Source organism: Thermobia domestica, chromosome 6 (assembly GCF_964235325.1).
Source record: "Thermobia domestica chromosome 6, izTheDome1.hap1.1, whole genome shotgun sequence".
Taxonomy (NCBI): Eukaryota; Metazoa; Arthropoda; class Insecta; order Zygentoma; family Lepismatidae; genus Thermobia; species Thermobia domestica.
The window spans coordinates 63,898,298-64,036,457 of record NC_137459.1 but is presented as its reverse complement, the minus strand read 5'-3'; the positions used below and the strand labels follow the sequence as shown (position 1 = coordinate 64,036,457).

Sequence of the window (138,160 nt, the reverse complement as noted above, 5' to 3'; positions counted from 1 at the left end):
CAGTTGCAATCCATAAGTGACACTTTTCGACTAAACCTTGGGCGGGGGGGGGGGGCGCCGAATTGTGTGTTTGCCCCGGGTGACAGAAACCCTAGTTGCGGGCCTGACAGTGACCATTCACATACTCTATTTTTTCTTTTTTAAGAAAAGAAGCTATTAAATTCCAAAACTGATTCTTCTATTTTCATTCGTTAAATTGTGCCTCGATTTTCATACGCCCCGCTACAAAACAAAACTTAACCAATTGGCTAAACATACCTTCACCATTAGGAAGACTCAATTCACTGGCGCCTACTAATACTACGAAAGAGACTTCACTGATATAGACTACCCATACCGGATGTGACCGATCCTTAACAAACTGATATATTTATTCAACACAGTGATGACACTTCTACCCACTTTGAGGGAAATGATAAACTGTTTTTGATCCTGCTTATTTGGGACAGAACTACAGTGTTATTATTACCATTATGTGTATATTTCACAACAAGTTTTTCATAGTGATATAGGTGTATCCTAGTGTTTATAGTGTTTTCTAGTGTCTAAACAGTATCAAGTGTGTCAGTGTTGGTGCAGTTACTTTTTACTAATTACAACTGTGTATTTTTTCAAAAATAATCTTCCAGATTATTTTTTTCCAGTGTGGGGGGTGCAAGGATCCCCACATCACAACAGACGCACGTGTCAACTCAACACGTGCTATTATTTATAAACAACATAGCAGACAGCAAGCGAACACGAAAGACCGAGGAACACCGAAAGCAGACGGGCCTCACGGAAGGACCCGAGGAGGACAAATAAAAGGAGGACCACCGAGGGACCCAGTATCAGTCGACCAACTGATCGCCTAACCTTTTCCTTCCTATGTCGCTGTGGACTAGGAGCACCTCTTCCTTACCCTATGCCGCACTGGGCTAGGGATCCATCTTAAACTTATAATCCAAGCCTAACCAACAACCTGCCAAAATGTTCTGGAAACTGCCTTGAGTGGAAGGGGCACCCGGCAAAACATTTTCCTTCACTTGGTCATTGAGGAAGAGACATTGAATTAAAGACACTTGTACTTATTATATTTTATAATAAAACTTGGTGAAGGGGAAAAGACACCCGGTCTATCATTTGACTCTACCAAACATTACAATATGAAATTGGGTGCTTGGACCATTCTAGATGAACTTCTTTGTACGCCATTGCTCCCCACTCCAGTATTAGGAAAAGATTTTTGGGCAAGCAAATGACGATGTGAGAAAATTCCAAATAACAATAAATTTTCTTCAGAAGGGAAATAAATAATTTCTAATATAACTTTACGCTATGTTCCTTTTTGCTTGACATCCAATGCCAAAGTTGAGAGACCCTCTATACTGACAATCCATAGAATTTGATATATCAATATTATTTGAAGTTTTAAGTCTTCATTAGTGTTATTTTGGATGAAGTTGTGGCTCACAATTGTACATGTACATTTGTTTACACAAGAAAGTTTCAAGTATAACAAAAGAAAATGAAGTATTTCATAAATAATCTCATATATTCTTTAATGTTTATTAATTCTCACTATTGATTGGCCTTTTTTCTGTAAGCAGGGGTGATTTCAAATTTCTCTTGGAGTAAAAGATTACACTTTCAGTTCATAGAGTGAAAATTAGTAATGCGGGAACAGCATATTAGTAACATAAGTTGAGCATGAATGGGGCGCTGTTGGTTTCCTCTGGGTCATCTTCTGAAACTATCACTGTTTGTAACAAGTTGACCTGACCGGTGGACTTGCTTCTACTATTCTTCTGAAATTGTAGTTTTCCAATATTTGTGTTACAATAATTTTACGTTGGTATTTGTTTCTATTTAAATGGAAACTCAACATTCATAATTTGAAATGATAGATACGGCTTCTTTTTTCTCTTATCCTCACATTATATCAGCAAGGGTTGCGGGGAGAGCAATTCCGTCACCAGTTTTAACCTTGACAACCAGTATAAGTAGAATTGAAACTTTAAGGTCACATTATACAGTTACTATACTTTTCAATAATATTGATTTTGAGTGACTGAAATCAGGAACGCAGAAAAAAAATACAGAAGAGCGAAACGGTAGGAATTCCATTGGGGTATTAAAATTGTTCGAGACTACACAAAATATGTACTTAGCTTCTGAAAAATTTATGAATAGATCGTTTACTATTGTCCCTTTCAACCATGAAATGATGTAATTGACAAGAATGTGCAGTTAACTTGTTTCGAATCGTTTATTTGAAACACAAATGAAAAAAGTTTGTATGGTAATGTGATACCATTTGCTTAGGATATTCACGTTGATTCTTCCTCAGCAGAAGCTTTCAAATAAGAAGGTAAGTGAATATTTGTAGTTTGTTATTCGTTAGTGAGAAACAATAATTTCACATTTATTTAAAATACCGTTCATATGTGTTTGGAAAATGAAGTATAAAGGTGATAACACAAGATTGCATTCATAAATACATCACAAACAATAACAAAAATGTAGGTTACATGAATAAGTGTAAATACTAGAATTAAGAATAAACTTAACGTGAAAATAAGTAAGTCAGTGACGGGAAATACCTTATCCTAGTCCGTACAAAACCTTTTATCGTCTTGACTAATCTATATTATAAAATTGAAAGTGACTCTTTAATCTCTTGAACCACCCAACCGATCTCGATCAAATTTTCAGTATAGATGAGGCTCGGGCCTGGGAGTGTTTTTATCATTTCACTTTGACGGTGTAACTGAGGGTCGGGGGAAGAGGGGGAATTATAAAAAAAAATAAATCTTAATAACTCCTAAACTAAACGACTAATTACGATCACATTTTCAACATAGATGAGGTTCGCGCCTGGAATGGCTTTTATTATTTTACTTTGACCATCCAACTTCGGGGAGGGGGAGATATAGAAAAATCAATGTATATAAAATTTAAAGTGACTGTGTTCGTGAGTTAATAAGTCTTGAACCATCCGACCGATCTCAATCAAATTTTCAGCATATATGAGGTTTGAACCTGTAAAATTTTGAGTCATTTCACTTTGATTGTAAACCTTAGGGAAGGAGGAGGGGAGGAAGGAAAATATAATAACTCTATATATGTAAGAAGTAAAAATAAAAGTTACTATCTTTGTGACTTCATCACTCTTGAACCACTCGACCGATCTCCATCAAACTTTCAACATAGATGACGTTAGGGCCTGGAATGGTATTTATCTATTCATTTTGACAATAAAACTTAGGGGAGGGGCAGAGAGGAGTTAAAAGAATAAAACTTAATAACTCTTAAGCCAAACAATCAATCTCCACCAAATTTTTAACATAGATGAGGTTCGGGCCTGAGATGTTTTTTATCATTTCACTTTGACGGTATAATTTAGGGGAGAGGTAGAGAAGGGGAGATACATAAAAATAAATAAAACTTAATAACTCTTGAACCACCAGATCGATCTCGATCAAATTTTCTACCTAGATGGAGTTCGAACCTGAGATGTTTTTGTCATACCACCTTGACGGTGTAACTTAAGGGAGGAAGAAGGGTAGAGACATTTAAATATGATTGAAAATGGCCTATATTAGTGTCGAATCTGTAATTTTGGGGTCTCTGAGATGAAGAGTGACACTTTAAATTTAAATTTAGCCACACAACTTGGGAGAGGGGAGGAGGGGTATATATGATCGAAATAACCAATATCAGTGTCGAATTCATAGCATTTTGGGGTCGATGAGATGAACAATGACACTTCCGATGTTGTAATCCGCAACATGGGGAGAGGAGGGGATATATAAAAATGCTCGAAAATGACCGATATCAAAAAGTGCTTTAGTAATAGTAGAAAGTGACTGACTAACGGAACCTATTACTATGTTTTCTTAATTTAACCCAGCGAAGCGGGTAATTGATGCTAGTATTAAATAAAATTTAAGCATCCATAAAAATACGAGTCGTATTATTCATCCCGTTGAATTGTATGATTCAGAAACTTGTATCTTTACTCACCTAGAAATCCAAAGGCTCAGGGTGTTTGAAGACAGCTTTTTGGTAAAATACAGGGTGGACCAAAAGTGTGAATACACCCAAATAAAATCACAACCGTTTAGAATTGGGAAAAAGGAAAACAGTGATGATAACAGACTAGGGGGAAAAACTTTTGAGACGTATGGCACCATCTTGAAAAATCGGAAACTTTTTCTTTAATGGGAACCCTATCGTGTGATACATCAAGTAGGACTGATTTTTTTTTTTTTTTTTTTTTAGAAATCCAGTGATGAAATGTTTTTGGCTCTCTACCAACCGTTTCAGAGTTTTAACCTATTTTCTGCACTTATCTGGAGATAACAATGCGGGCAATGTGTGGACCACTGACCAATGTTACAGCAATTGTTCAATGTGCCGTTCCTCCTGAGCAATCGTTAAATGTATCCGCTGCTGCCAGTCATCCATTGCCCTGCCCAGCATGTCCTCAGGAATGCTGCCACAAGCGTCAGTAATCCTGCGTTGAAGATGGTTAATGTCCCTAATCTTGGTAGCATACACAACAGATTTCATGTAGTTCCACAGAAAAGAATCCAATGGAGTGAGGTCTGGGGAACGCGGTGGCAATTCTACATGTCCTCACCGGGCTATCCATCTCTGTGGGAATTGCTTATAGACGTACCCACGAGCACTTAATCCGAAATGAGGTAGTGCTCCGTCATATTGATTGAACAAAGGGAAATAGTCATCCTCGAATACGACGGACGGCGGGATCCCCTCCTCAAGCATGTTACGGTAGGTAATTGCATTTAAATTGCCCTCGCTGAAGAATGGGCCCATCACACGGGTGCCCCACACACCGCGCCACACCATCACTTTGTCAGAGCCAACGACCCGAAAATCGTCGTAAAAGTGTGGATTGTTGTCAGTCAAATATCGGTGAATTTTCTTGTTCACCTCGCCCGACACAAAAAAATTGGCCTTGTCCGAAAACAGATCGTCATTTGTGAATTGAGGATTTTCTCTGAACTGTTCCGCGGCCCACTCATAGAATTCTACTCGGCGGTCTGGATCATCCTCGGTTAGATGTTGGAATAGCTTTATCTCGTATGGGTACCACTTATGCACAGATACGAATTACAGGATGGGCGTATGGGATACACCATATTCTTGTGCTAGGCGAAGGGTATGGCAGGTGGGACTTTTCGCAAATGATGCCAACACAGCAGTGAGCAGTGGATATAGTTTCGTCCGTTGCTGTGCGAGGTCTGCCTGATTTTGGTTTACTTTCCACCGACCCGGCTTCCTCAAATTTCACTATAACTTTCCACACTGTACTATGGGAAATTGACTCCCGTTCTGAGCGACCAGAGTTAAAAACATCTGCGATCTTCTGCTGCTGCGCTCTCCTGAAACACGATCTCTATCCGCTCATCCCTTGTTAGTGCCTTTCCGTGTCACCTCACCTGAAACAATTAGTTAAAACCTTGCAATAGTTGGAAGTAGAGACAAAAACATTTCACCCTGGATTCCTGGAGACACTTCAGTCCTATTTGATGTACCACGCGATAGGGTTCATGTTTTAAAAAGTTGTCGCCATTTGAAGATGGCGGCTGATGGTGCCATATGTCTTAAATGATTTTCCTCCTCGTGTCTTATCATTGCTTTTCCCTTTCTTCTGAAGGCTGAATTGTTTGAATTTTATTTCGGTGTTTCCTCACTTTTGGATCATCTTATATATATATATATATATATATATATATATATATATATATATATATATATATATATATATTATATATATATATATATGAAGGATGATTTATATTGAAACGGATTTGAAACTTTTATTAAATACAAAAACGTTGAAATTTTTCACGAGGCAAATTTTCGAATATCGACAGTGGGGCATTGTCTGGTATACGCTACAGTAGTACTAAATTAACAATGTTGCCCTCCCAATTATAGTTTTATTTTCTCAAGTGACACTACGTCAAATTATTACATATTTCAAATCTACTTCTTAATTGAAAAGATATATCACTTATTATTCAGTGTTACAAGGACTCGACAGTATCACAGTCCTATATAAAGGTAATCAAGAAAGTTCTGTCGCTTTTTCACCCACCACCTTCCAACATACATATGTCGCCTAAGAGGAAACTTGAAGATCAAAAATAGTCCCCACCAGCATTGATAACCTTCTGCCAACGTCCTGAAAGGCCATGGATTCCATTGCGGTAGAACTTGGTGGGCCGTGAAGCGAAGGTATCAAGTGCATTTTGCACCTCTACTAGGAATTTGAACTGGCGTCCTCTAAGGTGATGATCCAAGGAATGGAACAAGTGATAATCGGAAGGTGCAATGTCCGGTGAGTACGGCGGATGCAATAGTGTTTCCCATCCAAGGCGTAGAATGGTGTCCCAAGTCATCATATCCACATGGAGCTTAACGTTGTCCTGTAACAGGAGTACCCCTTTGCGATTCAGAAGTGCTGGCTCGAGTATTGAGTTTTTCTTGAATACGGCTCAACTACTGACACTACACAATTGTATTGATGCTGGCAGCTGGCCCGCTTGCAGCAGCTCCCGATTCACGATGCCGCGAGCCAGGCACGTAGCCAGGATTTTGGAAAGGGGGGTCCGTAGAGATGCAAAAAAGCCGGCTTTTTTGAATCGATGGTTTTTTTCACATAAAAAGCCGGCTTTTTTGAAAAAAAAACGAGAATTTTGGAAATTTTGGCTTTTTTCAACTTCATGATTTTTCTATCTAAATAGCTTTCTTATAGTATATTCTTATAGTATATAGTATATAGTATATAGTATATTCTATAGTTAGATAAGAATTCCATGACCTGAATGTGATATTTCGCTCTGAAATTCACCATCAAAGATAGATGGAGCACATGTTTTACGAATTCAAGCTAACATGAAGAATGTAGTATTTGAGGGTAATTTTAGAGGCTATTTAACTTTATTTTAACTTTTGAGTTATCGACATCTTTTTTTCTTCTCTAGTTTGTCATTCGTGTTTCATTCCTAAGAGCTTTTAGTACTCTAGCTTCTAGCGCAAAAGTTAAACTTGCCCGTTTTTCTATTTATCCGTCAAAGCATACGTTTTTCAATATATCCGTCAAATCGTACTTCCACATTTCTGTTATACTGTAGCTGTGAAGTAATTTAGCAATAATTTTCCGGACACAACCTTGAATACCACTTTATACAAATAATCAGTAGCGGATTTAGAAAAGTACTTTAGGAGGGGTTTTTCTGATTGTTTCGTTTCCTAACAAGTCCTAATTTTATTTGCGAGGTGCTTGAAGTTTATAAGTACAGGCATAACTAATATTTCGTTTCGTTTATATGTTTAGCAATAATCTTCCGGATACAACTTTAAAAATCATTTTATACTGAGAATCAGTGGCGGATTTAGAAAAGTATTTTGGGAAGGGTTTTTCTTGCTAATGTTTAGTTTTTTTAAACATTTGTAATTTTCATTTGACGGGAGCTTAAAGTTTATGAGTAAAGGCATAAATAATAGATATTTCGTTTGTTGCAGACATTCCGTAACTTTAAGAAACGGGCTTCAGTCCGAAAGACCGCCCCCCTAACCTTCGCAAAACCGTCACTGCTGGTAATTAGTAATAATAACGATTTAAAAACAGTACGCGCCTTGGGCGTGGGAGACCCGGGTTCGATTCCCGGCGGGAGCTCATGTGGTTCGGATTCCACGTTAATCAGTAGGTCCACGTCTCATATAGCCTCGCTGCTGAAAGGGACGCTAAACTAAAATCAACAACTCAACGATTTAAAAACAATAAGAAAGGAAGTCGCCCAACTCACAGTACACGCACTATTTCTACATTCATAGATGGAATGAAGAAAAACTTTGTCAGAATGGTCGAATGCTGGTTGAATCCCGGACTTCCCGATACAAGCGTAAAAGCTAATCACTCAGTCATGTTTGTTGTGTAGTTGTATTTAGCTTAACTTAAATATATTCCGTAGTCCTTTTTTTTTGGGGGGGGGGGAGTTCCGTAATGATATGTTGAATCCCTCTTGTTAAAAATTCAGAAAACTTGAGGATTGGGTAAACTGTGATGGTGGTTCTATAAAACTTAACTATAGGATTTCAAGAATATACAGAACCAAAAGCTCTAGATGTGCAGCCTTTAAGTGTATCATATAAATCTAAGTATTTCTCTTATGTTTTATTTTAATTTTATTTTGTTTCAAAAAGAGGGTATGGAACATTTTGAAGTAAAAATACTACATACTATTTTGCTAGTTATTTGTGTATTCTTTTAAAAGAAGTGTTTACTTTCAGGGTTGGCTGTTTTACACCATTTTTTTAAATAACTGGTTTAAACCACAAAAATAAAAAGAATAAAAAATGCGAATCGTGTGAACTTCATGGTGACGTTTCCAGATATCAAACCACCTGCAATAGTTTTATTTCCCTTTCACCTTTTAATCAAGGTGTCCCATGTTCAATTCTCGGTCGAACCACAAACCTTCTTTCATGCGTAACCTAAGTAGCGGTTCGGATGTCAGTTTAAGCGAAAGTCTTCTCCTTGATAACCTCGGTATTTCGTAAGAATGTTAAACCTAAACATACGAAACGAAACCAAATTGTATATTTCTGCATGCCTAAATGCCTGTTGTTTTAGAAAGAAGCCAAGATTGCTTAAATATATTGATAGAAATTGGCAAAATTTATCGATTGCCTACGTAGCTTCCAACATTAGCTTGGATTGAACTTTCAATGATATCTACATACTAAATTTGTAATTTAATACCTCAGTTTTAGCGTACTGATTATGGTACGTTGACCTTTAAATTTTACATGGAAAGCAATAAGAGGATTTTCCCGTTATTGTCTTACATTGAAGTAATGATGGGATTTTCCCAATGGCTAGGGCGGGAGATTCTCAATTTAAGAAATTTACTGACTGGACTTCTTTAAGCTTATGTGAGTTCTTCCGGCATAACCCCGCTGTTACATAATAACACCAAGGCGAAACAAACTTATTTCTGTGAATATGTAATATAAATACATAAAGCAAAAAATCTAAATAAAAAAAGCCTGGTTTAAACCAAAAAAGCCTGGTTTAAACATCCCCCAAAAAACGGGTTTTTGGCATTTTCAAAAACAACCACGGTTCTTGCCAACTCTGCTTACTTTTGTATATAGGAGGTTAAAAAATTCTTATTATATACATTGGTTAATCCTGTGGAATTCATAATGTAAATATGTTGAAGAAAAATTGTTTGAAATATCTTTTCGAAATTCATAGTTTATTTTCGATGTTTTATATTATTATCAGCATCAACCACTAATTAAATGATTTTTTGTGTTATAGAGAAGCGATACAAAGTCTGTTTTATCAATTTAAAGCAGTATTTTGAAAAAAGCCCAAAATTTCCCAAGCAAAAAAGCGAAGCAGAAAAAAAAATCGATTTTTTTTTCAAAAAAGCCGGTTTTTTCCGAGCCCTTGCATCTCTAGGGGTCCGTGACATGGACTACTGTTGTCATCATATCACAGACTTGAGCATTCTAAACTATTTTACTGGAATATATGTTGGTTCGTTTAGCCAGAATTTCGTAATGAGCGGGGGTGGGGGGTCGAGACAAAGGCCTAGGACGTCGATCAATCTAAACTACTTTACTGGCACCATATATTAGTTTGTTAGGAGAATAAAATGAGGATATGTTAGTGAGTATTTTAATGAAGAAATTTCGAGTAAAAGAATATACAATGACATCGAAAAAGATTTTACAATATCTGCGTTCCTTTCTCTGTTGAATCAAATGTTAACAGAACTTTCTTTCCAAATAAGCGTTTTGTTTTCATTATTCCGTCAATTATTGTCCGTTCTTAATGACAGGTTAAAGGAGCAATAGAAATTGTTTCTGAAATAACATGTTCGATACTGCAGAGAAGCGGTGACGAAAAATTATTTAAAAAATGATTTTAAAAAATGTCCACACTGTTACAGAACGGCACTATGCTTTCGAAAGCTTGAAGTATCCCTGACTAGTTGCAAAAATTCTGAGAATTCCGTAACTTTTCTAGAAATTTCAAATTCCCTGACTCTTCCAGGATATCTCGCTCATTCGCCATCATGAATTGCAAGTAATACAAATCTCCTCACAAGAAAGAGTAACCAAAAGCTTGCTGTAGCTTTTTATTTTTAACGCTAATTCTTCTTTTTCTCGTTTCTTTTTGTTTCATCCTTCCTTATTTTTTTTCATTTTTGGTTTAGAAGGGGGTCCGTCCCCCCCCTGGCTACGTGCCTGCGCAAGCAGTCCACCAAACACACAGGAGGATCTTCTAGTGCAGTGATGGCTTCGGCTGTTTTGGAACCGGTTCATGGGATTGTAACCAATGATGAAGGCGCCGTGGAGCTTCGTACAGGACCATTTCTCATCATATATCAACTCCCTATCCAGAAATGGCTCTTTCCTCAGACGAGACGGCAAAGAAACACAGGTGTTTGCTTGCGTTGCCTTCTTGCTCGGAATCAAATCATGTGGGACCCGTCGACAAAACTTGTAGTGCTTCCCAAGTTGATGTAGGTGCTGCCGAACGGTTTCTCACTAACAATGAAATGTAGTCCCAGCTCCTCACATCTCTAGCCATTTTTCGTTTCAATTGCTGCCTGAAGATCTTCACTTTGTACATGTGTTCGTCTTCCGGCACGTGGTGGTCTTCAAGTGCTTCGTCACCGTCCTTAAACTTGTTAAACCACCGTGTTGTCACGACACCCTCACCAAAGGCCTGGCATATCTTCCGCCCCGCTGCAGCGGCATTTGACCCCAGTTTGAACTCGTACAAAATACACGCCCTTATGACGCTCTGTGGAGGTCCCATGTTCACTCTATTCTTACGCAAGTTCACAGTGTAACTGAACTGCCACAACTAGGTAGTATGTTGGATATACCCGCACCAACAACTATCCTTCGCCTTATCTCGATTCGGATTCAACTCACGGTGTGAAGGCCAATTAAACACAGACCTGCGCAAAAAGCTACAGAACTTTCTTGGTTACATTTATGAATACAAAAACATGAACAGTTTGAACGATGCGAAATTTCGAATATTGACATTGGGCATTGTTTGGGATCAGTAGTACCAAACTAACAGTGCTGCCATTCCAAGTATAAATTTTTATTTTCTCAAATGACACTACGTAAGATTATTACATATTTCAAATCAATTTTTTAATTGAGAACTTACCACTTTTATTACTCAGTGTTACAAAGTAAGGATAAACTACAGTGTTACAAGGACTCTACAGTATCACAATTACCTAAATTTTGAAAGCCTATACAGTACTAATAGCGCAAGTGAGACGGAAGATTACCAAAGGATTAAAGATTAGAAAAGATCTACTAATCTTGAGTGAGACGGATACGGTAATTACACATCGAAAGTACCTTACTATGAAAATGATTAAGCGTATTTTTAAAAATAGAGATAAAGTTATAACAGATTAAAAATGTTACTTTTTCCAAGAAGTTTTATTGGCAAAACTGTTTTAGATAAGTATTACATGTAATTATGCAGATAATTTTTAATTTTTCTAATAATCACAATGCCGGTTACAATCTTGTATCACACACCGTTTCCGAGGTATGATGAACATTGATAAAGTTTTCAACACTGCTTAATGTTACATAATTCGCGAGAATTTGTTGTAATTATTACTACCTACAGCTATTGTTGTATTGATATGGAAGCAGATGAAAACAACAATCGTTTTAACAATTTCCCACAAATATGTCATTTTAAGCGGTAATATATCAATATATACCCATGTACAGGGTGTACCAGTGACTCACATTTTGAGTGATCAGTACGTTTCTATTATAAACAAGAATGACACGTAACAAAATTGTAGGTACAGAGGAATGATGCAAAAATCAAGTGCTTCACTGTATCTAATCCCTATTCTCCATTTGGAGGTCCACTTGTCAGCCATTAACATTGATGTTTGTCTGTATCAGGAGACGCATATTTCTGCACACATCTTGGCGCATCTGAACAGGAATATTGTTGAATTCCTCGGCGATTCGCGCCGTCAATTCCGGAACACTGTTTATTGGTCTTATAAATACCTTGTCCTTTAAATGTCCCCATAGGAATAAATTGGGAGAGGTGAGGTCTGGTGACCGTGGTGGCCACTTCACTGTCTCCTAACGACCAATCTATTGCCAGGGAAAGGTGTTGTTCAAAAAGTCACAGACACTCCGGGCAAAGTGTGGTGGAGCACCATCTTGCTGCCAGCAAGTAACAAACAAACAACAACATCAATCATACAGCCTAACCTACCGCACCTAACAACAAGTGAGTCACTACTTCAGAGACACCCTCTATTTTGTATATCCAAAACGGATTGACCTATCAAATTGCTCAAATGGCATTATCATATTTACATCTACTAAAAACCATCTACACGATTGGATGTAGTACTTATTCAGTCAAAACAAAAATTCTTTGAAGAATGTCCAATTTTAAATCGCTTAAAGCTTTCTTTGTACTTATTAGAAATACGTCATATAAAATCCCAAGCTATATTGTAAAGGGTTGTATAGATCACTTCCTAACACCGTTGAAAGTCATATTTAACCTGTCAATTAAATGTGGAAAATTCCCTAATGAGTGGAAAACAACGAGAATTTCACCTATCCCGAAATCGAATAATAATAAGAGAGAAATTGAAAACTATAGACCCATCTCAGTCTTAAGCACCTTTGCTAAGATTTATGAAACAGTCTTATACAAGCGGACAATAGTACACGTGCAGCTATCTATATCAGAGTCACAAAATGGCTTTCTTACAGGCAGATCAACGGTCACAAATCTTAGTCTAATACCTGCCTTTATTAGTAAAACACTAGACTTGGGGGGACAAGTAGATGTAATATACATAAATTTCGCGAAAGCATTCGACACCGTAAATCATAATAGATTGCTCAGCAAGCTTAAACAATTTAGCTTGAGCAGCAAAATTATTGATCTATTTAAATCTTACTTGGAAAAAAGAAAACAATTCGTCGTGTGCAAAGGTTGTAAGTCTCAGGAGTATGTACAACTATCAGGGGTGCCACAAGGGTCAAATTTAGGGCCATTGTTGTTTCTACTATTTGTCAATGATCTACCGCGAAGTATACAAAACTCTTACACGCTGATATTTGCAGATGATGTTAAAATATACCTGGCAATAGAAACATTAGAAGACTGTAAAATGCTTCAAAATGACTTGAATGAACTGATGGAATCGTCCAAAGAGAACATCATAAACGTGAACACTAACAAATGCAATGAAATGTCCTTTACAAATCGTAAACCCCTTCAGAAATTTTCATATAAGATGAATCGCATCACTTTACCAACCTCAGATACTGTCAGGGACTTAGGAGTGGTATATGACAGAAATCTAACATTTAATAATCACATAAATCACATGATTGACCAGGCGTACAGAAACCTTGGATTCATCAAGATCAGTAAAGAGTTTACTAGTATTACCGGTATCCGAAAGCTATATGAGCACTACGTTCGTACAAAACTCGAATACGCAGCCACTGTACGGAACCCTCACACAAAAACAAATACAAATAATATAGAAAAAGTTCAGAATAAATATCTAAGGTACTTAACATATAGGGAGACACAAGTATATCCGAAGACATATAATAGTCAATCTTTAAATTTAGACTTTAATACATTAAGTCTAGAACAGCGACGAATAATGCAAAATATATTGTTTCTATGTAAGTTATTTAATAATAAAATCGACTGCGCCAATTTACTGCAAGAATTTATAATACGCAATCCTACAAATGTAACTCGTCTTGAAAATTTCAATTTCTTTTACTGCGACAGATTGCACACGAATGCAAACAAGAAGTCACCAGCATGGAGACTGAGTACAACCTACAATAGGTTAACAAAATAGATTTGGATATTAACAGTAACAGCGTAAGTCAATTCAAGGAAGTTCTTTGTAATGTGATAAGATATAATTGCACATGAAAGAACATCAATGATTGCAACCACATTATAACTATAAGTGTATTTTAATATGAACGTATGAATGTGTTATAGTTGCTTAATACATGTAACGCACACTGTAATTGGGTTATGTAGCCTTTTGTGTCTAGAAATAAATAAAATAAAAATAAAATAAAATATCATAGTATTTGACATTAAAATACGCTTGATATGCATTGTCTCGTCCAGCTCAATTGCATTATTTCTGTGGTAGAGGCCTCCAAAACTTGAAATACTGTAGCAGCTTTAGTTTGTAATACTGAATAACGAATATAGTATAGTAAGTTTTCGTTTTAAATGTAGATTTGAAATGTGAAATAACTTTGTGTAGTACCACTTAAAATAATATAATTTCGTATTGGATTGGTTTGTCGAGGAATTTGAAGCTTAAAATATATAAATCGATAATCATGCCTGTTGTTCTATATGGATGCGAAACATGGTCGCTTACATTGAGGGAAGAACATAAACTGAAAGTATTTGAGAACAAAATCCTGAGACGAATATTCGGACCCAAGAGGAACGGGAATGGGGAATGGCGGAAACTTCATAACGAGGAACTACATAATTTATACGGTTTACCCAACATTGTTAGGGTCGTCAAGTCTAGGAGGCTTAGGTGGGCAGGTCATGTAGCTAGAATGGAAGAAAGTAGAAACGCTTTCAAAGTCTTAACTGGAAGGCCAATCGGAAAACGACCATTGGGAAGACCTAGGCGCAGATGGGAGGACAATATTAAGATGGATCTTGCAGAGATAGGAATACAAAGTAGAAACTGGATGCAATTAGCTAAGGATAGAAGTCAGTGGAGAGCTTTTGTGAACGCGGCGTTGAACCTCCGGGTTCCATAGGCCATAGAGTTAGTTAGTTAGTTATTGGATTGGTAACACTGTTAATCAGGTAGTATTGCAGAATGAGTCAAACAGTGTCTGTCGATATTTCCATGCATGCAATTTGAACGTTTTTTTAAAAAATCTATTAATTAAAAATAAGTTACAAGGACGTATCAAGATAAACGGTCCACCTTCTGTATATATAAAATACCAAATAGCTGTTTTTAAATATTCTTACCCTTTGTTTCTTTGAGTGAATTAGCGAACAACTTTCATGATCATATATGTGATGTAAAGTATGCGAGCAAATATACAAAATTATGCAATTCGAAAATACATAGTATATATTTAATTCAGGTTTTCCAGATGCCCCAATTTAGCAGAGACACTCCCAAATTTACATCTTTTGCACCTTCAAAATTGTTATAAAACCGAAATGTTTTGGATGTTTTACCAGCACATAAGTTAATATTATTTATGCGACATTCAAAAACTACCATTTTTATTAATCATTGATACTCAATTAATAGAAATAATTTCTCTGTCACTTGCTTTTGATGAATCTATTATTTAATTAATCCTGATATTTAATTAATCCTAATATTCATCGACTCACAGTACTGTGAAATAGACTACATGTAGTCCTACGTATAAAATTACACTGTAAATCCAAGAATTGTTGAAAGTTTGACAGCGTGAGCATTTAGTGATTATCACCCGACTTCTCCAAACGACACCCCATCCTTCACATAGCAAAGCTATAAAATGTCCTCGTAACAATAATCCCAAATGTTTACAAGCGTTTATAGAATTTATATTTCCACAATAAAATATCCAACAATAGTATGTATTATGACAAGGTTACTTGCGAGAGAGTTTTGTATCACCAAAACTCTCTGCCTGTTTTACTCATATCAAAGATACCAAAAAAGAAAATTATCGAAATTAAACCTGTAATGGGCTCTCAAGTATGCCTACGAAAATCTTAAGAATACCATTACAATCTTCGCCATTTCTTCTCTATATTTACATACAAATTATATACTCTAAAGTCTATGCTGTATTTACCTGGTAAAATGGGAAGCTGCACTTAAGGTGAGATCCTAACAGGCCGAAAAGATCACACACTTTTTATATTTCATTTAGTTTCTTAGAAAATATTTCATATAACAAAGAAGAAAATTATCCCTCCATATAACGGAATGCATGTTCTCAATTATCAATAATAAGAATAATTTCAACAATCTTCACAAGCTTGTAATATTTCAATTTATAAGGTACTGCAAAATTAGGCATAGTTGCGATATACTAATTACGTCTTCATAAGAAAACTTCAAATATTTCAAATGTAAACCTTAGGTAAATATTTTTCGTGGTTCATTAGAATACAAACTTAGCCATCTGTGTTGTAAATTAACGCAAATACTAACCTATCATTTTAAAAAAAAAGCTGACTTAAAAAAAAAACTCCCATGCACGCACAAAGTGAATTCCATTAGGACATCTAAAGCTAAATAAAATAACACGTAGTTTTAATTGACTTATTGCAAAAGTAGTTGATCAGAAGGGTGTATAGATGAAAGAAGTCGTAGTGGGTGTAATGTTTACTTTAAAGAAGCTCATCTAAATTTTTGTGATTGAGATCTCGAACACCAGAGGAAGTATTCAGAAATTTACTCTTGGATTTTAAAAATAAGCACAAACTCAGTGCGCAAACGAAGTAACTACCAAACACAATGATCTTACGAAACAAAGTTGCTGTGGTTAGTTGTAGCCTATATTTGTTAACTTCCGTTTGTAGGAAGAGAACCCATTGGGATAAGATTTGGAAACAAAACATTATACCTGGCATCCTAAAGAGCAGGCGCGCGACTCTTCTTTTCAACACAGTCTCTGAAGAAAGTGGTATCCGACCCGATCTTCTAGTAGTCCCACGTGAGGAAGAACTCCGACCGAAGTGATTGGCAATTATAGGAAATCAGTAAGTGATATTTTTTTGCTCTGTTAAAGAAAAAAACTCAGTACAGTTGTAATAACATAGTTAATTTAAGAAATTCAGATATCTTTTCAAAAATCAGCCAAACAGGTACGTATTTTGCATTTGATATACCATTACATTACCTGATTTCTCTAATCACAAATATATATGTATAGGATTATCCAGAATTAATACCAAAGTTAATTCATTTTTTTCCGGTTAGTAAATGTACTGAACTATTTTTTATATGCATATAGTGTAGTTGTTAGTTATGAATAGCTATTTTTCCCTTTTAATACTTTGAATTTTCACCTAATTTGTCTTTTCTAAATAATAATACTCATTGAAGTAAAAATAAAATGAAATTATATATATATATATATATATATATATATATATATATATATATATATATATATATATATATATATATATATATATATATATATATATATATATATATATATTAACATCTCAAAAATTATGGTGTCGGCTAAAGAAAACCGATGATAAAGACAACCGCATAATTGTGAACGTATTAGTGGAACAAATAAAACGGGAGAAATGAGACAGTACTTGGGATATTCCGCGAACACATTTCTTCAAGAAAAGTTGGAACATATGACCTCGTTCACCAGATGAGAGCGCCCTACCACAAAGTCACGAGATTTCATTCTGTATTATTATTATTATTATTATTATTATTATTATTATTATTATTATTATTATTATTATTATTATTATTATTATTAATTATAACAATAGAGATAGTGATAAAAGTACCTGGGAAATCTACTTTTTCATTATTCTGCTGAATGTTAATGCTCATCTTCATAATCATTCAGATAGATTTATTCTCGGCCAAAGTTATAAAGTACAGGAAAACACTGAGTCTTTTGAAAAACGTTTGATTACTTAGAGGACACGATCGCTCGGTAATACAACGCTTACCTCTGGTGCGTTGGGTACCTGTTCGATCTCCGACCAAGTAAGTTTGTGGTGGACAACATCGTGTCCGTGGATTTTCTCGGGGGTATTCCCGTTTCTACAGTTTTTCATCCCACCAATTCTTCCATTATCATTTGCTTCCCTTAACTATCGTTACCCTTAGCCTAAAGTGCATAGTCGTGGAACGTTAAATTGATCAATTTAATTTAATTTTGATTACTTAACCAAGAAAGAAATCACAAATTCATAAGAACCAACGTGCTGCCGTTGAGAAACAAAAAGAATATGTTTTTGTTATTTCCAATCTGTTACGAATACAAAAAAAACTGTCTTGTTTTTATGGGTAAAATATCTATAAGAGCAAGGAGTTCATAATATATTGTTGTATAGAAGAAATTGGAGGAATCACTTTCAATGTTGTTATGTTTTCATGCATGATATAACTCGACAAATTATGCAGTACTTGTTCGAAAAGAAAACAGCCCGATATGCAAAATCCATATTGACTAATTTACTTTCGCTTGTCATTTCTCTCAAATTAGCTTCGATGGAGATGACAGGTTTTCGAACTCAACGATTAATTTGAATTCACCATTCCCTTATACAAAGTAATCATTGAATGTTAAACTAAAAATTTAGTTTCACGTCAGTTTTATAAGTATGTTTCGAATTTGGTGTGATGTGTATCTATTACTTTTGTCCATTAATACGAGTGGTGTAGCATAATTGATACTTACATGAAGCTATTGTTTTAATTCGTTATTCTTAGTACATTATTTTGAATACTTAATAAATTATTCCGAATATTTAATGTATTATTCTTAACTAGTTTTTGCGCCCAACCCTTCGCTCTTTTGTACATTATACGTTTAAATAGAGCTTAACTAAAACTTCTAACTGTCTACTTGTTGTAATAATAAATTACAAACATGAACAACAAAGATCTCGTTATTTATTTTGAAATAATTAAACTGAAAGAATACAGTTTCAGTTGTAATTAAGTCGAGACAATGTTTTACTGTACCGTATAAACACACAAATATTAATGTTCAAATCTATATATGGTTACGGTTCTTGACCTATTTTGGAACAATTAAATTGAAACAATGCATTTTTAAAGTTGCAAGTAAAGCGTCACAATAGTTTTAAATCTACAAATTTCCTGCCTGCTAGTGGCATCTATTGGCATCAGGCAGACAGAGCGAGTAGCGACATCTATTGATTTTACTGTGTAGTATTAGGAATTAGCGTTACTCACAGAGTGACATTGTGTTGTTTATTTTAATGCATTATTATGTTTACTTAAAGAAAGTGCCATTTCCACAGCTTCCATTGACCATTACCCCATATATTTTCTCACATTTTCCAAAAGAATACAAAAAATGAAAGACTAATTCGTTATTCCTCAGAGCCATTGCTAAGTACTTACTATTTAGTAATGTTGTGAGTCTTTATTAGATGATGCATATTCTTAAAATGAAATGAAATCTTTGAGTTTAATGTTCTACGAGTATGCCCTTTAGGTAAAGGGAGACTATGATTAAGGCTAGTGAATGATGATGGAAGAATTAGTGGAATGAGAAAGTGGGAGGAAACGGGAGTACCCCGAGAAAACCAACGGACACGATGTTGTCCACCACAAACTTAGTTGGTCGGGATCGAATCAGGGACCCCACGCACCAGAGGTAAATGCTCCACCACTGATCCACTGTGCTCCCCTTAGATTAAGCAGATGGTTTCTAAAGCTATATCATCGTAATTGATATGAAGGCACATTTCTTGACAACAAAAAACATTTGGACAACAACAACAACAACTTTTTCACACAAAAAATTTGGAGGCAATTAGTATACAACACAATTATTACACTAAATAGTATTTTGATTAAGTACTACTTTACAAACACAGACTGCTTCTCTGCAAGAGCAAAATAGCAATTTCTTATAACCAATACTGTAAAAGCATACACGAAAATTTCTAGTATGGAGATATTTACCAGAGATTTTTATATCAGGATATTTTTTAAAAAAATGCATATTTGGGGCATTCAGAGCACAAGGAAGTCAAATATATTTACCATAGTTGTGAGGAAAAAAGTTATAAAGTTTGTACAGCACGTCCATAAGTTAACACAGGATTTTTTTTTTAACAATACAAAAGTTATTTACAACATCTAGATATGAATATTGTATGCTCTGAAAGGAGATTTAGATGTGTCAAACCTCCTTACAGATGAAATATGCCAAAAATGACCTAGAGTATATTTGATTTCCTTCTGAAAGCACAATTTATGGAATTCTTTTGAGTTTGAAAGAACGATAGAAAGTCAGAGACAAAAATTATAAGTCTTCGGAGAAGAAACGACACAATATCATTAAAGGTTAAAGAAAGAAGTTAGGAATTAGTTTAATGCAATAAGTAAATAAAGTTTTAGTTCTGTACATAACTCCAGCTATTCCTCCTCCGTTTTTATAAACTCATAGTCTCCCGTGATGAATATCAGGTTAGTAGTGTATTGAGGGAGTGAAGAATTAGCATTGTCTTCCTTGAGTCTGTTTCCGCTGGCTGTGATGAGTTTAGCTATTTACAGATTAGTACAGATTTCGTGAAAGAATAGCAGCCAGGTCAAGCAGCTACTCGGCACAGCATTGTAGTAGAGCCTAAAAATACTTGCAAGCAAAGCAATGTCTTTTGAAGCAGAGTCAGGTATCGGGAAGGCGGAACTTTACTTTGACGAAATGACGACACTGTCGTGATAAGTGTTGGTACGAGCATCAGTCGTGTATACAATAGTTGTTTTCCCAATTTGCGCTCGAAAGACCTGAGTTGTTAACTGCAAGATTTTCCTGTAATAGTATTACTAAACACAGAAAAATGGACTGCCTTCACATTACTCTTAAACTATTGTAAAGGATCACACGAAAAATAGAGTTCTAATTCGTATAATAATGATTGATTTTCAAATAACAAATAGGGGTCACGGTTGCTCTGGGATAGAGCGCCTACCTCTGGTGCGTGAGGTCCCTGGTTCGTTTCCCGGCCAAGTAAGTTTGTGGTGGACAGCATCGTGTCTATAAATTTTCCTCAAGGTACTCCCATTTCCCCCATATTATCATTCCACCAAGTCTTTCATCATCATCCACTTGCCTTAATCGTCGTCTCCCTTAGCCTAAAAAGGCGTTAAACTGAAATATTTCATTTGAATTTCATTTTTGAATTGCTGTTATTTGTCTTATCTTGACGGTAACAAACATATTACTTGTAACTACAAAACCCCACAAAACACTTAAAATATTTACTTTAAATCAAGACTTGCGCCACTGCTTAACACACAAATTAAATTTACTGTTAGGTTCTACACAGCGATCTCACGTAAATATCAACTACAAGTATTTTACAAAAAAAAAAAAAAAAAAAAGTCCACATTAGTAACAGCCGCTTTCAATCCGATTTCCAGAATATAGCCTTTATCGTAATAATAATGCATGCAATCAGATTGGAATTAATAATTGGTTTGAAAAATGAAACAGGGATTTAAGAATGGTGTATATTATTAAGATAAGTATACATTTAAAATTTAACGAAAATGGGATTTTTAGAAGTAAAAAAAAATAATAATTGTAAACTTTAATCCAAACATGGTAGGCTTGTTGAATAAAATAAAGTAATAAATGTGCACTCATACATTCAGAGTAAGTAATAGCAAATCGAAATAGTTTTCTTCTTTTATAAATAATGAAATATGTATTTTGTGATAAGTGCAAATGACTGAACTGATGTTTGTAAACTTTCTTTCTCGTGCTCCAAGAAACTATATAAAACGAAATAATCCAGAGTATTCTTTCTGAATATGTAACGACAATAGAAGAGTACATATCTCGTTTTGTTGTTTAGAATGCGCTTGCTATTGTAATAAAACTATATTGGCGTAACGTGTGCACATGTATCCTGTGATTGTTTCTGTTTTTTTACGGTCTCAGATAATTAATAGAAAGAAAATCACAGAAAAATATACAACCAGAAAGTCATTGCCATGGTCGTATTTTTTTAAAGCATCTAGCACTAAACCTACATACTGGATGTTCAATTGAAAAAAAATATTTCCTTAAAACTTGGAATGTTATTCTTACGATTAATACGTAATGTGATAATTTTAAGTGAAACTTATGCATGTTCAAAGATTTAATGAGAGCTATAATTTCCACTCATATGGATTCAAGAAAACTATGAAATATGCAGTATTTACTTTAATGTTGACAAAACAGGAAGACATGAACTACTTGGTAAATAAATGATTAGGGCAAACGCATCTTATGCGGGAGTTCTAGGTTCGAATTCAAACAAATTGACTCTCACCTTTGGCGCGAATGGTCGCAGGTTCGATTCCCGAAGGGGCACTTGGTCGAAAAAGTGTAAAAGAAAAAAGCTTTCTCAGGACAGTCACCCTGAATGAGGTTTTCCTGGGTTTCCCTCATTCACATCAGGCAAATGTCGGGGTGGTACATAACTTATAGGTCCCATCCGCTTCCTTCCTTTCCCCGGATAAAGTGGTTGCCGAGGGACGTCATCCTTCATACATGACGGGCTAGCATGGCCATATATATATGTCGAAAGATCAGAAATCTAAATCCTAAAATACTAAATCAAATGAATTGTTTCGAATCCCATATTAAGTAGTAGGTTCCATGCCCTATTCAATCTTGATGCCGAAAAGTTCAATTGCAAATATATAACTAGGAGGTCTGACAGTATAGGGTCCATGATGGTTCGGTGATAGAGTGCTCACCTTTGGCGCGAGGATCCCTGACTAGATCCTAGACTTGTAATTTTCTGGTGGACAACATCGTATGCATTGGATTTTTTGGTGTTCTATTGTAACCTTTCACCTTTTCATTCTACCAATTCTTTCATAATCATTCATGAACTCACATAATAAGCAAATCGGTTACCAGGTGCCATTATGTCTGATTTTCGGGAGAGAGTCTGCTATCTCTTAATTCAGATAGCTCTCCAATTGCCTCGAAAGTAGTGGACAAACACTGTGTGCGTGGGTTTCCTCGGGGTTCTCCCGTTTCCTCCCACTTTCTTCATTCCACTATTTCACTCATTTCTCATCATCACCGTCTCCTTTAGCCTAGCCAGCATAACTGTGGGACGTAAAACTCAAAGATTTCTTTTCATTTTCATTTTTCCAATTGCCTCGTGATGCTGGATCAACATCACACAAAAATGTCAATGTTCCCACCGAGAACAGAATTTACGACCACGCACACTGAAGTTGCGCGTGTTAACAATTCGACTAAGCAGGTACTCAGTAGTATTTAAGAAAATTTCAACATCCACTTTCCTTTCTAATAATCCCTATTCGTGCCTCCAATGGTAAAGAGCTCAAAAACATTAACGATACAATGTAAACATAATTTGCTGAAAATGTATGTAGGGATAAAATAGCACTTACGAGATTATTATTATTATTATTGTAATGAAACATACTGCATGTAAACAGAATCCATTTTTGATATCGACGTACTAAGGTGGGTAAAGCTCCTCTGCCTACGCCACTGTTTCCACTTACTTCCTCTATACAAAGTAAGTGATAATGAAAAAAAAACTGCATTGTCCAGTCTTAACAGATGTAATCCGGATATTTGTCTCATCAAAAATAACAAACATATAACATCTGCAGTCACTTTTGCTCGCTTCGGCACGGCACTTACTTCTTCAACCTTCACAATTCAAGTCAAGTAAATAAACGTAAATCTATTCCGTATGGTATTCGAATTATCTAGTTATGAGTTATTGAAAATGTTAATTAACAAATTTCCTATCATCATTACTAACTTCATCTCATCATTAATTTCTTTTATACTGGAATTAAATTTATTGGCGCTACAATCCAATATTGCTTTCTTGGCAAGTGTGAACACTGTTTGAGTTGGGATTCTGGCCAAAATCCATCCATCACTCATATTTTTTTTCTCATTTCTTTATACTCTCCAGACAAAACCCAAATGTCACCAGAAACATTTCTTGCGGCCACTTCTCTTCGTTTGAATGTGTAAAAGATGTAGAAAACAACACTAAAGGCACTTTATTACACAAACTCTTCCTTTAAAACCTGTTAACTATAATTAATGAATATAAATCAGATGTGGTTTTCATGTGAAATTTACAACTCTTTATTGTTTATTTTTGCATTAACTTTCAATCGCAGTTCATTTCTTTCCAAAAGAAACGAGATAATAATGATGGCAGCTGTAAAACACGTCTCTTCTGTGTAAGAAATCTACCGTTAAGTAGTCCCGTCTTGGCAATGGTTGCATAAAAGAAATGGAGCATAAAATATGTTTTATATGCACAGTACATGTGTGTATAATGTCCACTGCCAAAATATAGCAGTAAATATTAGTGTGTTAATTATACTGGAAACATAGCAAGATTTTACATCTGGTGCAAAACGTTTCTGGTTCGATGTTAGGTCATGTAAGTGTGTAGAAAACATTAAATCTTTGGTATTCTCGGAGTTAAAATGTTGATTCCAATGCCATTATTTTACAAACTCCTCCCTCCTTATGTTGGAGACGTGGGAAATAAAATTAAATGTTTCCTGCCATTCCACGTGTCAATACCTTGATAGAGATATAAAGTTCATTGTACCTGTAATAAAAGGGAATTAATCATAACCAAAATTTTCTTAAGTTCAACCAATCGGAAGCTAAAATCGTACATTTGGCATCTTCTGTTATTTGTTAAACTGTTTGTTTGTTGTTTCTTGATTAGGGTTTAGCGTCCCTTTCAGCAGTGAGGCTATCTGAGACGTAGACCTGCAGCTTAACATGGAATATGAACCACATAAACTCCCAGAGGGAACAGAACACGGGTCACATATTATTAAATTAATGTACAATTAGAAGACTAGAAAACTTCCAGCAACTAAACGCAAGAAAAAATATTTTTTGCATATTACTTCCGTTAAAATAGTACTTCAAAACTTAATAAACTTTGCTAAGGATGGTATAGAAGATTGATTCCATATATGGGATAAGGATAACCATTTTTCTACACGTTATTTTATTATAGGTAACCAACATCTCTTTGGTAGTGTGCAAGTTACATAGGAGCTAGGAAATGTTATAGATTTTAAACGAAATTTGAACAATTAGTGTTAAAATCACCGTTACGAGTGAAAATGGTAACGGATTAACTCCACTATCGAATTCAGACGAGATAATCGCTCTAGCTGTGTGTTAGTCTACAATGAAATAAAATTCAAAAATCTGCCTTCATTTAAAAGTTATCCTGTGGAGTAAAGAACAGACGGAAATGCTAATAGCACAATCTTATAAGGCTTCCTAATGTAAGCGTAATAAGAAAAAAAAGAGCAAATATGTGTTTAAATGATTAAGAATGAAGTATAAATTCCTTCCTTGTTTGATACTTAAATTCAAGAACCAGATAAAAATACATAAAACAGACCTGTTCAACGTTAAACAGGTCTGTGCACTTATTATAAAGATTTTCCAAAACGAATGAAGGACCCAGTTATTTTCTCGCAATCAAGAAATGACAAGTACATTGAATTTTTAAAATACAGGGTGTCCCACAAAAAGCAGGAAATTAATTGTAGATTCTGTAATATGAGGTGGACATATATACTTTCATTTATATTTTACTGACACTATCACTTGAATGTTCATAATCAATGCAAGTGCTCAAAATGATTCCCTTTGGCTTCCACACAGCGGTGTAAACGTTGTAACCAATTTCCGGTGGCATTCTGGATAGTTTGAAGTGTAACGTTGTTCCAGGCGTCTGTCAGCAAGGGCGCCCATCAGGGGGGGGCAAGGTGGGGCGCTCTCCCCGCTAAGAGGAAATTGTACTTGGGAATATCGAAAAGCCAATAAATTTTTTACATTGGTTACAGCAAAATTTGAAACTATATTTGAAACGTTGCTTATACTTCCCCCCCTCTTGGAAACCACAACATGGGCACCCTTGTCTGTCAGCACAGCTTTCAGGTCATCAATGTTTGTGATGTCTCTCATGTGTTCTTGAACCTTCTGTAGCAGTATACCCCAAATACAATAATCCATCATGTTGAGATCTGGAGTTTTAGACGGCCAGTCGTTAGATTCGATGAAGTCATGAGTATTAATTCTTATCCATGTCACAGTATCGATTTCTGTATGGGCCTTGCTTGAAAAGGACTATCACCTCGCGTTGGAAATTCGTTAGTTGAGCCATCCTGAAAAGAAATAATGAACAATGTGTGGATTACATACGTAATATACACAATGGAACAGCGCAAAACTATACAACTGCACATAACACACATTATTGCACATACAATCGTTCTTATTGTAGAAAATCCAAATTTCCTGCTTTTTGTGGGGCACCCTGTATTATGAGAAATTTTAGTAAAATATTGTAGAAAATAGAAGGAATGGGCGACTACACTAAACTATCTTGCTCGCACTTATTAAGTTGAAACATGTCATGATGAAATCGTTACGGAAACATTTATATGTGAAATATGAAAAAAATATAATAGATTTTCGTAAAACTTCGTACGAAGAAAACGAAGAAAACTCATCCTCATAACTAAATTACCTCTTGTGGATTTTTTTCATGAGAAATTGTTTGGTAGGGTTGTTAGACAAATGTTTATTAATGAAGCTCCAGCTGAAATGCTCGTTCTTTGCACGGGAAGACTAGGTTTATGGGAAATATTTCAATCTCCTTTAAATTTAGGAAGCATATTTCAATGAAAGTGTAATGATAAAAGTACAGAATATACTTTTCTACTTTTGGCACAAATTTTCAAACATCCTACTCACACAGAATACGCTCTTTTATAAAATTGATATGATTAAAAAAAAAAACAGCTTTACGTGGGTACTAAATATGTTCCAAAAGTCATTTGAAATGGGTCAGCTGTTTTCCCGATCCCGAGAACTATGTATTCGACACTAATCCGGATTACTTGACACATTTTATTTCACATCCTTTCTCAACACCCTTCATAATAGAGGCTGAACTTGGACTTTAACATTATCAGGAGTGTCACTATTCATCTCAGCGACACCGAAAATTATGAATTCGATACTAATATCTATCGTTTATGTTTATTTTTATACTTCACTCCCTTCCCACTCCTAGGGTGCTAATAGGGTTTAAACGTGAACTTCAAGAAATCAACAGTGTCATTATTCGCTTTATCGACTCCGAAAACTATGGATTCAGTACTAATATACATAAATTTTTCTTCATTTTTACACGTTCGCCACTTCCCACATACTCCTAGTGATGCTAGAGGTCTTACTTTTACTGGGGACTGAACTTGGACTTAAGGGTAACTGTCACCAATCAACTTAAGAACTCTCCAAAACAATCGGTTTGACACTAACATCAGTCATTTTTTTATATTTCTACACCTTCGTCATCCGTCTGGAGATTCGATCATCCGTCTGGAGAAACTTACAAAAAAATATAAGTTTAAAAGTTTGTGTCGATACGTTGAAAGTTGTGGCCTCTAGGCTAGTGAATACATATTAGTGACAAAAGGACTAACAGAAAGACAGACATCGAAAAGTCAGAATTTTCGTATGTAGATGCCATGAAGCGTTTAAAACCCTTGAAATCTTAAATTTATTTTTTCACAATACTTCCTCTTCTTCTATCGTCGCTCGAAAATAAAAATGTTCAAAATTTAGAGAAAAACAGTATAAAATAATCGATTAATTGTGTTAATTACATGTAAACATGTTGAATAACAATATATTGTATTGTATAGGTATGTTGTAATATGCTGTAGAAATTATTATTGTTTTGTTATCAACAGAAAAGTAGTTGAGGATCATGTTAGAAATTGACTTCTGTATTACATTTTATTGCAAGTTGCTAATCCTAGGAATCCTAGGGAGGAGGGCTCCTTGTAACCGTAAAGTAGTTTTTGTTTTTAAAAAAATCCAAACAAAATGTTATTAGTCATTTTTTGTTTGTTTGTTATTTGTTAGTTGCGGTTACTAGACAATTTGCTTAATGACATAAAAAAAGTTCATAAGTTACTTAGAAAATAGGATAGTGGGTGTGAGTCCCAGGACCCTTTTTCCTTGGGGTTACCTGGAATCACTTCATTTGAATATCTTAGCAAATATAATTTAAGTACAAGACTATTTTCTGGCCAGAACATCAAAGGTATTTTTTTTATCTCGTATGTCCCAGAATTAAATAAAGTGTCTGGCCATACTGGCAAACCAGGCAACAGTTTTGTACTTTTTTAGTTGAGTCTGCTTTTATGAGCCAAAGTAGTTAAGAAAGAATACTGTGGCTTGCTGTAGAGAAAACCAAATATTTTTTTTTGCGTTTTATACGACAGCACACGTATGATTATGGGCTAAGAAAATTTAAGCTCTCCCTCTTTATCTTTAATTATATAAAATTATTACTGACTGGTTTGAAGGAACCCCCTCCCTCTTGCAATTACCTGAAATTTAAAATAACTTGAGATTTCTAGAGTTAAGAAAACGTATCAATCAATAGCCCCTCCAACATTTTTTAAAAATGAATATACTTGTAGATACCATGAATAAATAGAGGTATCTGCACTGTATTGTTCGGAGTATCAGATCATATCAACATTGTACTGTACCATAGGTATTAAGACGATACCTATATAAAGTACGAGTTATCCGAATGCGGAAAAAATATCACCCTTCAACACTGACTTTAGCAAATCTTTGTTATAAATACACACTGCATTTACTTAATCTTTAACTCAAAATTGTGATTTGTTTCATTATTTTCCCCTCAATTCTTCTTATAATTAGCAATTACTGATTTTTTCTTCGTATATTTATTGATATGTCCAAAACCGAAATTTGATAGCCCGGAACTTACGAAGCAAAATATTTTCACATAATCGCTTTTTTTTTAGTAGAAAAATAACTCAAGAATAGCTCTTATTGAGATATGATGTTTAAAATGACCCTAAAGGCTAGGAAAGTATTGTGTAAAAAAAAAAAAAAAAAAAACGCAGGTATAGGTACACTCCAAGCAGCAAATATTCCAATCGCTTTCCTGAGAAGTTGATGATTTTTGAATTGTGCTGTTTTTCTATTAAAGCAGCGACTATGCACTAATAAACTCCAGGTCTACCTCCATGTCAAGTTTAGTCCTGTAGATAGGGTACGATATACCGAACTATTAATTGTGCGGGGCTGTAGACCAATTCCGTTATAAATAAAGATACGAGAAAATGGAACTTCAGCCGTTTAGACTTCACACTGGTAACGAGCTAACGAGCTTTATGTTAAATGCAAAAAAACAACGATTCCACTTTAGCAGGCCGTTCGAACAGAACGTAAGGGCACTCAAATCTGAGACGGAGAATGTGCACATTGTTATGTGAGGGCACCTAGAATACTTCCAAACTGGTTACAAACAACGATGTGGCATTGTTGGTATAGTGAGTGCCAGAGATGGAGTGGGTCAATGAAAACTTCATGGCACATCAAAATCCATTGTCATCAACTCTGACCCATGATCCACGCCCTCCTCTCCATTGACTAAAGAGTTTACATTTGTAATAAAACAAGGCTGTGGAAGTATCACTAATCAGAGTTTGAATTTCTGCGGCCAATTGCTTAAGCACCGCTGTGTTACTATATCGGTAGATCTGATCTTTACGATATAAAATGGTAAAGTGTTTTTTATGGGAATATTACGATGAATTTCAATTACCATTATATAATCATTTCCTTGTTGAATTAATTTTCAGTGGAAAATACAGTAAAATTTGAAACTCTTAAATCAAGATAAAGAAGGCCGACGTAAAGGGAAAAAAAGTGTAAAATTTGACTCTTTCGAAAATCAAGTAGTAAGTCTTATTGCTATTATTACAATTACAAATATCAATATTCTTCAAGTGCCTGAAGTTCCTTTTTCACTTAGATATACTCATCTCAGGTAAGTAAATATAAACAAATGAAAAAGGAAGAAAGATGGAGGTCTTGAAAGTAAAACGTAGACAAATTCACCAGTGTTAAAAAAATGCTGTCTACAATGCGCTGAGCAGAGTGGGTCGGTGGGTCAGAATGGGTCATAGTGGATCGGTAGGTCAGAGTGGATCAGAGTGATTCGCTGTGGATAGTGGGTCGCAACAAATGTTGACCCACTCCATCTCTGGTAAGGGCTCAAGGAAATAGCTTGCTGAACTAGGAACGTTGGTTTTTGTTTAATCTAACATAGCGCGCCTTACCAGTATGGAGCCTAAAGGACTGGTGCAGTTGGAAAAATCCCAACACTTTATATTATAAACTACCTATTTCCAATAGCTTTCTTCTATTTATTTTTTATTTTTATTTTATTTATTTATTTATTTTATTTTATTATTCTTTTTGTCTTTACTCATAACGGACTTGACCTACGGTTTCGGATTTCGATACATTTTGCGCACTTGAAGTTCAACCCTAAATTTTGAAGGCCCATAACTCAAGAACCAAAACTCAGCATCAGAACACGCTTTAAATAAGTCAAGGTTTACCTTCATTCCAAGTTTAGTACAGATTGGGTGGCTTTATCGCGTAAGATACACAAGGCTGTCCTTGTGATTTTTTTTTTTTTTTGAAAAACCAAATGAAGGATGAAAACGCACAGAAACCAAAGAATAAGAAGCTAATTAATTGCTTACAAGTCTCAATTGTGAGAGTTTTCCATCCTAATGAAGGTGTGTAACCGCTGCATAACAACGATAATGCTATCTGTATAACAGAATCCGTTTACTTGAACGTATGAACGAAATGTGTTTCTTTGAAACAATGGATAATGTTGTACTTAAACGCGCTTCAAATGCTTGTGGGTGTTGTGATGCTGGCAAACTTGGTTTATTTGTGCTGTTCATTGTCTTATAGCTTCTTCTGTAACAGGAACAATTGAGCTCTCCCACGCGCGATAACAAAGTCGCTCGCTGTAGAAACAACCGTTCTGGAGAAGGTAAATAAACTCTCAATTTATGAGCAAGCTAACCGTAATTAAAATAATGCGAGTAACTTTGCGCTTTGCTGTTTGGAGAACGAATCAGGTTGGAAAGAAGTAACGTGCCATACTAGTCTCATAAGAAGTAATCCATCTCTTTTACATGCATTCACACATACACACTTAGAATATTATTCGGAGTAGTGATCACTCAATGAAGATCTCGCTTTTGAAGATAACTTAAAATAGGTCTACCATCAGTAGCGAAGCGTAATCCCACAAGTAGGGTAGGCCCGACAAACTAGTAACACAAATAACGTTTAATGTATCATAAAATGTTCAAAATTACACTCAGAATTCTATTTTCCTTATTAAGTTAAATAAAAAACTACCAAATCTATTTATTTTAAAGAACTTTCTTAGTTGTATTTCTAACACTGTTTAGAGTTGAATTTATGTGCATGTATACGTAGTAGTTTTTTGTTGTTATTTAATTTAACAAGAAAGAATGAATATAAAAGCAAAAGTAGACGGAGAATAGATTATTATTATTATTATTATTATTATTATTATTATTATTATTATTCAACAAATATTTACATGAGGGAAACACGCAATATGTATTAATGGAATCTTCCCATTTAGCTCCACTACAAATATTTTGAAGTGCAGTTCATACTTTGTTCTGTCTGTTAGCTGTCAAATTTCTTGGATGAGGGTTTGCTACTTGCATCTCTCACTTTTAAAGTAAGTACAATACTGCATTTAATTAAGAGGCCTTATCACTGCGAAACTAAAATACTGCTAATTTTACAGTAATTATGCGATATCTTCAAATAGATAAAAGATCATCAAAATGTGGAACAAGACCACCCTAGACAATATTATTTTGCATGAGGTACCGTTATCAGGAGTCACCTAGTGGCTTTCCGTTTGCAGCCATTTAAAAACGCGAAAATAAATGCCGATTTTCTAAATGGCTGGAAATCGAATGCAGATAAGTAATTCATGATAACTGTATCTCATGTAAAAAAATATTGTCTAGGGAACTCTTGTTCCACTTTTCGATTATCTTTTATCTATTTGAAGATATCATATAATTACTGTAAAATTAGCGGAATTTTGATTTCGAAGTGATAAGGCCTCTTAATGCATCACATGATAATGGCTTCACTAGAAATGTTAATGCTCAGAAGAAACTTTATTTGAATCAGCGCAAGATTCTATGGAGTGGTATATTTAAGGGGGTGGCTTCCGGGCTTAAGTAGTCACCGAAATTTTATCACAACCTTTTATTGTTTCATACATATTACAGAATTTTCACATTTCCAGGAAAAAAAGTTAGCATCCTCCAAAAAAAGAAACAAGCAAACCCCCGAAACAAATCGTAAATATTCCACTGATTCTATGAAATAGAAAACTCAACTAAAATTACACACAAATATAATTATTTTATTCTGTACGTTAGCGTTTGTAAATTTATACATATGTTTAATGTATCAGACTTATATCCTAAACGCTATTATGAGTCAGGACCCATGTAGAAAAAACAACAGCTGCTCTGAATAACCCCTAAGAGTACATACATACATTAAAAAAGTTATCACTAACAGAAATGCATAATTCTACACAGGAACTTCTTGCTCTGTGTTAAGGAAAGCATTTTATTAACATATTAGCATTGAAAAATGCCTTCAACGTTAAAACTAAACTCCCAGAGGCGAGCCTTCACACCTTCACAACAATGCGTGCAATCACAAGCGAAAATAGCTTCGCTCTCTGAGCAGCATAACCCGTAAACCTGTCTAGCGGGCTGATGAGGCTCAGACAGAAGAGACTCCCAGTGTTTCCAACCTACTAATTTGTTACCAAAAAAACCGAAATGTTGAAGTATAGACTTTATTTTATAAGAAACCAAAGATAAAGAAAATATACGGTAGAAAACAGGGTAGGCCCGGCCTCAGAGCCTCATAGTATGCTTCACCACTGTCTACCATAAGCCCTGTCCTGCAGTGGTGTTACCTGCATTCACAATAACGGGGATTATTTCAATTGAGGCGACCTAAGACAAAGTCAGGATCCCATTTTTGTTTTAAATATGTAACTTACGAATGCTGACACGGGAGTCATGACATAACGTGTTTTAAATTAAAATTAATTTAAAACTAGCATTGCTTTTTATATGGGGCATATAAAAAAAAAACTTAAAAGGAGCTTGTGACGAAGCTAGCTTTAATTTATTTTGGAACAAGCAGAAGGGCAAAGAATATCACTTGTAGATACTTTCGTAAGAAGTAATTTACCCAACATTATAGTGTTATTAATGAACTGTTTATTTATGAAATATGAACAAAAATCACCTGAGACTTTTCTGAGTAAACCATTCAAAAAGAAACTCACTCCATGAGTGAATTACCCTTGCGGATTTTTCAAAAGAAATGGCTTATTCTGTATTGTAATGTTCTTTACAAAACATTTAATTATGAGATATGAACCAAACTGCCTGAGTCATTTTTGAGGAAATCGCTTGAAAGTAATCACCCCAAGAGTAAACTAGCTCTTATGAATCGTTCCAGGACAAATGAGTTATGCCATGTTATTAAGTTATCAATGAAATATTTATTTACGAAATATGAACAAAATCGCCTGGGTAGTTTTCGAGAAAATCGTCCGAAAAGACACTCAGTCCTAAGAATAAGCTACCACGCATGGATTTTTCAGGACAAATAAGTAATTAATGAAATATTTTTTTTATATATTTAAATATGCCTTGGTCGTTTTCGAGAAGTCGTCCAAAAAGTTCAACCTCAAGAATAAACTATGTTTTATAGATTGTTTCGGAACAGATGAATTATACCATACTGTCAGGTTATTGCCGAAATATTTATTGTGGAATATGAAAACTAATCACCTGAGTCGTTTCTAAAAAATGTCCGAAAAGAATTTACCTTCAGGAATAAACACCCCTCGTAACTTTTCCCCAGAGAAATAACTTATATTGCAGTATACGGTTGATAATGAAGTATTGATTTATAGAATACTAACGCTGATTACCCACTTCGCTGGCCTAAATGCACAACTCCTAATGCAGTTTAGAATTAGAGACTGGAACACTCCCTCTCCCCTAAGCTGCGGGGCTGAATTTGGATTTAAACGGCATCGGAAGTGTCACTGTTGGTCTCAGCGACCCCGAAAACTATGGACTTGACACTAACATCGGTCATTTTCAATAAATATCTTCCGTTCCTCCTTCCCTAACTTGTACTGTCAAAGCGAAATGATAAAAAAATCAGGTCTGAACCTCATCTACGTTGAAACTTTGATAGAGATCTGTTGTGTGGTCTAAGAGTTATTAGGTCATAAACGTAGTCACTTTATTTTTGATAATTTTTGTGTACCTCTACCACCACCTCTAAGTTGCAGTGTCCAAGTGAAATGATAAAAACCATCCCAGCTCCGAACCTCATCTACGTGGCAGATTTGATCGAGATCGGTAGGGTGGTTCGAGAGTTATAAAGTTTTGTTTATTTTTATATACCTCCCCATCCCCCTCCCCTACGTTGTACCGCTCAAGTAAAATGATAAAAAGTCATTCGAGACCCAGAGAATCGTATAGAAACTTTGAGTTTAAAACTTGGTGCGGATACGTTGAATGGTATGGCCTCTAGGCTACTGAACATGTTGAAATGGGACGAACGAAGAGACGAACGGATGTACTTATAATCAAAACACATTTTCTCAATATATAGTGGCCATTAAACTTGTAAATTCGTTGAAATCTCTAATTTGATTTTTTTCCGAACACCATACTTTCTTTTCTCCTATCGTCGCTTGGAAGTAAGATAAAAAAGGAAGAGTAGGTGTTTTAAAAGTGTATATTGTAAACTGACAATACCCTGGAGAGATAAGTTTAGAATTAGGGATTGGAATACTAGAGTGCGCATTCGTTGAACAGATATTCACTTGCATAGACTAAATAATTATTCTCTAGTATAACTAACTCATTTTGACTGAGGGTCAAGAAGGCAGATTATTTTCCAATGTAATTTTGTTTCTCAAATCAAAATAAAATTGTTTGCAGAGTGACCAGCAGGTTAATATTCGGAACATTCCAGTTAGGAAAATAATTCTTTGAGTGTTTTGAAATACGATGAATTTTTCTCTAACTGAGAGGTTTAAGTCTCACTATAGTGACACACCTGATTTTGTGAAATTTAAATATGCTTCAAAGCACAAGAATGCAAACTCACCCGATGCTAGATGAAACAAGAATATGAATCATTTATTATTGTCACTATGGCCTAAATTAGTTCGAAACTTTTGCCCACGAAAGTGCATTGTAGAATGTAAGAGTCACAAGATGATTTTGTGACTTGAATGATTGACTGATTTGTGCTTACGTCCTACGTCAGCAGCGAATTGGCTCTAATTTTAGTACCATCATTTGCATCCGTAACGTGATGTAATCGGAAAGAAAGTTTTGAACATAGTCAGAAGTGTCGGCTTCGCGAATTAAATTGAAAACCTTTCTAAATCTAAGATATATTGTTTCCTGTAACACAATCACCGTTTTAATTGTAAAGATGCTGTGATATCTTCAGTTATATCTTTTGAAGAAGTGTCATATTCGATTTACCTTTTAGATCCTGAAAGAATACGACTGGAAGGCGTGTAATCATAATATATAAGCTGTATCAAAAAGGCTTTACAATTTTGAAAACTCATTGTGATTTATTCATTTACCTTACATACATGATTTTGGTGCCATTTTGTAGCAAAATACATCAAGTTTTGACTCATGTAATACACTAGTTCATTAACAAGTCACCGCAAGCGCTAGCAGCAGTTGCAGCAAAGATGACTGCCTTTACTGTCCCGAGCGTGCTAGCTGTGTGTTTTGGTTTGAAGAATCCAAGTCGGCGACAACTGTGCAACGTAACTTTCGTACAAAATATGGTAAAGATCCTTCCAGTAGACCTACTATTTATCAGTGGCACAAATGTTTTATTGGAACTGGATGTTTGGTAAGACACAACAAGTCTTCGTGTCGTCCCTGTACGTCTGAAGACGTTGTAGTGCAAGTGAGACAAACCTTTATGAACAGTCCTTAAGATAAAAAAAAAGAAAAGAAAAACTTGACGTACTTTGCTACAAAATGACATCAACCATGTCTGTAAGCTAAATAAATAAATCAATATGAGTTTTCCAAATTGTAAAGTCTTTTTCTTTATATACACCTTGTATATGAGCGACCCTGGAAAACATAATCTTATGTCTCATTTTGTAATTTTGGAGTAAACTGGAAAAAGATGTTCAAAATTCCCATACAATTCACTGCAATGACACGTACCAAACAATCTTCCCCTGCCATATGCAGGCACATTTCTGAAAGTAAACTATATACTTACAGTTCTGTGGTTCAACGCAAACCCATTCCAACCAATAACTCAATTTCAATTAAAGTGACTCTTACCATTAGAAAATATGTTCGTCCGAGCCGCTCACATTTACATAAACATATCTCTTACGAAGCTAGGGAAGAAACCTGTTTTCCACTGCCTTTACTTGCATTCTTCAACCATCATATTTACTAGAAAGATAAACACATGTTAAGTAGCTGCAGTTAATTACTGGTCTTTAAAAACCTATATATTTTATTACACACTTAAGTCATCCAACTTCATTGTTTATGAATCCTTGACTTATTAACGCCGTTTCTGACAACTACATGAATTCCTTTTTATTATCTTCTCTAATTGTAGAAATAGAATAAAACGTTCTGTGAAGTAAGGAAGCAATTGCCTTTAGGATAGCCCTGTCAATGACTCCTCAGAAGCTCAATAAAATATACATAAATTATATTATTTATTAATATAATTTAAAGTATAGCGAACATAAAGATCATTACATATGACGAGCTTCTGATAGATAACATGCCGTCTGTGCTTTTCTTGGATTTTTTTTCGTTGTCTTCCAATTCTCTTTCACCAGCATTCACTTCATTTATCATCCACCTCCATACACCTAGGCCACTCTGCTTAACCGATAAATTAAAGATTTCGTTTCATATGTAATTTTGCGGTCACTTCCTTAAATTTAGAAAAAAAATCTTGTAGTTTATTTTAATATTTTATCATCCCAAAATAGTAACAAATCGTTCTCATATCCGATTTATTTCTTTAATATTTTCTCTTTGTTAATTTTAATATAAATTCAATTAGTAAATAAAGAATGATAACCGGGAGGGTATCTGTTGATAGTTATTGTCATTTGTAACAAATAAAAATAATAGTGAAGGTAGTCGTAAAGTCTAATAAAGAGCATAAAAGAGAAAATGTCTTTCTTTAGCCTCTGACTTGCTCTGATTCTTCATTTTTACTAAAACTTGTGGTCTCGCTGACAAATGTTAAAATTAGATTGGGTTCAGTGAGATCGAAGTTATTCAACAGACAAATCACTAATCTGTCTGGAAAGATTTCACACAACAACCGAGTTTTCAACGCTCAAGGCACACTGTTTTAGTACCGTAGTTGACTGTTTGAGTTTATGTAAGCTTTCATCTAAAGAACACAAACTTTCATAGTATTTTTAGAACGTCAACTTCATTCATTCATCCATAAAATATACAAGCAATATTCGATCGTTTCGGGAAAAAAAAAAAACACGGAAACTTAATTGTCAATGAAAGGAAAGGTACTTTGTTAAGGAGACTTAATAATAATAATAATAATAATAATAATAATAATAATAATAATAATAATAATAATAATAATAATAATAATAATAATAATAATAATAATAATAATATAATCTTAGAATTTGAACTTCAAACCAGAAACTGCAAGATTTCCTTATTAGAAGTTCAGTGTTTTCTTCTCGCTGTTTACAAAATATCGATTAAAAATAAACTATTTAGCAGCTTCAAAATACTTAACGACAAATTCTGAAGGTATAATTTTAGTCTTGGTCTTTTGCGTCATAACTGGCTAGTGAACAAGAAATTAATTAGCAATGTAATAATTAAATTTATATGTAAGTCACCACCACAAAAACAGAATTGCCATTGGCTACAACTCAGTAGAACTCCAAGCCAGTGTGATTGCTGTTATCTATCACCGATGTTATCCTCCTACCTTTATCTTGATCTACCGAAAAGTCTCTTTCCCATAAGCTTCCCAACTAGAATCCTGTTATTGCTTACTTTTCATTCGACCGAAACATCTCAATAGTATTATCAATATAATATTTTCTGATCAGTAAATATTATATTTTGAAGATTCGCTTTCTATGCACCCATTTGCTACCGTAATTAACCATTTGACTAACAATATTTTTAATGTGAACATTCTTTTATATGTACGACTCCTTTAATGTGGGACCTTCCTGACATCTGTACACAGTTTTGGAAACGAAACACAGTCTCCTGGTCACATCTGACCCGATAGGGGAACAACGTGCGTTTTTTTTTAAGAATTTTCTAAAAACAAATTTCCAACGATGTTTGAATTATTCGCATGGGACACATGTGTCCCGTTGGTAGTCAAAGGGTTAATGTTTCCACCAATTCCCTTCCCCCTAGTTTTTCTTTCGTAAACTCTTAAACTCTGTACTTTTCTGGAAGTTAGCAACCAGCTGTTTCTTTTTCACATTAACATAATTGCAGAGCATGTCAAACGATATTTGCTTCATATAAAATTTCAACGTTTTTCATCTATTAGTTTAGTTACAGGAGCATTTCAAGATGAATAATTCACCCTGCATACTGTACATATGAGCATCAGCAACACATATTAACTACGAAATGTCTTAATATGTCACCCATCGTCTTTTGGTGTATTGCATCAATCAATGTGTCTCTCCAATGATATTAATGAAAACTTACTAATTCTAAGATATACAGAATATATATATATATATATATATATATATATATATATATATATATATATATATATATATATATATATATATATATGTGTGTGTGTGTGTGTGTGTGTGTGTGTATAACTAACTAAGTCTATGGCCTATGGAACCCGGAGGTTCAATGCCGCGTTCACAAAAGCTCTCCACTGACTTCTATCCTTAGCCAATTGGATCCAGTTTCTACTTTGTATTCCTATCTCTGCGAGATCCATCTTAATATTGTACCCCCATCTGCACCTAGGTCTTCCTAATGGTCGTTTTCCAATTGGTCTTCCAGTCAAGACTTTGAAAGCGTTTCTACTTTCTTCCATTCTAGCTACATGACCTGCCCACCTAAGCCTCCTAGACTTAACGACCCTAACAATGTTGGGTAAACCGTATAAATTATGTAGTTCCTCGTTATGAAGTTTCCGCCATTCCCCATTCCCGTTCCTCTTGAGTCCGAATATTCATCTTAGGATCTTGTTCTCAAATACTTTCAGTCTATGTTCTTCCTTCAGATTAAGCGACTATGTTTCGCAACCATACAGAACAACAGGCATGATTATCGTTTTGTATACTTTAAGTTTCAAATTTCTCGACAGAATTCGCGACAACAAGAGATTTGAACCGAATAATAACACGAATTCCCTGCTTTTAGTCGACATTTAATTTCTTCGTGAATATGATTTTCGTCTGTTAATATTGATCCTAGATATTTGAAATTATCCACTTTATCAAAAGTATTATTTAATATTTTAACGCATCCACAATTTGTCGTATTACGGTCCCGACGCACTTCCATGTATTTAGTTTTCTCTGCATGTACTTCTAAACCCATGTCCCTGCAAGCGTTTAATAAGATCTCTGCATTTTTTCTATTGCTCTCCTATCATCCCCTATTAAATTTACATCATCAGCATATGCCATAACCTGGTGAATACCGTTTACCTGTAGGCCCTGGTTGCTATCTTTGATTTTCCTTATAGCGTATTCAAGAACAAAGTTAAATAATAATGGCGACAACGCATCTCCTTGTTTCAGGCCATTTTCGACGTGAAAGCTCGTGGACAAAAATTTTCCTACCCGTACTTTACTTTGGGATTCATTTAAACATATCTTAATTAATCTAATTAGCTTTCTCGGTATTCCAAGTTCTGTAAGAACGATGTATGATGTTTCTCTCCTAACCGAGTCGTACGCCTTTCTAAAATCAATAAATACTTTATGTACCGGGGTATTGTATTCCCACTTTTTCTCGAGTATTTGGCAAGTGGTAAATATTTGGTCGATAGTTGATCGATTTCGTCTAAATCCGCACTGATAATCTCCAATAATTTCATCTGCGTAGGGGGTCAATCTTGCTAATAGAATATTTGAAAGGATTTTATAGGATGTTGACAGAAGAGAAATGCCTCGATAATTATTACAATCAGATTTGTCGCCTTTCTTGTGAATTGGAACAATAATTGATTCTTTCCACTCTTGTGGCAATTCTTCCTTGTTCCTGATAAGGAGAATGAGTTTGTGTATCTTGTTCCACAATTTTTCGCCACCAGCTAAAATTAACTCAGCCCGAATTTCATCTACACCCGGATTTTTGTGTTTCTTTAATTTCTTTATAGCGGTTTTCGGTTGGGTTCTGGAATATACGGTTCTGCGGTGTGTCTCTTTTTCTCCACGCACATTAGTTTTTGGCTGCGTGTTCAGCAAATCATCAAAGAAATCTTTCCATCTATTTAAGACGCTATCAGTATCAGTGAGAACTGTACCGTCAGATTTCTTTAATATATAAGCACGAGGTTGATAGCTTTTCTTAAATTCGCTGATCCCCTTATACATGTCCCGAATGTTTTTATTTTTACTATTATCTTCAAGTTCCTTAATTTTAGCTTTCAGAAAATCGCGTTTCTTTGTTCTAAAAGTTTTGGAAGTTTCCCGCCTGATATCTACGAAATTTTGTGTAGTTGATTCATTCGGATTTTGCAGCCAGCATAATTTTGCCTGTTTTCTCTTCTCTGCTAGTTTAATGCATTCCTGGTCGAACCATGGTTTGTTCCTACGTATTTCCGCGTGTCCCAGTTTTTCTTTTGCTGAAATTTTAATGCTATCTCTAATTTCAATCAAAATATCCTGAACACTAGTTCACTCCGAGTCTTCTAAAACCGAGAATCTATTCGAAACTTCAATCTGGTATTCCTCTCTTACCTGGCTCTCTTCTAATTTATTTAAATTAAATCTCTCCGTTTTCGGACATAGAATATTACCTTTATTCAAGGATAATCTGGATAATCTCTCTCTCTCTCTCTCTCTCTCTCTCTCTATATATATATATATATATATATATATATATATATATATATATATATATATATATATATATATATGTATATATAAGAAATGATAAAAACCATTCCAGGCCGGAACCTCATTTACCTTGAAAATTTGATCGAGATTGGTCGGATGGTTCAAGAGTTATTAAGTTACAAACATAGTCACTTTCATTTATATACTGTCATATGTAAACTGATGCTCCTTTTTGTTTGTTTCTTAAGCGCATACAACACTTTTTAGGATCAAGGTTATATGACATCCAAACCTAATAATTAACCTAATAATGAAATCCAAACCATTTGAACATCTGCCAGTAATCGAACCTTGGTCTCTCGCAACCGAGCCCTGAAATGTAATTGTTCAACCACAAAAGAGTCCCGTCCTTTCTATCGGGTATAATTCTCATCCAGTAAAATTTATGGAGTCACGACCTCAGTAAGGTTGAGTAGCTGCATAAGAGAACGCTCGCAACGCAACTTGAATAAAACCACGGAGATTTTCCCAGTGATGAAACTCTACGCCAGAGCCATCTCTTGCTGCATTGTTGACTTAAAAGCTTTTGTGATTGCCACAGGGAGCCTATAAGGATATGACCTTTGACCTATAGCTGGCTTTAACTCGATCGATGTTCTCGTACGTACGCTTTCTATAGTCACCATACAAAACGTGCTTTATGCTTCTCAACTTTTAATATTTTATTTTACATCTACATTAAGCTATTATAGAGCGCAAGTACCAATTTTAGTGGATATATGCATGTTTTAGAAGTAGGAATGAAATATTTATTAACAGCATTGATGAGACACATTGATTATGCAACATACCAAAAGAAAAATCGATACAGGAGCGGGATTCTCACCAGACATTTTAAGATATATCGTAGTTAATTCATGTATTACTGATACGATTTTACAAAGTTGGAGAAACGGCGGCTCAGTGGTACAGCGTTCTCCTCTTGTAAAAGTGGTCTCCGGTTTAATCAGAGGGAAAGTGAGCTTTTGAAGGACATCATGCCCTTGCATTTTCTCGAGGTTTTCCTGTTTCCTCCCACATTATCATTTTATTAATTATCCTATAATCATTCAATTTCATTAATCATCCATCTTCTTTACCTACAGGTCATATAGTCTAGTCCCTGTCCATAAGACCCGTAGGAAAGTCATGTCTGACGGCTGTTCTCTTCAAATCCTGTTAGTACATGTCTAAACAAAGGTAAATCACGAGGGTAGACTTTTTGACTTATGGGCAGTTTTTTTCTACAGGGGCGTAATCCTAGAGTGGCGGCGCCCCTTTTGCGTCGCTGCCGACGTTTCTTAAAATGAGTGTAGCTGCCATTGTGATTGTAGCAGAACAATGAATGAGGATTGTTTTCTTTCTAAATAGTCCACGAAATAAACCTAGATATAATTTTTTTCGTAGCCGTAAAATAGAGGGAGAAGAGGGGGCAAAGTCCAATTTCGGCTAATTTTTTAAAAGTCTGTTTTTATTTTCTTTCCATAATGTCCGAACGGTGATCTCTTGCGTAACAACGATTTCTCGGCCAAGACTTACAACAATCCTCTATACAGGGACGCAATTTTTGACAAAAATCTTCCAATAGTTATCTCTACAAAAATATAATATAGTCAGATGCGCGAAATTTTTCAAAATGTGAACTTCCGTGGTTTCGTGTTTGCTTCACTACACACGTTGCAATTCTAATAGAAGTAGAAAATTAACACATCTTCACGATTCTTAGATTAAACAGCACTGATAATGTTCTGTGTGATATTCCTGCTCCAAAGAGTACGTGATGTACAAGAATATTTCTTGGTATTAAGTGGCTTTATTTGTAAGCCTTTTGCTAACTGTGGATAACTTTGTTTTGATTTTGTGAACTAATAAGGAGTTTCAATGTAAAATGTCTCGAATTTTACCTCTAAAATAGAAATTTTGGCGTATGTGAATTTTTCCAGGTTTTCTCTACAGCAGCTGCTAGAAAGGTTGGAGACAAACGTACTGATTTAGTATGCTTTACTGCCTGCTATCTCCACTTAAAAAAAAAATGTTTATGCATTTCAGGTGGTGATGTTACCTTCGCTGCAAGAATAATTTTCAATGTATTCATGGCTAGTCTAGTAACAATGGACTATGTTTATTCTTGCAGATCACTGATGTAATAATTTTCTGAAAGGATTTGAAGTTATTCTGGTGAAGTAGTTATGGCATCAAGTGTGGAAAGTTCTTTACGTGGAGTGAAATTAACACAAGGAACTAGTAGTGATTTTGATCTTACAAAAAGTGTGATTTTCCAAATTAACCCAATACACTCTCAAGTCTTGTTCTGACGGTATTTCATTTTCAATTCACTTTGTTAGTAATGCATTTAGAATAGGTATGATGGATAACTTTGACCACGAAGAAGCTACACTTTCAGGTTTGCAAGGAAGTCATAACACTGTTCTGGTAGTATTTCACGAGAAACCTAAAGAGGCAACAAAAAGCCTATTCACTGGATATTGTTGAGAAGAATTTCTCCAAACGTGTGACATCTCAACTCTCGTGTCAAAGCCCAAAGCATTATCGCAAGCAATCGCTGCCTTTGATGGTATATCAAAATTTAAAAACGTTTGAAGATTTATTTGATGCGGATGTAAGTGAAGTGTCATTAAGGAAATCTGTGATCAGAATGATGAAAGCTTTGCATTCACTTAGTGATAGAGACGTTAACGTAACCTGGGGAACTGTCAAGGCAGTAATATCGAAATCTGAAGTCCCTCTTCAGCAAGTTGGGTTCCTACCTATATTGCCATACCCTATTACAACATACGACAGTGTCTATTCTGCAATGAAAAACATCCAATACCTTCTCAATCATCTTCATCAACCCGCTTTACCTATAGTTTGCGACGAGGGAGTTTACCACATCGCTGCAGATATCCAAATAACTTCAAACGAGTTCCCAGACCACCCTGATGATGGGATCTTTTCATATGACCAAAGCACTATTGGCGTGCATAGGTAAATATATATCAGGAAGTGGATTAGAAAACATGCTTATTGAAAACTCAGTATTGGACTAAAAGTAGTCGAAAGTGTACTGAAAGGGAGTAACTACATTCGTTCTACAAAAGCAATGTTCATGCTTGCTGAAGTAATTGAAAGGCTAAAATGGAAACATTTTTGAAAGGTAATGTCAGTGCACCTAGTAAAATAGCCACAGACACATTGAGAGCAATTAAAGATAAAGATATTGAAAAAGCACAACTCCTGTTTCAAGATCTTACTAACAATTTTATAAGCTTAATCCAAGGCATGAAACAGTTCTCTCAGATGAACGCGGAGCGATCAGAAACGTGTCACTATTTGGAACGTGTTTTGTTTCTTGTGTTTCTTCTAAAGAATCTTATTCGAGCAGACAGAAAAGGTAATTGGCGTCTTCATTTGAATACCGTTCAACAACTCCTTCCAGTGTTTCACGTTTTTGATAGAATCAATTACCTGAGGTGGGTATCCCTGTATTTAGAACAGATGCGAAACTTGGAATTTCAATATCCACAGAGTTTTTGAAAAATACATGAAATGATTCTTTGTAGTCCGAAGAACCACAGGGAAGTTCAATGCGGTTGGCTTGGGCATGGACTGGAGCAGACGATAAGTGGATCCCAAAAACCACAAGGAGGAATAATTGGCCAAACAGAAAGAAAAGAGGACGTTGTTGAATGACAGTTAATCTACCACGAGATCCTTAAAATAAGAAATGCTTCTCGGTCATTAATAGGTGTTGCAGTGGTTAACTATGATCTTCAGATAAATCACGAATTAGTAGGGAAACAGAGTGAGGAGCTTGAAGCAAGCGTCTATAAGATGTGCTCTTATATTGAGGATAGACAAAATCCTTATGATACCACTGGAACGATGAAACTCCAAAATCTATCGGCAAATGAACTTGTACCGCCACATAATGCAAAATCAATACTTTCCTTTCCTGTAAAAGGGAATGCGCTTTATCTTGAATTTAGGAATGAGAGGTTTGTTTCCAAATCAAAAGCACTATCTGCCCCCATACACAAAGTGAAGTTGCAACCTTTCAATTCTGTTGGTTCATAGGATGCAAAAAATAATAGGTCTAATTCAGTTACGTATATCATCCATGCGCAAAGACTTGTTAATATTTGTAAGGAGAGAGGCATGTTGTTGAGGGAGATTCTAAGTTATGACATTTTACCAGTTACAACATTTGTGGATAAAAAGAGTGCAACCATTAAATCGCAGAAATCGGATTTGATGACTGCTTTGATAAGGAAATTAGACGATTCCGAGTGCAGTTCTACTTTTGAAAAAATCTACCGACGTGTTTGATAGTGGATGTTATGAACCAAATTCGCAGGATGCTTCTAAAGGAATTTTACACTTTCGGTTACCTTTTCTCTGCTCTCGTTGAAAGCATGAGTTCCATTTACAAAGAAAAGTCACGAACGGATTTTGTCTTTGATAGCTACGGAACAAACTCGATTAAGAACGGAAAAAGGGAACTAAGAGCTGCAGTTCAACCAATAACTGTACCTAACATTTCAGCTTCTACTCGATTACCGGTTCAAATGAACAAATTTTGGGTGTCCATTGAAAACAAAAGTATGCTTCAGAGCGCTTTGCGATATTATCTACAAGAACATTCACTTTCTTTGCAAGGAACTACTGTTCTAAGTAGTGAAGTACGTGATAGAGGACCAATTCCGACTGTAACAATCAAATCTGGCAAGTGCAATGAAGTTTCGGATTAAGATTTAATGAAGCCTATTGAAGAAGCAGATTTGAGAATAATTCCACATATATATATCACGCACTTAAAGAAGGCTACCAGCAAGTAATCGTAGCATCAAATGATACAGATGTACTTGTTATTCTTCTTCACTTCTTCAAGTTCTTTCAAGAGAAAGGTTTTCAGGCTCTTTGGCTGCGAAAATCTTCAAAAGAATGCATACCAATTCACACGTTAGCACGAAAAATTGGCACATTATGTGACGTTATTCTATCAGTGCATTTGCTCACAGGTTTGGACGTCACTAGTAAAGTTGGGAAGAAGTTTTCGGTCTTGAAAGCAAATCCTGAAAAGTACTTTCAATATTTTGGCCAGCAATTACCTACAAATCCGGATACATTTCGACTAGCAGAAAACTATCTTGCACATGTGTTAAAGCCTGGGAGTCCGTCTGCAACGTTTGGTCAGTTACGGCTCGAACTGTTTTCACATTCAAAGACTCCAAATCTGCTATCACTACCACCTACAAGCTTTTCATTAAGCGCTCATCTTCAGCGTAGCTTTTCATGGTTTACACTTGCTTCTCTGTATTGAGTTCAAACGCGTCACTGTTACCAGAACATTATGGTTGATCAGTGGATCAGGACGGTACGATAATTACAGACTCTCATTTAAACTTCCTCCCAGAAGATCTCTTGATTACTTGTGGCTGAAAAATGAAATGTACAAAACGTTGCCGCTGTATCTCCAACTTTGTATGTTCCATAGAGTTCTGCAAGTGCTGTGAATTCTGTGAAAATCGAAAGAAAAATGACTTCTAGCTACGTTAGCGCATTTAGCAGAAGTGTGTGACGTAAACAAAAATTGAAAAAATGAAATACTGTATGTATATATTTATAAAGAGGTGATTCACCCTTTACGTAATTATTCTCCAAAAATATAACAACATACTATATCATTCAAAAAGGAAAACATCCCTCTCGAATAATGTCTCCTTGACCCCAAGAACATTATCAGTGCTGTTTATTCTAAGAATCGTGAATAATAATACAACGATGTGTTAATAATTTTCTACTTCTATTAGAATTGCACGTGTATAGCGAAGCAAACACGAAACCACGGAAGTTTACATTTTGAAAAATTTCACGCATCTGACTATATTATATTTTTGTGGAGATAACTATTGGAAGATTTTTGTCAAAAATTGCGTCCCTGTATAGAGGATTGTTGTAAGTCTTGGCCGAGAAATCGTTGTTACACAAGAGATCACCGTTCGGACATTATGGAAAGAAAATAAAAACAGACTTTTAAAAAATTAGCCGAAATTGGACTTTGCCCCCTCTTCTCCCTCTATTTGTACGGCTACGCCAAAAATCTATATCTAGGTTTATTTCGTGGACTATTTAGATAGAAAACAACCCTCATTTATTGTTCTGTTACAATCACAATGGCAGCTACAATCATTTTAAGAAACGTCGGCAGCAACTCAAAAGGGGCGCCGCCACTCTAGGATTACGCCCCTGCAGAAGAAAACTGCCCATAAGTCAAAAAGTCTACCCTCGTGATTTACACTTGTTTAGACATGTACTAACAGGATTTGAAGAGAACAGCCGTCAGACATGACTTTCCTACGGCTCTTATGGACAGGGACTGTATTAATAACCACAAGACGTAGAACTAGAACTTTCATTTTTACGAAGTAAACATTGTAAATTCATTATTGTTTGTTGGTACTGATTGTGCATCACGGCATGTGGATCGAAGTGAAGTACGACTTCTGAATGATTTTTCTCTGTGTGTCACTTCATTCTTACTTTATGAGTCTATTTATAATTATTTCACAGTAATTATTAGCTTTTACATATAAAAGACTTCTTCGGAACCAGTGTACCAAAGAAAAGAAAAGAAAAGAAAATAATCAATTCATAATTAGATTGAACAGCGGGACTAGCTTCTTGCTCCCAGAACGTAACTTCTGCACCCCCGAATGCAGAGACACAAAATTTCATAGAGGTCTAATATGAACTTGTGAACACTTAGAATATGAATAATTACTAACTTTATCACGCAATTTTACTCATACACTATCTTGTGAATCGGACATATTCCAACCATTTTCGGTACTGTGTGACTGAAAGACCCGGGTTTAACTCTCGGCGGAAGCTCACGTGGTTCGGAAACCACGTTAAGCTCTAGGTTCACGTCTCACATAGCCCCGTTGCTGAAAGGAACGCTAAACCAAACTGTGTTATGGCACAAACAATTATTTCCTGAATTAGCGACAGGTTTTGGTTTGATGGAAATTCCTCACTTTGTGATGCATACAAACTTTTGATATACAGTGTACGAGTGTCTGATACGATTGTGCGAATTTTGGAAATAAAAAAAGGGGGGAGATGAATATAGCCGACACAGGAAGAAAAGGGACAGATCTTTTCCTAGTAATTACACATTAAAGTACAAAAATTTTGTATATTTTTGCGTATCCACAAAATAAAATGACATCTTGTACAAATTAAGTAAATTCCACATCGAATGGGTAGGTAAGAGAATAATTTAATTATTGCTACATGTTTCTTCTAAGGCAAACTCCTCTTGGTTTGAGCAGGGATCGAATCAGAGACCTCACGCACTTAAAGTGAGCCCTCTACTACTCAGACATAGCGGTCTTCAGACACACAATATCAGATTTCAATATTTCAAAGATGTCTAATTTTACTGCTCTTACAGGAAACTCGAATTCGAAGCATCAAAAAAAAAAATCACCTTTGAATCACTTCTTTAAGTGTCGAGAATTATCTAAATCGCTTCCTCATTCCTAGTGCATGATGTATAAATTTTATTTTAAAATCGTTATCCCATGAGTTTTCTGTATCTGTCATTAACCAAATCACCCTCAGATGGAGAACTAGTGTTACCTGAATCGACTTCTGCCATCCGCATACCATAGATGAACAATTCATAGAAGTAGTTAACACCCTGAAATGAGTTTTCAAATCTGTCCCTAAAGATATTTCCTCAGGACTAGAGAGTTTATCTCTGGTGCATGGGGTCTCTGGTTCGAACCCCGGTCAAGTAAATGTGTGGTGGACAACATCGTGTCCCCGGGGTTTTCTCGGGGTACTCCCGTTTCCTTGCACATTATCATTCCACCAATTCTTTCATCATTATTCAGTTGCCTTAATCATCCATCTCCCTCAGTCTAATGGGCATAATCGTGGGATGTTAAACTGAAATATTTTATTTCATTTTTTTCTAAGTGGTATTTTTTAACACTTGTACTATAAAGGTAACCAAGAAAGTTCTGTCGCTTTTTCACTCACCAACTTCGAACATCGATATGTCACCTAAGACGTACCTGGAAGATAAAAAATAGTTCCCATAAGCATCGACAATCTTCTTCCAACGTTCTGGAAGGCCATGGATTCCATTGCGGTAGAACTTGGTGGGCCGTTAAGCGAAGAATGTATCAAGTGCATTTTGTACCTCAACTAGGGATTTGAACTGGCGTCCTCTAAAGTGATTGTCCAAGAAATAGAACAGGTAATAATCGAGCGGTGCATTGTCTGGGGAGTAATGCAGATGCAATAGTGTTTCCCATCCAAGGCGTAGAATGGTGTTCCGGGTCATCCTAGCCACGTGGGGTTTAGCGTTGTCCTGTAACAGGAGGACCCTTTGCGGTTCAGAAGTGCTGGCTCCAGAATTTTGAGTTTTTCTTGAATACAGCTCAACTACTGACAGTACACAGTTGCGTTGGTGCTTTGACCAGCTGGTAGCAGTTCCCGATGCACGATGCCGCGAGCAGTCCACCAAACACACAGCTGGACCTTCTTCTAGTGCAGTGCTGGTTTCGGCTGTTTCGAAACCGGTTCATGGGATGCTAACCAATGATGACGGAGCCCCGGAGCTTTGTACAGGACCCACTTCTCATCACATGTCAACGCTTTGTAACGAAATGGCTCCTTCCTCAGACTAGACAACAAAGAAACACAGGTGTCTGCTCGAGTTGCCTTCTGGCCCGGAGTCAAATGTGCGATCCATCGACCCAACTTGTAGGGTTTTCTAAGTTGATGAAGGTGTTGCCGAATGGTTTCTCCACTCACACTGAATTGTAGCCCCAGTTTCTCACAAGTCTGGCCCTGGTTCGACTCATTTTCTGCTTGAAGATCCTCATTTTGTACATGTGTTGTGTCTTCGAGAATTTTGTTAACCTCCTTAAACTTGTTAAACCGCCCTGCACTGTCAATATATTAACGACACCTTCACCAAACGCCTGACATATCTTCCGTTCCGCTGCAACGGCGTTTGACGCCTGTTTGAACTCGTATAGCATACACGCCCTATGACGCTCTGTAGAGGTCCCATGTTCACTCTGTCCTTACGCAAGTTCACGGTGTAACTGAACTGCCGCAACCAGGTACTAGGTTGGATATGCCCACACCAACAAGTGCCCTTCGTCTTATTTCCATTCGCATTCAACTCACGTGTGATGGCGAATTGAACACAGACCTCCTCAAAAAGCGACAGAACTTTCTTGGTTACCTTTATAGCTAAATCGTTTCTTCCTTCCCCATAATGATATATTGATCTCAGTACGGAAAACACGTTAAGACAATCTGCCAATTGGCTCGTGTTTCACTGCCGTCAACATTTTAGAACAATTTATATTGAATTAATGGAAACAAATACCATGACATATTTATATCAATAAATACAAAAACACTGCAGATACCAAACTTTATACCTTAACATCTAGTAGTTCGGAGCTGATTTCTAGTTTACATGCAAATGAATGAGTAATTCATACTATGGTTTTCAAAAATCCTCATACAAAATGTGCTAAATTTCGTTACTGTAATTACAGCCAGCAGTTCAAAAAGAACACTCAATAATGGTAGAGTTTCTCCTTTCTTTTTCAGATTTTGTAATTTCTGAAAATCGACTGCTAAAATGTTGTTTAAAACGTTATCAAAACCCAAAAGTAATTTCTTGTTCGTAATATTGCAGTTCACAAAATGATTTATTTTTATTTTTATAAGATTTTTCACTCCTTTCTCACCTTAACAGGTTAGAAATTTAAAGTATTCAGTATGATATAAACTTTCTAGAAGTTAAGAATATAAGTTAAGAATAACCAGGAGTTAAGAATAGGAGTTAATGATATCTAGATTAGAATAAGAGTTGAGAATAGAAGTTAAAGAGAACTAGGAGTTAAGATAGGGGTAAAAACATACTGAAGAGACCTCGCAATCAATTTCGAGGTATAAGTCGCGGTCGCTACCTCAATACTGGCACAAACACATAGATTCAAGTGGGTAAGCGCATGCCGAAGATATACGCTACATCCCGACCTAGAGGTCGACCGCGAGAGTGAATTAGTGGTCACGATGATAAACAACCGAGTTTGTTTTTACATCGATGTTCAGCGGAAGCATCGCTGTGGCTCGTGTTCTCATTGGTTCTCCCTGAAGCGCTGCACGGAATAGTCTTCACTTGTTCAGAATTTCGTCTGCAGAGGATTGTGTGTGTCTATGCTCTAGAGGTTTTGCTGCACTATTAAATTTGATTATGAAAGACATATTAATAGAAATAGTCAGAAATGTTCCAGCAAAATGAGATAAGAAATACAAACAACATAATAATAGGCATGTTTTAAATAGAGAATAGAAGAAAATAGCAACTGAAATGGGAATGTCAGATATGCTATTCATTCTTATTTGAGAATTATACAGTAGCTTATTATTATACAGTATAAAGCAGTGGTGGTTATATGGAGGGGGCTTTCAGGCTGAAGTCTGTAAATTGTGGAATTTCTAAAGAAAAAAGAAGCTACTCTTAATCATATTTATGCTTTAAAACTCCACACCCTCTCCCTAATTCCGAGATTAATAAAAAAGGGTTTCTTCTAAATTCGTTACTGATATAAGGTAAAGAAATAACTATAAAGACATTCACGTATCTATAGGGAGGAAACGTCACGTAGAATAATGGAATCGTAGTGACGAAACTTCATTTGCTGAAGTTAAAACCCCCTCCACCTCGAAACCTGAAGACATACCTATTTTTTTTTTTTTTTTTTTTTTTTGTGGAAAATGATTTCTCGCCTGAGTGCTGAAAGAGGGCATTTCTTCACAGGAAATTGAAAAAAAAAAATGTAAAAGTCTTTGATTTATTGATAGAGATGAACAAGAGATGAGACTCAAATATTTTTGCGAAACAAGAGACGAGACTTTGGCATTTCTCATATCTCGTCTAGTGTTCATCCGTATTTATAAACTGTTTGGTCCTTTCAATTTCAAAATGTGGTTTCGCAGTGATTTTTATGCACTGACGGAATAATTTCACACGCGTCGCAGTAATATTTCTCCTCAAACTGAGTACTCACTGCAAGGGTATTACCTCCTCGCTATGTGCGCCCTTCATCCATCGCGACTTACATCGAGGTAGCCACAGCGACTTAAACCTCGACCGCAATTGCGAGGTCTCTTCGGTATGTCTTTACCCTAAGTGTTGAGGATAACAAGAATTTAAGAATTTGTACCATTTCAAATTTAATCTAATTCGATCAAGGGGTTCCGAGAAGTCAGTAACCAATCAATCATTGTTATTTCGTTTGAGTAATGAAAAGAATGCATCTCAATGTAAGAATACTCACAGTTTTAATATAGTATATGTTCCCTTGTCAGATGTTTGCAATGTGCTTAAAGAAGACATTATGCCGATACAGAAGCAGTTTTTTTTTTTTTTTTTTTTTTTTTTTTTTTTTTTTTGAAAGCAGACATTATATGAAAAAGAAGTAACAATTATTAGTAAGAATAGTTTAATATATGAATGATCCATGTACAGTTTTGTACGCATAGAAGTAACATGAAATTGCAGTTTACATTCAAAATCGTGTAAAAAGGAATGTTAGCCCTTTCAGGCCAGACACTCATTTTTGTGAGGGTATATTCAGAACAGTTTAATTACACGTATGCTACTTAGGAAGACTTCAGCCCGAGCTCCAGCAATCGTGAGGGTTTGCACAACGAGAATTTGTATGCACCAGTTTCTTTTGTTCACATGTTTTTGCCACATTGAATTCTTTTTGTTAAATGGTGCTGCTAGCTAGAAGTCAATTAAGCAAGTAATTTTGAAAACTTGTGTAAACATTGCAATTGTTGTTCTATTTCGAGTTCTTATTGTATGCAAAAATGAAATCTTTAAGTTTTACGTCCCACGGTTATGCCGGTTAGGCTAAAGGAGACGGTGATGATGCGTGACGAATGAAGAAAGCGGGAGAAAACGGGAGAACCTCGAGAAAACCCAGGCACACGGTGTTTGTCCACCACAAAGTTCACTTGGCGGGGGCTGGGAGCGAACCCGGGACCCCAAGCCCGAGAGGTGAACGCTCTACCACTGAGCCACCGCGGCCCTTCTTATTGTGTGCGTCGTTAGATTAAATGTTGAAAGATGTTATTCAGTTAATGCTATGAACTTTGCTTAAAAATTTAATGGTCTATTTGGACAATTATTAGTAAGACTCACAAAAGTGAGTGATAGATCTGTACGATACTCAAATAGTACTAGACTTCGAAATCCATCCGGGATCCAGTACTTCTCCAGATACCAGTCTAGGCTATGGTCCAACATTGATCTTAAGACTGGTCAAGACGTTGCCTGTAAAATATGTTTTGTCAATTTCGACATAATTTGCATCGATTTCTTTCCTGGAATGGTTGAGCGACGTAGATATATGGACCTGGAACACTTCAACTTCAAAGAATTCCAAAGAATAATCCAGATTGTAGAAATGTAAAACTCCCTAACGAGCAAGACATGAAGAAAGGAGAATTCGAAGAGTTCATACGGGACGATAACAAAATAACTCTACTACAGTGGAAGGACAGCAATCCATTGTGATTGTTTCGGCTAGTACTGCCTCAAACCCCATTGAAGGTGTCCGAAGACGGGACAATCAGATTAAGAAATATGTTAGTGTTTGTCTTGCAGTTATCAAGAAATATAATCAATATATGGGACAAGTGGAAATGATCAAATGTTGGAGTATTTTCGGACATGGATAAAAACCAAGAAGTGGACTCTTAACAAGAACGAAAACTGTTTCATTAAGTTCCACACAAACGAGCGCTGTGAGCATCCAACATTGTCTTTGCTTTGTACTTTCTTATTGTGTTGTAATTGTTAATCTGGTTATGAGAAGACAAAAAGGTATATACTGTCTAGTACTAGTAAAAAACATAAGTCACGGCCATCATTTTGTGAGTATTAAAATTAGGAAGGGTTAAGTCCAAACCATTACAATTCTGAGTATCATATTTTGCCTCTCCCCACTTTGAGGGAGACGTCAAGGAACATGTTACTATCAATTCATTATATATTCGTCAAAAGTAAGTACTTGAAATTAAAAAAAAGGTTAATTATTTTCTTCTGGGTCTGTAAGGATTAGCTAGCGAAACTAATGTTATCATAATCTAAAGGCAGTCATTGAAAACAGTTTCATAGATTATACAGAATATTAACTACAATTTTTGCTACCCATGAAATTCGAAAAACTAAAGCCGTATATCATATTGTCAGCCATATTTCATTATTATCTTAACACTATATGACAGTAAAATGTGTTCAGCTTTCTTATTTAATGTTCATCGTAATTGATTTAAAAAAAAGAACAAAACACACACACACGCGGGAACACAGCAAAACCAAGAATGCTTTCGGAAGTTTGTGGATTTCTTGATGACTCAAACACCTCGAGTGGTGTGTGGTGTGAGATTGCGTGTTCAAGATGTCAATAGGAAAGAAATATAATATGCATGAGTGACAGAGTTGACTCACCCTTTAGGCGTCCCCTTTACCATCAACGAAAAACCAATTGACGATGTAGCTAAAGCAATATTAAAATAATAATAATAATAATAAAAAAAACATTAACAGTTGTTCTAGCATTTAATTTTATAGTATTAAAATTTATACTATTGTGACGGAAATTCTCATATTATAAGAAGTTAGTAAGCCTTATATTCAGAGTAAGCTATAGTAGTTAATATCTTTTAGACTTCCAAACTATGCAATGTGTATGTATTTGAAGTCTTATAGAGCGGTTGTGTCGACAGTTATCAGAGCAAAACTAGAAATAGGTAGCGAAAAGTGGTTTATTGAAAGCGATACAGTGTTCCAGGAATAGGTTCCACCTTATCCATTAACCCTCTACTCAAACAAGAAGTAGTAGAATTTTGGTTTCAACGTTGATCACACTAGAGCAAGAACAGTCATATATAGTGAGAAGCGGTTTTATTCAATTCGTTCATTGTCTTAGTATCAGACTCTGTGACAATCCGTATCTCAATGCTGGAACCGGAAGTAGTAGAACTTTACTGCGATTTCAGGTTTTAATATTGACGTCCATAGAGGAGAAATGGTAAGAGAAAATGAGAAACGGCTTCTTGATACGGACTCACTGCCCTAATAATAAGTTCCATCCCGACCTTTATCTTTGTATTCAAAACGAAAGTGGTGAAAATCTAAGATTTCAAGTTCCAAAACTGATTGTCATAGTGAAAACACGGTAATAGATAGTGAGAAAAAGTTTTTTTTAAAAAAATAAGTTTATATAGATCCAGTACCGCAAGAAACAGTTCTGTATCAGACTTTAATTCTTTATTAACAACCGGAAGTGGTAGAAATGTATTACAACTTCGGGATTTGATCCCCTCGTGGTTATGTAGATAGCGTATGCGCCGTTGGTGCAGAGGACCCGAGTTCGATTCCCGACGGGAGCTCGTGTGGCTCGGATCCCACGTTAAGCTGTAGATCCACGTCTGATATAGCCTCGCTGCTCAGAGGTAGCGACAAAACACTTTTTGTTATGTGGCTTTAGTTACTACATGAATATGTTCCATCTCGAATGTTATTTTCCCATTGTAACGGGAAGTAATCAATTGTGGTTTCAATGGTAACATCTATAGTTCAAGAACAGTGAGAGATAGCAAGAAATTGCTCTTTGATATGAATTCAGCGTAACAAGAATAAATATCGTCCCTAACTTTATCTTTATACCCAAACGGAAAGGGGAGCTTCTTCATGGCTAAGCGATTAGCATGCGCGCCTATGACGTGGGACACCCGCTTTCGATTCCCAGCGGGAGCTCATGTGGTTTGGATTCCACGTTAATCAGTAGGTCCACGTCTCATATAGCCCCACTGCTGAACGGGACGTTAACTCAACATCAACTTAACTCAAACGGAAAGGGATGAAAACCTTCGATTTCCGGTTTCAACACTGATCGCTGTACTCTTAAAACGGTTATAGACAGCGAGAAGCAGCTTTTCTCTCTTTACGTGAATTCAGCACTGCATGGATAGGTTCCATCTTTCTATTGGAACGGGGAGTAGTAGAATACTGCTAATACTTCCGGTTTCAATTTTGATCTGCATAGACTAATGGTAGTCAGAAGTAGCAAAAAAAGGCTATTTGGTATGCATTTAGCGTTCGAAGAGTACGCTTCATCTCAGTTCGTATTTCCCTATAGAAACCGGAAATAGTAAAAACTGCTATACCTTCCAGTTTCAATATTTATTTCTATACTAGCAGAATATCCGTTCTTTGCACGGGGAGAATACGTTTTATTTTGCACATGAAGGGCTGAATTTTGATTTAAACTGCATCGGAAGTATTCGAACCCGAAAACTATGAATTCTACACTAATATCGGCCATTTTTGATCATTTTATGTACCTTTTCCTCCCCCTCCCCTACGTTGCACCTTAAACTGAAAAGGCAAAAACCATTCGAGGCTCAAAAATCGTCTATGTTGAGAATTTGACCGAGATTGGTTGGATGGTTCCGGAGTTATTAAGGCACAAACTCAATTACTTATATATATATATATATATAGGATATTTCAAAACAATTACGACAACGTTTGGGAGATGATTCCTGACACCAAGATCATCCTGGGTGCACAAATGCTTCCTTTCGGAGTTACAGGCTGCAGAAAACATGAAAAAATGAACATTAAAGGCCCACAGCTGCAAAACTATGAGAAAACTATGACCGAAGTCGGGTCAAGAGTTCACATAAGAAGTAGTATATGCCTACCCAAATACCCAAGTTTCGGGATCCTGCGGTACTTCCGCAACAATTTTTATAGAGGTAGTTGATGAGTACTTCAAATTATATGTCCGTAGTCAAACTTCCCCTATAAAACTTGTTGCGTGAGTACCTTACCATTCTGAAACATGGATTTTTGCATATGGCAGTTATTGGTTCCTGAATGAAGTCTTCACCCGACTACGGTAGGTCTCATAGTTTTAGAGCTATGGACCTTTAAAGTTCATTTTTTCAAGTTTTCGGCAGCCTATAACTCTGAAAGGAAGCAGGGCCGAGGTGGCTCAGTGGCAGACCGTTCAACTCTGCTGCATTGGGTTCCGGGTTCGATCCCGGCTCCCACCAAGTGAACTTGGGGGTGGACAAACACCGTGCGCGTGGGTTTCCTCGGGGTTCTCCCGTTTCCTCCTACTTTCTTCATTCCACCATTTCAGTCATTTCCCATCATCACCGTCTCCTTTACCCTAGCCGGCATAAACGTGGGACGTAAAACTCAACTATTTCAAAGATTTTTCGAAAGGAAGCATTTGTTCACCCAGGATGGTCTATACTTTTTGTCTTATCTTATTGTCAGGAATCACCTCCCGAACGTTGTCGGTATTGTTTTAAAACACCCTATACAGGGTGGCCCATTTTAATCTTTCCTTGGACATACTGTATCTCGAAAACGGTTCAAGTATTCGGCAGCCTATAACTCCGAAAGGAAGCAGGGCCGAGGTGGCTCAGTGGCAGACCGTTCAACTCTGCTGCATTGGGTTCCGGGTTCGATCCCGGCTCCCACCAAGTGAACTTGGGGGTGGACAAACACCGTGCGCGTGGGTTTCCTCGGGGTTCTCCCGTTTCCTCCTACTTTCTTCATTCCACCATTTCAGTCATTTCCCATCATCACCGTCTCCTTTACCCTAGCCGGCATAAACGTGGGACGTAAAACTCAACTATTTCAAAGATTTTTCGAAAGGAAGCATTTGTTCACCCAGGATGGTCTATACTTTTTGTCTTATCTTATTGTCAGGAATCACCTCCCGAACGTTGTCGGTATTGTTTTAAAACACCCTATACAGGGTGGCCCATTTTAATCTTTCCTTGGACATACTGTATCTCGAAAACGGTTCAAGTATTCGGCAGCCTATAACTCCGAAAGGAAGCAGGGCCGAGGTGGCTCAGTGGCAGACCGTTCAACTCTGCTGCATTGGGTTCCGGGTTCGATCCCGGCTCCCACCAAGTGAACTTGGGGGTGGACAAACACCGTGCGCGTGGGTTTCCTCGGGGTTCTCCCGTTTCCTCCTACTTTCTTCATTCCACCATTTCAGTCATTTCCCATCATCACCGTCTCCTTTACCCTAGCCGGCATAAACGTGGGACGTAAAACTCAACTATTTCAAAGATTTTTCGAAAGGAAGCATTTGTTCACCCAGGATGGTCTATACTTTTTGTCTTATCTTATTGTCAGGAATCACCTCCCGAACGTTGTCGGTATTGTTTTAAAACACCCTATACAGGGTGGCCCATTTTAATCTTTCCTTGGACATACTGTATCTCGAAAACGGTTGAACATAAATGAACCGGGCGGAAACTCAAATAGGAAATGCTATGGGGCACATCAAATGATGTTGTCGCGGTGCCTCCCAGCGCCGCCCTTCATGCGGGCCCAGGTCCCAAATTTAATTGTTTAAATGGAAACATGGGTCGAGTGATACCTCCTTGAATAGATCTTCAAACACTAAACAGAGTTGTGACAAAATATTTTTCATATTGGTCACTGTATTCAAAATGGTGCCAAAACATGGTGCCTGTATTAGATAAAATGTTCAGTACCACTAATATGAAAATGGTTGGAGATAAATGAATAGCAAAAAAGGGAGACAAGAAAATATCATGGAGCACGACGAATGATGATGTCGCCGTGACCCCCAGGGTCGCCCTTCACTGGGATCCAGGGTCCAATTTTAAAATTTTAAATTGAAACGTAGGTCGAGTGATACCTCGTTCGATAGGTCGTCAAACACTAAACAGTGTTGTGGCAAAAGATTGTTCATATGGGTCACCGTTTCCAAAATGGCCGCCAAAACATAGTACCTCTATCAGATGAAACAGCAAGTACCAGTAATGTGAAAATGGTTGGAGATAAATGAACAGAATAAAACTCGTACAAGAAATCCCAGAGGGTATTTATCATTCCATGGCTCGAGAATCGACTGAAATGCGAAGCAAAGGTTTCAATAACACATTTTTGAAACGCTGCAAACATTTTGCCCGCCTCCTTTGCACCTGAGAATTTAATGCAACGCGTGCAAGATGTTTGGGAAGCATCTGCATCAGTATGCACTGTTTCGTTACTGAAAATCACAACTGAAATTACCGCTGAAGGTTATTCGGAATGTAACTGTGGACGACATCTCAATGAACCTCATATTCTATCTCCTAAATTTCCCTTGTAGGTGGTATTGGTTAAGTTGAGAAATGGCATGCATCCTGCTCCGCCCATTAGAACTAAGATGTCCTTGTCTGTGTTCTACACTAGGGAAATTTCGGGATGGTACCTTCTATACTGCAACGGCCGTTGACTTTCCACATCTTTGCCCACTAATCCGCGATCTGTGCATTAGACAACTGCACATCATAAAATAAAGTCATGTCACGTCAATTCTCTTTCAGTCTTCGTGAGGCAAGGGAACTCACGAAAAAAAAACACCCCCGGACCCGGACGTGAAAGGTGGGGAGACCCACAAAGAAAAAGCTCTGGACATGACATGCAAGAAGACACGAAAGGGAAACAATCGAAGCAATATTGTGCAGACGACCACTGAACAAAACCAACGTTTGTATACATTATTCTAAAAACTGCATTGTTCGACATTTTTATTTCGAATTTCAGTTGATTCATTTTTGCATCAAATCAATTTGTGCAATAAATACCCTCTGTGATTTCCTATTCAAATTTTTGTTCTGCTCATTTATTTTTAACCGTTTTCATTCTATGCGCACTGAAAGTTTTATCTGATACAGGTATCACGTCTTAGTGGTCATTTTGAAAACAGTGATCCAACCTTTTGCCACAATGCTTTTTAGCTTTTAAAGATCTATCGAACGAGATATCACTTGACCCATGTTTCCATTGACAATTTTGAAATTTGGCCCTGGGTCCCCATGAAAGGCAGCTATGGGGGTCACTACGACATCATTCGATGTGCCGCATATCATTTTCCTGTTTCACTTTTTTTTTTTTTTTTTTTTTTTTTGTTCTGTTCATTTATCTCCAACCATTTTCATATTAATGGTGCTGGATGTTTTATCTTATACAGGCATCATGTCTTGGCGGCCATTTAGAATACGGCGACCGATACGGAAAATCTTTTGCAACAACTCTGTTTAGTTTTTGAAGATTTATCGAAGGAGGTATTGCCCAACCCATGTTTCCGTTTAAAATTTTAAAGTTGGACCGTGGGCCCCCATGAAGGGTTACCGTTGGGGGCACCGTGACACCATTCGATGTACCCCGTGGCATTTCCTATTTGAGTTTTTGTTAGGTTCATTTATGTTTAACCGTTTTCGAGGAAAGATTAAAATGGACCACCATATATATATATATATATATATATATATATATATATATATATATATATATATATATATATATATATATATATATATATATATATATATATATATAGAGAGAGAGAGAGAGAGAGAGAGAGAGAGAATCCTAATTTATTCCAGTTTCATATTTGCAGTTTTTTCTGTACTGTTTTGAACCCTGTTTCAACTCTACTTATTGCTTACTATATAGAGCTAAATCCTCTTATGTATATGGGTTAAACAGACGTTAGGTAAGAAGTCAGAGAATGTCATGGATCCCGTTTATCTACTTTTACCTGTTTAAATCGGACTTCGTGAACTAATTTCAGTTTTCTGTCAGGCAACCAGGAAAAAAAAAAAAAAACTCAATGCTCTCGGCCAAGTTAAACAGGAAGGCGGCTGCGAGCTAAGAAAACATGATTGGCCACACCTGTTAAATACGTGGTCATCTGGAGCTATCAAATATTGAAAGTAAGTTTTGATCCATAGAGTGTAATTTTTAATCAGTGTGCGAGTCTTCTGCAATGGTAATTATATTTAAATATAGACGTGAATAGATTATTTTTCTTTTTTCTTTTCTTAAAAAGAGGATTAAATTGTTTGACCATTTACAACATATTTCCTGAAAATAGAATTAAACTAATAATTAAATTAGCATTTAATTCTTTTATTCGTGTTTACCCAACGCCCGCGGTGGCTCAGTGGTAGAGCATTCACGTCTGTTCCATGGGGTCCCTTTTTCGATTCCAGCTCGCGCCGAGTGAAATTTGTGGTGGATAAACACCGTGTGCGTGGGTTTCATCGGGGTTCTCCCATTTCCTCCTACATTTTTCGTTTCACCATTTTACATCATCACCTAGCTGGCATAATCGCAGGACGTAAAACTCAAAGATTTCATTTTTTCTCGTTTACCCAACGAAGCGATATTTCCACTACGATTTTTATGTGATTTCCTTTGCAACTTTCAGCCTGCACAGAAAGAATTTTTGTTTTTTATTATTGGTTGTTTATTAACACTCTCAGAAACGCCCTGAGGGCTACTTCACACTAGAAACATCAAGAATGGAAAGAAATTTTAAGAACAAATTAGGCCAGGAGCTACATATTGAAAATGCTATCAAAATAACATCTGTCTGAAGGGCAAAAACAAAACTTGGAAAATTTGGCAGAGTTAAAATAAAACATCTTGCAAAAGCTAAAAAAATAACAATAAAATGATCGGCTTATGAACAAGACAAAATTAATAAGGAACGCAGCTGTGACAGTAGTAGAGCGTATGCCTCTGGTGCATGGGGTCCCAGGTTCGACCCCAGCTCCGTCAACTTATTTTTGTGGTGAACAAACATCATGTGTGGGAATTTTCTTCAGGTTCTCCCATCTCCTCTTACTTTCTTCATTCATTCCACCATTTCGTTCATTCTCATCAGTACCGTTTCTTTTAGCAAAAATGAGAAAGAAAACTAAGTTCATAATTAGACGGTGCCGTAGTTGGTAAGACATCTACTTACCAATTGTGTGACCCGGTTTCCATCTCCAGTAGCGATCAAAAATTTTTCTCTCATTCTACCTTCGTTCCAATGCGGCTTATTCATTCACCCAGCCTCTGTCGGCAAAGGCTGTCTGAATACACACACACACACACACACACACACACACACACACACACACACACAAAAGATTATTAAAGCAAGTAAATGATGGAAAACTTGGTGGACTGAGAGAGTGGGAGGAAGCGGGAGTACCCCGAGAAAACCCACGGACACAATGTTGCTCACCAGAAATTTACTCGGTCGGGGATCGAACTAGGGACTCCACATACCAGAGATAAACGCTCTACCACTGAGCCATCATGACCCCATGCCCTCTATATATAAACCGAGGACAACGTGTTTGATTTCTCATTTTCCTTCCAGTCAATGGTAGTACCTTTGGGCGCATTTCTCTTATTAGAGCTGTCTTCATTTGAAGACTACAGAGGAAAAAGGAGGCGTCATTCTTTTTTTAATGATTTTACACAATTGCCCTATTTTCCACTGACTTACCTACTTTTTCCCTTGTAGGCAAACTCTTTAGCATTAAATTTCTTAGTGACTAGCATTATTCTTACTGTGGAATTTAGTCCATGCAAACTACATCTTTCAGGCTACATTATTCTGCTGTAACTCATTTTCGATCATGTCTTGACTTACGTTTTTTTCCCCCTATGGTTTGCATTTGTGAAGTCCCTGCTATTTCGTCTAGCTCATTTGTTTAGAAGACGTCCTCTCGAACATTCATCGCAATGTTTTTTTTTACCAAATCTTCTTAGAAACTATTCGGTTTTATTCTTATTATTAGGCATTCTGCCTGTTTGCAGGTCTTGGGACTAATGCGTTTTTTTGGGGGGGGTTGGGCCCCGAAATGTTTCTTCCACATTTCTCAATCTTCAACTCCTTGTTTCAACTCGCAATATTTTCTATTTTTCAAATCATGGGGCAGTTGTGTTCTTTCCACCTTTCCGTCTATGACGGTATGAAGAAGACTTTCTTTTTCTTTTCTTTTCTTTTCTTTCTTTCTTTCTTTTTGCTAGATGTATCCAATTGGCTCTTTTATGAAGGAGCATCCTTTTCTCTTCTACTCTTTTAAAACATCTTTGTTTATTGCCTCTGCTGATTCTCGGGCCAGCTGACATACCCCTTCTTGTCTAAACTTGAGTTTAAATGAGGGCACGGAACTCAATGTTAGAGCGCTTACCTCTGGCGCGTGGGTTCCCTGGTTCTTTTCTCGGCCAAGTAAGTTCGTGGTGGACAACATCGTGTCCGTGGGTTTTCTCGGAGTACTCCCGTTCCCTTCCACTTTCTCATTCCACCAATTCTTCCATCATTTGCTTGCTTTATTCATCGTCTCCTTAGCCTAAATGACACAATCGTGGACGTTAAACTGAAAGACTTCATTTCATTTTTGAGCTTAAATATCATCGGGTCTGTCACCAAATAAAGAAACAATTATTTGTTTTTACTTTTCAGTACGATTTATTTGGTTTTGATTGCTAATTTTTAAATATGCTTTTAAAGAAAAAATCTTCTGTTTCCTGAAATTGAATTGAACAAGCTTTTTTTGCTGTAGTCAGAAAAATGAAAAATTTGTACTGTTTAAGCGATAATTAAACAGGAGAAGGAAATCGTCTCAAAAACTGGTAATTTGGTAACCCTGGACTATAATGATCTCAGCTGCGTGTTCATGAATGTCTTTAGTGTTTAATATGTAATGAATTATATCGTGTCGATTTTGTTTACCACCATTGATTATTTGCTAAATGTTACTCTTTGCTAGTGCATTATTCTATGTATCAATACATGTATGTGCTTCATTCAGATCCGTTGGCGTATGATATTTCTTATTTTAACCCAAACAAATATTTCACTAGACTCGATCAAGAACAAGTAATATAAAGTATATTTGGCTTGTATTCAACAGCAAATATGTTAGGAAAACAAAAACGGAACTAGACTGGAGTGGACAGAGAAAACAAATTTGTTTAAATTACTCTTTGCTTGTGTAACTATTCGTTATTGTTAGTATATAGAACAACGTAACTGACATCGAAGGCGCGCTACAAACAGAATGCCTGTGCTGTTTCTTCGCGCTCTGGTCCTATTAGCTGGCTTGGATTATATAGAATATTGAAAATTGAGACGTGGTTTATCGATACTCCTCTGTACTTTTCTTTAAAAGGTTCTTGTTAACTTTGCTTTTATTTCTTTTAATTTATTCTAAATATTACAGTTATTCAGCCCAATTTTACGTTATTATTAATGACTACAGCAAAATTGGCATTAGTTCTATTGCTTTTGTCATCAGTATGTACTAATGCTTTTACTTTAATTACATTTATTTTTTTTTAATAATATGAAAAACTGGTTTAAACTTCCTTAGTTAATGCAAATTGACTTTAAAACCAAGATGGAAAGAACTGCTAATAAATGTGTTAGAAGGAACTCAGGCTAGTCTTACCGTAAGACCACTCAAGCATATACAATTGAAATAATAATTATATTGTTAATAATGTAATTACAAGAAATATTTTTTCCAAGATATTAAATATATTTGCGGAAGCATTTCCGGTTCAAAAGAACAGCTTTTTTTAAATTTTTTATTTTAATTTTTTTCAATCACCTAACTTCGGTACTACACGTGAAGGGGCAAAAGTCCAAGTTTGCAATTTTCGGCAGGTAGCATGTGCTTGGAAGTAGAGAACAATCACATAAACATACGTTTAATATTGCTAGGTTTATTAATATGCTTCAAGGTTGATCAGCAAATGAAGATAGATAGCCAGATAAAAAAAAAAATGTTCTTCAGGTTGGCTGTTCATCCTGTTCGAAGATCACGGGATTCAGTACAATAGTTATAGGATATTCTTGGATTGAATTCAAACGTAAAACTATTTATACTGTTAGTAAGTATACCTACACATATATATAAGGTTGTCCCTCAAATAAGGTAATTTCGTGTTATGACACGCACACCCACTAAATGTATTTTATATGATTATAAACACGAATTAGTGAAATAATAGCTCTCTGCCTACTTGACTACTACAAAGTCATGAAATGACGTTTGCATATTATAGTATAATTTAGAATGTCCAACCATGATAACGGAGAAACCAAAAGAGGCAGAGAGACGAAACTTCGCACGTAGCAACTAGAGAAAGAAAGACACCTGCTCGTTTATTAGGAAACATCACAGGATGAACAGTGTTGCCACTCCAAGAGAAAATTGTGTTTTTTAAATCGAATGACCTAAATTGGTATCATCATTGGAAACAACAATAGAAATAAAGACAAAAGATGGTAAACGCAGATCAGTGTTGCAAACTTTTTGAGAAATAATGTGAAACATGTGTTAAATGCAAACGCCGTTGGCGCATGTAGCGTTGTCATCTTTTACAAACCATACTTCTCAGCTTTAACAAGATGCTAAACATCTTACTCAGTACGTGACTCATCGATCTCACATAACCACTGTAGGGCTACTGCTCCTCATGCCGTACCGCCTTGCATTATAAATTTTAAACCATACTGTACTAGTGACTTTTTCCGAGTTATTGTAGCTACCTTTACCAAACTCAACTTTTCTCTTCTGTTGATGGCAACACTGTTCAGCGGACCCTTCTAGACTTCGAGTCAGCGTAAACACTTATTGTCAATATTTAATTTAAGGTGTACAAAGCGCAGTGTTTGGTAAGTTACTTGTAAAAATGTAACGCGTTACAAGTTACTTTACTTTCTCTTAATATGTAACGCGTTAGTAACGCGTTACTTGCCCCCAAAAAGTAACTGTTACTTTACTTCGAAAGTAACGCGTTACTAACGCGTTACTTTTAGTTCCAAGACTTTAAATATGTGAAAAAATATTACTTCAATTTTCCATACTACTATTACTACAGCTATAATAATAATAATAATAATAATAATAATAATAATAATAATAATAATAATAATAATAATAATAATAATAATTATTATTATTATTATTATTATTATTATTATTATTATTGCACGTTCTGAATCGCTTTATGTAAATGCAAGAACAAATTGTTACTTGATATATGAACATTTTCATATAATGTTGTAACATTGATAAAATGCCATACTGCGTTACTCGTAGGAATGGGAACTAGCGAGTTCAAGCGAGTTTCCTTTGAAACTCGATTCGACTAGAAACAGATATCTTTGAGTTCGACCCGAGAACTCGGCTCGAAAAATTACTCCAACTCTACTCGAATTGGGGTCGAGTTTCGAGTCGAGTCTAGCCAAATCCGGTGTGTAGTTTCGAATACTCTCTTCAAGTATATTACATAGACAATATGATTATCATCAATGACACCACTACTACTACAACTTTTTTTATTATTATTATTATTATTATTATTATTATTATTATTATTATTATTATTATTAATTATAACAACACTGTATATAAACAGGAAAGATAGGAGGTTTGTATTTCAATACTAAAAAACTAGTTGATTGCCAATTTCGGTAGTCGTGAAGTCTAGGAGTCAAGGACATTGTTCCCGAGCTTCTGAATTTCGGTTGAGGGTCTACGTTGAGTATTCGGGTTCGAGCCAAACACTGTTAAAACTTATAGGCACTGGCCAAATATCTTCAAAATTGCTCGGCCCGGGTTTAGAATTGTCAACGACTCGAGCAGCTCGGCTCACAGCTCATTCACTATCGACCCGAACCGAGAAGTGAGCCGAGCCAACAGCTCACCCAACCGACTCGGTTAGAGCCCTCAGCTCAGTTGAGCCCAACCGAGCAGTTTGCTCATCCCAACCAAGCCAGCTCGAGCAGATGGTTCACCCCAAGCGAGCCCACTCGAGCCATTTTCTCAGTTGAGCCGAGCCGAGCTGAGCTTGTTATAAAAAATATCTTGTGGTCTCGCTGTCGAGACGAGACGAGATACGAACAGTGTCCCCTCTCGTGAGCAACACTGAAAGTATTTCATGTTACTGATTAGCTTACATTTCTCATGGCTTTCGCTTTCAAGTGTAATCAGGCCACGATTTGAAAACGAGTTAAAACGAACGAGCCATTTATCAAACTCGACTGGACTCGAAACTCGACTTGAATTCGAGTCGAGTCGAGTTTTAGCTTGACTCGTGCTCATCCCTATGCGTTAGAAAAATCGTTGCTTATTGTTACTCTGCTAAACTAATTATATAATAATAACAATTTTGTTATGTAAAATTAAAAATACAGAATATAGAGAAACATTACACTACAACTAATACAGTGAGAACACATGAACTGGGAGTGAATCAAAACTTGCCAGTAACTCTAAAATCGATATATGCTTTTTAAAGCTAGTTTCAAACTCTATAATCAACGGGACTCTGGGATAAGCAAACTAATCTGAAAGAACTCCAATATTACATACCATCAGCAAACTATTTTCTAGTAATAAAGTAGGCCTGCTCATCAGAACACAGTTTATTCATATTGACCCCTTAGTGTAAATAGTTGATTATGGCGCGCTAGTTGTTGATAAATATTTTCCGCTGGGGCACTTCAGACACTTTACTCTTAAATTTTGTCCACCATTATCCTCAGCTCTTAAGAAAAAGTATTCTTTCAAATGTTCGTATGGTAATATATTTTCATTCTCCATCTTTATAAAAACAACACCAATCAAAGTAAAATAGACTACCGGTATCATTGCACTCCTAGTTCACTCACTGAATGTATTGATTTGGTGTTGTCAAAATCTACGACAAAATCTTCAAGGTGCTTGCAATCAGTACACGTGATTTCCCTGAGGCTGGCCACATCTTCCAAAAACAGCAAGTGGCACTACGAACTTATCTGTTTCTCTGTGTGTCGGTTACTGTCGGTCACTGACATACGTAGTTCATGCTCTATTGTTTCATTCTGAGAAATTTACTTACAGGAAAGAAACATTTGTTTCCGAAAAAAAATACAGATATTATAGTTACTCATCCGAAATGTAACGCGAAAAAAGTAACGCAAACTAGGTACGTTACTTAAAAATTTGTAACGCGTTACCGTTACAGTTACTTTGGAAAAAATGTAACGCGTTACTAGGAAACGTTACTTAAAAAGTAACGCGTTACAAGTAACGCGTTACTTGCGTTACGTTACTTCCCAAGACTGACAAAGCGTTAGTACCTCACTCTCTGTGTGCGCCAAAGGCATTTAACACATATTTCACATTATTTCTCGAAAAGTTTGCAATACTGATCTGTGGTTACCATCTCTTTTGTTTTTAATTTTATTGTTGCTTCCAATGATGATATCCAATTTAGATCATTCGATTTACAAAAACATAACTTTCTCTCTGGTTGGCAACACTGTTCATCCGGTGAGATTCGTCAGTACACGGGCAGGTGTCTTCCTTTTTCTAGTTGCTTGGTGCAAAGTTTCGTTTCTCTGTCTCGTTTGGTTTTCCCGTTATCATGGCTGCACATTCTAAATTACATTAAATGTGGAAACGTTATTTCGTGACTTTGTCGTCAAGTCGGCAACGGCTAACGTTCTCGTAGGGAGCTGATATTTCAATACCGTCAAATGGGGTGAATAGAAACACATTTTTGACTATATGAGTATATAAGTCTGGTGATGTTAAAGATTTCGGTATCAGATTATTCCAAACAAAAGGTTTATCAATTCCACTTTTCTTCACCTTGATTTTTCTTAATGTTTCTATTCATCCCATGGGTAGGGATGAATAGAAACAATGACTTTATTTCCATTGTTGTTTCTTTTATACTATTGGAAAGGTTAAAAGAAACAGCGTATTTGTTGAAACGAACTATTTATTTAATACCTGCAAGATATAAGTTCAATAAGACCAGTATTATATAAGTTACAAACTTATAAAACAATACAATGCACAATATAGGTACAAACGACCATACAGTTTTGATGATATTTGAATAAGATTTAAACCACTGAAAGCACCAGGGGAAACTTATCATGAGTTTAGTTGATTTTGAGGTTATTGTCCCGTTCAGCAGCGAGGCTATATGAGAAGTGGACCTACTGATTAACGTGGAATCAGAACCACATGAGCTTCCGCCGGGAATCGAACCCGGGTCTCCTACGCCAAAGGCGCGTACGCTAACCGCCTAGCCACGAAGGAGCCCGAAACTAATCATATACTTAAAGCGTGTTGACGAACTCCTAATAAAACCCAACAGTTTCGTAACAATATCCTCAGGTCTTTTTTTCCGCTTCTCAAGAATTTTCCTCAAGAAGTGTTTCTATTCACCCCACTAATTAAAAATCATAACAATAACCCAGTAAAGTTAAATTTTGATTAGAAATAATTTACAAAAGGAGAACTTTTACTATGAACGTCAGTAAATGAAACAACAAACTACAAAATAGGCATATGTTCAAATGCAACAAATATGAAAATGTCATACTTACCAAGAAAGTTTGAGGAGCGCTAAAATACCGTGTAAGATTTCAGTAACACATTTATGTTACTGTCGTCTAGCTCAGTGTTCCCAACTCAGTAAAACATTTTGTCTCTGCTCTGAACACTTTAGCCGTATAAGACTATGTTAAGAAATTTCAGTTTTCTTGATTAATTTATCGTCCAGATAAATCCAAAACTAATCTGGGAGTTTTGTTTCTATTCACCCCCATGTTTCTATTCACCCCATTTGACGGTAATGCGTGTTTACGGTCACACAGAATTCACTTTGAGGGAGTGCGTATCGTAACACGAAATTACCTTATTTAAGAGACACCCTAATATATATAACTTATACAGTGATTTTTTTTCTGGCGGTATGCAACGACTTAGCGTACCGGCACCTTTTAAAGGAGAATGAATATTTCCTCTTCTGTTTTTAAAAGGGGTTGACGAAAAACTTCGAAAATACCAAATAGTAAATACATAGTTTTATTGAAAATCAGAGCCCTTATTGTATTCCTTTTCCTTTTTATCCATTTTTTTTAGAAAGAGTTGCGAATCTTTGTTTTTTCTTGACTTCAGTTAATTGTATTCAGAGACTAGAAATATTTGGGCCCGTAGGCGGCGCCACAATGGGTGCAGTGGTTGCAGCTGCACCCACATTAACTTTCCTACAATATTCGTATTTCCTACAATAATCCTTTCAGATTTTGTATATTTCTTGTTTCCTATGCTTGGATGTATTTGAGTGACTTCTTAAGTCCCTTATAAGTTACTTGCAGTCATACCGTGTTTCTCAAGTTTTTTTTTTTTTTAAATTAAAACTTCGGGATTATTTTTGAGATCTTAAGGCTCAATAGAGCAGAACATTCTGGCAACACTGTTAGGATGTTCCATCCTAGCCTGCACCCACATTAAAAAAATCCTGGCGCCGCTTATGTTTGGGCCCTTCTATTTCTCGCTCGCTGGCAAGTCCTCGCGTTTACCTTTTTCCATTACGTTTTCACACGGTAATATAAACCATAAAGGTTCTGAAACGATAAATTATTTTTTTTCTGAAAAGATTGACCTCCCGCAATGAAATAATCCCAACAAATATGTATATCCCTGAAGTTGAATGGCCATGAGAGATAGAACGTTGAAGTTGGGATTCGTGAGATAAATTAAACAATAAAGCTACTGATTATTATTATTATTATTATTATTATTATTATTATTATTATTATTATTATTATTGATAATAACATGAAAGGTATGACACTTTTTAACCATTATGAATCTGAGACTAGCGTACCGCCACCTTTATTTAAAAAACACTATATATATATATTTTGTTTCTTCACCCACCACCTTTGAACATCAATTGTTACTTAAGTCCCCATCAGCATCGACGACCTTCTGCCAACGTTCTGGATGGCCACGGATTCCATCGCGGTAGAAATTGGTTGGTCGTGAAACGAAGAAAGTATCAAGTGCATTTTGCACCTCTACTGGGAATTTGAACTGGCATCCTCTAATGTGATTATCCAAGGAATGGAAAAGGTGATAATCGGAATGTGCAATGTCCGGGGAGTGTGGCGGATGCAAAAGTGTTTCCCATCCAAGGCGTAGAATGGTGTCCTGGGTCATCCTAGCCACGTGGAGATTAGCGTTGTTCTGTAACAGGAGAATCTCTTTGCGACTCAGAACTGCTGGCTCAAGAGTTTGAGTTTTTGTTGAACATGGCTCAACTTCTGACAGTACACCGTTCCATTGATACTCTGAGCAGCTGGTAGCAGTTCCCGATGATCGATGCCGCGAGCATTCACCAAACACACAGGAGGGCTGGTTTCTCTGTTTTGGAACCGGTTCATGGAATGCTAACCAATGACGGCGCCATGGGGATGACGGCGCCATGGAGCTTCGTACAGGACCCACTTCTCACCCTGTGAAGAAATTGCCCCTTCTTCAGACGAAATAGCAAAGAAACACATTTGTCTGCTCGCGTTGCCTTCTGGCCCGGAGTCAAACCATGTGGGACCCATCGACCCAAATTGTAGTGTTTCCCAAGTTAATGGAGGTGCTGCCGAATGGTTTCTCAACTCACAGTTGTAGTCCCAGTTCCTCACATGTTTGGCCACTGTCCGCCTCAATTACTGCCTGAAGATCTTCATTTTGTACATGTGTTGGCCTTCCAGCACGTCTTCGAGTGTTTCGTCGCCGTCTTTAAACTTGTTAAACCACCACTGCACTGTCCGCGTAGTCACGACACCCTCACCAAGGGCCTGGCATATGTTCCGCCCTAGTGTAGCGGCATTTGACCCCAGTTTAAACTCGTACAGCAAACACCCCCTTATGACGCTCTGTGAAGGTCCCATGTTCACTCTGTCCTTACGCAAGTTAACGGTGTAATTGGACTGCCACAACCAGGTAGTATGTTGGATATACTCACACCAACAACTGACTTCGCCTCATTTCCATTCGCATTCAACTTACGGTGTAAGAGTGGCCAATTGAACAGAGATCTCCACAAAAAGCGACAGAACTTCCTTGGTTACCTTGATATATATATATATATATATATATATATAAGTGAAACCTCTGAAAAACGGACACTAATGGGGAATAAAATTTTGTCCGTTACAGAGAGGTTACAGAAATTTAATTTCTCACAGCGGTAATTGTATGCAGTAATATACAGTAAATACATTATGTATGAGCGTAAATACGTAAAATTCAATATGCAAATAATCTATTTAGTACTTACTTAAATTATTGGGAGGGATGAAGGAGAACTTCATTCCTGTTAAATAATATTATTGCTGGGGGATGTGTTAATATATTCGTATATTGCAAAAGATAATGTATGTATGGTAATTTTCTTAAGTACATTAACTTTGTAAAAATCCATTAATTCACATAGATCTTACCGCCTATACCTCCTATCAACTAATGAAGAATAATATTCCAAATATGTTTGGATATATTTTCCTACATGGGAGAAGAAAGCGTTTTTCATTTAGATCAAATAAGAATAATTTCAAATTTAGCTTGAAGTTGTTCTGTTTGATGGTTCACCACATCTAGACTCATGATAGATACACCTGTGCATAAAAGACTTTGTCTATTGTAATATATCGCAGAACTGAGTATAGTTCCTGTCCGTTACGAAGAGGTTATTGAAACGTTCTGGGGGAAAAAGAACTGTCCGCGTCCGTATCTGAGAGTGTCCATAAGAGGGACGTTTCACTATATATATATATATATATATATATATATATATATATATATATATATATATATATACAAGATGAACAATTTACAGTGACCGCTCTCTGAAACTTCTAAAATAATTGACAAAAATAGCTCAAATTTTGTACCAAGCAAATAACAGAAAGGGGAAATTGACTGACATACTCGGAACTATCAACAGGTTAACACTGTTGTCATCTCAATATAAAGTTTTATTATTTCAAATGACACTACGCCAGGTTATTACACATTTCAAATCTGCATGTAAAACAACATTAAAACATGACACCTTTTTTATTCAGTGTTTGCAACTAAGGATGCTACAGTATCACAAATATGCAAATTTCGGAGGGCACTACAACAATAATGAAGCAACTGAAATGAACGGGGCAGTGCCCCAGATGGAAGAATGGAAACATGAAAAAAATAATCGAAAACAACCGATATTAGTATCGAATTCATAGTTTTCGTGGTCCCTAAGTTGATTGCCGACATTCCCTATACCATTTAAGTATATGTTTAGCCACTATTAGCACTCCTATGGTGGTGAAAAGGGGTCAGCATGTAAAATAATCGAATACAATATTATTATTATTATTATTATTATTATTATTAATAATAATAATAATAATAATAATAATAATAATAATGATAATAATACCCTGAATACTATGCAACTTTTTAACTAATATGAACCTGAAGTCCAGCGTACCGTACCTTTATTTTTAGATAGTTCCGGAGATCTGACGAAATGCACAAAATCATTCAAGCCCAATCTTTCTTTAGGACATGTATTTCATAAAACCCTGTCTTATCTATAGCCCAGCGTGCATGAGAAACATTTCCACTAAAGTTCAAGGCTCTATGCATAGTAATTTCGGAGATCTGTTAATGAGTGGGTCAGTGAGTCAGTCAGTGGATTTACTCTTTTGTGTATAAATGGGGAAGATAATAGTAAGCGATGTTTTCAAACTTTCAAGTAAACTGGAAAAAAGAGTCTCAATGTTTCCAAGTAATGATATGCAATGGCACGTGCCAAACAAGCTTCCCCTGCTCTCTTCAGGTAACGTGTTCGAACTTTTCGACTACCTACGTGCGGTTATGTAACGCAATCCCAACCAATTCCAACAAATAACTCAATTTCGGTGCAAGAGGTGCTTATCATTATCTTCCCTCGAGCCGAGCCGAGGCTATTCCTTTGGGTCCTCACCATACAGCATTGTTGGGAAACTTATTCAAAGTTTTTTTTTATGTTCCGTTATAAGACAACGTGCAGTATCCTGTGTCATTTTTGTGTGCCTTTGCACTCCGTTTGAATATCCTGCTGTACTGGAAACGTTGCTTTTTTATTTGACATAGGACAAATTACCAGTGTGGATCCCAAACGTTGAGTGCGATTGGAAAAAAAATCACAATTTCAAATTGAAAACCAACTATTTCCAACAATTTCCCTCTCTCTATACTTTGTCCTCGACTTTTGTTACAATATACGAGGTGTGTTCAAAAAGTATCTTGACTGGTTAGCAAAAATACCCTTATTAATTTGGAAATGCAAAATACTAATCCCCTCCAAAGTAGTCTCCTTGGTAACGCAAACACTTCTCCCAGCCTCCCACCATTGTTGGAAACACTTCTGGAATGGTAAGCAACAGTGTCGCCTCATTCCGCATGATGTCCTCTCTTGACTCAAATTGAGTCCCTTTTAGTTGCATTTTCAGCTTGGAAAATAACGAAAAGTCACATGGAGCCATGTCGGGTGAGTAGGGAGCCTGAAGACACACAGAAATTTTGTGTTTGGCAATGAAAGCCTGAATCAAATTTCGGACACTTTCCTCATAACCAAGTCCTCGTTCAAAATTGAATGTACCGATCCGATTGAATGGTTTCGCCTGAGTATCGCCAAACTTTTCTCAAAATTTGATGCAATATCATTACTCAAGTGTTTCTATCATTTTACCAAAAAAAAACTGAAATCGAACGACCGCTCACTATACATCTTCACTCGTTGGCTGACTGCCAGCAACTCACGCTTTCTGCTGGCGGGAAAAAATTCACGATTACGCATGTGCCTCCCTCTAACCTACACTGAAGAAAGTCTTCGCGCTTTATTGGTTTACGCGAGAAGAAATAAGATTCGATACTTTTTGAACACACCTCGTACAATATATATTTCTAACGTATTTAGTGTATTGAGAAACTAGATCTAGGACACAAAATCCGGAAAATCCTGAAGTTGTACAGAGAATACAATATTACACTATAAGCCAGTAATACCACTGTATTGATATTAGTTTCTAAGATTATCAATTTAGAGCTCCCTTTTGGCTATGGTTAGCGTATTCTCCTTGGATGATTTCGATTCCCGGTGAGACCTTATGTGGCTCAGATCTCATGTTAAGCTGTAGGTCCATGTATTATATTGTCTCGGCGCTAGGGGGACGTTAAATTCCAACCCAACCAACAATATTCTTGATCCATGTCTCCACTCCAGCATCATAACTTCCAATTTTTTCATATACTAGTTTGAAGAACAAGGGGAAATATCTGTAAGTATCCGTGATCTTAACATAGTGGCCTCATCTAACCACGTTAGTGAAAGTGATCAGAACCTGCTTTTGAGAAGAACGCTCACTGCACGTAGAGCCTTCAAACAAAAAATTGCATTATCAAATCGCATGTGTAGAATGCAATAAAAATAGTAGAGACACCAGTGGCGTATCGTGAATATCTCCAACGGGGGTCATCTGCAAAATTTGACATGGAAACAGGGGTTGGTTGTCTCCCCATTAAAAGAAGCGCACAATGGGAGAAACGTTGAGAGGAAACACATTGGCATATGTCTTCCGCTGTGACAGCAATACGATCACATTACGAGGTCAAAGTCAGATGATGCGAGGGTTTCTGCATGCGGAACGAAAGGGAAGAGTAAATACTGGTCTGAAACGAACGGGAAGTATAATTGTACATATGCGGAATCACCGTGTACGTGGCGACAACAATGGCGTCAGCAAGAGACCACGAGGTGGGATTGTACATACTGTAACAGTAAGCAGAGATACAGTTGCTGCTATTGAATGAAGCTCTAAATAGGGAACCAATGACACACGCAATATTTGAATAGAATGGTTTCCGTATGGCTGCGACAGAAACGCAGTGGATGGGGAGAACTATGATGAGGGACAATGTACGATTCTATAACAAAACGGAAGAAGAAACTATTGGTTGCATCGAAGAAAGACGAACCGAATGTGCTGTTGCCAAAGAATGGAACAGAACATGGGGACAGAAAGCTGAGGCGTTGCAATCAAGCCATTGGAGAAAGATGAGTAAAGAGCTAAAGAATCAGCTTACCTTCTGCAGAGTGTAGTTGACGCCCCCTGGCTTTCACAAATATTCAAAGTGATGTCCCTGAACAGCAATACAGCGATTTATTCGATGTACGTAATTGTGAGCAACAACTTCCAACTCGGCCACGTTGATGGCCCGGAATGCGGTTGTAATGCGATCTTGCATGTTGCGAATTGTAGTTGGTCGGTTGACATACACAAGATCCTTAATTCGCCCCCAGAAAAAATAGTCCATACAAGTAAGGTCGGTCGGCCGCGGAGAAAACTGTGGATTGGAACCTCTTCCGATCCAGCGTTGCGGAAATAAAACATTTATCTCTCCCCTACACATGGCAGTATTATGGGCTGGACAACCATCTAATTGAAACCACAGCGTCTGACGTATATGGAGCTGTACGTTTTCCAATAGCGGCTGTAGATGGTGTCGCAAGAAATCACGAAACATTGCACCTGTTAAATGACCAGCAAAACACCATGGCCCAATGACCTGAGTCCCTACAATGCCACCCCACACATTAATGCGCTATCGGTGTTGCCTATGGACTTCTCTCATCCAGTGAGGGCTCTCCGCTGCCCAGTAATGCGTGCATTGTGGAGATTCACGTTGCTATCACTGCAGAATGTCGCTTCATCAGTGCATAAAATGAAGTGAGTGAAATTCGGATGTTCTCTCACGCGATTTACCACCGAGTTGCAGAACAGAAGCCGTAAATTACAGTCCGCATCACTTAGTTCTTGATGTAGAGAGAGGTGGTACGGGTGAAAATGTGATTTCCACAGAATACGCAGGACACTACCTTGACCGATACCACAATCTCGTGCGATCTGCCGCGAAGACACATGAGGATTTACTGCAATAGCGGCAAGTACATCAATGGCAACTTCTTCATTTTGTATGATTCTTCTCCGTACACCATAGCGTTCACACATGTTGCCTGTCTGCCGCAATCGTGCTGCTAATTTCCGCAGCAGATTGTGGGAAATAGCTCGTGGGAAACGCTGTTGATAGCGTTCAGCGTATAATCGAGCTGCAGCCCTATAATTTTCCCGGCATTCTCCTAAAATCATGAGCATTTGGAATGCCTCCAAATTCGTATACCGCATGAATGTTATTTACTACCGACACTTTCTACTACAATCACTCAAACATCAACACAATCAAAGAGGTTTCACTGCGTGTGGAAATTTCGTATTCGTCCCGTCACGAGCTTGTAATGCACAGGGGTAGTAGAACTCAATGCATGACACTTTGTCCAGTACACGGACCACTTTAACTCACTGCAGAGGTTAATCACTCTCGGACTCTACACGCTTGTGTTACCTGTTTTGGCTACAGCATCGCTCCTTCTACCCTTTGTCTGACATAGCAGCAATCGCCTGTTCGAGGCTGCATAGACTATGTCTTGAGCAAGGTCATATACGTGTTAGCTATTGGATCTACGAGAGTACCACCACACAATCACTGGCAACGATAAATGAGTGTGCTGTTCAGAACAACGACAAACAAGTCCACAACACATGCTCTCGGATTTGGGAGATATTTCATATTGTACGTAAGCACACAAGATACATCGCGCGTCCACGTCATTGTGGATCTGGGCTACCCTTGGCTTAGGCCCCGAGTTAATCCTGCAAAGGCGTCGGCGGTTGTTTGCCAGGGCATGGTTTCCACGTACCCTCCTGGCATTCGTCTGGTGTGACTGGGGACACCCTCGCACCATCTGACTTTCACCTAGTAATGCGACCGTGTTGTTGCCAACGAGGAAGAAATATGCCAACGTGTTTCCTCTCAACGTTTCTCCCATTGTGCGCTTGTTTCAATGGAGGCACAACCAACCCCTGTTTCCAAGTCAAATTTTGCAGATGACCCCCGTTGGAGATATTCACGATACGCCACTGGTGTCGCTACTATTTTTATTACATTCTACACATACGATTTGGTAGTTCAATTGTTTGTTTGACGGCTCTATGTGCATTATTAGTTGAGATAAAGGCCTGCTACGGGTAGTCAGATACAAGTCTGCAACAACGCCTCTATCGGCTAGGTGGAAAAGGATATGACAAAGTTTGTCCTCTAAAAGTTGCATGACATTTAATGTCCTTTCGAACGATTCCAACAGTTATACCACTTTCCATTTCAAATTTTGAAGTTGCCCCCCGTTGGAGGTATTCGCGAGACGCCACTGGTCTCGCTCGCTACTACTTTTATTGCATTCTACACATACGATTTGGTAATGCAATTTTTTGTTTGAAGGCTCTACGTGCAGTATTAGCTGCGATATAGGCCTCGTACGTTCTTATTGAATCACCCTATATATATATATGTTTTTAAGAATCTTGGTTAAGTTTAAAAGTACTCTAAAATGAAAAAAATTCTTACACGGTAGCCCTTCATATTTTATCTTTCATTATAAAATTGTGCCACACTAATTTTAGTCTAGCAGCTAGGAAAGTCCTGTTGGGAGTTTGAGAGCCAGAAGGTTTGTTTGTTTTACCGACTTCTACTATCTTTACTGTTTTAAAAAAAAATGGTCACATGTTCTGAATCATGGTCATTATTGCGCAATGGCCGCCATCTTGAATATTCCTTTCGTATTTACTACATTTTTTCTTAAATACATCTAGCTCAAGCTGTAATTGTCGCAAAGTTATCAGTTATACCTCGTTCGATTTGCAATAGTATAGGCTTTTAGGTGATGTTATTCACTTGTCAGTAATACACACAAGAGGGAAGTAAAGGAGGGAAATTTTGAAAATTTCCCTCAAAATTTTCCCTTTTACCGATTTTTTGCTATTGTTATATGGCAATGCTGGGTTCTAGGCGAGAAAGAAAAATTACATACATTTCCTGTAATGTGATCAATATATACTGAAAGTTTTGTCTTGATTGGTTCACTAGCAGAGGAGTAATAAAATATTTTGTATTTTATGATTTTGGTCGCTCTAACAATCTTTGGATTTAATGAAAGTACTTTTGTCACATAGAAAGACCTCCAGCTCAGACTGTAATTGCCGCAGAGGTACAAATAATATTTCGTTTTATAATTTGTTTGATTAGAGTAATAAATGGTGTGGATTAATCTAACATATATGCCATTATAACTTATGACAAGGAAGTATAAGGGAAATAAATATGAAATTCACACGAAATATTTTCCTTTAATGATGTGGAAACACTAAAAGATAGGAGTGGAATTACTAGAAATTCACTAAACATTAATACCCAATATTTAATTCACAAGTGAAGACATAGATTTTTTAAAAATCGTAACATTCCATGTTTCGTAATTAAGAAATGTGTTCCAAATTTGATATCAAGTGATATTTTCAAACAGCAATTTATTCTTCTTCTTACATAACAGTCCAGAAATGTCTGATAAACTAACACTTTCATCACACATTTACATACATATTCTTCACTTTACATTTACAGAATGGACAACACGGTATTTGTTTCATTTTGCAAGGACAAACATTAACTTCTGCACGTCTTGCACATACAAGGAGAGACAAATTCAGGAGGTCTGAAATATCCAGTCGTTATTATTGGCTTAAGATATCCTGCTTCTTCTATGTAACCATACTCTAGTGGATTCAGTGGTTGGGCTTCATCCAGCAGTCATCCATATGTAGCACTGAAGATATGTACGCTGTATATGAAAGACTATCGTTGATGATGGTGGACATAGTTGAGAAAAGTTGATAGCTTTTGCTTTGTGGTATTGTTCAAATCGTACCATATCACAGTTTGTTTTTGATAAACTAAGTACTTTTGAGATACAAAGTTCGGCATTTTGTATCATTCCTTCATCCAACAGAGCAACCCCAAAATTGTTCAACAGGGTTCGTGATGTCGTTGCTGTTTTAAGTGCCATAAGTTTTGTCCCAACCTTACTTGTGGTATCACAACCAGTTAAGCGACCAGTTATCCTGTGAACAGCAGGAAGAACATATAAAAGTGTGTCGTCCATGTTCTCCGTCATTTTGTGAAGTGGTATTACCTCATGGATGGTCGTGTGTCTTTGACAAGCCAGTTCTTTTAGGCCACATTTTTTATAACTCTTTTTTGAAATGATGTAGCGCGGAAATCATAACATCTGTATCTACTGAGGCAATCATAGCTCTTTCAAAGGAATCAGTTTCGACCATGTGTTGAATGTGTTTCATGATCCTATTATCAGCTTCCTCACATTCACAGTAAAGATCTGTTACCAAACTAACAGATCCTTCGGTTAATTTCAGGCATAGCTTTGGGTTATGTTTGTGACCTCCTCCCAAATACAAAGATTTTATAGAATTTCCTTGATCGACAATCCACTCAATGAAGAGTTCTTGCAAATGTGCTTTGTTCTGGCTTGAAGCCCAAAAAGTATCCATGTTGACAGGAAGGGGTGCATTTGAGTTATTAGGATTCACATAAACAGGATCAACATTTTTTGTCGCCTCAGTCGCTCCCAGTTTTAGATACTTTTATCTTGATACAAGTCAAACACTATGTCAGTGCGCAAACAACCTTCGGAGAGTTTTAAAAACATTTTCCACAAATAGTCAAAGTAGTCTCCAAACGTCTTACACATAAGTCGTTTGACATAGACTTTTCGCGCGTACACCATAAAGTCAATCACCATTGCTGCTCTCGTTTCCTGCGTTGGTAGATGACTAACCACATCATTCTTATTTAAAAGTGTTTTTCAAGTTCTTTGCTGAGTTGTGCTTTATCTGCTTTCTTTAAGAACCCATCATCTGTTAGATAATACGATGTAGATGTAAGCTCGTATTTTAGTACTGTCTCAATATCGAAATTTCTTGAACATGCTATTTCTATAAACCGAATAGCATTATTTGTTTCTTGGAGTGCCGTCTCGGTTGCAGATATGTGTTTCTTTGTCTTTGGAAATTGTTTATGTATGGGATCTAGAATGCCTTTGGATTTCTCAATAAGCCTTTCTTGAACGAAGTTTTTTGTAGCTAGTATCTCCTTTTCCTTGTATAGAGAGTAAGTACTCAGCTATTACTTGATCAATTTTTGTTCCACTTATAACATTAGAAATTCCACAACTATCAACTTTCGAAAAGGGATTTCCTCTCTCAAGAAGAGTTATCATCTCTGAAATATTTTGCTGCTCTTCAATTGTTAAAAACTTCGAAAACTCATTATGAAGCGCATATTCATCGTCTTCATTAAGGCCACAAAACCATCTCAAAAAGTATGTTATATTTTCTTTCTCATGTTTGATAAGATCGTGTTTTGTCACGGCTTCTTTTCGTCTGGCTACTCCGATTATTATGCCTCCAGATCCCTTGGCTGGCTTATTGTAGTGTTGCTCTAGTGCTTGATCCAATGCAACGCTGCTAAATCTATTGTTACTATGTTGAACTGTGAAATGACCGTTCTTAAACTCATTATAGATCAGAGGATGTTCTTGTAGAAGAGGAGCAAGTGTGGGGACAAACTGATCCCAATAAGCAAACATTTCAAATTTTTGTGCTCCACTTTCTCTAAATTTCTCAAAGTCCATTCTGATGGCACTCAGGTTTTCGATAGCACATTTAGTTTCTTTAGATAAACTTTGTTCTTCATACATTGATAACTGTATGCGTTTTACTATTGAAAACAATTCGGAGTATTTAGTTATGTTAATCTGTTCCATGAACGCCTTCCACTCCAGTGTTTCCATTATTTCACAAAGCATTCCTATTGCTCTAACTCCCCTGCTATAGTGGTTTCCTTTTAAAGCGCTTTCAGCAGTGTGTGGACCCATGGTTTCAGTCTGAACAAGAATTTCCAAAGCTCCACTGCTCTTGAGGCACAGACCAATACATGCAAGCACGACTTTCTGAAGATGAAATCCTCCAAGGTCAATAAATATGTTGAAAAACTTTTCGGGTTGAAGAAGCTGAATTTCTTTAGCTATATGATATACGCCTTCGTCACACCACAGTGAACTCTCTTCGACATTTAACTGGTGCAATATATCTTGGAAATTACACATTGTTTTATAAATAGAGTCATACTGAGTTGCAGGATAGGGTAGTATTGGAGTATATCCCGTAATGGTCCTGTGAGATGGATGTTCAGACAGTGCACTCATAAAAGCGTTTCTGAGGGAATCTCAACTTCCTGAAGGAAATCTAATTGAGGTACGTTGGATTTTTTTAAGAAATCTTGAAAGAAACCATATGAGATATAAATTTCTGCCTGGCTGTTTAATTTAATTTGCTGTAATTAGGTCATTGCTAGGAACGAAAGTACTGAGGATACTGCACCTTGTTTGTGTAGTACAATAGTTTTTGGGCATCTATATCTTTATTAGTGAGAGTTTGTGAAGTGACATCAATGGCAAACGTTCCCAGGTATCTCTCTGGAGTATCAGGTTCTTCTAACGAGACGTTAAGTTTATCACACAGATGATGGTCTTAAAACAAGACAAGTACTGTGTCGTGTGTTCCATGCATTCCTGAAAATGTAGCTTCTTTGTCGAAATTGTCCATAGCACATCGAACAGGAATCTTGGGTTTTATTGATGGAAGTATGGGAACACGGTGTTCTTTAGCCCTAATAATAGTCCTGTTTGCTAGCATTTGATCTTGACGTAGTACATCATCATAACTGCAGCATAGCCCTTGACGGTTCAACATGGTGATGAGAGTTTTGAATCTACTTAAATGGTGTATTGCTTGGGCATTAGCGACATGTAACGGTGTTTTTTTAAGCCATTGTGTATTAAGAAATAGGATATCTGAAATAAGGTATCACGTCTACGTTGGGTACTTGATGATTTACAGAATGAGGGTACTAATTCGTGAAGGAACTTATCCCATTGCTTTGGCCGTGACTGTTCATAATCTAATTCAGATTTTTGCAGGTCAACTATATCACCACACCATTTATTACTCTAATCAAACAAATTATAAAACGAAATATTATTTGTACCTCTGCGGCAATTACAGTCTGAGCTGGAGGTCTTTCTATGTGACAAAAGTACTTTCATTAAATCCAAAGATTGTTAGAGCGACCAAAATCATAAAATACAAAATATTTTATTACTCCTCTGCTAGTGAACCAATCAAGACAAAACTTTCAGCATATATTGATCACATTACAGGAAATGTATGTAATTTTTCTTTCTCGCCTAGAACCCAGCATTGCCATATAACAATAGCAAAAAAATCGGTAAAAGGGAAAATTTTGAGGGAAATTTTCAAAATTTCCCTCCTTTACTTCCCTCTTGTGTGTATTACTGACAAGTGAATAACATCACCTAAAAGCCTATACTATTGCAAATCGAACGAGGTATAACTGATAACTTTGCGACAATTACAGCTTGAGCTAGATGTATTTAAGAAAAATGTAGTGAATACGAAAGGAATATTCAAGATGGCGGCCATTGCGCAATAATGACCATGATTCAGAACATGTGACCAATTTTTTAAAAAACACTAAAGATAGTAGAACTCGGTAAAACAAACAAACCTTCTGGCTCTCAAATTCCCAACAGGACTTTCCTAGCTGCTGGATTATTTGAGATTATTTCTTTGTTTAATGTATTTAATTAAAATTTTTAATGGTCGTTTCACAGCTATTTCTGCAACTATAATTTGTAAGCACAAAACGTTGTAAAAAAAAATAATTTTCACGTAAGTAATAGAAAGAATATGTGTCAGAGTAGATGAAATATGTTATCCTCGCACATAAGCACACACATGAAGTTAAGGGAAAAGTTATTCAGCGAAAATAATCAAAAAGTGATTGCAAACTTTGACAGAAACAAACAAAAATAACTTGAATAAAAATTATTTTCAATAATATTTTAATTTCCATCATAAAATTACATTTCACGAGAGAACATTGTTTTAACTATTAGTTTGTAATTGGAGTGTTCAAAAGTAATGCAGATTTCAAAATACTCTATAAAGCAACACAATTGCCATACAATACGACACACGAATTCAGCCCAGGCAAAGGGAAAATCCGGACTAATATGTTTTACAGTAAATGCTCATTTCAATTGTTCGAGTTTTTGACGTATTGATGAAGATATCGAAAGGGACAATTGAGAAGCTTGCTTTCAGTAGATAAATGTCCATTCAATACAATATTTTTGGTATATCTACAAAAAAGTATTGTTAAACATAAAACATTTCTTAGAAGTGTTCACCAATATTACTATCATCTGTATTTTGATATCATTGACATGTCACTTGCCACAAATTTGGAAGGTACCGTGCGCAACATCGTTAACAACGTAACATAAAAAACATTTATTTAGTATGTACATACTTTGAAGAGCCAATTTTATAGCTCTTTCCTACTTTAAAATACTCTTACATATATCCGTGTGTAACATTTGTTGTTCTTTTGAAGTGCAAATACATAAGTGTCCTGTCTTTCAATATACTCTGTACTTTTAATGTCAACGACCTCACTTGACGACATACAAATTGGTAACGCAACTGGTTCAAGGAATGAAGAAGTGCAAAACTGTGTCCCACGTGTTCTTCTTTGTGCCCTATAACGAATGCACGTGTTTAACTCAAAATATAGTTGCTCAAACCTACTAAGAAAACTAAGATTTCCCGCGAAAAAGACAAAAAAAAACGTTTCACGTTCTTTCTGACAAAGCACATAACATCACTCAAATCGACTACATTCTCTTTTTTTCTGGTTTTGGTATTCTTTTCTGCTACTCCGTATAGCTCTTTGGACTGGACCAAACAGAGCAAACTATAGTGGTAGGAGTATGTTAATGCCACCACAAAAAGAAAACCAAGGGATTCAAGTCGACCAGTATTCTTGGCACACTGCAAGACTCTTGGCACAAAACGTCACTATCTGTAAATAGCAGCGAGGTTAGACAAGAACAAAAACAAAGTAAATACAATTGTTTTTTCTTAACTTTCATAGTAGTTACATTGTTTTAAAGAAATAAGAAGTTGATTTCCGATTCAAATTTCTCCCAGGTATTTGTAGTAGATTTTGGCAGACAACACGCTGGACCTAAACTGCACATTCCAAGAGTTTTCAGTGGATATTCGAAATTTGTATTAAATCAATATTCGTACTTGCAACTATATTTTTATTCAAGTCTTATTGGAATTATAAATATTATTAGTAATTACAAAATCGACGCATCCTATTAAGCGAAATATATAATATCTAAATATATAAACTCTTTACAGAAGCAAAATCATTCTTAGATCAGGATTCTTATCAACTTTAAGTTCTGCTTTGTATTTTTACATTATTTTATTCTTAATTTCTTGGTTCGGGTCGAATTTTTGCCATTTTTCTCACTTTTGCCATTTTATTTTCTTCAAAATTTGTTTCTGTTCGATTGTAATAATATATAAGGGTGTTAATGAACTATACCGACAAACTTTAAAGGGTGATCCCTCACATCAAAATAAGGTAAGTTAATATGGACCTATGGCGAAAACTGCATAGTTTCAGAGCTAGGGCTGTCCAAAATTCCAAAAATGTCAAATTTCGAGAGGATTTATTCCAGACACTGTGAATGGTGGTCCTTCTAAGCGTAAAACAAGTCACGCATATGCAATCCAAAAATGCATATTTCATAATGTTCAATGGGTGTACAGATTATTCCCTGCAGGGTGAAATTCCCAGATGTGCTATCAACCGAATTTTGAGATATACTCTGACTTTATGATTGGTCCAAAGTAGTCAAACGATAAGCTTTGATAGCAGTGAACACGGAATCCTTCGGCGCGACGTCGGAAGTGTTAAGGATCGTCAGCAGTACGGTATCCTGCACTCGAGAAAACGTGTGGTGCGATGGGTTCTTTCACGCTTATAAGTGAAGAAAACGTAAAATATACCGTGACGAAATAGACATACATATCATCACACGTTATTCCGAACACAAAGAAACATGGAGCTGCCTGTTACTAACACTTCCGCTTTTCCTACGAAGCATTGGATGTCCATTGTTGTCAAGGTTTACCTTCTGCCTACTTTGGACCCTTCTTGAAATCAGGGTATATCTGAAAACTCTATTGAAAACATATCTGAGAATTACACCCAAGAGCGAATACCCTCTACACCTATTGACAATTGATGAAATATGCACTTTTGGATTTTGTATGCAAAGCTTCCATTACGCTGATAAGAACCACCATGCACAGTTTCTGGGATTCGAAATAGGGCCTATTGAAATTTAGCTTTTTCGCAATTTTGGGCAGCCCTAACTCTGAAACTATGTACTTTTCGCCATAGGTTCATATGAACTTTCTCTCTTATTTTGATCTGAGGAATCACCTGTTACAGTTTGTCGGTATAGTTCATTAACACCCTGTATTATCAAACCTTGTCTCTATTTTAATTAGTCAAGTAATTTCGTCAATTCCGGTAACAACGAAACTACAGACAAAATATACAATTTTCTTTTATTATTCGAGGAAGTGCTGAAAAGTTCCTGGCTTTGGCCCCACTCCTCCATATAAAACATTGAGTGTAGGTTTATATGAAAGCTTATCATTTTAGTATGTAATAGTGAAAATTGTGATTAACGTAACTTTTTTAAGGCTTGAAGACTCAAGTAAATTAGACAGCTTTGAAGTGCCAGTCCGCCATGAAGAGCTTCGTTCTTCCAGGGGTCTGCAGATGACATTCACATTGGGATATCGGAGCAGCAATTTTCCTACAGTATCATCAAAAAATGTATGGCTTGTTTCAAGACTGAACATTTCACCATTGAAGATAAGCCCCACGGTTTGTGGGTGCCCTTCAACATACCCGGCAATATGTGATGCTATCAATGAAATGATCCTTGAGAACATGTGAATATCAGGCAAAAAAATAGATAAGATATTGAACATCCCACGGGAGCATGTTGGGTTCGTTATCGGCAGTACACTGGGCATGCACAAACCTTGAACAAAGTGGGTGTCGAAATGTGTGAGCAGTAATCAGAAGAAGGAACAAGCTGACGCATCCAAGGCAGTTTTGGTCCCTTACGAGACTAATGCTTCGAACATTTTGGCCCGATTAATGACCTGCCTCCACATCTATGATCCTTAGAGCAAGGATCAGTTAATGGAGTGGCGGCATTCCGGATCTGACCTGGATTCTTCTGATTATAATTTGTTCCTGAACTTGAAGAAGCACCTCAAAGTGCGTCATTTCGAGGGCATTCCTGATGTCTAACACGCTGCGACAATCGGGTTAAGGTTCAACCAATGGAAATTTAATTTAAAAACTTAGAAAAGCTGCACTATCGCTGTACCGAGTCTTTGGAAGGAATATGTTGTAAAACTGTGTAATTTCACCTCTCTAGCTCCACTCTTTCTGGGCAAAATCAGGAACTTTCCAGCCGCATCGTCCCGTATTGTTTATAGGTCAACGTACCTATTGTAAGTTCCATGGGGGCACGGTGGCTCAGTGGTAGAGCGCTTACCTATGGTGCCTGGGGTTCCTGGTTCTATACCCGGCCACGTAAGTTTTTGATTAACAACATCGTGTTTGTGGGTTTTCTGGGTACTCCCGTTTCATCCCACATCCCACACCCTCATTCCACCAATTCTTGCATCATAATTCACTTGCATTAATTATCATCTCCCCTAGTCGAACATTCATAATCGTGGGACGGTGAACTGAAAGATTTCATTTCATTTTATTTGTAAGTTCCATGTGAATTGTGTTACACATGGAACCTCGGAAAGCAATCATGTTGGAAATACTAGCGGAAGTACGTTATGCTTGACTCATCTATTATTTGAGGGTCACAAAAAATCTTTCAGTTTTACGTCCCACGGTTATGCCGGTTAGGCTAAAGGAGACAGTGATGGGAAATGAATGAAATGGAAAAATGAAGAAAGTGGGAGAAAACGGGAGAACCCCGAGAAAACCCACGAGCACGGTGTTTGTCCACCACAAAGTCCACACGGCGCGAGCTAGGTTCGAACCAACGACCGACCCCAAGCACCGGAGGTGAAAGCTCTACCACTGAGCCACCGCGCCCTCCCGGTAACGTTCTTGAATTGATGCTGGATACTCAGGGGATAATCATCGGTGTGGATACATGTGGATCGGACATCACATTTAACAGTAAATGTATTTTTTATATAGCGTCGGTATTGAAAAGGAACAGTGAATAAGTCAACATAATATAAATAATAATTTCTTCATGAATGATCTGTGTAGTTAGTAGTATAATCATTTATGCCTTTATTATATTTCTCTATAAGTTATGATTTTGCCATTTCAAAATATAGAATAACAAACAAATGTAATATTCTGTTTGTTAAGAAAACCTTTTAAACAGCGATGATCTCAGGGATGACCAAGTGGGAATTTGAGACCCTCTCGAGCTCAAAAATTTCCCTCTTCGGGGACATATCTTCGATCGTGCTCAATGCGGACTACTAGTGTTTCTGCAGTAGTCCCACCCCGCACATATTGAACATCCGTCGGGTGAAATCTTTGAAATCACGCAAATCATATAATGTTCCTTTCTAACCGAATTTGAAAGAAACAGAACAAGACAAACAAACGATTATTGAAATAAATATTCAGTCTCCGGATGAAAATACGAACACACTAGAAAAAAACAACTTCCTATTGGGTTTGAACAGAATGGGCCGCGGTGGCTCTGGTGCTTGGGGTCCCGAGTTCGATCCCAGCCCCTACCAAGTGAACTTTGTGGTGGACAAACACCGTGTGCGTGGGTTTTCTCGGGGTTCGCCCGTTTCCTCCCACTTTCTTCGTTCCTTCATTCATTACTCATCATCACCGTCTCCTTTAGCCTAACCGGCATAACCGTGGGACGTAAAACTCAAATATTTCATTTCATTTTTTCATTTAAAATATGACACAACTTTGCAAACGCTTTATACCTAAATCACGTCAAAGTTATCTTTTGTTTTTAAATGAGTACAATAGCAAAATTGCAAGCTACTTTGTTTTTTTTTTCTATTTTTCTCATAATTACTTTTAATTGTAATCGGTCTTTTTCCTCTTGCTTTAATTTTAGTTCGTTAATTTTAGAATTAAACTTCCTCAGATATGGTTATGTTCTAAAAGTCTTGAGAGGTGTGTGCCACATTAGGTGTATTGACTTCGTATGGCTCTTGTGGTTTTCTAATGTTTATCCTCTATTAGCATAAGGTGATAGGTGCTAATGAAGAGTGAAACCAAAATACAAGAGTCACAGTTAAGGAAACTGAACACTTAAATACTTTACAGTAAAGAAAAATGACTGTAAAAAATCACTTAACATGAAACATATAATTTGAAAGGAAGTACGCTATTTTGAACCTGCTGTTGCCAACTTAAAAAGAAAACAGAGAAAAACAAGACAGAGAGAACAGCAGCAGAGACGTAACTTAAAGGGTCTGATGAATGCAAACCGCACTAGGAAACACCAAATACATTCCTGTAAAATATTGTACTATTTTCAGCTGTATTTTGGTTTCTTTTTAAAGATTTAAAAAAAAAACATTGTTCTATATATTGATAAAATATGCACACATTTCCGCGTAGTTTGATTTTTTCTCCAAATTGTGACTTGCGCATCACTACCGTCCAGAACTATTGATAGGATAGCGCTTTGCTGAATAAAATAATGCCGCATAATTGTAATTATACTGAAAGTAATGCATAGAACTGCCAAAATGTTAGAAGATACTTTATAGTATATTACAATCTCTACAGCTCTCTTCACGAAAATTTCAGAAAAAAATGGATCAATTTAGTGTTGTTTTCTAATGTTATCGCTACATTTGGTGGACGTTGCATAGACACAGACAGAGGCATGGAGGCAAAGCTATTATACTTCAAGTGCGACACTGCCATTAATCAATAAGTAATTACAGGTTCACACTTAACGTATTAAAAATATATGTTTAGAAAGTAGGAGTAGCAATAGAATTTTTTTTTAGATTTTTAAGGTTACATTTTATAATTCCCTGCACAGCTCTAATGTAAATGCCGAATATATTTTTTCGATCTGTTCTTAACATTTGACAATAACGCTAACGGACATACTGCTTCAGTTTCACTCTTAAAATATTTATAAAGTATAAAAGCAAATCGTAGTTACTAGGAATGCAAAGGAGATTGTCCAGGTTTTGTAGAATTCGAGACAGGACAAGAAAAACGATTATTATAGACATGAAAAAGGTTGTTGTCTGTCACACTGTAACAGGAGAAGAAAAACACTGAACCGTTCCAAATGCATGTCTGAATGTAACACTGCCGTTAAGCTGAATTTTTATCATGTCACTATCATAAAAATGTGTGTCCCAAAGCGGAAGATGGGGTTTTAAAATGTCCCAAATACAATAACTCACAAGCCCCTTATCTTAAAGAGATGAAACTTTATATCTAAACTCCCATGAAAAACAAGTAGATATCCGCTGCAGCGTTTTCGCGAAATTTCGCTTTTAAGAAAAGGGCAGCAACTTTTACATATTTTTTTTATCAATATCTAAAAATGACAGAGGTTGTCTGTCTCATCATCACGGGAAAATGGCCAGGTTTTTATCTTGTTACTTTCATTAAAATGCGTATCCTAGGGATGTTGGACGGAGTTTTAAAATGTTTGCCAAAAGTAGAGTATCTCTCAAGACCTTCGCGTTAACTAACTAACTAACTGTACGACCTATGGGACTCGGAGGTTCAACGCCGCGTTCACAAAAGCTCTCCATTGTCTTCTATCCTTAGCCAGCAGGATCCACTTTCTACTTTGTATTCCTATTTCTGCGAGATCCATCTTAATATTGTCCTATCATCTGAGCCTAGGTTTTCCTATTGGACTGTTTTCGATTGTTTTTTTTTTAAGTTTAAAGTTTGAAAACATTCCTACTTTCTTCTTTTCTGGCTACATGACTTTCCCACCTGTCTCCTAGACTTAATAATGTTTGGTAAACCGTATAATTTATGTAGTTCCTCGTTATGAAGTTTCCGCAGTTCACCACTTCCGTTCTCTTGGATCCGAATATTCGCCTCAGGATTTTGTTCTCAAATAGTTTCAAATCTCCGTTCTTTCCTCATAATAAGAGACCATGTGTCGCTACAACATGTATTATTATCGATTTATATATTTTAAGCTTCAAATTTTTTCACAGAACTGAGAAGATAAAAAGAGTTTGATCTGAATAATAGCAAGAATTCCGAATAATAGCTTTCCTTTGGCATTTAATTTCTTCATGGATATGATTTTGGTCTTTTAGTGTTGTGGCTCCTTATGTTAGAGATGAAACTTGGTATATGAATAACATTAAAACAAGTGGAAGCGTCCACTAGAGCTTTCCAAAATTCCGTTTTTAAGCGGGGAAGAGAGAAAGTTTCAAACATATTTCTCAGTATATGAAAATATCACCTAAGTTGTCTTCCTCATCGTCACGAGAAAAGAGGTGAACGAATGATTTTTTTTTTTTTTTACTGAAGGTTGGCCAATTTTTTGATGGATGATCATTGTTAGTTATTGAGTCAATTGGAAACCTAAACTTGAAATACTGAACAACTGTTGCTCAATCTATAAATTTGGTGAGCATACCATTAATGTATGGACTAAAAACTTTAAGATTTTGGCATTTGAATCACTGTTATCTCGGAAATTTAGTTCAGAAAAAAAAATAAATGATAGAAGATTGCCTAGTGAACTAATATTAAGATATTTTTCGAAATACTTAGTTGGTAACATTGTTGTTGATGAAAGTAAGACCACTTAGCAATATAACAACAATAAGTTGTGTTTGTATTCAATTACCTAGAAATAAAAAAAAGAAGAAAGAAGAAAAGAAAAGATAAATCTCTCGTTGCGGTGAGGAAATGTGGATTCTAACTAGAAGTAATGTACTTCAAAACGTAAACACTTCTCTATGAAACTTTTTGACGTTGGACAAAAATGTCATAATTGGAATTTTCATACCCACAATATGCCAATAACAGAGTTAAATTATTTCAGAGAGTACGGTTACCCCCTGGGTGGATTTGTTTGCACTAAAAGATACAGTTTCATAGACCACACATGCACTGTAGAAAATATCATATTAATTTTACAAAGTTATTAAACAACTTCTAACATTACATGGAAAATTCAGGAAGTTTATTTGACTTGTGGTCAACCCATTGCACTTGTTTCAAGTTGTTAACAAAAAATTGTACGAAACGATAAAAATATAATAATTATGTAATAATGTTCGTTGAGAACTTATATATATATAGTCCACACGTAGACCTAAGTATAATTTGCCATTATTATCCTGAAAGAAATTTATAGTGAAAATCTGGTGCACCAATTGTCAAGAATATCACCGTATGCGTTACGACATTATTAGAGTGTATTTTCAACCTACTAAAAGGGTGGCCAAACTTTTACATTCAGTGATGTATTTCAGATAATGAAAATCCTTAGCAATTTACCAGAATCCCTTGGCAATCTAGGGCTTATCTATGTGCAATTGTCACTGACACTGTCATTTTAATTCACTTTTAAGGAGGAAGTCGGAGTTATATTTCTTCTTTTGTAAAGTTGAGTAATGCGATTCCAAATTGTCTTTCTTCATCATAGCAACACAAGCGTTGCACAACAAACACACTAATTTAGTCTTTGACTAATTAGCAACGTCCCAATTAACTTACATTAATCATTGTCCCCTTAGCGTCAAGGGCATAATCGTGGGACTTGAAACTAAAAGATTTCATTTTACTTTCGAATTTACATTCAGTTTTGAAGTTACTTAGAAATGGTTAATTTTGGATTAACAACATTTCGGAAGAAGCTGTGATGAATGTGGGATAAAAAATAATTGGCAAATGGAGAAGATAACGCAATTTAAACACAATAAAATGTATAATGAAGCCGAAGGAAAGAAAGTTGAACATATGAGTAGCTTTTGATAATTTAATCTCTATTATTAGTAAACAACGCAAATGTGAAAATAAAATGAAACCAATGATAAGAATGGCGAATGAAACATTAAAGATAATCGCATTTCTTGATTCACCTGAATAAAACATTACAAAATCAGTTGTTCTGTGCACTGTATTGAGCAGAGATGTGGGCTTTACACAACAGCAATTGCAAAAAATTCTGGAGGTCTTTAAAATTTGAGTATACAAAGAATGACAATTAGTTAAGTGGAACGGAAAACCAATGAGAGAAGTTGACGAATGTTGGAGGAAGATTAACAGCACTAGAGATAGACAAAAAAAAAAAAACTGTTTAGAGCATTATTTAAGAACAAGCTGTCTTATTGGGGATGAATTAGAAATTGCAATAGAAAATGGCAGTAAGAGCAAAGGTTGATTGACTATATCATATTTAAAGAAAAAAAAACATTCATTATACCAAATGGGGAAAATGAGCAATTCGTGAAAGTGTCTAAATTTTCAGCATGCAATCCATCAATGATGAATACTTATCCTCATGATGATAATCGGATGATAATGACCATTTTTGTTCTCAGCGACTGAGTTGAAGACATAATAGCACATATCTTCATTAGGTCTTTAGTCACTTTGTCTTCAGTTTGCTGGAGAGACACATGACAGCTAAGTCACACTGTAGCTGTGTTTATTCTTTTTTTCAATTGGTTGATTGGATTGGACTTCAGCGTCCTGTTCAGCACCGAGGCTGTTTGAGACCTGCATCTAAAGCTAAATGTGGAAACCGAACATGAGCCCCCAGTGTGAATCGAATCCGGATCTCCCAACGGCTGGAAGGTACAGCGGGGAACACTTCTAAATGGTACAGCCATATGGAGATTTAGAAGTGTCCCCCGCGTAGAAATCACCTATTTCTAAAATTTGGCAGGGAGGAGGAAAGGAGTGACAAAATACCTAAAACCTATAATCTTATTTATTTTAGTATTCATTGTTTCTAGCTACAGTGAAATATCACTTCCCGTGAAATCAGTGAAGTGTAGCAGTTCTTGGTCTGATCGGAATAAAGATGGGTGACCGTTGGTCCTCACAAGGTAGTGTTGACATTGCTGCGTCCACTCAGTTTCATAGGATAATTCAAAGAAGTAAGAAACTCCGTTCTAGGAAGCCAACAACAATGACATGGGAATCGATGCACTGACCACATCATTACCAATGGTGTCATTCAACCAGTTTGCACAAGTTCCCTCGAACCAGTTGTTAAAATTGCTCAGGTTTTCGGAACCGGTTGGTTCAATTGCCTTTTCACCTCTAGGTCTAGTACGTTGAGAATCAATATACACAGTGTAAAGCATGCTGTAGGACCTATGACTTAATCGCAGTTACTGCTACTAGTATTGAAATAAATAATAACAGGACCAATATAAGGTAAATAGTAATATAAGCATATAGTAGCCTAATAATATTAACTGTAGGAAACCTAGATCAACTTACTATACTAATCAAAAGCAGTTGTTCAATACTAATCACAGAACCGGTTGATAAATGATTTGAATGAAACCACTGAGAACCACATGCATGAGTACCACAAACCGGCTGTTACGGTTATGGACCCTAATTGCTGTTGCACCAGAAGTATTTTTTTTTAATTCATTGTTTCTCATTCTTATTAACTGCGTACATTCTTTCAAAAGTTCTTCGTAGCCAAGTGCTGCATTTGATGGAGATATTTGGGTTCAATCCCTGGTGGAAGTAAATGTACTTTGGATGTCACGTTTAAGTGTAGGTTTATTTCTCATTCGCTGCAATGTTGGAAACGAAACTTACAAGCCAAATAGTTAAAGCTACGACTATATAATTATTTTAGTAGTTTATAAATAGATCCTGGCCAACTTTGTTCCCAAGGTAACTCTCAGTTTTCCTTCGTGAATTTTTTCAGCGTGAAAAATGGTCTCCCGGCTACGCCTGCAACACTATAAATAAATAAATAAAGCTTTTTGTTTATTGTTACAGTATTGATCAAGGTTCAGTTTCTATGCATTCAATTACACTCAAATTACTCGCTTAGACATTGTTAATTCAAGAAAGATCACGCACTCAGTAACAAAAAACATGCTTTGAACAAGTAGATTTTTTAACTTCTCTAACGGCATATTTCTGCATAGGTTTAATGTCGAAACAATCATCGTGAACTCATTTCGTATTAACACATCCTTCAAAAGATATAAAATCCTGCCAGCATTGTAGCTATTGAGCACGTTCTTATTGCTCTATAAGTGCTCAGAGAATAATGTGAAACACCTGTGCGAACATTTTCGTCACCACGCAATAACGATAGATTAAGAATAATAATATTTAAAAAAAATCATAAGAAGTTGTTAACAGTGTTACCATTAGAAAGGTGGCCATTGCATTTGAAATTAAAGAGCTATTACTAAGTTATATGGCTTTCATTTCTTTCTTTCTTTCTTTCTTTCTTTCTTTCGTCACATTATGGATACCGACTACAATACGTTGGAGGTAGCTTTAGATACAGAGTTTTAGTATACAAAGTTTGAGCCAGAAGAAAATTGCCAAGTAAAATATGACCGTAATAAATTTCCTACAGTGTTCTTTCACAGGATCAAATGAAGAGAATTGACAAATGGACTCAGCAAAGCATTTTGATGTCAAAACTATCATAACCTATATGTAAAGAAAATATAATACCACGTTGTAGACATTATAAATAAAGAGAACCTCATTTAACAGAAAAAGACAACAGAAAAAATTTCCTGGACATTAAAAATGCATAAATCCGCCCTTTAAGACGTAAAATGACTACGCTATAATTTGTAAGCTAGCAGCAAATAACCAACAGAAATCTGCAATCTACGGTTTGATATCCGTCAGAAGGTCACGGTCTTAGTTTTAATTTGGGAACTAGAAATGTTGGATCAAAAATTTATTTTCAAGTGCATGTTTCTCCCTTCTACTGACCTTAAACTAAATTCTTTCTTATTATAAGGTACCGTAAGACGGAGTTACTTTGCACAAGATTTCAGGAACTTTAAAGAAAATCGCATGTAACGTAATGATTTAGAACGCTGTACTTTAAACATATAATAGCTAGATATATATAAGGAAAACATTCGTGCAAATTCATTAGTAAATAATCAGTATGACCATAGTTATTGAAATATAAACTTTGGAGCAAAGTAACCCCATATTTTAAGTTACTTTGCACAATATACAAAAAATATGTGCCACATACGAACAGAACGTTTCTGTGCAATGTTTTCCGTTCAGTATATATGCATTTTACTTTCTGCACAAAACGGCATGCAGTCTACAAATATTGATATTAGAATGAGGGTATTGGTATTGATACTTATTATGAATTACCAAAATTTGTAAAGAAAATTATGCATTTTCTGGTACCAGCACAAGAACCACATTCTAATAGTTTAGCGTATGTCCCACAAAAATGCCAACTCAGGAACAGAAAAAAAAATCCCCGTCAACTGATTTGCCCTGGTTATTCCTTATGTCCAAGAATTTCATTCCAACCGCAATCAGTGGAAGATTTACGGGGTTTCGGACTTTCAGGCTGAAGCCCACCCAAATTGCATGATTTCTTTTTTTAAATCTAATGTTAGTCATTCCTATGTGTATAAGCTTCACCCCCCCAAAATGTCTAGTGGTTTCTAAAAAAAAAAAAAAAAAAAAAACGAAGCCTTTGTGAGTGAAGCCACTCAAATTATTTTTTCTGGATCCGCCACTGTTCATAATTTATTTTCCAACAAGAAAGTCATTCCGACATTTACCAAAATAGAAAATTTACCTAACTTTAGAATGCAGAAGGTTCCAGTAGCAATAATTTCCTATCTAAGCGGTATTTTGGACCTGTGCAAAGTAACTCCGATTAGAGGCTAAATCCGACTTCTCCCAGTTTCACTTTTTTATGACTTCAAAACGTTTCACATTTCAATTTCAACTATTGCATCAAAGTTCCATTATACACAGTGGTATTCTACGAAACTGACTTATCTTTGACGGACATTCTTGTAGGAGATATCTTTCAAATTTTGGTGGCCTTTACAGTGATTGCTTTCCATACCTCTACAACAACAACAAAACCTCCGGGTAATTAGTACTGATCTTAACCGCCAACATTATAGCCAAAATACAGTTAGATATTCTATCTTACGGTGGCATTTGAAACTTCCTCTTTACAGTTCATGGTTTTACCTATAGAGAACTGTGAAACTCTTTTCATATTTTGTGCAACGTAACACCTGATGTGCAAAGTAACCCCGTCTTACGGTATGCTTTCAAAGTACGTATATAAGAACGAAGCTAGGATAGAGCTTCGTCATACACAACTTACTTTAGGAAAGTTTCGTATTTGGTGTTTTGATTTGTACTCAGTTGTGCTATTCAGCCGGTTCGCACCGATTCGCTAGAACAGGTTGTTAAAATATTTCGAGTTCGCAGAACCGTTCGTTATACTCAGACATAAGTAAATTTTACCCAATTATGCACAGGAAAAATAAATTTTAGTTTAACTATCTTTGTTTTCAGAAATTCAGGTTAAGCATACGATCTCTCAGAACAAGGTATAAGCGTTCATTTATTAATCTCAAATGCTCAGATATCAAGAACGAGAACTGGGATGACATGAGTCTAGTGGTGATGTTATTTATATTTGAAACTGATACATACTATTTTCAACAATTGTCGATCCACTGCTGGATTAAGGTCTTTCCAATATTTTTGACAGCAATCTATCTTCGGTAATCTGTTTCCAAGATATTCACAGTGCTACCTAGTTTCATCATACCACCTTCTATTAGAATGCTATGTAGGTTTCTACTTGTCACTTGTGGTATTCATTAAAAAAATACTTTTGTCTACTTTGTATGGTTTGTTTCCTAAGAGAGTTATATCTATCCATTTACTCTCTCTCTCTCTCTCTCTCTCTCTCTATATATATATATATATATATATATATATATATATATATATATAGGGACCGCGGTGGCTCAGCGGTAGAGCGTTCATATCTGGTGCTTGGGGTCCCGGGTTCGATCCCAGCCCCCGCTAAGTGAACTTTGTGGTGACAAACACTGTGTGCGTAGGTTTTCTCGGGGTTCTCCCGTTTCTTCCAACTTTCTTCATTCCACCATTCATTACTCATCACCGTCTCCTTTAGCCTAACCGGCATAACCGTGGGACGTAAAACTGGTATATATATATATATATATATATATATATATATATATATATATATATATATATATATACAGGGTGGGCCATTTTAATTAATCCACGGAAATATCTGAAAAATGATAAAAACATAGAAGAAATGTTTGAAGTACACGTTATACACCCTCCATTCCAAAAGAAACCGAACTTTTGAAAACAAATAGTACCACTAGTGCCATCTGTTGTAATATTTTACCGGTAGATGGCGTAGTCCCTCATTGACAACTGGTATAAATGTCATGACATTTGGATGCACGGCAACAAAGTTATTGCGTTTCAACTGTCAGTGTGTTGTGTACATCGGTCGGAAAATGAGTTTCAAACAACGAGCTGCAATTGAGTTTTGTGTTAAACTGGGTAAAACTTTTAGTGAAACGCACCAAATGCTACAAAATGCATATGGTGATTAGTGTCTATCCCGTACGCAAGTTTATGAGTGGTTCAGGCGATTCAAATCGGGTAGAGAGACGCTGGATGATGACGAAAGATCAGGCCGTCCCAGAACCGAATTATCGGAAGAAAACATCGAAAAAGTGCATGAATTCATCAAACATAACAAAAAATCGTCGGTGAAAGTTATTGAAATGGAATTAGGCATTCCTCAAACAACCGCATACAGCATTTTGACCGAAGTTTTGGGCCTTAAGAAGGTTAATTCGCGGTTTGTACCACACAAACTCACCGAAGACCAAAAAGTTGATCGAATTGCGCATTGCAAAGACATCGTTAAAAGTGCTCGGCAGGATCGAAACTTCTTGAAATCGATTGTAACTGGTGACGAGACGTGGTGTTTTGAATATGAGCCCGAAACAAAGCGGCAAAGTGCTGAATGGAGAGCGCCGGATGAAGGAACACCCAAAAAAAGTCGCTTGGTGAAGTCAAAAGTTAAGGTGATGCTGATTTGTTTTTACGATTCAAAAGGAATTATCCACAAAGAATTTGTTCAGCCCGGCCAGACAGTCACTGGAGAGTTTTACTTGGGCGTCATGAAGCGTTTGCTGGCAAGAATTCGTTGTATTCGGCCCGAATATCGCGAAATCGGCAGTTGGACTCTTTTGGACGATAATGCACCATCACATCGTTCGCGACTTGTAACTGAATTTTTGGTCAAAAATCACATTATTCGGTTGCATCATCCGCCCTATTCACCAGACCTCGCTCCGTGCGATTTCTATCTGTTCCCGAAAGTGCATTTGGCGATGAAAGGAAAGTGGCACGCATCGATTGATGCCATTGAGAAGGCGACGACCGCCGTCCTAAAGACCATTCCAATAAATGACATGGAGAAGTCGTTTGACAACTTGTTGGAACGTGCAAATATGTGTATCGATGCAGAAGGGGAATACATTGATTAATAAAAATGATTTGTTCCAAAATGTACATTGCTTTTTTGTTTTTTTAAAACGTTCGGTTTCTTTTGGAATGGAGGGTGTATATTGCTAAGGGGGTAAACCATTTCCGCCAAAAGTAGCCCTCCCCACCCCCCGGAAATGGGGGTAACGGGGGGTAACTTTGAAATGTCAAATGGGAACATGGGTCGAGTAATACCTCGTTCGAAAGGTCTTGGAAAACTAAGTAACACTGTACCAAAATTTGTTTCATATGGAGCACCAGTTTCAAAATGGCCGCCATGATATAGTTCGGAAACTCCAGTAGCCGTAGTATGAAAACCATGGGAGGTAAATGAATGGAACAAAATTGAAATACGTAAATATCATAGGGCATATCGAATGGTGTGGTCCCTGTGATCCCAGTGGCCTCCCTGAAGGGGTCTTGGGGGCTAACTTCAAGATTTCAAATAGTAACATGAGTCGAGTGGTACCTCGTTCGATAAATCTTGCTAAATCAAACATCTTGCAGGAGAAAACGATTGAGGTGAAATGGCAGTGTTCTCAAAAGGCCGACGAAACATAGTATCAGTGTCAGAGAAAAGGTTTAGTATCCGTAGTATGAAAGCAATTGGAGATAAATCAACAGAAGAAAAACTGGAGTAGGTAACTGACGTAAGGCACATCGAGAGGTGTTGTCGGGGTGACTCCACTGAAAGGTATCCGGGGCCAACTTGAAAATTTCAAATAGCAACTTGAAGCGAGTAACATCATGTTACATAGACAAATGAATATCAAACAGCTTCTGTAAGAATATTTTCGACATGAGACACCGTTTTCAAAATGATCGCCAAGACATGGTGAATGTGTCTAAGAAAACGTCTAGTGCCCATAGTATGAATACGGGTAGAGATAAATGTAAATAACGAAAATTAAATAGGAAAACCACGGAGGCGTTCCAAGGCTCGAGAATGGTACAACAGAGATAAAAATGTTAGAGTAAAATTGCCATAATGTATAGAGAGATATCCAAGTCCTGCAAAATAATCTTTTCCTGTGCTCTGTATGTGAGTGGAGTGGAAAGTAACAGTGAAAGTTCAAATGAGAACTCTACTTTAATTCGCAAATTAAGGCTACCTTACAAATAGGTATGGTATGGTTGAAACATTTGTTTGTAAAGATGACGCTGTAGTGACTAAAAAAGGTGAAATTTTATTTGAATGGTAACGCATATCTGTATGGCTAAGTATGATTTGATGCGAAAACAGAAGGAACGTTATACGAAAGAAGTTGTCGAATAATGCAGTTGCTGGAACTTACAAACGTGTGAATTTGCTAATCTCCGTCGCCACAGAAACTTTTATGCAATGCGTGCTGGTTATTCGGAAAGCATTTCGGGAATATACGTACACACTGTTTCGTCCCTCAAGCTCACAATATGACATGAGTGCTAATAGTTAATCAAAATGTAACTGTGGCCAAGGGCGCCCATGTTGTGGTTTCCAAGGGAGGCAAGAAAAAGCGACATTTCAAATATAGTTTCAAATTTTGCTGTAGCTATTCTAAAAATTCTATTGAGTTTTCGATATTCCGAAGCACAATTTCCTCTAGGGTCCGAGAGCCCCCCTTGCCCCCCTTATGGGCGTCCTTAACTGTGGCCATCCGCATTAACTGAGTGCACTAATTCTCTATCCCTGAAGTCTGCCTTCCAAACAGCATTGGGTAGGTCAAGCGTACGCCCGAACCGTTGTCCGGTCGGACATTGACATTTTGAAGTTAGCTCACAAGATCCCTTCAGGGAAGCCGCTGGGATCGCAGGGGTCACATCATTCGATATGCCCTATGATATTTACGTATTTCAATTTTGTTCCATTCATTTACCTCCCATGGTTTTCATACTACGGCTACTGGAGTTTCCGAACTATATCATGGCGGCCATTTTGAAACTGGTGCTCCATATGAAACAAATTTTGGTACTGCGTTACTTAGTTTTCCAAGACCTTTCGAACGAGGTATTACTCGACCCATGTTCCCATTTGACATTTCAAAGTTACCCCCCGTTACCCCCATTTCCGGGGGGTGGGGAGGGCTACTTTTGGCGGAAATGGTTTACCCCCTTAGCAATATATAACGTGTACTTCAAACATTTCTTCTATGTTTTATCATTTTTCAGATATTTCCGTGGATTAATTAAAATGGCCCACCCTGTATATATATATATATACACTACCCCCGAAAAGTTTCCGTACAAAGTAAGTTTATGTATACTTTAAGTGTATGCGAGAAAAAGCAAAGACATATCAATGGAATTTATTTTTATCTGGAACCTACAATATGTATTTGAGAGGAAAATACAGAAATATAACAGAAATGGATCATTGTTTTGTCAAAAAACTTAAATCTTCGACTCATCAAAGTAGCCTCCACGTGCTGTCTTTACAGGTTTACAGACTTTGGGCATTCGGCGTATTAGTTTCTGGCTTGATTGCTGTCCAGACTTTGCGAAGACAGTCAAATAAGTGTTTCTCGCTAGAGGGACGCATCTTTCGAACTGCCCTATCAAGCTCATCCCACAGTAGCTCAATTGGATTACAATCCGGTGATTGTGGGAGCCACACCATATTCTTGAGATCTCCCCGTTGCTATTTTGCTGACAAACACCCTCTACAAAGTCGGGATGTGTGTTTTGGGTCATTGTCTTGCTGCATGTTGAACCCAAGACCAATGAGCCTCTTCCCAGATGGCACTGCGTGTCTGATCAAAATCTGATGGTACTGTTCTTTCTGCATTGTACCCCGTATTTACAATAAATCCCCCGCTTGATTGTTCCCAAAGCAACCCCACACCATCACAGAACCACCGCCGTGCTTTACCGTTGGCAAAATACACGATGGAAGCAGTCTTTCGCCCTTGGAGCGACGCATGAAAACCCTGCGTCTATGAGTGAAGAGTTCAAACTTTGATTCATTAGTAAATAAGCACTTGTTCCACTGCTCTGGCCCGCAGCTTGCAAATTTTCTTGCCCACAACAATCTCTTCTTTTAGTTTTGGGGGCGCAAGAGCGGTTTCCTAGTTGCCACGCTACCGTTTAGTCCCCCATTAACTAACAGCGTCCGGACAGTTTCATAGCTGATCGGTTTTTCACGAGTTTCGTTCACTTCAGCTTATATTTGGGGCACTATTTCTAACTTGTTGCGTTTGCTTGTCACTATAGTGTACTTGTCCTCCCTTGTAGTAGTAGTTCTAGGAATTCCAGATGTTGCTCGAGAGCGATTTTTCCCTGTTTCAGCAAATCGTTTCAAGGTATCATGCATTAAAGTAAGGGGTATTTTCACTTTTGCGGCTATTTCGCGTATTGTATACCCCTCCTCATGTAAAGTAACTATTTTTGCTCTCGTTTCAATACCCAATGCCCTTTTCGTATGGGTCATTATGCTGACTAATATGGAACACTTTACACCTCACTTGAATACACACACACACAACAACTAGCGTGCAATAGACAACTCCCAACAGTAAGATCTGAGAGAGAAGTAGACAGAGCAGCTTCAGAGATACCTATGAGGCATTTATTGTGTTATCGACCTTCAATTTGCAGTGTAATGGCCGTTTTGTATCGCATGCGTACGTAATGCACCATCACAACGGCGCGATATTTAAGTTTATTTTTCTTAATTCATCCACAACAGGCCAAGACCTTTCCTCCCGTCATGTTCTAAAATGTTTCACATTTCATTTGTGAGCAAATTGTAATGCATTCTTATGTTACATTTTGAAAATTTCTTTATTTCGTGTTTGTTCGGAAACTTTTCGGGGGTAGTGTATATATATATATATATAACCGGTTGTTAAAGAATTAGAACACCACTGGTTGTGAGAATAAAGCAAAAAAGTATATATTAAAAGAAGTTAAAATCGACTTTGCTTTTGAATTGTGATCCTAGCAATATCTGGGGAAATAAAATTAAGCATTGTATACCTCAAAAGCCAATGTCTTAGTTCAGTATTTTCAACTGATCGTTATACGACGTAGGAACGTGCTTTTACCCCCCCCCCCCAAAAAAAAAAAGATAAACACTACAGCAAAGCAAGGGAGAAACATTTGATAATGACAGTGGAATAAACAAACCGTTATGACATGACTTTGGCGATCTTTCGAGTAAATCCAACCAACAAAATCGAAAAATTCTGTACATTCTATATTCTGCACTCTTTTCTACCAATTATGTCTTGTTCGCTCATACATATACACTCTTTCTCTTCAAGTTCCATTATCTAACCCCTCATATATACCTAGGTAATATTAAGAAGCAGACATGGAAGTGGTGTTGATTAAAGCAGAGATGACAGCAAAACGGAAACATCGATGGTGTAATTCCAGGCCTGGCTTTACCATATGTGCAACACGTGCATTTACACGGGACCGCAAGTTTCGAGAGGTGGCAAAATGTCATAACTATATTATTTTAAATAAATATTTCTTATTGGAAACATACTTCATGATGATGATGGTAGTTAAAGGGCATGGGTGGATAAAAGTGGCCCCAGACGAATCTTGGGACGCCAAGTGGGTGGAATATAGGTACCCCTAAGATACATTAATTCCTCACGTTTCAAACCTCAACTCTCATTGGTTCTTGAGGAATGGCGCTAAATTGGAAAAGTAGGATTAAGTTATTTCTCAAGAATGGCTCAATCGTTTTCGTTCAAACTTGGATGTATGTATAGGTGTATACAAGGGCTTTATCTAAAAAAAATAACAACTCCCCCGACCATTTTCCTCCCTCAAAAAATTCGATTCAATGTTTTGAGCCCCTTTTAACCTATGATAATCTGCAAGCATAATTATGAAAAAATAAATTTTAGATGTCGTTTTAACTCTACAATCACATATATTTTTTATTCAAAATTGTATCACGGTTACGCCATCGTCAAAATTAGCCGAAACCAATTATACCACACCTATAAGGGGGACATTACAAAAAAGAACAGCTGTTGGTGTAGCTTTAGCATATTTACTGCATGAATGAATGAGAAGTCACACCTGATGTGGCAAATTCACTGGGGCCTCATTTGATGGCCTTTGGTGGCCATTCCTAGTTTGGGTAATAGCGAAACTGTTGATTTTAACAATATATTTGGAAATGTCACTTTAAAAGAAACATGAAACAATGAATATTTGTGATTGTGTGAATTTGTAGCAAAAAAAAAAAAAAAAAAAAAGGAATATTGACAGCCAGGAGAGTCTGTTGCGATTTTTCTTGGGGTCAAGACCCCCATCCAAATAAGAATTGTACGTTTTACATTAGTAAATTAGTAATCAATGGATTAAAATATAGACATTGTAAAACTTATATTGAGGACAAATGTTATGAAGTTCCTATGTCTGCATTTAAAGGCAAAAAGTCACGATTGTCCACTACAGAAGCAAATGATACTAGGTTTGTCACAAGAATTCGTTTGGCAGTTGAAGCTACACATGGAATGCTGAAAGAAAAGTATCGTCTGTTGGATGAAATATTTGACAATGAAATGATAGCTAGTATATCAGCTCGTATTGCTGATTCTCCACCCAATAAATTCTCCATACGTGTGGCAGCAGGTGGAAACCACTCCGCAATCACCACAATCATGAAATTTGCGAAAACTTCATGAAACGAAAACACCTTTGCAGCCTTTCTTGAACAGAAGAAATTTGCGAACAAGAGAACTTCCGTTTACATCTACTTCTTCACAATATCATGAGGATTTTCTTCGAAAGACAGAAAAATATTTGAAAGGATTGTTTTGTGGATCCTCCCAATATAAACGGGCAATATTTTATTTGGCTGGAATGTTGGATGGAAGAGGCAATATTAATATGCAGTATGTTAAAGACAACGACAAGATATTGGAAACGACAGTGCATTCAAGACATAAGCAAAACAAGACATACAAATGCTTAATCTAAAACCAAATAGAGATGGTTACAAAAGTGTCATTTGGTATTGTTGCGACTGTGCAAATGGATTGCGGACAATTGGCTCTTGCTCCCATGTTGCAGCCATTATTACCTAAGTTATGGAAGATATTTGTCGAGGATCCCAAAACCAACACAAATATTTAGCAAAATATTCGATCACGACAACGTTTGTGTGGTCATAAACGAAAACAGTGACAAGGACTGAAGTACGTACTACACTGTTCCTTTCATCCTTATTTGTTTCACACATTTAAATACTTGTACTTCTTACATGTAACTTACTTTCCGTTTGCATTTTATTTTCTTCTATTTCCTGGATGAAATGTACGTTTTATTCAAATGTTGCAGTTTTCCACTACTCTACATCTTAATCCCATGTCCCTCTCAGGATCTATGGGAGACACTACAACAAAGGTTGCATTATATTATGTTGTTGTTGATGACTATTCTCTTTCCAGCTGAGGTTATTTCACTTTGATTGGACACTGTATGTAGGTATCATTGATCTTTTATATGAACACTCACACTGAAATTTCAGGCATCCTCAAACGGGGCACTTAAGGGGCTCTAATGGCAATTTTATCCTCATATTCATGTTCAGGCTGATTGATTCATATGAAATAAACACAAATATCAACATGGGGATGGGTACGCCACAGGACATCAAATGGGACCAGAGTGAGATTGGCGTTTTTCAGGTGTGATTTCTTATTCATTCACGTAGCAAATATGCTAAAGCTGGTCGGGGGAGATGTTATTTTTTCTTTCCGATAATGCCCTTGTATACACCTATACATACATCCAAGTTTGAACGAAATCGATCGAGCCATTCTTGAGAAATAACTTAATCCCAGTTTTTCGATTTAGCGCCATTTATCATGGATCAATGAGAGTTGAGGTTTCAAACGTGAGGGATTAATGTATCTTGGACACTTGGAGATACCTATATACCACTTACTTGGCGTCCCAAGATTCATCTGGGGCCATTTTACTATACTTATCCACCCATGCCCTTTACTAAGCTGATCTATTTGAATACTACATTCATAAATCATGTTTAGGTCGCATAATTTAAGGTCACATAGACAATGCTAAAGTAAATGGTCAAACAAATCCCAGCATGAATTTCTTGATTATTGTCAAATACAACAACTCAATTCTCGAACAGTAGTGAATACCTGTTCCATTTAGTGAGTTATCACAATTTTGATATGAAAACTAGTCTTGTCTTTGTCACAAACAAGTTCCTTATTAGTGAAGGTGGAAACAATAAAAAAATTAACAGATGTAGAAGGAAAATCAAGAAATAAAGATAAAAGATCTAATTGCACTGGAATTGCAAACTGATAAATTGAGATTGAAGCTCGATATTCAATTCTATAAAAAGAATTACCATTTTTCCGCTGCAGGTATGTTTGCTTCATCTTTCACTAACATAATAGGTTATTTTTAAAAAGAGACACCACGAGATTGTATTTGTGGTGTTTAGGCATTTCTGATTGCTAGTGCCCTTTTCCTCCCCTTCGTTGTTCATGGTGGGGTAGCATACTTACAATCGCGGCTTACTTAAGATTTGTTCTTTCTGAAGAAAGGTTGGGGCGGCAAATGATGGCATTGTACGGGGTGGCTTCCTCCAATGCTTCGGAGGAAAGACGGAAGTGCTAGGAACAGGTAACTCCATGTTTCTTTGTGTTCGGAATAACGTGTGATGATATGTATTTCGTCACGGTATATTTCACTTATAAGCGTGAAAGAAAACATCGTACCATGCGTTTTCCCAAGTACGAGAGACCGTGCTGCAGACGGTTCTTAACACTTCCGACATCGCACTAAAGGATTTCGCGTTCACTGTGTAACCTGCCAGCCCCACCAACTGTTTTACATATCAAAATGTAAATATAGTAATTTACATATATAATATAATTTAATTTCAAAGCCAGATTAAGTAGTAATTTTAATTATATTAGGATTAATTCAGATATAAATAGGTATAAATGGATGTATTTATATTCAAAGATGATATTCATATTAGAGTTTAAATGTATTACTAAAAAAAAAAAAAAAAAAAAAAAAAACTCTGTCTATGAAGCACTCATCTTCACAAAATTTTAACTTTCACATCACACAACAGGAAAATTCGAGAAGCTAAGAGTTCAATAACCTTTGAGCTAACATAGTTGCTAACCTAAAGTAAGGGGCATGTCCAAAAAGAAGCAGGTTTATAAAGTATATTCTATAAGGAACAGAAATCAGAGAAATAAAATGAAGTTAGAAGCATTGACTAGCAACTATTGTTACTTCCAAACTCAACTCTATTGTTTGCGGGTACACACTTTAATGCTAAATTTTTGTGACAATAAGTGCGAAAAATCCAATTTGACCTGTATTTTCACACCTCTGAGGAAAACCGTTAGACTAGTAAGCGAGTCTGACCGAAAAAAAAGAAAGAAAACATAGTATTTATGTCAGGAGTACCAGATTTAAAGCGTATATTATTAATATGTAATATTTAATATTAAAATGTTCTTGGAAATTCCGATACCAGTTAAGAACAATGTTTTACGCGACCCTGCATCGTATTTTGTTTCCCACATGCTTCCAATTCACTCAAAAAGATTTTTCTCAGCCACTCCTGGAGGGTGTCGAGTGGTATGTCTGGAGGGGGGAGCTAGCAGACAACTCACCACCAAGACGGATTTTTTTTGTTTATCTAGCATCTGAAAGGATGACAGCTCCACAAATTTTTAAAAATATGTAAAACAATTATGTATCATGTTGTATTTAGGGTTATTGTTTGTCCTATATAAAGGTTTAATCTCAATTTATTCATATTTTGATAATGTAAACAATAGTGCAGACGAATTCTTTCTCAACCCGCCACCTGAGCGCAGTTTTGAATTCGGCCACCAGAGGCGTCACCCATCAGAGGCAAAAGGTTTCTGCTTCTACTTGTCCTAACTGTATCCACGCCCTATAATAAAAATAAACAAGTTGAAAAAAACTATGATCCGAAGTAATTAAAATAATGTTTGGTATAAAAGACATACTGGGAGTGTGTGGATAAACTCTAAGTGTACGTATAGATACAGAAAGTAGAGTGACAATAAGTAAATTTTTAATTATTTACAAAATTTGTCAAAATGTCGCCGGCTCAACGCGGGTGGCACATCACAAAGGGGATCAGGTCAACAACCCCAAAAACAATGAAGGTAGAGGGAGTCTACAACTATTGAGAGGCAACCGGCGGAAGAAAAATAGAGAACCATAGGGAGAGGACAGTTAGTTCGTGGTTAACCGCAAGTTCGTCAACTTCAATAGAGTTTTCTTCTTTCGGAAACGGTGATCAGTTTATTGTTAAGTTGTGATGCAGGCATGGACAATTAATGGACCCTGGTCCAGAGATTAATTGAGATAGTTGTGAAGGCTCGTTGAAATTGAACAAAGAGATATTACTTGTGGAAGTAAAAAAAAAAAAAAAAGTATAAAATAATTTTGGATTTGTGTTGAGTGATAGTGCGAGTAACTGTGCTACCGAACAAAGTCGTGTGTGTTCAGTGAAAACTATGCGTACATAATTATCTATAAATAAATAAATAATGTTAGAAGTTATTAGCTACGCTAATAAAGAAAATGTGGAATCGTAAAAAAAAAACTAATGCCCAATTGACCTGCATCAGAAAAATTTTTCCTTGAGAGACAGTGTAAAGTAGGCAACGTATGGATCACAAAAGTTCTTTACTTCTCTCATAAAGCCTATCTCGGTGACCAAGTTCCAGAATCCCAAATTCCTAAATCAAGGCAAGAAGGACTTTGTCAGAAGCCTTGTTGTGGAGGAACAGAACATATTCACCACCCATCGACAGGAGAGCGGTCGGAACACTAACGGAAGCAGAAGAAGATATGAGAAGACTATCCCAGAATTGAAAAAAAAAAAGAAGAGGAATACTCATAGTGAGGAGTGAAAGAAAAGGGACAAATCTTATAGAGACATTCCCCTAAACAAACAAAAAGAGAAAGAATGGACTTTACCGAAAATTTAAAATCCCTACATTGAATCGATCGATTCTACATATATATATATAGTTTTATATTAATTGTGTCTGTGTAAAAAAAGTGTATAGTGCTAGTGAAGTAGTGAAATAAATCTGTCAGGTGATAATCCGATCTTGGAGCTATGATCTTTTAGATGCTTGCAACCATCCTGGAGACAGAGGTGAGTACATTTGCATGTTTGCTGATCTCTTTCAGGTGTGCCGCTTGGCCGGGTCCAGAAGAGGCTGTGAACACTCTTTCCCAGTCCTCATTTAAAATTTTATCTGATGGTAAAGATTCTCTGGCAACAAGATGGCAGGAGGAAGTGTTATAATGGCCATACCAGAGAAAGTCGTCCAAGGGGCAAGACGACTATAAACTTTGAACTCACGTGGGAGGAGGATATTAATTTCTAAAAAAAAAAAAAAAAAAAAGTTTGATTAATTTTCATAAATCATTTTGGCTTAATTGCATAGTTTCTATTCGTATAAATCCTAATTATAACCTTGTTAATATTTTAATCGCATTAGATAAATGTATTACAAGTCTCAGAATGTCCTCCACCCATCTCTCATGTGCTGGAAATTTGAGAGTATTTTCCTTGTGGTGACTTTAAGTAACTACTTAACGACGACCATCCAGCTCTGAACATGAGAGAGCCCTTTACATGGGGATTATCCAGAGTGATGCCCTGAACAATTTGGCGCCCAGCGTGGGGCTATTCCCATACTAGCTTTAGGCTTCTGGGAAATTTATCATCAGATAAAAAGTTATCTTGTAAAATTTCGCGGATATATGAAATATTTTGTGTTCCCCAAAATTTCCAAGAACATTTTAGTATCCTTTTGAAAAGTTCAAAATGGTGTGTGTTAAAACGAAATCTTATTGTTACATATGTGTCTAATTTGTGTTTTCAATTTGTGTCTTAAATAGAGTTCAAGGGGGGCATTAAATTTTAGAATTTTAAATTTAGAGAATTTATAATATTTAGAGATAATTTCAATTTTAGAGATATTAGCAAATTTATGGTTATCACACGTAGCCAATTACGGAAAATGGATCAGAATCTGCTACATTTTCAACACGCGCAACCGCGAAGTCCAGAATTAGAAGGAAGTTTAGGAGATAGAGAGGATAACCAAGAAAATAATGTTAGTAAGGGAGGTAATAATGAAGAGATTGAGAGTAACACGAGTAATCCCACTTCCAAACCGGGAGATGAACAAAATGGAGGGTACAGTCAGGTGTTAGCATTCTTGAAAGAAATGCAGAACTCTCAAAAGGAATTTGAATCTCGTATGGTAAACGCGCACTTAGAATTACAAAAATCACAGACAGAAATGCAGAATTTCTTGTGTAAAGAATTTGAGTCGCGGATGCTAAAATCTCAAGAATTATTGTCTAGTAAAATTGATAAAACAAATTTAGAAATTCAAAATACGCGTAAAGATTTAGAGAATGCGCAGAGAGCTCTTGAAAATAGACTAGGTGAGGCATTAGAAAATTCAAAACAAGAATTCCAAGAAAATTTAGAAACCACCGTCAGACAATTGAACCAATCGTTAGGAGATATGAACCAGAAGTTAGAGGCGACCGAAGATTCAATCGAACAGACTAGAACAGATCTTAGTGTCAAATTAGTAAGTTTAGAAGAGAAACAAGAAAATATACAGGGTCAGGTAGACCAAACAAGGGTAGAAGTAGCAGAAAGAATACAGGAAGTAGTTGTAGAACAGGCTGGATTAAGAGAGGAAGTTAGGAGAGAAATTCATGATTTAGATGATTCCATGAAACGTTTAAAGGAAACATTAAGAAAAGAAACAGAGGAAATGATAAATACAAAATTCGGCGTAGTAAACAATCAAGAGAGTAGACAGACCGGAGAATTACAATTACCAGTAATTCAAGAAATTTCTTCGTGTACACCCACTGCTCCTCATGACGCTTTTCCTCCGCCTGTGAGTCCGCAACCCGCTTCACAGATCACACGGACTGATAGCCAAATGGCTCAGTTAACCTCCGCTATGAATTCTTTCATTCACCGTGATCTGAATTTACCAGTTTACAATGGAATGGAAGATGAGACACAAACTTTCAACTTTTTGACTGACCTAGATAATTATTTTGAACTGACTGGTGTAAGTAACGAATCACGCTTATCTTTCATTCCCAGAACATTGAAGGGGTCCGCTAGTCATTGGTATAAGGTAATGAAACCAAAAATTTCTTCCTACTCGGAGTTTGTTGAGGCATTTAGGTCCAATTACTTGAGCCGAGAGCGACTGGCAACCCTGCGTGCTAATATCCTTACCAGTCGGTATGATGTAAAATTACACAAGAGCATGTGTGAATATTTACTAGAAATTTTACACCAAAACTCGATTCTTTCACCCCCATTAGATGAAGAAACTTTGCTTAAGGTGATCCCACGCCAGCTTCCGTTATGGGCCTATCGAATAATTATCGCCTCTAAACCGCAGTCGATAGCTAATCTATTGGAGATTGTAAAAGAAATTCAGGCCACGAACCGAGTACCAGAAAATTTCCCGCAAAGAAGAAGCATCAATATGATGGAAGTCTCACGTGAGCAAAGACATTCAAATGCAGTGAGACGGGGAGGAAGAACGGGAAATAACACACAAGGCCCATATCCTCGGAACAATGGAAGGAATGCGAGACGCAACTCAAATACAAATATGGGAAGTGGCCCTGGGAACCGTTCACGAAACAGGAACGGTGACTCACCCCAAAACAATAATGAAAACACCTACCGGCGGCAGGGTACAAGGCCACAGCGAGGTGCTTATATAGGTCAAGGGGGGAATCGTTTTAGAAGTAATAACAACCGCCACGGTTACAACGACAATGAGCAGATTCAAGTTCTAGAGTTGAATGACCCCTCACCCGCGGAGAGAAATAGTCACACTCAGGCAAACAATACAAATGCTAGAGAACGTACCTCACATGTGCCATGAGGATTTGTTGCACACACTGAGGGAAGTTCTGATACAAACATCTTAAGTAGGGCATCTTGTATTCCACCAACAAATTCTACCCAGTGTGTGCTAATTTGTAATAATAAAAGTAATAGTAATTGTGCAGAAGAAGAAGAGAAAGAAACCCAGGTCAAAGTAGTAGAATATCGTGAAAAGAGGGAAATAGAAAATTGTAATATTTGTGAAAATATTGTAAAAACAAAACATTTCAACACCCTTCCAGATACAGATACACTCACATTAATGTTAAAGAATGGAAAAAGGGTCCCTCTAGACAAGCTAAAATTTCAACAAGCTAATGCAATTTTTGATCAATTATTAGAAACGAAAGATGATCCTGTAGTGAAAAATAATATTATCACCTTACCAGAAATTCAAGTAAGTATTTTTGCACGTCCTGTAAATGCGTTACTCGATTCTGGCAGTTCCATTTCTGCTTTGAGCTTAGAATTGTGGGAAACGGTGAAATCATCTCACCCCACACCAGCTTTTTTAAGAGTAAGTAATATGAAGGTTACCTCTGCATTTGGAAAACGGGTTGCAGAAGTCCAGGGGCAGACGATGTTACAAATTGTCATTAGTGAGAAAACCTTTAATACAGTGGGTATTATAGTACGCGGGCTGAATCGTGATTTAATTTTAGGTTCTCAGTTCTTTTCTGAAACTGGCGCAATTTTAGATTATTCAAAGAGTCTGCTAACTCTTCAGAAGCCACACGAAGTACAAATTAATTTTCGAGACATCGAGATTAATGAGACAGACTTAGTGTTGAGAAGCTTAGAAGAAATGCTTCATTGCGGGGATTTAAGTAAAAGTTACGGTGAAAGTAGGTGTGGACCGGAAGTGCCCATCACTTTTCGTCAGGTAGAATTGTGTGAGTTTAGGGAAAAAAATCCCATGCATAGGGTGGATAAGAGGAAGTACCCCACCCCTACCGAATTAGAGAATGTAGTTCTATCCCCTGCAGACTGGCTTCAAGTAGAAACTAAAGCCACAGCCAGCGAGATAAAGGAACATGTTAATCAGTATGAAGAGTTGGACATTAGGCAGAAGAATGAGTTAGTAGCCTTATTAATGAAACATCGAGATATGTTTGACGAAAGGCCTGGTACTATTAAGAATTATGAACATACAATAGAGGTCACCGACTCCAGCCCTTTTAGATCGAAAATGTATGCTTTTCCCACCAAATTTCAAAATCTCATTAAAAATGAACTCAACCGATGGATCGCGTTTGATGTGATTACTAAAAAGAAATCTGAATATAGCCAGCCCTTGGTAGCTGTATTAAAACCGAACGGTAAAGTCCGGCTTTGTTTGGACGCTAGAAAACTGAACACAGTGATTCGGGGAGAGACCGATCAACCGATCCCACCCATAGACATGTTAAAGACGTTAAGTGGCATGAAATATTATACAAAACTAGACATAGTGGAATTTTTCATTCATGTGAACGTGAGAGAAGAAGATCAAAAGTTCTTAGGCTTTGTATATGAGGGTATTTCGTATTGTTTTAAGAAATTGCCTTTCGGCACAAAAACTAGTTTGTCATCCTGCATAAGAGCGCTTGATAATATTCTGGGGGATCAAGTGAGACCCTTCTGTAATAGTTATGTCGACGACCTGGTAATATCTAGCCCTAGTTTTGAGGAGCATATAAACCATTTAGACAAGGTCTTAACATTATTAAAGGAAGGAGGAGTAACACTGAGATTGCGAAAATGTGAATTCGCAAGAACTAAAATTAAAATTCTTGGTTACGAACTTTCACAGGAAGGAACAGGAAAAGACAAAGAAAAAATTCAAAAAGTAATGGAATTTCGAGTACCACGGAATGTTAAGGAAGTAAGGAGTTTAATTGGATACTTAAGTTACTACCGGTGTTTCAGCAACAAGTACTCAGATGTCCTGTACCCACTTTTTCAGTTATTTAAGAAAAATGTGAAATTTAAATGGACAAGTGAACACCAAGCAGCGCTAGATAAAATTAAGGAAATTTTCCAGGAGGAAGTAGTTCTTAAGAAACCACTTCCGGATAAAGAAGTAATTCTGGAAGTTGATGCCAGTGACCGAGCGTGTTCAAGTTTAGTGTATCAAATAGATGACCAGGGGGACAAACGGATCATTGGAATGTCCTCTCGAGTTTTCTCGGGTCCCCAGAAGAACTACACCACGACCAAAAAGGAAATGGCTGCACTAATAGAGGGCGTAACCAAGTTCAAACAATATTTGGTAGGAAGAAAGTTCCGAATTCGCTCGGACCACCAAAGTCTGAAATTCATATTGTTATGCCGACTCAGGAGTCAGAGATTGGTTCGGTGGGCATTATCGTTGGCAAACCTGAATTTCACGTTTGAATACGTCCCATCAAAAGAAAATATGGCTGATTTTCATTCGAGGTACCCACCCGGCGAAAATTCCAATTTCGAAATCGACGCGAAACCCACACTGAAAGAATCTCTTATGGGAATCTTAGAAGAAATACCATGCGAATTACGAAGCCTCATAACTATGTTGCCTGAACTCCAAACCTTAGATTATTTCTTTGGACCACTAAAGAAAAAGGTTGAGAACCATGAAAACTCTCCAAAAATCTCGGGAAAGAACCATAAATATGAAATATTGAATGGCCGACTTTGCAAAAGAGACAGCATGGGAGTGAGAATCTGTGTACCTGCCGTGATGGTAAAACCCCTCTTGAGTTACTATCATGAGCAAAATGGTCATATGTCAGCAAGCAAATTAGTGCCACAGTTGTCAGAATGCTATTTCTGGCCGAAAATGAGGCAAAACATTAGAAAATATTGTGGGTCATGTCATTTATGTCAAGTCACCAATCCACCAAACTGCTACTTAAGTGGGCCACTAAACCCAGTCATACCACACCAAAGTGGGACCTTCATTTGTGTGGACTTCTGTGGGCCCCTCGTAAGAGGAAAGGGTGGTTTTCAATATATTTTAGTATTCCTGGATGCTTTTTCTAAGCTTGTAGGATTGTATCCTTGTAAGCGGGCCACCACACAGATCGCCATACAAAAGTTAAAAGACTTCTTAAAACTCTGTCCGAATGCAGAGATAGTACTTACGGACCGTGGGTCACAGTTCAAATCGGGCCTCTGGGAAGAAGAGATGAAGAAATTAGGCCTTAAACACGTCATGAGTACGGCCTATTACCCACAAGGCGAAATGGCCGAGACTGCTGTTAAAAGCACTGTTCGTGTCTTACGAAAACTCTGCCATGACAACCAAAGAACATGGCCAGAACATTTAAGCAAAGTTGAACGCTGTTTGAACACGGCCAAACACCTAACTACTAGCTTATCACCGTATGAAGTACATTTGGGTGTGTCACAGACGAGAGATGTCGCTAAACTTTTCGATGTACCGGAAGTTGAAAGATCAGCTAGTATACAATATTACATAGACATAGCTAAAAAAAATTTGGAAAAGAAAGCCAAAGCCAGGAAAGAATATTACGACAAACACCACCACACTGTACAGTACGAAATTGGAGACCTCGTACTAGTGCGCGTCTTTCCCAAATCAGATGCACTCTCAGGGGTGTCCAAAAAAACTCATGGTTCTCTATTCTGGTCCCTGGCAGGTATGCAACAAGACCAACACGAACGTCTACACATTAAAAGATTTGAACACAGGAAAAGAAGTCATAAAAAGAAATGCATTCCACTTGAAGAAATATCATCTTCGAGAATCAGACGAAGGAGAGAAGGGAGTAGAAGGGCAGGAAACTACTCAGGAGAAAGTGTAAATATAGCAAGTTAATTATGCAAAATGTAATATTATCGCATATAGATCCCCACATGTATAAAACTCTTATTTTATTCTTTTTGTAATTTCAACTTGGTAGTATTTCTATTGCATGAGTAAATTTCGAGTAAAGTTTGCAAAGAAGTTATTGAGCATATTAAATTAGGACAAATATATGTATAAAAAAAGGTAAACACTATATTATTAAGAATTGTTGAATTTGTCAATACTTGAATAAGTTACAGTGTAACATTTGTGTTCCTAGGATAGAGCAAGTGAGTTTTTGTTAATGAATGACTTAAAAAAAAAACTAGCACTTCGCCTTTCTAGTTAAGTGTAGTAATATCTATAGGATGGTAATGAACTATATAAAGACATTTCCTTGCAATTTTTCTACATTTGCATGTTTTTTTTTTGGTGATATTAAAGTGCATGTAAGAGCATTAAAAAAAAAGGAATCGTAGATATAGGTACATACATATATGTATATTATAGTATCAAAAGAGAAAATAAATTGACTAGGTACGGACTTATAGAATATTATCTACAAAAAAATCCTAAAATTCCGTAAAGGGGGGATTGTAACCTGCCAGCCCCACCAACTGTTTTACATATCAAAATGTAAATATAGTAATTTACATATATAATATAATTTAATTTCAAAGCCAGATTAAGTAGTAATTTTAATTATATTAGGATTAATTCAGATATAAATAGGTATAAATGGATGTATTTATATTCAAAGATGATATTCATATTAGAGTTTAAACGTATTACTAAAAAAAAAAAAAAAAAAAAAAAAACTCTGTCTATGAAGCACTCATCTTCACAAAATTTTAACTTTCACATCACACAACAGGAAAATTCGAGAAGCTAAGAGTTCAATAACCTTTGAGCTAACATAGTTGCTAACCTAAAGTAAGGGGCATGTCCAAAAAGAAGCAGGTTTATAAAGTATATTCTATAAGGAACAGAAATCAGAGAAATAAAATGAAGTTAGAAGCATTGACTAGCAACTATTGTTACTTCCAAACTCAACTCTATTGTTTGCGGGTACACACTTTAATGCTAAATTTTTGTGACAATAAGTGCGAAAAATCCAATTTGACCTGTATTTTCACACCTCTGAGGAAAACCGTTAGACTAGTAAGCGAGTCTGACCGAAAAAAAAGAAAGAAAACATAGTATTTATGTCAGGAGTACCAGATTTAAAGCGTATATTATTAATATGTAATATTTAATATTAAAATGTTCTTGGAAATTCCGATACCAGTTAAGAACAATGTTTTACGCGACCCTGCATCGTATTTTGTTTCCCACATGCTTCCAATTCACTCAAAAAGATTTTTCTCAGCCACTCCTGGAGGGTGTCGAGTGGTATGTCTGGAGGGGGGAGCTAGCAGACAACTCACCACCAAGACGGATTTTTTTTTGTTTATCTAGCATCTGAAAGGATGACAGCTCCACAAATTTTTAAAAATATGTAAAACAATTATGTATCATGTTGTATTTAGGGTTATTGTTTGTCCTATATAAAGGTTTAATCTCAATTTATTCATATTTTGATAATGTAAACAATAGTGCAGACGAATTCTTTCTCAACCCGCCACCTGAGCGCAGTTTTGAATTCGGCCACCAGAGGCGTCACCCATCAGAGGCAAAAGGTTTCTGCTTCTACTTGTCCTAACTGTATCCACGCCCTATAATAAAAATAAACAAGTTGAAAAAAACTATGATCCAAAGTAATTAAAATAATGTTTGGTATAAAAGACATACTGGGAGTGTGTGGATAAACTCTAAGTGTACGTATAGATACAGAAAGTAGAGTGACAATAAGTAAATTTTTAATTATTTACAAAATTTGTCAAAATGTCGCCGGCTCAACGCGGGTGGCACATCACAAAGGGGATCAGGTCAACAACCCCAAAAACAATGAAGGTAGAGGGAGTCTACAACTATTGAGAGGCAACCGGCGGAAGAAAAATAGAGAACCATAGGGAGAGGACAGTTAGTTCGTGGTTAACCGCAAGTTCGTCAACTTCAATAGAGTTTTCTTCTTTCGGAAACGGTGATCAGTTTATTGTTAAGTTGTGATGCAGGCATGGACAATTAATGGACCCTGGTCCAGAGATTAATTGAGATAGTTGTGAAGGCTCGTTGAAATTGAACAAAGAGATATTACTTGTGGAAGTAAAAAAAAAAAAAAGTATAAAATAATTTTGGATTTGTGTTGAGTGATAGTGCGAGTAACTGTGCTACCGAACAAAGTCGTGTGTGTTCAGTGAAAACTATGCGTACATAATTATCTATAAATAAATAAATAATGTTAGAAGTTATTAGCTACGCTAATAAAGAAAATGTGGAATCGTAAAAAAAAAAAAACTAATGCCCAATTGACCTGCATCAGAAAAATTTTTCCTTGAGAGACAGTGTAAAGTAGGCAACGTATGGATCACAAAAGTTCTTTACTTCTCTCATAAAGCCTATCTCGGTGACCAAGTTCCAGAATCCCAAATTCCTAAATCAAGGCAAGAAGGACTTTGTCAGAAGCCTTGTTGTGGAGGAACAGAACATATTCACCACCCATCGACAGGAGAGCGGTCGGAACACTAACGGAAGCAGAAGAAGATATGAGAAGACTATCCCAGAATTGAAAAAAAAGAAGAGGAATACTCATAGTGAGGAGTGAAAGAAAAGGGACAAATCTTATAGAGACATTCCCCTAAACAAACAAAAAGAGAAAGAATGGACTTTACCGAAAATTTAAAATCCCTACATTGAATCGATCGATTCTACATATATATATAGTTTTATATTAATTGTGTCTGTGTAAAAAAAGTGTATAGTGCTAGTGAAGTAGTGAAATAAATCTGTCAGGTGATAATCCGATCTTGGAGCTATGATCTTTTAGATGCTTGCAACCATCCTGGAGGCAGAGGTGAGTACATTTGCATGTTTGCTGATCTCTTTCAGGTGTGCCGCTTGGCCGGGTCCAGAAGAGGCTGTGAACACTCTTTCCCAGTCCTCATTTAAAATTTTATCTGATGGTAAAGATTCTCTGGCAACAAGATGGCAGGAGGAAGTGTTATAATGGCCATACCAGAGAAAGTCGTCCAAGGGGCAAGGCGACTATAAACTTTGAACTCACGTGGGAGGAGGATATTAATTTCTAAAAAAAAAAAAAAAAAGTTTGATTAATTTTCATAAATCATTTTGGCTTAATTGCATAGTTTCTATTCGTATAAATCCTAATTATAACCTTGTTAATATTTTAATCGCATTAGATAAATGTATTACAAGTCTCAGAATGTCCTCCACCCATCTCTCATGTGCTGGAAATTTGAGAGTATTTTCCTTGTGGTGACTTTAAGTAACTACTTAACGACGACCATCCAGCTCTGAACATGAGAGAGCCCTTTACATGGGGATTATCCAGAGTGATGCCCTTAACAACTGCTATCAAGGCTTATCGTTTACCTGCTTTGGACCAATCATAAAATCATACCATATCTCAAAATATGGTTGATGGCATGTCTGGGAACTTCAGCCTGCAGGGAATAATCTGTACGCCCATTGAACATAAAGAAATATGCATTTTTAGATTGCATATGCGTGACTTTCTTTACACTGAGAAGGACAACCATTCACAGTCTCTGGATTTCGAAATAGGGCCTCTTGAAATTTGTCTTTTTCGCGATTTTGGACAGCCTTAGCTCTAAAACTATGCATTTTCGCCATAGGTCCATATGAACCTTTTTTCTTATTTTCATGTGAGTAATCACTTCTTACAGTTTGTCGGTGTAATTCATTAACACCCTGTATATTAAAATTCTAGGCTTATATGTTTGTTCCCAGTCCTTTCGACAATGAGATCTCGAAAACCACAAGTGCTAGAAACATGCCGTTTTCACTGGTCGATTCAAAAATTTATGTAAATTATCCAGTTCTAATTGAGTATTTAAAAATATGGCAGTTATTAAATTTTTAGTGGTACACTGAAAGTGTTGATTTTTAAAAAAAAAAATAGCCTACGTGTTATACATTCCAACACAACAGCATTGTATATAGAGGTTGCATGCATCTCAGGCGTTTTTAATGAGAAAACGAAGGATAACCATTTCTCCAGTCTAAGATGAATCTTTATTTTTTGGAGTGTTTTGCTCAATGAACACCATATATCACTGACATTATAATTATTTGTTTATGTAATGTATTTGCTTATTAGTTATTACATCCTGCATGCAACAAGAAAGAAAAGACTAATCATACATGAATTAGAAACTCCAACCGGAAGTAGGCTCAAACTTGCCTAGGTTTATTATGTTTGTTTCCAAAGAAATGTTTATATATTTGTCTCCAATCCTTTCGACAATGAGATTTCGAAAACCAAAAGTACCAGAAACGTGCCGTTTTCACTGGTCGCTTCCAAATTTTGTGTAGATTGCCCAGTTCTAGTTGGGTATTTAAAAAAACATGGCCGTTATTTCTTTATTACATATTTTAGGGTTACACTGGAAGTGTTGAACTTTTTTTTTTCCTAAAAAGCAAAGCGTAATATCATACAAGTTATACATTCCAATACCACATATTTGTATATAGGGGTTGCATATCTCTTAGACGTTTGTTTCATGGACAAATGATAATGAAAAACGAAGGATAATCATTTCTCCAGTCTAAGACGAATCTTTATTGTTTGGAGTGTTTTGCCTAAGCAACAATATATATTACTGACATTATAATTAATTGTGTGTGTGATGTATTTGCTTATTACATACTGCATGCAAGAAGGTAAAAAAAAAAAAAAAAAAGCAATGATCATTCATGCATTAGAATCTCCAATTGGATGTAGGCTCATATCTTCCAAACGGTGCGAGATATTGCAAAAATAATCGAAAAATCTCCCCTTTATGATACTCCTTGCCGATTGTTATGAAGATGTCCTTCCCTTGTGTCTGCAAAAGGACATGTACAGATGTGAGAAATGATAAGGAGATTCATGCTCATGTACAAATGATGCACTGTGTAAAGAGCGCAGTTTCAGCTAGTAATTACATATTCCAATTTACTATTGACAAAATACAGAGCCTTTAGAATAAGTAGGAGGCTATTTGAAGCCTTAACATCGCGTTTTTTATTGCTCATGCGTACGCTTGGATTACGCTGACATGTATTTAAATGTGGATGGCTAATCACAATGCGCTGCAAACGCGAAAGCAATAAAAACGCCGAGTAAACGTGAGCTCAAGCGTATTTGGTGCGTTTCGGAACAATAGACCGCATGCTGTTTAAAAGATGTCTAAAGGAAGGAAAAAAGGAAAGACGTGTTGCTAGGCAAGGGGATTTTAGCAAGAAACAGCTGCTTGCAAGATGCTATGTGCAGAGTATTGGAACTCTGCCATTATAGACCTGGACCTGGCAAAAAAGACTGGAAACCCTGACTGGCTCCTAGTATGATTTATAACTCTGGCGAAAATAAAATTATAATTACCGAGTAGCCACCTAGGTCGCGTTCGCTCTGGGGGTAACGGTTCAAAAAGACATTCTCAAATAGCCACAGGTTAAAAGGAAACATCGCATTAGTGCTAACGTGGTGCATAAATTACAGATAAACCCTGCATGGCCAACCGGCCTGCCATTGTGTTGCTGGCCCAAATAACGCTTCCTGTCCTCCGCTTACTGAGGTAAATAAACTTTATCCATATATAAACAAAAGCTCAGAATTTCTGTTGTTACCTGTCGGCCTTGTGAGAATTCCTCTAGTCTTGAAGGCTCTGTATAATAACGTGGGAACTAGTCAGCAATTTAATCAATTAACATAGAAGTGGGGAGATTTTAAAGTCCCGTGAGAGCCACATTTTCTCCGAAATCGGAATTATCGAGACTAAATCTGAAGGGGGTTAACCCTAATCCTGATCACATTGAGCAATGTGCAGTTTGTTCACTTTGTGCATTTTGTTATTAAGAGCGAATTAATTTAGTCCTACGTCATAATTTCATGATAGTATTAAATACATTTGCATTTCATTATCTGTTTACTTTGTTATATTCAAGAAATATCATATTTTGTATTTTATTACATATTATTTCACATTGTAGGATGAAGTTGACAATATCTTAAATAGAGTACTACATCGCAAATTATTATTTGATATTGTTATCTTGTCAGATTACTGGACAATGAGACTTTTAACTTTAAAAAATAAAATATCTAAATAGAATTTATAGAATCTATATATATATTACAATATGTGATCTCTGAAATTTTCTATTCTTTTCTCCAGGAAACAACGATAAAGTTTGTAGAGATAATTTTAGGGATTATAATTTCCATGCATCAACGAGTAGCTACCAATAAATTAATAATTCATTCCAAGTAATATATTTTGAATGTTTACGAACAGTATTGCTTACACTTATAGTTCTTACACGAAACATTTCTGACCCAGTAAAAATCTGTTATGTTTTCCTACATTGCTGGACATTAATGATGCAAGACCAAGAAAGAGCTATTTCAATGAATCTCACATTTGTAGAATGCGCAGGATAGGAGGACAGTAAAATAATCTCCTCGGCGTACGATGTACATACATCGAGGCAGAACAGAAAACTGGAGTTGAGTAATGGCCGAGTATTCGTGTGACATGCGAGAAGTGTCTCTGGACGATCGAACAATGTCTTTTTGTTAAATACTGCAGCCATATCAGCAGTATTTAGTGAAAGAATTGTAGTATAACACAATTGCGAATTGTCCTTCTTTGAGATAGGTGCACGTGTTGCGCGAAATAAAGCTATAGTAATATGTATATGGTATCAATAGCTTTAGAAAAGCAATATACAATGATGTACAACAGTCCAATAGCCTCGCTATACCATGGACTGAGAGCACAGCCTTTTTATGTGCGTAGCGATGGAGACCGAATCCAGAAGACTGTGCACGAATTCAGGATTGTTGTTTACCGACTACTATTTCCACGAATAGCTCGACGTCGGGGAGTATTTACACAGCGCCCATTGCTGTAATTCCGTTTGGCTGAATAGCCTGGTACCTTTACTGAAGATCCTATATAGAGCCATCTTCTAACAGAATAACGCATTACCTCATGTAAAACGAAAGGTCCTACACTTCCTGGATGGATACATTTTCCCACGGATTCCATGGCAAGGTCTTTCATTTTATCTCTGTACGATTTAACTTGTTTGGTAAATTATTACAAAATGTTCCACACATCAGAAACACTCGCCATCTAGAGTTGATGAGCTTTGGCAATGTGTCGCTGGTGCGTGGCTTGCAGAAGGATATTCAAGATATCGTCGTCTCAATACCTCGGCATATCGCAATCGATTTGGTCTCCCTTGCTGGACCTAAGTGTTTCTGACCTTTAGAATGTCTGCTGTGTTCTTGCGATGCTGTCATGGATCACATAGAGATACAAGTAATCATTTTACACGTGTACCTTAAGGTATTTGCTTACCACATATGGGCTGCTACGTCTTCTCATTCTTGGTGCATTATTAATATCCAACACTGTAATCAAAACAAACAATCAACTATCAAGTTTAATTGCCTTTTCGTTTCCGTTGCTATACATACTGCAATGTCCGTTTCCAAAAAAACATCCTTGTCTAAAATAAATTAAATTGAGATATTGGCTTCACTGGATGGATTTCATTTCTCTTCAAATATGTATGTATATTCAACAGAAAAAAAATATATAATATATTCAAAAGTATTAAAAGTTACTTTGAACTTTCGCAGTTTGTCTAAGAAATAAAAAGATCCTATGGTTAATTTGCCGGTTTGCTTGTATTTTGTACTGACAAGGTCCCTTTATGGAAATGGACACTTCATATTCAAAATAAAATTGTGATGACGAAAATTCATATAAATAGTAATTATATTATTTTAATTGTGTGTTTCAGATATGGGAAAGAAAAAGTCGAAGGGGAAAACAAGTGTTCCTGCTAGCGCTGGTACTTTGAGCCAAGTACCTCCTAAAGAAGCTCTTCCTAGCTCTACAAGTGACGAACCACCTACTAACGCAGCAGTGATTACTCCTACAAATACTCAAGAAAAGGATAGTGTGAAGGAACAAGCTCATCCTCCACCTACAGCTGCTACAACAGTGGCCAGCTCGTCACCACTCCGTGATGTTGACTCTGAGAAAACAACTACCGTCTCTGAAAACCCTAAATCACCTACACCAGGAGTAGACAGTTCACCGCCTCAAGTCACCGAAAAACAACCGGCAAGTGAAGCTCCAAAAGCAGAAACACCTAATTCACTAAAAGAAGAGGATGCCAATAAAGTGCCTCAACCAGAACCCAAAAATCAAAAGCCTGCCGTTCCACCAAAACCTGAAAATTTGAAACCGATTCCTCCACCAGGCCTTCCAAAAACAAAAGAGCAATCACAAACAAAAACTGAAATTTCTCCGAACATCAATCAGAATAATGTGAAACAAGAATCCACAACTATTAGTACCTCAGAGCCTAAAAATCAAAAGCCTGCTACTCCGCCAGGACTCCCAACGTCAAAACAACAACCAGAAACAAAATCAGAAAGTCTTAATAATGTCACTGCAGATAATACAACCAAACAACCAGTCCCAGCTCCATCTACTCCAGTAAAACCAATTCCACCTCCTAAACCAACAAATATAAAAGGTACTCCTCAGAAGTCTAACAACGCAAAACAAAAGGAACAGAAAACGTCTGCTGAACAAAAATCTACCAAGCTATCACCTGCATCAACACAAGAAGCCAAAGAAGACAACAAAAAGCTTCAAAATGTTTCTTCAACAGATTTACAAGAAAGCATTTCGTCAACATCGCAAAATATTGAAGCTACGGCTATTCAGCAAGGCACCTCAAAAGAAGACACAAGCAAACGACTCCCATTACAGAAGGGAGAAGAGATGAAACCTGGAAGTGTACAGAATCCTGCAACATCTAATGTGCCAAGACCTGGCAGTCAAGAAATGAAAGAGCCAACACCAGAAACAAAAACTCCTGCTCCCCTAAGTGAAATCGCTCAAGCTACTGTAGTAAACCCAATAACAATGGTTGATCAAGCTTCACTAAACCAAGGTGTAATAAAACAAATGCCCATAACAGATTTAGACAAAGAAAACAAATCATTCGAGAATGGAGATAAAATCTTAAAGGAAAAATCAGCACAACAATACAAAAATATACACCCCCGTGAAATCACAAAACCCCCAGGATTTTCTCATCTACAAGTTCAATCAAAGGAACCTGAAGATAATACTGGTATTTTCTTAACTGAACCTTTAAACGTAAAAGAATCTCCCAAGATTATGGCATCGCCACCGTTATTAGAAAACCAGAAGGAAACGACCATAAATATTATACCAACAGCAACAACGAATGTTATGGTTAAAATGGATGTAAAACAAAGTGTAGATGTCACATCTTTACCTACACAGAGTACGAACAAAGAGAAACCAGAAATTTATGCATCGGCCTCAACTGACACTAAAACACTCGTGCAGAAAGAAGAGGAAGGAAAGTCCGTGACTTCTAACTCAGAAGTGAATGACAAAACAGAGCAAAACGGAGAAAATTTACTTCAAAATACTACTAAAGTCGATGAAATTTCTTCTAATCAGATATCTATTTCTACAGAGATATCTGATGATATGAGTATGGACAAACGACCTTTAGTTTCAACAGACACATCCAAGGAAGAACATAAAGTACCACCACATCCTCATGATAACGTAAAGCAAAAGAAAGAGAAACCGTCGAAATCTGAAAATGCAAATAAAAAAGGTTCCCAACAAACAAAAGAGCAACAAAAGGCAAAAGGAAAGAATGCTTCTATGCCACCAGGCAAGTCTAAACAGATAGAAAATAGCTCAACAGAAATAGTAGAGACTTCGGTCTCAAAAGCTGATGCAACTTCAGTTTCGAAATCAGAGGAATCTACCAAACCAGATAAACCTTCTGCTAACATTGATGAGAAGTCCACATCTCTATCTGCTGACACTATGACCCAAGATAAACAATCTGAAATCTGTAGTATACCTTCAAAACTGCCACAATCTAACAATAAAGAACAACTGGAAAACAAAGATGAAAAAGTAATAAATAATGCTGTTTCAAATTTGAAGGGCACGCTACCTACCACTCCTGCTAATGATAAAAGTGACGAGAATAGTATAAGACAAAAAGAGAATACAACATCTAAACTTAACACCAAGGAAGAATCCAAAGAGACCGCAATCCTGAATCAAGCAACTACTCCAGACATTAAAGCTACAGAAGAAAAGATTGAGGAGGGAGGAAAACGTGAAACAGATTTTCAGGAAAAGAAAGAACTAAACGAGAAAATGAAGAAAACCAATGACGATAAACAACCTAAGGAAGCCAATAAGAAACAGAAAAAGAATGAGAACAGAAAAGGACAACTTTCTTCAAAGCAAGAATTACCAAAACCTCAAACTGAAAACGTTATAGACGAGTTGAAACCTACGGTAGACGACACTATAAAAGAAAATCGAACAGGAGATCAAACTGAGATGGATGTCAAATCAGAAGAAATTAAACCTACAGCTTCAAAAGACGGAGTTCCTCCTGTTGATGACAAAACGGCGCAACAGAAGGAAAGAATTAGTCCAGTGAAAGCTCTAGAACTAACGGAAAAAGAAATGGCGACTTCTGATAAACCAGACGTTCAACGAAAGGAAGAAGAAAAAGTAAAAGCAGAAGAACTTCCAAAGTCAAAACCATCCTCTGCTGTCAGTCCATCAACCCCTTCGGAGGACAAGAACATAAGTCCTGTTGATACTTCACCAGATAAGAGCAGAGGAAAGAAACAACAAGCACAACAAGGTAAAAAAGGACGTAAAGACCCGGAAGAGAACGTAGGTGAGAGAAAAGATGAACCAAAACCTGACAATCTTAATGCAAACTCTGCACCTGCAAGGCAAAATAAAGATGAAAAAGAGCAGAAGAAAAAAGGAAGTCCAAAAATTGAGCCTGAGAAGGAAAATAAGAACGTGAAAAGAGAGAAGAAAGAAGGAAGTCCAAAAACTGATTCTCAGAAACAAAATAAAGATGTAAAAGATGATAGCAAAGAATGTACAAAAATTGAGCATGAGAAGCCGAATCAAAATATAGAAGAAAAGAAGGAAGAAAGTCTGAAAACAGAGCCTGAAAAGCAAAATAAAAATCTGAAAGGAGGAAAGAAGGAAGAAAGTCTGAAAACAGCGCCTGAAAAACAAAATAAAAATGTGAAAGGAGAAAAGAAGGAAGAAATTCCAAAAACAACACTTGACAAACAAAGTAAAAACGTGAAAGCAGAAAAGAAAGAAGAAAGCCCAAAAGCTGAGAATGAGAAGCAAAATAAAGGTATAAATGATGAGAAAAAAGAAGAAAGAACAAAATCTGAGCCTGAGAAGCAAAATAAAAACGTGAAAGAAGAAAAGAAGGAGGAAAGTACAAAAATTGAGTCTGAGAAGCAAACTAAAAATGTAAAAGGTGAAAAGAAGGAAAAAAGTCCAAAAACAACACCTGAAAAGCAAAACGTACACGTAAAAGGAGGGAAGAAGGAAGAATGTTCAAATCTGGAGGGTGGGAAAGAAAATAAAGATGTGAGAGGAGAAAAAAGAGATGAAAATATTGAGAAGAATAGTGAAAAACTTTCCCTTAATGAAACACAAATTGCAGCAGATAAACAGAAAAAAGGCAAAAGCGGTAAAGAAAATCAATCAGGGCAGAAGAAGCCTCAAACAAATAAGGATGAATTATCAAATAAGAATAAAAGTAAACTTCAAGAAATTTCAACCACTAATCAAACACAGATATCTAAAGAGGAGAAATCTGGAAACAAAGGTGTGGAAACAGGAAAGAAACTTGATGACAAAGAAAATAAAACCAAACAACAAGGAAATAAACAAAAAGAAAATGAAAAGAAACGCAAAAGCGCAGAATTAGCTAAAAAGGAGAAGGTTACTGAAACAGTTAGAAAGGAACAAGCATCGAAGACCAACAAAGAAAGTTCTAGAACTACCAGTGAGAGTAAAACAACACAAGACAAGAAACAGACCAAGCAAGAAAAGGCAGCTGAAACGAAACCACCACCTGAGGCCACCAGCAACACTCTATCGTCAGAGATAAAACTAGAAGAGGAAGAAGAAGAGGATGATATTATTCAAGCTCGCCCTGTTTACACAGCAAATGCTTGTCATGTTTGTAAAGCTGTTCATCAAGGGAAAACACGACTCAAGTCATGTGGAGCTTGTCGCATGATTGCTTACTGTGGTCCAGAACATCAGCGACAACATTGGCCTCAACACAAAAGTATTTGCAAATTTGTACGTAAAGCTGTTAGTCGTGAAAAAATCCCAGGACTCTTCGCCAATGCAGTTGGTGTTGTTGATGCTGAGGAATGGAGGCAGTTTAGGCTGAAATACATATATCAGTGTGAAGAAGCTCTGGGACGAGCACTTCAACCGTACGAACGTGAAATGTTTCTTTATCCTAGAGTGTGTCAGACGTGTCATCAGAGTGCCCCTGAAAAACTACGTGTCTGTGCACAATGCCATTCAGTTAACTTCTGCTGTCCTGATCATTTGAAGTCTGATCATGACCGTTGGTGTCCTGAACTTCGCCTTCTTCTTGAGATCAACCAGTATCAGGCCAAATATGGTCTTGTTGACCCACCATTACCAGATAGAGTATTTACCGAATATGAACCATTGCCATCAACTCTCAAAGAGTTGCTGTTAACAAAAGTTTTGGAACCTACCCAAGCTATGGGTCTCAGTCGAGTAATGTTTACTGGCCTTACCGATATTGCTTCATATCCCTTAACAGTTCTCTATGCATTACAAGCAGTTCAAACCAAAGGAATTCGTGCACCAAATGACTATGAAACCCTTACACTTCACCTCGTAGGAGCCGAAATACAGTTTGAAGGAGATGCAATTGCGAAATGGGATGTATTCCTGCTGCATTTGTTACCCAGGCTAAAATTATTAAAGATCATATTCATTGGACCAGAACTGTCATCGGAACAGATTCCACCAGGAATTTGTAACGAAGATTTTCGTTGTGCCCGTTGCGTTAACAGCGCAAGAGAATTTGTGTGTGACTTCCAGCCTAACATCTTATATCACGAATACTTGAAAACGCCTGAATATATAAAACCAGATGTAATATGTGCCTTTAATTGTGGTCTGTACAGAAATACTGGCTTTAATGGCAAGGACACCTGGGGCCAAAGTCTTTCCAGTCTAGTCCAAAATCCTGAAGTACCAGTTATTCTTACAGCTTATACTTCTGTAGAGGCACCCAAGGATCTTCAGAGATTACAAGAACAATGCTCTATTGACGTTCTACTACCACCACAGAAAAATCCTTTCAGCAGTATGCGTCCACAGTTAAATTTTGTGAACGATGAAGATTGTCCTGTGATATATAGAAATCAATATATATCAGTTGTAAGAGGAAAAAAGTGATTGATCTTTATACGTTATCTTGAATATATGTACAGTCACCAGCAAAAGTTGATTTATACTCTCAACATGTTCTTTTGTCAATTAACCAGTTGAAATACAGTTTTTAGTATTGTACAAATATTTATACTCTACCTTTATGTAAGGAAATTGAATTAAAATTGGTCGACTAGTTCCAAAGTTATTGGAAATAGAACGTATGAGGTGTGTACAAGACCATGTTTGCTGGTGATTGTACAAGTAGTTAGGAAGCTATTTGTTTATATTAAGAACAACTTGTATTTCAATTCTAACGTGTGTTATCGAATTGTTAATGGACTGTTGATTCATACCAACATTTCGTGAAGGTCAGTGAAGGAACATCGTTGTAACAAGTAATAGAAAAAATGTTAATTATGGTTATTACTTTTTTTATCCATTTGTATGCTTATAATTACATGAGAAAAGGGAAATTACTAGGACCATAGAACTATGTGCATCTATATTACTTATTATTTTTGTTTAGTTACGATATAGTCTATTAAAGATCAAATTGAAATACTAAAGTTGTGATATTTTTCTACTTATTTCACATTTTTAAAATTTGAGTTATTCTAATGCCAGGCGATTTAGGAATACTGACTGTGCATACAGGTAGACGAGATACCTATATGGATTATCATAGTAATGGAAATAAAGTTGTTTCTTCATTTTTTGACATTTCTTATTTAATTTTAAAATATTTTAATTTAAGCTAGTTCAATTAGTTTTTAGTTGGAGGCTTAAGATTCTTCGCTAGGCTAACTAGCATTTTTTAAAGATTTTAGTGAAAAACTCAAAGACGATGAATATGAAAAAGTAGGAAGTGAATTATATAGTATTTACAAAGTATTATTAAATAAACTAGGAATAGTTTTCAAATCGGTTTTTTAAGGCCATAAATCTGTATGCGCAATTTATGACGTCAAAATTGTCAAGCAGTCACATTTATACACTATTCGGAAGGCCTTGAAAACAATTATTATTCTAAATTATGGCATTTTACAAATAATACCTGTCCCACTTTCTAAATATTTGACGTTCTTCACTGTTTTAAGCTATTATTTTTTTTAAAAAAAAACTGGGGGACTGTTTGTAAGCTATTTAGTAAAAAAAAAAAGTGGGGTGAGATTAGGGAAGAGTCTTAAGTGTGAACCTATCTAGTTCGGAGCTACGATTGCATTTCCCACGAAAAGGGTGAAAAAGACACATAGTGAAAAACATAAAGTGAATGAGTATATCACATCATTTATCATGATGAGTGATTGATTATTACAGTTTAATGGGTATTCATTGTGATGGCACTGAACAAATTTGAAGGTCTTAATCAAAGAGGATAACAACTAGAGTTGTAAATACAAAAAGCTTTTATATAGCAAAAATATTAAAAAAAAAAACTCACAAGTCGCCCCCTTTTTCTAGAAAAGTTCTTTTTTTACAGACAAAAGTAAAAAAAAGTGCCTGTAAAAACAAATAGAGAAGAAACTGATGCTTACAACGTGTTGAGATTAGCTTCTAATGTAGATTTACAAACTAAAGAGCAATAAAATTTGAACTTCTGCACACATATTTTACATAGCCAAATTAATGAAAAACTGATTGATTAGAGCATATTTTCAATTTCAGTTACATTAAAAAATTGAAATTCTTAATACCATAATAAAAGAATATTGAAAAACACCAACACATTGTTATTTCTACACACTTACAGTTTTTGACGTTTAAAAATTATGTACAGTGAAGAAAACAAGAACACATTTTAATATCATGGTACATTTTTGAAGTTTCCAAAAAATGAAAATGAAAAATAAAAACACGTTAGTTCATTATTGTCTCCAGATTGGTTTTCTAGAAATTACGAAACTGAAATAAAAAGTTACTATGAAAAAGGAATTTATCATTCTGGAAGCTAAAAGATGACAAGAAGTAACGATCAGATTCACGTTGCAAAGTGCAAAAAAGAAATTAAAATATCATGATATTTCATTTTCGTTTAACTTCTTGCTGGTTAAAACACTTTATTAGCTGTTTCCAAATGCACAACAAGATCACTTATAGTGTCCTGCTACTAAGAGAAGTAAGACAGTATGGATCTTTTATGAATATTTTGTGGAACCTTAACTAACATTACCATCACAGGTCGAAGGGAGAATAGGATAAAGAGTGTGCCTATCGTTTCATAGCTAATTACCTTGCCAAAGTAACAAAATTGAAAACATTGTGTGCGCAGTGTACGAGGCGCATGTCAAAACAGTAGCCGATATTTTTAAAAAATACAAAAAATGATGGGAGTTTATTGTGATTGATATACAAGTACAAACATTGCCTATTTTTTGACAGGTGACCACGAACCTCCAGACATTTATGCTAGCGTGTCAAAAGCTTCTGTTTTCCCACTGTGAAAAATCTGCGCCTTTGAGTGCAGATACTTCAGAAATTATGTCTTGAGCACTTCAATGTAGTTGAAACGCTTCGATGCAAGCCACTTTTTCACGATGAGAAAAAAAGAAAGAAATCGCTGGGCGCAAGGTCAAGCTGTAAGAGAATTATCGAATAGTTCCCATGGAAATCTTTAAATTGTCTCAACAGTACGAGCAGCTGTGTGTGGGCGGGCGTTTTCATGGAGGAGAAGAAATCCAGAGCATAGCATTTCTCTACACCGATTTTTGATGGTACATCGCAGATTATTCAGGTTTGGCAATCACTAGCGTGCGCAGGACATTGGGAATGTGGGTGCCAGATCTAAAGTACCACCATATGGAATGTCGTCCTCCTCCAACCTTTCCCCTAAGGAAAGATAACATCATTGCATCCGACGCTGCGTCGGCGACGCACGACACAGATGCAGACGGGAAATAATTTACACGTAATCTTTTCTCAGTTTGTAATAATTCCACATAAAAAAGTTTGTCTAATGGGGGTGCCAAGGCACCCATGGCACCCACGTTGCTCACGCCTGTGTTGGCAATACAAATCTGCTGTAATTGTTCGTCCTAGTTCCAAGAATTCCACAAGAATCACTGCCATAATTTTGTGAACTGATGGTGATTGCTTAGGTTTCTTTGCTTTAGGAGAACCAAAGTGTCACTATTGCATTAACTGTTGCTTCGACTCCTCAGTAGCATACAATATCCAGCTTTCATCCACCGTCCCTATGTGATTAAAGAGGTTATCCCCATCCTACCCTCAGCGGGCAAAAAAGCGTATGCAACTCTCAGTCTTCGCTCTTTGTGTGCGTCTTTCAGAACTTTGAGCATTGACCTTGCCCATTACTGTCGGTCTGTAAATGGCACATAATTTCCGGTGGATATCAGCTGCATTCTGACCTTTGGCGCTCAGAAATCGTGTGGAAGATTTCAATTTACATTTGGAGGAATTCTATACCACGGTAGTTATTCTACCTTAATGCTACTTGCACAAACGCAACATCGCTCAGTAGTCAGGAAATTCTATCTCTGTTGCAAACACAGAATACTATGGCATGCTCATGCGCATGCTCAACTTGATCAATGTTGCCAACCCGGGTAAAAATATTGGCACTTTCTTTTGACATGCGTCCCGTATATATAGTGTTCTTATATTCCATAAATAACTTTTGTTTTATATATATTACTGGAGAGTGAGCCGTAGAATTGACTGCAAAGAGACCACGTGCACTATGACAGTTTGAAGCATACGGAAATAAACGAGCTTCAATGACCTTCAATGACCTTTCAGCTTACTATCCGGAAATTAGATAGCTAGCAAAAGACGGGTTTTAAGCAATACTCCCTTTTCTATCCTTCTGTACTTTTAATCACAGGTATAATGAATTTATAAATGACAGATCTAACAGTTACTTTATGCCAATGTTCCCTCGGGCATCTCTGGCAGGAGAACAGACAGATGCGTCCCACCAAAACTATTTGTACAGAAGAGGAAATGGATGAATGCTTAATGTATTTATATGGAAGGAGATATATAAGGAACTCATGAATGATATATTTGTTGTTAAGCAGTAGAATTACATTGTGTATAATTCATTAAAAGTTGTCTTCTCTGGAAGAGTTGTCTTTTGAGAGCTTTGGAAGTGAAACAAGAAAGGTAGGGATTGATTATAATTATAGGTAGCATTACAACATATAATTGCTACGCGAAGACAAAAATATTGGACAAAAATGACAAGTGAAAAGCGCAGAAATTGTCAGAATATACTGTACTGACTGAGTTTGAAATCCCAGTGAAAAACATATTTAGGAAGAAAAGTAGGCAACAAGAAGTTAGATACTAAAGAATTTTAAGATGGGGAAGTAAAAACAGACTTGTTTGAAATTTCGATAAAAAATATCGAAAGCTGAGAGAAAGTAGGTACAGGAACTGACTACTGTGGTAACATTTTGAACTTTAAGAGTTATTATAAAGGTAGAATAAGTACGGTATTATAAAAGTAGAATAGGTATGAAGCATGGGTTATAGAAAAACTTTGGAGAACCATGGGAAAAGTATGGAAACGAAGCTGTACTGAAAAATTTAATATATGTAGAAACTTGAATGTGAATTGAGAAGGAAAATCGGCAATGTTGGGGAAGTATACATTATATGTAGAAGTGAGAAGAGGATAGATGGAGAAATTTAAATAATATGTATGGAGGTAAATTAAATAGAAATAAAAAGTACAAGAGGAAAAACTACTTTTGCAATATGGGAAATAGGGATGGAAATGAGTTTTTAACGAGCGAAATGCAGCTTGACATGATGAAAAGAATACTTTCAGTTCTTAGTTGTGTGACAAAAAGAATAAACTGTGTACTTTTGACTTTGAAAAGGAACTCGAAGTAAAAGAAAATCGTAAGCAACATGAGATACTGACGAGCAAGTTCAAGAAAATATATTGAAATGAAAGATCAAATGGTAGATAAAATACTTATTGCGTGTTTTAACAACATAGATTAAAAAGCAGAATGTTCAGAATTCGTGTTCAAATGATGAGAGAGTCGTGATAACACTTATTACAGAGAGTTAAGACTTCATTCAAAACTAAAAACCAAATATAATAAAACTATAGAACTACCTTGACACAACCGCATTTAAGAGCACAGCTGCCGTGTCGTGACAAAACGCTGTAACTTTGGCGAAGAAGTTTTGCGAAAATGAGCCTTAAAGTTTTCATCCGAAAATGTGATCTGTATCGTGTAGAAATAGTGTATCTTGCCTTTGGAAACACGTGGTTACATGTAATGTTACGTAAATGCATGTTGTGTGATTAAATTTGGTGAAAATTGATTGGTTGACCATTATTGCCTAGTTACACTGGTTCTACACGATACAGATCACATTTTCGGATGAAAACTTTAAGGCTCATTTTCGCAAAACTTCTTCGCCAAAGTTACAGCGTTTTGTCACGACACGGCAGACAGTAGAATAGAATTCTCAGGACAATTCCCAGACCTAACCCATTTAACACCCTGATGTACGTCACAGCGATTCGGCCCCGAATTTTTGAAGTTTGAATTCTTCGAAAGAAAAAAAAACTCAAAGGGCAAACCGCAATGATTGTACAAAAGAGGCGGTTACGAAATGTGGTCAAGCTAGAAAGAATTTTACGCCCAGATTCAATTAATACATTAATAAATGAGAGAAAAATTATCAAAGAGTTACTTCAAGGCTGAAATATCCAGTATAGTAAAAAAAATAGCAACTTCCAAAGGTAACAATTTATTATGGTTAATATTCTAATACTATGCAATCAAATATACAAGAAAATCGATATTATTCGATTAATACCCATATTACTACAGTCTGTTTGATTAAATCAAGATCTATCAAATTTCTCCAACAATTACACAAATTTACAAAACAAAATACTACAAAATATGTATATATGAGCTCCAAAAGATGAGGAAAATTCGATTTTATTCTTTTTCCTGAAAATCGACTATTCATTACCAACTTCAACTGGATAACAGGCAATCCCCAACTCAACAACTTTTGTAGCCGAGTGCACAAAGTAAGATATATATATATACAGGGATTTATTTGTAGCCAGGGAAGCCTGGGAATTTCCCCCCTTCTAAGTTTTGGTTTCCCTGTCTCTAGGTTTAATTCTATCTTCCCAGCCTGGGAAGATATTTTCTACCTTTCTTAGGCTATACAATCTGTTTTAAAGTACAATAATTCAACTCCATATTTTAGTAACAATTCTTTACGTTTTTAGTATGTTTATTGTCGCGAGCTATGCTGGTCTTGTTTATAGAATTGTTTCCGAAAGAAAAATACTGCAGCTGATTAAACTGACTATCATACTTCATCTGAGTAGCACAGTAATAATAATAATAATAATAATAATAATAATAGAACATTTTCAGTTATTAGTGAGCAGTCACTGCAGATGTGAATTGGTAGTTTCTTCGTTGACAAGCGCCTTAAAAAGAACGTAAGGAAATGGATATTAGGCTATAAAGGAAAAGCTCCTGACGATTAAAAGGCAAGTAATTCCGGTACAAAGTAAGAGGCTTTCGTGTTAATTGCGAAGAAATTCTTGTTAAAAAGACAACTGTGATATTTAGAACTGCCTATGTTATTGCGCAAGATCATCTGTCGCTACTGTGCATCTTATTAAATCTGTCGCTACCGAACTTGGGGGTCTCCTATCAAACCAGTATCATAATTTCAAAGTAGGTAGGTTTAAAAATAACGTAGTCCCAACCCCACTAAAGTTGTTCTGTTATACGAAACACAATCTTGCATAAATATTCCCCCCTTCTACAAAATCCACAAATAAATCACTGTATATATATATATATATATATATATATATATATATATATATATATATATATATATATATATATATATATATATAACAACTTTTCTAAATTATACTTGAAAATGATAAATCACGCTATTTTTAACTCTACAATTTGAACCACAGACAGTTTTAACGGTTAGAAACTTCAATATTCTTCAAATTTCAAACTCTAACAAATTATCGAGTATTTTTCTGACTCAGTAACACTCTCATCTGCAAAATACTCTTGAACAACGTTATATTTCTTGCATATTGACAGCAATTTACACAATTTTTACCCTAAACTAGGGCAAATGTGCCAGTCCTCGACCACCTAACTCATTTCCTTATGGTCCTTAATCGTTTTTCACTCAATGGAACAACTTAGGAGGCAAGTAGCTCATATATGTTTCTAAAACTATATTTTATCTATACTTTATCCAAAACTGAGATAACTTATGCCATTTATGTAATATTAGTCGGAGGAACACCAGTAACTGATTTCTTTTAGTGTTCGACCATTTTTCGTTAATGTTCGACCGCCTACTGTTTAGTCATCGACCACTATTCGGTTAATGTGCTTTTAATTACAGTATGAAGACTAAAGCATAACTTTACCAAACTAATAGCATCTGTAGATGTTACATCATTAGTTTTTCAGCTATCACTTCGCATTTTCGCACAATAGTCGCTGAGATTAAGTAATTTTGTCAAGAAAGGGACCACCAAATTCATTTAAGATTCAGTTCAATGCAGCACTAAACATGCTTCGTCTTCTCTTGGTTGAAGGGGTATAAACCCCATCTTCTAAATTCGTTTTTAATTACTAATTGTGTTGCTACCTTGTATATCACTCTTTTAATTAGTAGTGCAGAAATAACACGTGTAACAGTTTCCATGTAGAACTCTCGAAAACGATTTGAACATTGATACGTCGCAGGGTTGAAGAATATGTGTGCTGTTTGGTGGAAGGCAGTAGAGTACTATAGCATGGCTGGAAAAAAATTCGTTGACTTCCATTGCCAAGTGAGTCTTGTGGCCGTCGATTAGCAGAAGGACTGGTTTCTTAATAGAGGGATCATTCACCCATTTTAGGTAGCCGTTTGCTATCCATTCGTAGTGTTTCACTTCGCATCCAGCCGCTATTTGACCTGACCTGCCTATGAAAATCTCTGAAGAAACTGCACTGATAACGTCCTTTGGAAGATCTCTTACAGGTATACGACCATCGGGGATACAATTTCTCTTGCTGCGGAAAAAGTGCAAAGCAGTGTTAATGTTTCTTTCTCGTTGCCCTTCACCTCGTACATATTTTTCCACGCTTTGAACCTCAACGCTTTTCTTGATTTGTGACACAATTAAAAGCTGGATTCATCAGCATTAAATATTCGCTCAGAATCATTTAGAATACCACATTCCACAGTCCCGTTTCTTTCAAGTATTTCTCAAGCTCCTAAAACCACAAGCGAATGTTTCCCTCGGTTACAGCATATCGCGTTTTGTTCAAAGTTCAGGAACACCATTTGTGGGTGTCTCCTCAAGTAAGTGTAGTACCAGGTTTCACCGGCTCGATTGTCTTTGAACGACGTTTTGCGTTTCTCTGAATCGACAATTTTTTAACACTGTTCAGAAGATCGTATTTCTTCTGTAGAAAGCCCTTTTACTCATATTAAGGAGCCAGTTTGCTAATCCCTCTTCTCCTTTCTGTGTTAGGTATGGTTCTGGATCTATTTTTCGCTTTTTGGGACTGTGACCATGAAATTTATCCATC

At 36.6% G+C, this 138,160-nt stretch overlaps 1 protein-coding gene across 1 annotated transcript; it reads left to right on the top strand.

Annotated features, from left to right (window-relative positions):
- Positions 1-16,730: 16,730 nt before the first annotated feature.
- Positions 16,731-130,297, top strand: LOC145688036 (uncharacterized). The gene is made up of 2 exons (XM_081761734.1): positions 16,731-16,855; positions 124,045-130,297. Exon 2 carries the CDS (start codon positions 124,047-124,049, stop codon positions 129,606-129,608), a length of 5,562 nt encoding a protein of 1,853 aa, XP_081617860.1. The 5' UTR covers positions 16,731-16,855; positions 124,045-124,046; the 3' UTR covers positions 129,609-130,297.
- The last annotated feature ends 7,863 nt before the right edge of the window (positions 130,298-138,160 follow it).

Excerpts from the sequence above, each read along its gene's own strand:
- LOC145688036 (XM_081761734.1), top strand. The coding sequence starts at position 124,047 with ATGGGAAAGAAAAAGTCGAAGGGGAAAACAAGTGTTCCTGCTAGCGCT.